The sequence below is a fragment of the Gigantopelta aegis genome, chromosome 3 (genome assembly GCF_016097555.1).
Source record: "Gigantopelta aegis isolate Gae_Host chromosome 3, Gae_host_genome, whole genome shotgun sequence".
Classification (NCBI taxonomy): domain Eukaryota; kingdom Metazoa; phylum Mollusca; class Gastropoda; order Neomphalida; family Peltospiridae; genus Gigantopelta; species Gigantopelta aegis.
Window position 1 is genome coordinate 57,997,682 of NC_054701.1, and position 144,179 is coordinate 58,141,860.

A 144,179-nucleotide genomic window follows, 5' to 3' on the forward strand; every position below is an offset into this window, starting at 1 on the left:
AAACTGTATGCAAAGCTATTAGGTGGGGTTCAGTAGTGTGAACACGAAAGCTGGGAAACTTGGTTGACACAAACAGAAATAAATTTGTCCCAGGATCTAGATTAATGACCAATCCAATAAACAAACTGAAGTTCTGCCAGTTTTATTCAATTCTACAACAACAAAAAACGTCTCACAGACAACATCAAAATTCAGATTTCTTATGTTACTTAATTTTATTATTTATTTCATTTGTTTTGTTTGTTTTGCTATACTCGAGTTTAATTGCATACAATTTTTATATCCCAATAGATTTGATATAAATATATTTTGGATTCATTATTTAAGCAATCTGAATTAACAAAAAACTATTAACAGTAAACTTTTATATCAACCTATTTTTTTACATTTGTTGTAAAATATTTGTATACAAGAATATCTGTATATCAGCATTTATTTGTGTTCAGTTGGATGTACATTTTCGTGTATATATATACATACATAATATAATACATTATATATAATTTTTAAAAATCCTTCTTGAGATGATATCGTCTACCACCGAGACATGTACATGTCCATCAGTTAAACGGTATCACCTGAAGAAAAAACTGATAGGACCAGGTGATTCTCATTTTAAAATATATTTATTTTAGTTTCTTTGTTTCTTCTCATGTAACTATGTTCTTTTCTGGGACTGCTTTGAGGAATAATAGTTCCCAGTAAGTTGGGTTTGGAAACAGAGCATCTGATGTTACATGGTCACCTTGTTAAGCTCTTTTTAATTATGAATTAAATTTTTGTCAAGCCAGATCTGTGTTCTTAGTATTGAAAAAAAATTACCTGAATAACTTACTGACAAGACTAGAAATTAAAATATAACAGAATATTGAACTAAATAACAGATTTGATAATCATACGTAAATCTGTCTCTTGAAAAATGACCTGCGATTCTTTGGTAGTTTTAGCATTTGAATTTCTACTTACCTGCTAGGTCTAAAAATATGCTAGTTTATTTGGGCAGTGTGAAAATTAGTTTATGTTCAAGTATGAGAACAGTGAATATTTAAAATTTAGTTCCTACTATTTTTATTTCTATCAAAAAAAGAAGATGGAAATGAGGTTGTTGTAATGTCCTGATTGTTATTTTGTAGATTTTTAAAACATGTATCAAAGAGTTTATATTGTTGAGTGTTCATTTCACTTCATTTGTAACAATAGCTGATGATCATTGTGCTCCAGTGGTGTTGTTAAACAAAACAAACTTGAAACAAACTGTTTTTCATTTGTAAATGTTTTTTTATATGTATGCTTATTCGATATATATCATACATTATTTCAACCCATGTATAGCTAATGTGTATTTTAGTGTTTCTTGTTTGTTTTCAATTAAGCTGAAATGTTCTGAGTAAAAACGTATACTGCATGGTGGCAGTCATTTGTATTTGACTGCTGATTTTTAAAATGTCTTTTCTTTGGTGTAATTAAAGGTATGTGCTGTGCACATTGATGTGAAATCCATGTCACATAACACTGTTTGATATTTCTAATAATTAAAGTTATTTATGGGGACCATCCTAAGAACATAGCTGCCAACCCTCCCAGATTTTCTGGAAATATTCCAATTTTAACATTGAGTCTAGGTTTTCTGGTTTCTGTTGTTATTTTTCGGGGGTTTTTTTTTTAAAAGAAAGAAAAAAATGTCAAGCGCGGTCCATTTCTCGATCCAACTTTTGGAAACCGAATACGGATATTTTCTGGGCACATGTGTAGAGCGTCGCTTTTGGTCGGGAGACTCAAGATGGCTTTTTCGGCGAAAGCGGTAGCAGCCCAGAGAAGTGCAAAAACCCCCAATGCTGCAACGGTTTTCAGCCATGTATAAAGCTTTCTCCTTCATCGATGAGTCCCGGCACTAGTCAGTTTACTTGAGGATTATCTGTTATTTCTTTTACATTCAGCAGGGTATGGGGGGAGGGTGGGGGGGGGGGGAATCTGCAAACTGTGTGAATTGGCAAAGCCATTCTCACATAAGTTTACCGATGATATTTTTTGTTCATACCCATATGAATGTAAAAAAACAAAACAGACAATCCTTAAGTGAACTGATTACTATATATGTACAGACAATCCTTATAATTAAATTTAAAATGTACTCACTGATGATAATGTTAAAAGTACATATTTTATTTTGAATTATTTTTGGTCCATAAACAGTAACGCTTGGTAAGACAAAGAAGTACCAACATAAAATCATGTCATCAGATATGTTCCCTGACGATGTCATTTTTACATTCATTGATAAATAAACAAACTCTGTTGCTGTGGTTGGACCAATGGGATAACATATTGTAATGAATGTAACAAATTTAATTATATTAGCTACAGTGTTGGTAGTTTACGCTAGCAGATCCTAGATAGCGCAACACAAGCTCAAGTTCTTCCGTGATGCAGCTTTTAACATTAAATAATATGCTCACCATCAAACTGCCCGAGTGTCACTGGAATTTCTCACCCTTGGCATTATTCTGGATTTACCAGGACCATCTCTACAAACAGATTGGTCATCTGTAATTTGTGTTTCATGCTTAAGTTCATGACAAAAGGTTAGGAAACATTAGATGAATTTTTTACATTTGGTTTGATAATTTTAAGATAATTTGATGATCTTTATCTATACATCAGTTATTTACATAATGTCATGCCACTCTGTGTGCATAAGAGGTCTGCTTTTTAATTTAGTGCTGATTTCTGTTTTTACTTTAAATATATTTTTGTGGTCGTAAAATAGTAGAAGGTATGTCGTGTTACTTCTTTACACTTACATTCATTGGTGAAGTTGAATTTGTTGAGATTAAATTGAGTCTGTCTGTGATTATGATGTGTTTATTGTCGGTAACTATTCTGAGATCTCATGTTCCTCTTTTGACATGCTGGTTGTTAGTTAAATGTGTTTTGAATTTCTCCTTCATACAGTGAAGATTTTCTAAAACTAGATCAGTGTTGCACTGACAAGCTGGTGTCGTGTTAGATAAAGATAATGTGCTCTAGTTTTACAAACCTACTGGGTGCTACCAAGTAGGTTTCTATAGATATTTTTGTAGGCATATTCATTGTCACCAAAAGAACTAACACTACACGTGTATATATAAACAAAGGAATTATATACATTCCCATTCAGTTTCTTTGTGGACTTATGGATAAAATATTTATGGTCTTGGTTTTTTTCATGTTGCAAGGTATATCTTTATCAAGTACAACCATTGATACTTTTTTTCTCTGTTTTTTTTGTGAAACATTGTATTGAATGAAATTATTATGGAAATCTCCTTTTCCTAGGTGTGGTCGTGTTCACAGAAAAACATTTAAACAAATTATTTGTAGACCCCCAGGGCCTGATCTCGATTAAAGTAAGGTGTACTTATTTATTCTTAATACTTTTTTTTTTCATTTCATATGCATGTAAATAAGAAACATGTCACGCCGTAATATCTAAACAAAACACAATATCTTTTTAACATGAGAGTTTTGCTGGAGTCCATACCTAAGAAACTGTTTCAACCAGCACAATGGGTTTGTAAGTTTGTAAAATCAAAGCAATTACAACTTCTTGTTTATGGGATTATTAGAATTACGTTTTGACAATTTGAGAATATTAATGCTGATTGCAATGGTAAATTCAGGTTTAATGTTTACCAACTTCCAGAAATTGAAAAATGTGTTTCTCAAGGTTTTTTCATATAATAATTAAAAATAAAACATTTTGAATAAATACTAATATATATTTTTTTAATTCAGCAAATTAATTAAGAAATCTTGGGACTAATCTATTTTCAATTTTTTGTTTTAAATATGATGATTGCTAATACCTTGGGTACAAAAAAGCTACTGAACATAAAAAAAAATTGGATTCTTCCATATTACAAACAGTTTAAGCATGTTTCACCATAAGTGTAACTCTTTAGACACCCAAATTGTGCAATATGTGAAAACAAAATTAAAATCCAGTGATCCGTAATGCTACATTTACCTAAAGTACATAAGTAATGTATATGCTGGAAATTTAATACAGGAAGTACTATATATATACAGAACTTCACATACGTTGTTTTTGCTTCCTATTTATTGCACGAGTTTATTTTGTGCAAGAATATATACCACGAAACTGCGTAGTGGTCGAGTGGTATGTGCTTGCACAAAATAAACGAGTGCAATAAACAGGAAGCGAAAACAACGTATGTGAAGTTCTGTATTTATTACATATCTTTTTTGTTTTTACAAAAATGTTTTTTTAATTTAACGTCATAACAAGACTTTGTTAAATCAAAACTCTTTTCATGAACTTACTTAACGTTAACTTTGCGACAGCCTTGTGTAAATCATATATGACATCAGTAAATAAAAGGCGCTAACTGCAGTAAAAATAAAAAGGGAATTCCCCAGTTATAAGTTCTGGTCCAGATCGCACATATGTGCGATGCAAAATAAATTGATCACATGGTTTCAAAATGTCTTTATCACTATAGTAAGATTGAATAGGTATGTAATAAAATTGTTTATTAGCACTTTAATACTGTAAGAATTGCACATGCTCAACGAAACATAAGGTATTTGCTCAAAGATTATAAATACATGTACGTGTGTTTAGCGGAACACAGCATGTTCTGAATTATGTATAATATATCCAGTTTGTAATCAAAGCTATTTTTGTCCCAGTTATCACCCATCAACCATATTCATTTGCTTTTATAGAGCCCTTCTCTCAACTATCTTGTAAAATTAGAAAGTCATATGGAATGATGTCAGGATATTTTTCTTTTTTGACAGAAAAATTGTTACCTTGGTATTATTACCACTTTATCTGTGCTGTGTCTTCCTGTTATTATTTGGTAAATATGTTTAATTGATAAATTTTACCAATACGTTCCCATTGAACCAGTATCATTTGATGACAACCACTGACTCATTAATCTTTGTACTTGTCCTTAAATTTTCCTTATAATTAATCTTTTTATATTATTAGTAGTAGTAGTATTAGTTTGTTTGGGTTTTTTTTTTTATTAATTATTATTAATTTTTTTTTATTATTTTTATTATATAATAAGAAGTATTCAGGTGAAAGTACCTTCTGTTTTTTAAATTAACAATATGGATGATCCTAATGTTGAAAGCATCTGGGATTTTCAGGTGGGGGCCAGTGCCAAGAATGTTTAATTTAAAAATAACAAAATTAAGTATATTTTACTTTGTTTACTTATTGTTTGACATTGATTTGGATTTCACTAGGAAGAATATGACAGATTGACTGATATTTGACAAACTATATATTTACTTTACCACTGGTGATTCATTAAGTTTCTTTATTTTTTCTGTATTTTGTTATCTCTGACATTGATGTTGTTTTGTAAAAAAAACACCTTTTTTAAATTATATATTTGTTAATTGTAAGAATTCTGTTAACAGCATTGTCATATTATTGTTATTCATCAATATACAAAACACTAGTATACATGTTTTATATGTTGTTGTAATTATTAAATTTCAAACAGTTGATGTTAATACGTGTTGTTTTGTTTTGGCTCCTACTGTTTCAAATAAAGATGGAGAAGATTAAATCAAGTTTGTTTCTGCCCATCCTTGTCTGTCCTACAGTTGTTTGTCAACAGTAACATTTGATAAAGTTATCACTGATTAGATCTCCAGTCATAAATATGTTTGGAGATGAATACCGGCCTCAGTCGTGTCGTGGTTAAGACATCGGACATAAGGATGGTAGTTACAGGGTTCGCAGCCCGGTACTGGCACCTACCCAGAGTGAGTTTTAACAACACCATGGGTATGTGTAAGACCCTCTTCTCTTTCACTAACCACTAACCAACTAACAACTAACCCACTGTCCTGGACAGACAGACCAGATAGCTGAGGTGTGTGCCCAGGACAGTGTGCTTTAACCTTAATTGGATATAAGCACGAAAATAAGTTGAAATGAATGGAGATGAAACTTGTATACAAGATAACTGTTTTGTTCAAGTACTAGTAGTAGGATTTCTGCCAGATGGTATGAAGGGTAAATTTACGTTCTCTAAAATCTTGGAAATTAATGGATACATTTTTATAATGTTTAAAAAATTAATAGTAAGAGAACTGCTATTTAAAATTTGTCAAAGGACATGAAATTTAGTGTCAGTTAAAAAAATTGCAAACCCATAACCACCTATAGAGGTACTTATGATCTGTTTTGTTTTTATTATGTACCCTCAAATTATTAACTGACAGAAAGCCTGAGTAGTCAAACCTGGATGCACAAGAAGACCGATGATTGTGTCTGAGATTGTTATTAAATTAAATTTGCCAAGAATCAAAATTCTCATTTTGTGATATAAAAATGGTAAAAGGGAAGGTTTCTTGTCTTTGAATAAAAGCTCTAAATATATATTATTCCATTGTATATCAAGACTACTTAAAATTTATAATTATTGAAACAAATTCTTTGTCAGACATTTGTGTCACTAAAAAAAGATGTGTTTGTGGAAACAAGCCAATTTTTAGGATTAAAATGGCCTATACATGCTATTTATAGATCTATGCGTTATACACATGTGTGTCTTTTAACATGATGTAGATCATATAGTCGAATGCACCAGAGTATATTGCTTTGGAAAATCACCAAAAATTTAACTTTCAATTTTATAGTTGATATTTAGATTACATTCAGCATGAGCATGCAGCTCTCGCCATAGTCAGAAATGATTTTTTGTGTGTGTGTAGAGTATATATAATCATCATCTTCATCTTTTATTTCCACAGTCGGTATCTATTTTAGATTCGCCTTTACCATAGTTTGACACCCAATAGCCGATGTATTTTTCATGCTGGGGTGTCGCTAAACATTCATTCATTCATTCATTCATTCATTCCTCGGTGGGCCCATTGTCAGAATTACCAAATGTTTGACATCCAATAGCCCATGATTGATAAATCAATGTGCTCTAGTGGTGTCATTAAACAAAAAACAAACTTTAACTTTCTTATTGCTGCCAGTCCACCACGGCTGGTATATCAATGGCCATGGTATGTGCTATCCTGTCTAGGATGGTGCATATAAAAGATCACTTGCTACTCATGGGAAAAATGTAGTGGGCTTCCTTTCTAAGACTGAAAATTACCATGTTTGACATCCAATAGCCGATGATTAATCAATCAATTTGCTCTAGTGGTGTCGTTAAACTTTGCATTTTTTACTGTAGGGTGGAATGTAGCCCAGTGGTACAGTCCTGGCTCGATGCATGGTTGGTCTTGGATCGATCCCTGTCGGTGGGCTATTTCTTGTTTCAGTCAGTGCACCACGACTGGTATATCAAAGGCTGTGATATATACTACCGTGTCTGTGGGATGTAATAGAATTTAAAAAATAAAATAAACTGTTTAATACATGTAGTTAATAAGAGTCACATGTATGGTAATTACAACACTGGGTTCACCCGAGACAAAGTGCATGGTGGATCCATTCAAATGACTGGGTTTTTCTCATACCATCTAATGCACCACAACTGGGGCCTAATTTATAACGGTCTCTTAGTCTCTGCTGGACAACAAAGCATCCTCTTTGCAAGTCTTTTTAGCATTACACTGCGAGATCGCAAAGTTGCAAGAGTTTAGTGAATTAGGCCCCTGGTTAATAGCCATTGCATATGCTTTTCTATATGTGGAAAATTGCATATAAAAGATCACTTGCTGCTAATGGAAAATGTAGTAGGTTTCCTCTGATGACTACATGTCAGAATTACCAAATGTTTGACATCCACAGTGTCAAATTGCTGACCACTAGATGGGCTAACTGATTAGATTAGATTAGAAGGCATTTTGGGTAACATTTTTTTTTTTTTAATTTTGAGGTTGGAATATCAAGCACTAACTGTGCAACTATAAATCTTGTATATGGGTGGATCCAGGAAATATTTTGCTGGGGTGGGGGCTAATGGGAAGGGGGTGGGCTAATCGGAAGGAGGAGGCTAATGGGAAGGGGGGGGGGGTGGCTAATAGGAAGGGGGAGACTAATGGGAAGGGGTGTGGCTAATGGGAAGGGAGGAGACTAATGGGAAGGGGGCACATGGACCAACTCATTGAAAGTGCATCACAAAGTTAAAAGAGAAAAAGAGGCATTTGAATATTTTAGAAAGGATGGGTCCCACCCTGGATCCAACTCTATGTATGCGTAAGATGCACTGAGTGAGATGTTATGCCTGTTTGGAATTGAATTCAGGTTATAAGGAGCACAGAATGAAGTATTGATGGCACTTCTTCATACCTGTAGCTCACCTTATATACTAGCGGAAAAAAGTAACTGTGTATGGTTATCATGTTGATAAAAACATAATTTCAAGACATAAAACGATGAAACGATCAGATAGCATGGTTAATAGGCAAATCTGCAAAACTTCAATTCATTTAAAATGTCACAGCATCCGTCGTTTCATTGGTATTGGGGATGAAAGACACGGGGGTAAAAAATCAGTTCACAAAGTTAATAGCGCGTATGGCCATGGTTTGCGTCGATGCAGGCCTGGTACCGTCGCCTCATAGAGCCTACCAAATTGTTGAAGAATGCCTGGGGAATGCCGTTCCAGATCTGGACTAACGTCTGACCCAGCGCTGCCAACGTCACCGGCTGGTTAGGCAGCGCACGTACACGACGTTGCATCTCATCCCAGACATGCTCGATTGGTGCAAGATCGGGTGAGACTGCAGGCCACTGCAACACATCGGTATTCTGCTGAGCTAGAAATCCCTTACCACCCGGGCGACGTGAGGTCTAGCGTTGTCTTGCTGAAGCGTGATGTGACGTTGCTGTCTTTGCACAAATGGGATGACGTGAGCCTGGATAATGTCGTCACGGTAGCCTACGGCGTTCAAATTGCCATCGATGACCACAATAGGTGTTCGTCCAGTTGACGTGATACCACCCCAAACCATGACACTGCCTCCGCCAAAAGCACGTCGCTCCACAATACAGGCGTCACTAAAACGTTCTCCAACACGACGATAGACTCTTGAACGGCCGTCGCTGCTGTCTAAGTGAAACCTGGACTCGTCTGTAAACAGAATACCCGCCCAGTGTCGGCGATTAAAGCGCAAGTGTCTTCTACACCAAGCCTGACGTGCTACACGATGGCGTCTTAGCAAAACTGAAACGGACAGCCGGACGTCGCGAACAAATACGCTGTTCACGTAATCGATTCCGTACAGTTCTGGGGCTGATGGCACGCAATCCAGGAATGGTCCGCGCTGTCAGACTTTCCGTTTGGAAGTGATTCCTGAGGTGCACGAGTCGGGTATGATTGTCCTGCTGTCGTGACGTCACGCGTGGACGACCTGCACGTGGTCGGTCTCTGACATTACCAAATTGTTGAAAACGTCGCGACAAAGCCTGAATAGTGTTTATGTTGACACCAAATTGCGTAGCAACAGCGCAATGGAGCATTTCAGCCTGGATCATACCAATTGCGCGAAGGCGGTCATTTACATTTAGCCTGGGCATTGCTCTACGACCACTTTCAACCGAAAAAACCTGCTTTTCTGTTCCACCGGTTGCCAAACAATGACCCGACAGTAGCAAAGTCGACAAAAGCTGGAGCAGTAAAATGTTGGGCGGAAAAACCTTGAAAAACAGACCCATGTCCAAGAAGCGAAACGGCACGTGCCAATACGGAATTGACCCCGCGATTGTGTGGCGGTGCGTTCACTGGTCAACTGTGCAAAACATCAGGCTAAAATATTGAGCCGTGTTAATTTTATCTGATGTTTCAAGTTACACTGTTACTTTTTTCCGCTAGTATATTATGGAATATCTTTACACAGGCCTTTTAATTAGTTTTTCTCGTGCATGATTCTATGCTTCAGTGAATCCCAGATTTGGGGACACAAGCACAATATTATATGAGATGGAATTCTAACAGATTATGTTTACGCTTCTGGCAGAATCCTAGACATACACACACACACACACACATGCACGCACACACATATGCACCACACACAATTCAACGGCTGCAACAGATTCACTTTTGCACTGGCATAAGTAGTGTTTCTTAAAAAAAAAAAAAAAAAAAAATAGATTCTTGATGCCAAAACATAGTGTGTGAGAGACTGAGAGAGACCTCCCCATTTAAGGGGAGCTATCATTCTCGCTCCCCATCACTCCTCTGAGACTACATGTACTTCAAGGAGAGTAATTTTTAGCTCACCATCACATGTGAATTTATATGGTATTAGTATGGTAATATCTTCAGTGGCTGTCTGTTATCATCATCATCAAAACATTTCAACTCTAATATTAAAGTGACACAACACAAAAATGACAATTGTACAATTAAATAAAAATACATTCTACTGCCCAATAACCTACAATATATTGGTGCGCTGAACAGAAAGGAGGGTTACAAGCCAGAAGAATGATGTAATTGATCAAGATGGCGCCAAATTCTTGACAAATGTGAAAACTGAAAGAATGGAAGATTTTGTAAAGAATTTAGTGTCCACTTCAGATTTAAGGTTACTAATGATTTTTTTATTATTATATTGTCATTTCCACTGACGGCTTTTATCTGGCAAAGTAACTAGGCGTTACCAGAGAACATTTTGTTCAATCATTGAATCAATGACAATGTTGTGTCGCGATATCGGATGCCGATTTGCTTCGCAAGTTTCAATTTCAGAGATCGCTACACAATTTTAAAACATTAAACAGTGTTTGGTAATTAATTGGTATAATATCTGCCCGGTCCCCTCCATTATTATTTTTAGTTAGGGTTGAGGGTTAGGGTTAGGGTTAGAGTTAAAGGAAACATGTCACGTAAACCATATTTGGCACCAACCATGTACAATTAATTATAAATTGAATCACCTAAAAAAAAAAAATTATAAAAAATTAATTACTTAAAATATCTCCATAAAAGAACCCCAGATACGAGCTCTTAGCGGAAATTGCCGATCTTTAATGAGCAGGGCAATCACGAGGTCCGTGACGTCAGAGACGCGTCTCTTGATCTGAAGCCTTACACTTAAAAGCATTAGTCCGTACCACTCATAAAGAAGCTAAGACTTGCACAGCTTACCAAAACAATGAGTGTTAATTCGCAAAACGTTTTGCCGTATCAATATGAGCTGTTAGTAAATGAAGAAAGACACACATTTACTTACAACAGTGATACTGAAGAAAAAACGGATAGCGAGTCGGAGGGTGGAGAAACTGATGGTGCCAGACCGGTCGACCAATTTACAGCCCGGAGCCCGAAAGTAACCCGGAGACAAAACCAAAACTCGGATGCTAATGCCGAGGTGTATACTGTTCATATTTAGCATAAAGATACACCTCGATATGATGTATTTAAATATGTAAAAAATATAAATGTAGGACAAACATTTTTTGGTTGTTTTTTTTTAGAAAATATCGCATTTTTTATGTTCGGGCTGTACATAATGAAATCTGTATGCACAGTGTAAACAAACGCTCTAATTTACGACAAGGCGCTTCACTTTCATTAACCTGGCTTGTAAAACAACATAAATGACTTGAGAGTATAATCAACTTTTAAACTAAATATATTTCTATTTGCATCAATAGAACGAAATGGGGTTATAGTATTTTTCTCTCATAAAAAAGTAGCATATTATTAGGCCTATTGGTAGGGTGCGTTAGAGTAAAAACGACCACTCACGATACCCAAGTGATAATTTTCTTTTCTTTGGTACTACGTAATTGGTCAGTTTTGTAATTTTAGATGGGAAAGTCTACTTAATCAAGGGTTTTACAGCATTATTTACAGTAATGAAGCAGGGCGGCTGATAATGTCCATTAACATTGTACTATAGTCGCGACAGGTTACGCCACAATACCCTGTGATCTTAAAAAAACTGGCACGTATTTTGTACGTATGTCTAGACCGTGGTAATCACTTACCTGGTCGATACCCTGCAATATACACCTGCCAGTCAGGAATCACATGTGCAGGCCATGGAAAGAAAGGACCAATTAACTAAAACAACACTCCGATTCTCAAGTCAGCCCGTGGATGAAACATAATAGTTATTTCGACACCGACAGTAGTGGTTTATTTTGTATTGAACTTCGTGTTGCTTTGGGGCTTCGGGCGACGAGGAACGTTTTTGTGACGTATTCCGCCCGAAGATTAAAAACATTATTTAAAATTATTATTGTTTTCTACACGTTTTTTAAAAACATATTTAAATACATCGTATTGAGATGTATCCTCATGCCAAATCCCATGTTTGTATATGCCATATTTAATTACTTGTTGACGTTTCCTTCTTCGGACGGTGAATACAGATTTTGTTATGTAGGCCTACAGCCCTAACATGAAAAATCTTTTTTTTTCCAAAAAAATAAATAAATAAAAAATTCTATATTTTTGTTTTAACATATATAAATACATCATGCTGAGGTGTATCTTTGTGCCAAATATGTACAATGTACACCTCGGCATTCGCAACCGAGTACTGTTTTTGTAACCGGGTAACATTCGGGCTCCGGGCTGTAAATAAGCTGACACCAAAGTACTATGCGGTGTTGGTGTCCAATCTTTTCTTTTGCGATAAAATACACGCGTCTTTCTTCGGATACAATCCTTTGGAAAACCATAAAAAGACAATCCCGATCGTTTAAACTATTTATTTTTACACCCAAAGGCCGCGCAGTACGGCACTGTTGGACTGAACAGATCGTAAGCCCCTTACTCCATATATAAACAGTTAACAACAATGGAAGAGTACAGCGGCTCTGACGTCACTTCCCTTTTTTTCCGAACGCTCACGAAGAAATATGCATAAATCGTACTTTGATACTGATTAGCGTAATTTCTTCATTTTAAGTTAACTACACGTATTTTATTGTTATAAAGTTATTTGTATATTATTTTTATATCATTTTTCTTTTAAAATGAGCTATAATATGGTCTCGTGTCATGTTTCCTTTAAGGTTAGGGTTTGGGGAAGGGGGGACCGGACGGATATTTTTCCAAAATCAACCCCCATTGAGGGGATTCGAACCACGGACTCGCAGTGCGAAATTCCAGGGCTCTACTAACTGAGCTAATAGGGAAATTCCCAATAGCTACAACCAGTAGGAGCACTTTATACCAACACTACCACATACTCCCTTCCACTAGCTACTGCTACTTTATACCAACACTACCACATACTCCCTTCCACTAGCTACTGCTACTTTATACCAACACTACCACATACTCCCTTCCACTAGCTACTGCTACTTTATACCAACACTACCACATACTCCCTTCCACTAGCTACTGCTACTTTATACCAACACTACCACATACTCCCTTCCACTAGCTACTGCTACTTTATACCAACACTACTACATGTATATATATAACTAATTATTGCCATTAAATTATTTACACTAGTTACCACCATGGCTATGCTGGCTATTTTTATTTAAGTCCGAAGAGACGTAGAATGTGTGGTTCTTCTACGTCCAAACCTGGTTACATACCCTATATGTAGCTGGTATTCAAAACTTGTGGCACCATGTTTTAAACATTTCTCAACCGAAATAGTGCAACAAATGAACACACAAACCAAAAAATATAACCTATCATACTCACTAAATACCGATTGAAGTACTTGTGTCATTATTAACAAAATAAATCTTCCAACGACAACCGTCAAAAGTCCCCCGCCATTTTAAATGTGCTACAAATTGTATTTATCGTGTACCCTAAATTCAATGAGAAATGTGCTTGATCGGAAATCTTTCTGTTGTTTATATATCAGTGACTGTACATGTACATACAGTACTGTAGGGTTCGACAAATCCATTTAGCCCTCAGTCCCAATCTGATTAAAATTAGCTTTACTGGTCTACCAGTAGATCTAACAGCATTGCATGGACTCCCATGTCCAGGTGACATTTCATCTATAAATAACAGTTTAAATATTGACCAATTACACTTTGCCTTTCATAGCGTCATTCGGGAGCATACAAATTCTACAAATATCGGGCGAGACTATTTATGCAATAAGTAAACTTGTTGTCTATTTCAACATTAAAAATAAAACCAGGGAAAAGTGCAGTAATAAACTTTGGATTGTAATTTGTATACTAGTATAAACAGATTTTATGGCTATACCATCACATTTGTGTGGTTTTTTTCATCTTAAAACAAATTTTATATAACATTTTATATTGAAATTAGTTTCCAGCATATTTCGTAATTCACCTGAATCATTTCGTATACCCTCGGCATAATCCCAAATGTTTTCAAATTCTTTTCAAATCACTGGCATGATTTTGCAAGTAAGGTTTTGATTGGTCGAATGAAAGGTCAACTGGACATCGGCTCCAACGAGATGCTGTTAGATCCACAGGTAATAGTAATTAACCAGTGGAGCTAATTTTAATTAGATTGCCTTGGTCCCGGCTTGTGAAATTTTGATCTGGATGTGAACTTTGTCCACTATACTGCTATTTTACATGGGACACTAGCCAAAGCTTCTGTGAACTTTGTCCACTATACTGCTATTTTACATGGGACACTAGCCAAAGCTTCTGTGAACTTTGTCCACTATACTGCTATTATACATGGGACACTAGCCAAAGCTTCTGTGAACTTTGTCCACTATACTGCTATTATACATGGGACACTAGCCAAAGCTTCTGTGAACTTTGTCCACTATACTGCTATTTTACATGGGACACTAGCCAAAGCTTCTGTGAACTTTGTCCACTATACTGCTATTATACATGGGAGACTAGCCAAAGCTTCTGTGAACTTTGTCCACTATACTGCTATTATACATGGGACACTAGCCAAAGCTTCTGCGAACTTTGTCCACTATACTGCTATTATACATGGGACACTAGCCAAAGCTTCTTTGAGGCCTAGTGACTTTCAAACACTGCATACATGTATATTTGTTTTTATTTTCAGTGTCCTGACTAAGAAGGTTGTACGGAAGTGCTACCTGGTGCACATTGGTAAGCCGTCGCTGACTGACGAAGAGAAGGAGCAACTTAACAATACTCTGTATTCCTTGCTGGAAGAACTGGCAATCAAACAGAACTCACAGGTAGTGAACAACAGAGACAAGTAACCAGTATTCACTCTGATTATTGCTGCAAGTCAAAAAATGGTTTACATATGATATATGTATTCGGACATTGAATTTGGGGATTTAATTTTATGACCCCCCTGAATAGTATTCTATATGTATCTTTTCTTTTTCTTTTTTTTTTGCTGCTTAACTGTTACAAAATGTACATTCCTTTCTTTGTAAAATCATTTTGTGATTGTAGATAATTTATTCGGTGTAAAAAGACAGCATTATGATTACTGAGATTCCAGCAGAAGAGAGGTTCATGTAACGTAAAAGCAGCACAACTCTCATCATTGCTAACCCATGTACAGATGAAAAAAGTGGTGCATTGCTTTCTCTGATATGCAGGTCTGCAGAAAATACTCACCCGGTCGCCAAATGCGAGTAAAAATTCTGACTGACGAGTTAAAAAATGCACCTACCAGTCCGACGGGCGATCTGTCTTTTTCTGACTTACTAATTTAATTTGTTCTATACATATTTTGTTTTTGCACTGAATTCCAGATGTGTTCTGAATATATTGTTCTGTTAAACACTTTCGGGATGTCACTTGAATTTTGTAAATCTATATAAAAGAAATGTGAAAAACTTAATATTTACCAGAGTATTTCAAAATTTATTGATTTGTCAATCAAAGTTTGGGTCTTGTTTTCGTTTGCTATATGATGTTGATCACTTACCAAGTGTCCTTAATTTTTTTGTCATTAAATTTTTTTTAATAAAAATAAAATAAATATAACAAATGATATAATATATCATTTGTTGTACATGTAGTTGAACAATAATATATTCTATAGGCTGACGGACTAGTAGAAAGTCTGCAGGGCTAGTAAACTTTAGTTGGTTCTGGTCCAGCGGGCTAGTGAAATATTTTCCATTTCTGCACCCCTGAGTATGTGATATTCCAGGTTACGCATGAAAAGTGGCAAAGAGACGGTATTCTTTATATACTGAACCGCAAAATAACGCGACACATGTGTGGCTGAGAAAATATGTTTCAATTTATTAATATCAAAGATAAATTTTGAAAAATCTGATAAAGTCAATTTATTGGATGCACTTTGACCACAGTCTCTGGGTCGTTTGCCTGTGTTCAGGTAGTGGGGGGATCCAGCACATCGAGATTATAGGGCGTGACATGTTCAATACCGTGTATGTCCTCCCTGGGTGTTCAAAACGGCCATACACCGTCGGTACATGGAGTGCACGAGGCGGTTCACAAAAGCCATTGGCACCTGTGCCCACACCCTCAGGAAAGCTGCCTCCAGTTGCACACGAGTTGTCGGCCGTGGGACCACCTGGTTAAGCCGTCTCTGGATTTCATCCCACAGGTGTTCAATCGGGTTCAAATCAGGGCTGAGAGCCGGCCACGGCATGGTTCTGATGTTGTGCTGACGCAGGAAGTCCTTGGTGATCCTGGCTGTGTGGGCGAGCATTATCCTGCTGGAACACGTGGTTATGGTGACGCGTGAAGAAGGGCACTATGTGAGGTGTTAGAATCTGGTCAACGTAGCGCTGCGCTGTGATGCCATTCCCTCTGCCTGCACCAACATTTTGGAACAAATGGGGCCCAATTCTCTGATTCAGGCCTATAGCACCCCAAACCATGATGCTTTGGCCACCCCACGGGTCTCTCTCCAGGACACATGCGTCTCTGTAGCGTTCACCCCTCCTACGCCACACCCTCACTCTGCCATCCGAGTTGGAAACGCATAACCGGCTCTCGTCAGAGAAGACTATCAACCTCCATTGTTGATGCCGCCAATGTTGGTGCTGTGTAGCCCACTGTAGTCGTGTCTGACGGTGGCGGGCGGTGAGGACAGGTCCTCGAGCGGGACGTCGGCAAAACAGGTTGTTGGCGGCCAGTCGACGTCGTACCGTGTCGTCACTGATGGGTCGCTTTCCAGTGCCAATGGTCATGCTGGCCGTTCTGAAGCAATCATGGAGGTGTTGCCGGTTGATGTAGCGGTCCTGCCTGGGCGTGGTCACCCGGGGGCGCCCGCTGCTGTGACTGTCTGCAGTGCTGTTGGTGTTGATGTACCGCTGCTGTAGATGATGGATGGTGCTGACATGGACATTGTAAGCGTTAGCAACAACCAGGGCACGCTGCCCGGCTTGCAATCGGCCGATAGCTTGTTCTCTCTGCGCTGCTGACAATCGGGTCATACCTGATGCGTGCAAATTACGAATGCCAGGAACGCGGTTCAAGTTGGTTTTTATACCCATAACCTCCACAAGATGCACGTGCATTTCGGTTTTCATGACAATTGTTTGCGACTGCCACCCACGGCCTTCGAGACAGGTGCGTTTTGGCATGTCGTTTCATGGAAAGTTGAAAGGGTACCTGCAATTTGGGTCTCAGTCATAAACCAGCATGTCTTGTAATATTGACAGTTACATCCCCGAAATAAATTGTTATAATTTACCATATAGAAATGACATTTAAAAATCTCGCGTTTCTTTTGCGGTTCAGTATATGTATGCGTTTTTCAATCATCGTTAACTGTTGGATCTGATTATGAGAACTAAATGTACCATTGAATATAATATTATCTTTGCAGAGACAGTCACTGGAAAAGGTTACAGATTCTGAAACTGCTGCCAAGAAGAAAAACAAAAAGAATGCTTTGCCATCAATGAAATTACCAGTCAAACTGGGGCTCGGTCTGGGTCTCCGCAACGTGGTACTAAACCAGGGTCCTCTCCAGCTAAAAACAGGCATGGAGGCAAAAAGGTGAAGACTGTAGCTGCACACAAAAGGACAATTCGGATTGAGCCAAAGGGTCTGGAAGGAAACGAAGCGTCAGTAACAGACTTATCACTGGTTGTTGAAGACTCTGACACAGGCACACCTGATGAACAAAAGAAAAGTAGTGTAAATCTGTCTTCAAAGAAAAAGGTCAAGCCAAGTAAAAAATCTGGTGAGCCAAAAATTGTAGCTAATGGACAAAAAACAACACTTATGAAAAAGCAAAGTCCACGGATGATGAAGTTGCATGAAGCAGTTGATTTAGTCATAAACTCTGATGTGTCAGTAAGTGATGAGGAAAGTAGTGTAGGAAAAGCAAAAAGCAAACGACGAAGGACAAAGAAATCTGCCATAGTGGACACCAGCTCAGAATCTGAAGAAGAACATCTTCAAAAAAAAAGAAGAAAGAGAAAGATTGTTTCTGATGACGATGGCTCAGATTTAAATGAAACACTCTATACCAAAGATACCCCAAGGAAAGATTTCTCTCGTAGAAAGGTTGAAAAGCAATGTTCTGATGATGAACCAGATAAAGATGAAGACCTGTCTGGGTCTAGTGATGATCAGAATTATGGATCTCATAGAGCAGTGAAGAGTAAAAAAGTAAAATCAAAACGATTTGCAGCTGGTAAATCGTCTGATGATGAAAAAAGTTCTAGTTTTGTATCCAGTAAGGATTTGTCACCAGTTAAAAAGAAGAATTCGTTAAAAAAGAAACAGCTAACCAGTCAGCCAGGCTCTGCGAAAAAACGTCCATCTGTAAAAGATAATAATGTTGATGGACATGACTCTGAAGGCAAAACACATGTGTTTTCAGTGTCTGAAAGTGACAGTGAGCGTGATAAACAGATGAAGAAGGACTTGGATCTCAAAATCATGGGACGAAAACTGAAGACAATATATGAAGGTATCCCGAAAACTAAGCAGAATGAGAGCAGAACTTCAGGACTGTACATCGAGTCTGAAGATGACCTGCCTTTAGTGAAGTACAGGTCAGACGATGAGATCGATGAAGATGATCTCCCCCTGAAACAAAAGAAGAACAAGACATCTGGGTCTAAGCAGTTGTCATTGTCAAGTAAGAAAAGGTCTAAAGTTGTTAAGTGTAGTGACTCTGAAGATGATTCAGATGTGTCGAGTGGGGAAGATGAAAAACCAGCATTAATACGCGCTAAACAGACAAAGAGGAAATCTGAAAAGAAGTCTAAAGTGGATGAGGAAGTCGGAATCATTTCTGATAGTGATTCTGATTCAGTAATGAAAAAGAATAAACCTTCAAAAGACAAACCGATCATGTGTGAATCTGGTGGTGATTCAGAAGAAGACATTCCTCTATCAAAACAGAGAACATTGAAAGATGCTCATACTGGGTTTCCACTGAATAAAGGTAAAGCTGAAACCAAGTCTCTGGTGGTGGAAGACGGTACCAAAAAACGAGGTGTGAAAAGAAAAAACAACAGCAGTCTGAACAGTAAGAGGGAATCAAAAAATGCAAAGTCAAGGAAACGAAGAAAGGTTGATCGTGATTCTTCCTCGTGTGAAGAATCCAGCTCGGCCGCTGAAGTGGACAGCTCTGAAGGTGAAGAAACCTCTCTCTCTTCATTGAAGAAAAGTAAGAGTAATGTGACTTGCCAGGCTGTTTCCAGCTCAGACGATGAAGTACCCGCCTCTGCATCACAGATTAGTAACACTAGTACAAGTAGCAGACGGTCTTCTAGGGCCAAAGCAGACGTACGAAATGTACCTGTGACCAGTGACAGTGATGTCGATAAACAGTCTGACTGTGTTGTGGATGGTGGGGACGGCTCGGACATTGAGGTGGATTCGGACATGGACTCTGAGAATCACTCTGGTCAGGAGAAGTCTGCTTCCAGTGATGGTGGTGAGGAGGAGGAGTTTACTAGGCAAAAGAAGATAACACATTTAAGAAAAAAGACGGTAATACATCATTCTAGCAGTGATCAGGTTTGAGAATATATTGCCAATAAATGTCCTTATGAACATATGCTGTTATTTTATACCCACATGAACACATCATACGGTACTGCCATTTCATAACAACGTGAACACATCATACGGTACGGCCATTTCATAACAACGTGAACACATCATACGGTACGGCCATTTCATAACAACGTGAACACATCATACGGTACGGCCATTTCATAACAACGTGAACACATCATACGGTACTGCCATTTCATAACAACGTGAACACATCATACGGTACGGCCATTTCATAACAACGTGAACACATCATACGGTACGGCCATTTCATAACAACGTGAACACATCATACGGTACGGCCATTTCATAACAACGTGAACACCTCATACGGTACGGCCATTTCATAACAACGTGAACACATCATACGGTACGGCCATTTCATAACAACGTGAACACATCATACGGTACGGCCATTTCATAACAACGTGAACACATCATACGGTACTGCCATTTCATAACAACGTGAACACATCATACGGTACTGCCATTTCATAACAACAATAACACATCATACGGTACTGCCATTTCATAACAAGATGAACACATCATACGGTACTGCCATTTCATAACAAGATGAACACATCATACGGTACTGCCATTTCATAACAAGATGAACACAATAACACATCATACGGTACTGCCATTTCATAACAAGATGAACACATCATACGGTACTGCCATTTCATAACAACATGAACACATCATACGGTACTGCCATTTCATAACAACATGAACACATCATACGGTACTGCCATTTCATAACAACATGAACACATCATACGGTACTGCCATTTCATAACAGCTCTGATGGTACAGCTCTCCTGGTGTGTGATGGGTTGTAGGATCAATCGTCCTCTATGGTACATTAGAGGCTGTAGTGTGTACTGTCCTGTCTGTAGGAAAGTGCATATAATAGATCACTTTCTGCTTTATTGGTAGGATTAGCCTATGTTCTCTGAACCAAGTGTTGAAATAACTGATAAACACAAAATAGCTTCAGTTTAAAAATCGGCTTGTGTCGTTAAACAAATATTTATTTCAGTTCCTTTCCACAATCCCATATTTGGAAAGATTTATTCTTCCAACAAGCCATGGTTAAAAGTATTGTGTTTGGGCATATTAATATATATATTATATCACCTAGAGTTGGCCTCATAACTGTATGTTGTACTTATACATAGATTAGTAAAAGGGGAGCCATTGGGTTTTTTTATTTTCAGGATGGTTGGAGGTTGGGGGGGGGGGGGGGGGGGGTCTGGGGATGGTGATAGTGTTTTTTTTGTTTTTTTTGGGGTTTTTTTGTTTTGTTTTCCCGAATCTACAACTGTTTGCAGGCTGGTCTCTTTATATTCATCTTTGATGTTGTCTATAATGTATGTAAGTATGTATGGTCAGATTTAGATACGGTTCAGTTATGTAACTGGAACTGTCGTCATGTAAAATGGATTTCAATAAGTCATTGATTGTTGATAATGTAGATTATTTGATGTTTTACGTTGCTAGGTTACCAGCGATTCCAATTCAACATCAGATTCCGATGCTGCTCTTGCCACTGCAACGAAAAAGAAAAAGTCTTCACCGAAAACCCAGCAAAATACCAGCAAGTCTAAAGTGAGATTCTCTTGGGTTAAATTTACAATATAACTACAACACTCCCTGAATGCTTGTGAGATCAATATTACTACAGTAACAGTGAAACTCCTCTGACCTGGACACTCACAGTGGCAAGTAAAAAGTTTGGTTTTAATGGGTATTCATTTTAAGAGAGGTTTTGTCATTCCATGTCAAATCAACAAATGGCCCACGCACTTCGGTCTTTTTTGTCTATGAAGTCCACCCCAATCACTGCATAAGTGTAAAGTTTTACATCTATGTGCTGTTTAGTTGTGGAATAACACCCTTCCGAAATAAGAAAAATGTCAGATTGGGAACATTTTCAATGAAATAAAAACAATGTGGGTTAACTTCAAAAATCCTGAAACTGAGCTCATTTTATAGCTAGTGTGATGTAGTTTGTGTGTGCCAAATTTCATCATCTATATAGAAGCCCTTCTTGGGAAATATGTCTTTCAATTATGCATGATTTCAGCATCTGCAAAGCATAACTAGTTGTATTATTAAAATATTTTCTCATTGTTAAACTGCTGACATTTCAAAAATATAATGGATGGATCAAATGACATTTTGTGTGTGTGTGTGTGTGTGCTTACATGTGTGCTTACATGTGTGCTTACATGTATGTATGCAGTATAATATGTATGAATGGATGTATATGTATGTATGTATGTATTTAATACCATGTAAGAGTGTCATGTAGTCTTTATTAAGTTATTAGCATTTCATCTTTAGAAACAGTGTTGTGACTACAGTTCATGCCAGGTTTGTTTTATGTCTTTCATCCTTTTGATCCAGATAATACTGGCGGCCATTTGTTGTGGTTGATGCATTTAGTAGACACAGAATACACTGGAGTGACACGTAGCAGTTGTCTTCTCTTTCTGGCCAGTGAAATGATCTTGCTGGACCATGAGGATGCATGGATGAAATTTGAAAATCTTCATGTTCCTTGGATATATTTCTTATATGGCCAACCCACCACTTTCCATCATATAAACGGGCAACGTGCTTTCCAATTTCACACCGTTTCCAACTGACAGGCAGTGCTGGTTTTTTATTTCTAACATCCTTATTTATTACTGTTAGCAGGTCTGTCTCAAATGCTTGTTCACTGTTAGTGTTTTAAGACCCTTAGTCACAGATTTATTGTGAACTTTCCTAGGATCACAACACGATTTCTGGAAGAAGACATATTTGGTGATATAGATTTGCTTATGGTGTAAGCATGGAGTCCCATTTTCAACCTCAGGGAGGTCTGTTCGAAGTCGCAAAAGTTCTTTGATATTTTCATCTAGATCAGAAAGTTTCAATTCATGTTTTCTACAGAACTTAGTTCGATGACTTTGTCTTCAGATCCATAAGCACATGTACAGGGAGCTAAACATATAGACATACTTGCCAAATGATATCAGTCACTAATTTATAATGTTCTTGGGGAAAAAAAGAAAGAAGAAAAGCCACACATTTCACCAATGTCAATCTTGAATATTTGGACATCATGCTGTTTTGGAAAATTTTCTAATATATACAGTTTGTGAGGTTTCTAAACAATTTTTTTGTACTCGTGGTCATACTATACAAGCAACAGTAAAAATACTTCACCGATTCCAACTCCAAGGGGTTAAATGAGCTTATGTTTTTGGTGTTACTGAAGAAAATATTTCATCCTGTAAACAATTACTAATCTTAAATCTATATAAGTAGCAAAGTGACTGAAATATGGGTGTTTTATAATTAGAAAATACATTAACCATGTAACTGGTTATATCCTCCGAAATGCTTTGCATATGCTGAAGTCATGCATAATTGAAAGATAAATTTCCCAAGAAGGGCTTCTATATGGATAATGAAATTTGGCACACACAAACTACATCACATTAGCTATAAATTGAGCTCAGTTTCAGGATTTTTGAAGTTAACCCACATTGAGTTTTTTGTCATTGAAAATGTTCCCAATCCGACATTTTTCTGATTTCGGAAGGGTGTTATTCCATAACTAAACAACACATAGATGTAAAACTTTACAGTTATGCAGTGATTGGAGTGGACTTCATAAACAAAAATGATTATGTGTGTGCAGTGAATGTGAGACATTGTTTTAGTCTGGAAAATGGGTGCTCGTGAAGTAAACTTGCATTTTCGACATTTTTCATTTGTATCCAGTCATTCAATCTGATGACTGAAAAGCACCAGTCTGCTATAAATCAGTCCTTTATAACCTCCCTAGTGTCCATGCAAACTTTCAGGGCTCTGAGTCCATTATGTCCTAAGATAATAGGTCTTGAAATATAGCAGGAAGATTACGGCAGCCATTTTTCAGCTAAATTTAACTCTTACCATAGTTAGGAAAATGTCCATTACTTCAAAACTATTTGAAATACAGAACTCAAACTTGAGATTTGTTAAGTGGATAACTGAGGCATGTTTGGTACAAATTTCAAGTGAATCTGAGACCGAAGTGCATGGGCGACCTCAAATATTTGTTGATTTGACATGGAATGACCCTGTATTGATACTTAAAATGACTGAAAAACATCCAGTTTTGAAGGAATTCTGTTTACTTAGGGTTCAGTTTGGATGTGTTTCACAGTTTGTTTTATTATTTGTGTTATCCGATTCTCCACTTGAGCAATTTTGAAGTTTAACACATAATTTGACAATTTTTTTATATCACCTAAGAGTTCACCCTGGGTATGTTCATTGCAATTGTTATACATAGATCAATGTAAAAGGCGAGTCAGGAGTTGGTTTCTTATTTTTGGGGAAGTTAGGGATGCCTGGTCTTTTTTAATTATTATGTTTTCAAGAATCTACAACTGTGTGCAAGTTGTTACCTCTTAATATTCAAGTCTGATGTTGCCTGTAGTGTATGTATGATTTATTGGCGTGGTCAGGTTTTGATAAGGTTCAGTAATGTTAATGGAATTGTGATCATGTAAACTTACGTTCAGTCATTGACGTGCGATAATGTTGATTATTTGATGTTTTACGTTGCTAGGTTACCAGCGATTCCAATTCAACATCAGATTCCGATGCTGCTCTTGCCACTGCAACGAAAAAGAAAAAGTCTTCACCGAAAACCCAGCAAAATACCAGCAAGTCTAAAGTGAGATTCTCTTGGGTTAAATTTACAATATAACTACAACACTCCCTGAATGCTTGTGAGATCAATATTACTACAGTAACAGTGAAACTCCTCTGACCTGGACACTCACAGTGGCAAGTAAAAAGTTTGGTTTTAATGGGTATTCATTTTAAGAGAGGTTTTGTCATTCCATGTCAAATCAACAAATGGCCCACGCACTTTGGTCTTTTTTGTCTATGAAGTCCACCCCAATCACTGCATAACTGTAAAGTTTTACATCTATGTGCTGTTTAGTTGTGGAATAACACCCTTCCGAAATAAGAAAAATGTCAGATTGGGAACATTTTCAATGAAATAAAAACAATGTGGGTTAACTTCAAAAATCCTGAAACTGAGCTCATTTTATAGCTAGTGTGATGTAGTTTGTGTGTGCCAAATTTCATCATCTATATAGAAGCCCTTCTTGGGAAATATGTTTTTCAATTATGCATGATTTCAGTATCTGCAAAGCATTTCTGAGGGTATAACTAGTTGTATTATTAAAATATTTTCTCATTGTTAAACTGCTGACATTTCAAAAATATAATGGATGGATCAAATGACATTTTGTGTGTGTGTGTGTGTGTGTGCTTACATGTGTGCTTACATGTATGTATGCAGTATAATATGTATGAATGAATGGATGGATGTATATGTATGTATGTATGTATGTATTTAATACCATGTAAGAGTGTCATGTAGTCTTTATTAAGTTATTAGCATTTCATCTTTAGAAACAGTGTTGTGACTACAGTTCATGCCAGGTTTGTTTTATGTCTTTCATCCTTTTGATCCAGATAATACTGGAGGCCATTTGTTGTGGTTGATGCATTTAGTAGACACAGAATACACTGGAGTGACACGTAGCAGTTGTCTTCTCTTTCTGGCCAGTGAAATGATCTTGCTGGACTATGAGGATGCATGGATGAAATTTGAAAATCTTCATGTTCCTTGGATATATTTCTTATATGGCCAACCCACCACTTTCCATCATATAAACAGGCAACGTGCTTTCCAATTTCACACCGTTTCCAACTGACAGGCAGTGCTGGTTTTTTATTTCTAACATCCTTATTTATTACTGTTAGCAGGTCTGTCTCAAATGCTTGTTCACTGTTAGTGTTTTAAGACCCTTAGTCACAGATTTATTGTGAACTTTCCTAGGATCACAACACGATTTCTGGAAGAAGACATATTTGGTGATATAGATTTGCTTATGGTGTAAGCATGGAGTCCCATTTTCAACCTCAGGGAGGTCTGTTCGAAGTCGCAAAAGTTCTTTGATGTTATCATCTAGATCAGAAAGTTTCAATTCATGTTTTCTACAGAACTTAGTTCGATGACTTTGTCTTCAGATCCATAAGCACATGTACAGGGATCTAAACATATAGACATACTTGCCAAATGATATGTCACTAATTTATAATGTTCTTGGGGGAAAAAAAGAAAGAAGAAAAGCCACACATTTCACCAATGTCAATCTTGAATATTTGGACATCATGCTGTTTTGGAAAATGTTCTAATATATACAGTTTGTCAGGTTTCTAAACAATCTTTTTGTACTCGTGGTCATACTATACAAGCAACAGTAAAAATACTTCACCGATTCCAACTCCAAGGGGTTAAATGAGCTTATGTTTTTGGTGTTACTGAAGAAAAAATTTCATCCTGTAAACAATTACTAATCTTAAATCTATATAAGTAGCAAAGTGACTGAAATGTGGGTGTTTTATAATTAGAAAATACATTAACCATGTAACTGGTTATATCCTCCGAAATGCTTTGCATATGCTGAAGTCATGCATAATTGAAAGATAAATTTCCCAAGAAGGGCTTCTATATGGATAATGAAATTTGGCACACACAAACTACATCACATTAGCTATAAATTGAGCTCAGTTTCAGGATTTTTGAAGTTAACCCACATTGAGTTTTTTGTCATTGAAAATGTTCCCAATCCGACATTTTTCTGATTTCGGAAGGGTGTTATTCCATAACTAAACAACACATAGATGTAAAACTTTACAGCTATGCAGTGACTGGGGTGGACTTCATAAACAAAAATGATTATGTGTGTGCAGTGAATGTGAGACATTGTTTTAGTCTGGAAAATGGGTTCTCGTGAAGTAAACTTGCATTTTCGACATTTTTCATTTGTATCCAGTCATTCAGTCTGATGACTGAAAAGCACCAGTCTGCTATAAATCAGTCCTTTATAACCTCCCTAGTGTCCATGCAAACTTTCAGGGCTCTGAGTCCATTATGTCCTAAGATAATAGGTCTTGAAATATAGCAGGAAGATTACGGCAGCCATTTTTCAGCTAAATTTAACTCTTACCATAGTTAGGAAAATGTCCATTACTTCAAAACTATTTGAAATACAGAACTCAAACTTGAGATTTGTTAAGTGGATAACTGAGGCATGTTTGGTACAAATTTCAAGTGAATCTGAGACCGAAGTGCATGGGCGACCTCAAATATTTGTTGATTTGACATGGAATGACCCTGTATTGATACTTAAAATGACTGAAAAACATCCAGTTTTGAAGGAATTCTGTTTACTTAGGGTTCAGTTTGGATGTGTTTCACAGTTTGTTTTATTATTTGTGTTATCCGATTCTCCACTTGAGCAATTTTGAAGTTTAACACATAATTTGACAATTTTTTTATATCACCTAAGAGTTCACCCTGGGTATGTTCATTGCAATTGTTATACATAGATCAATGTAAAAGGCGAGTCAGGAGTTGGTTTCTTATTTTTGGGGAAGTTAGGGATGCCTGGTCTTTTTTAATTATTATGTTTTCAAGAATCTACAACTGTGTGCAAGTTGTTACCTCTTAATATTCACGTCTGATGTTGCCTGTAGTGTATGTATGATTTATTGGCATGGTCAGGTTTTGATAAGGTTCAGTAATGTTAATGGAATTGTGATCATGTAAACTTACGTTCAGTCATTGACGTGCGATAATGTTGATTATTTGATGTTTTACGTTGCTAGGTTACCAGCGATTCCAATTCATCATCAGATTCCGATGCTGCTCTTGCCACTGCAACGAAAAAGAAAAAGTCTTCACCGAAAACCCAGCAAAATACCAGAAAGTCTAAAGTGAGATTCTCTTGGGTTAAATTTACAATATAACTACAACACTCCCAGGGGTTTCCCTAGAGCGATAAGCCGACACGGCCCGTGCTCCCTTAGCCAGCCACGTAAGTGCCTTCATGTCTGGTAAGCGCCTTAACTGCAGGACCGTGTCGGCTTAATTTGTAACATGTATACAAAACAATGGAGCTCTGATCCGTAACGTCATTCACCACACATTATCGCACTTCCATTTGGTATCTCTGCAATTCTTTAGATGTTCACTTTGAGGTCCATTGATCGCACCGTTTTAATTGTTGGCGGGCTTGTGCTGGTCACGTGGTACAGGTGATCGGCTACTACTAATCCGCCAGATAACTGCTTGTTGTAATAATGTCTGTATGCTTGGGAATTACGCATCAAGACAAATCAAAGAAAATACCTATTAATTGAATAAACATCTTTGAAGGTGAAATTCTTGAGTAAAACATGTCACTATTAATCCTGGTATATATTTACCATATCGAAACCGTAACTACGTTGTTATTTGCTAAAATGAACGGTCACGGATCGACCAAAAAAATAGCATAATAGCGATCTCACGACCGGTAACGAGAAACGGTCTTATCCAGAATACAGCGTATGCCTTATGATGTTTGCTAATTTTAATAATCAAGGTTATTAATTTTAACGGCATGCATTCGACATGTATGACAGCAATGTGACGGTGATTCAATGTCTGGAAGATATGTAACTTGCTATTTTAATTTTGTAGTCTTTGAACCAAAGTAATAAAAACAAACCGACAATGCATGTCAATTTGAATACAAATGCCACTTCAGGGCCGAAATTCAGGGCCGAAATACATGTCGGCTATCCCAAGGGCTGAGTTCAGCCAGACCGAGCGAAAACAAAACGTTCGCTACACTGGTTTGTGCGCTTCACGTTAAACCAAATGGACACGACGGACACCAATCAAATAGTTCGCGAACGTTAGGAAGAACGTTTGTTGGCTGAACTGAGGAAAGCTCTCGGCGTAATATACGTCACGCTTCAGTCAGCTGACACCCACGTGTCAAGAGACAACGTTGCGAACATTAAACAATACGATTACACAGATGTAAATCTTGATGTAAATTTGTAGAAAAACAATAGTTGTTTGCATCAATGAATACCAACTGCAGTTTCGGTTATTTCCTTTGTCTTTGTTAATTTTGTACCTTTGGTCGTTAGCACGCATGCAGATTGCGATCGCGGGAAATGAACATGCAGTATTTATACAAATTGCATTTAAACGTACACTAAATTAGTTTACAATAATCATATTTGTTAGATAATGCTAGATATATATTTGTGAAACTGTGAGGTGACATTTAATAAGTTAGCTGGATTTTAAAAAGACCGTAAAATTTTCTTTTATTAACGTTTTTTAAAAATATATAAATGGAATATACTGTGAAGTCAGCATTCTTAGCTTAGGTATTTTACAAGCAGAAATGACAATAAGCATTTAACACGACTCTAAAATCAACAGCAACAACATGGTGCAAATTATGAAATTGTTGTGGGTGGGGAATTGATGGGTTATTTAAAAAAAACACCCCATGATTTAATGGATTCAAGGCAAACACTTAACTGTTCTCAATCCACTACCCCACTTCTTTTGGCTTGATTTTTGTGTTATAATGATGCTAAATATGTAAGCGCCTTAAAAAAATCCTGGGGAAAGGCCTGACTCCCTGAATGCTTGTGAGATCAATATTACTACAGTAACAGTGAAACTCCTCTGACCTGGACACTCACAGTGGCAAGTAAAAAGTTTGGTTTTAATGGGTATTCATTTTAAGAGAGGTTTTGTCATTCCATGTCAAATCAACAAATGGCCCACGCACTTCGGTCTTTTTTGTCTATGAAGTCCACCCCAATCACTGCATAACTGTAAAGTTTTACATCTATGTGCTGTTTAGTTGTGGAATAACACCCTTCCGAAATAAGAAAAATGTCAGATTGGGAACATTTTCAATGACAAAAAACCTAATGTGGGTTAACTTCAAAAATCCTGAAACTGAGCTCAATTTATAGCTAATGTGATGTAGTTTGTGTGTGCCAAATTTCATTATCCATATAGAAGCCCTTCATGGGAAATTTATCTTTCAATTATGCATGACTTCAGCATCTGCAAAGCATTTCTGAAGGTATAACTAGTTGTATTATTAAAATATTTTCTCATTGTTAAACTGCTGACATTTCAAAAATATAATGGATGGATCAAATGACATTTTTTGTGTGTGTGTGTGTGTGTGCGCTTACATGTGTGCTTACATGTATGTATGCAGTATAATATGTATGAATGAATGAATGGATGGATGTATATCTATGTATGTATGTATTTAATACCATGTAAGAGTGTCATGTAGTCTTTATTAAGTTATTAGCATTTCATCTTTAGAAACAGTGTTGTGACTACAGTTCATGCCAGGTTTGTTTTATGTCTTTCATCCTTTTGATCCAGATAATACTGGTGGCCATTTGTTGTGGTTGATGCATTTAGTAGACACAGAATACACTGGAGTGACACGTAGCAGTTGTCTTCTCTTTCTGGCCAGTGAAATGATCTTGCTGGACTATGAGGATGCATGGATGAAATTTGAAAATCTTCATGTTCCTTGGATATATTTCTTATATGGCCAACCCACCACTTTCCATCATATAAACAGGCAACGTGCTTTCCAATTTCACACTGTTTCCAGCTGACATGCAGTGCTGGTTTTTTATTTCTAACATCCTTATTTATTACTGTTAGCAGGTCTGTCTCAAATGCTTGTTCACTGTTAGTGTTTTAAGACCCTTTGTCACAGATTTATTGTGAACTTTCCTAGGATCACAACACGATTTCTGGAAGAAGACATATTTGGTGATATAGATTTGCTTATGGTGTAAGCACGGAGTCCCATTTTCAACCTCAGGGAGGTCTGTTCGAAGTCGCAAAAGTTCTTTGATGTTATCATCTAGATCAGAAAGTTTCAATTCATGTTTTCTACAGAACTTAGATCGATGACTTTGTCTTCAGATCCATAAGCACATGTACAGGGAGCTAAACATATAGACATACTTGCCAAATGATATCAGTCACTAGTTTATAATGTTCTTGGGGAAAAAAAGAAAGAAGAAAAGCCACACATTTCACCAATGTCAATCTTGAATATTTGGACATCATGCTGTTTTGGAAAATTTTCTAATATATACAGTTTGTGAGGTTTCTAAACAATTTTTTTGTACTCGTGGTCATACTATACAAGCAACAGTAAAAATACTTCACCGATTCCAACTCCAAGGTGTTAAATGAGCTTATGTTTTTGATGTTACTGAAGAAAATATTTCATCCTGTAAACAATTACTAATCTTAAATCTATATAAGTAGCAAAGTGACTGAAATGTGGGTGTTTTATAATTAGAAAATACATTAACCATGTAACTGGTTATATCCTCCGAAATGCTTTGCATATGCTGAAGTCATGCATAATTGAAAGATAAATTTCCCAAGAAGGGCTTCTATATGGATAATGAAATTTGGCACACACAAACTACATCACATTAGCTATAAATTGAGCTCAGTTTCAGGATTTTTGAAGTTAACCCACATTGAGTTTTTTGTCATTGAAAATGTTCCCAATCCGACATTTTTCTGATTTCGGAAGGGTGTTATTCCATAACTAAACAACACATAGATGTAAAACTTTACAGCTATGCAGTGACTGGGGTGGACTTCATAAACAAAAATGATTATGTGTGTGCAGTGAATGTGAGACATTGTTTTAGTCTGGAAAATGGGTTCTCGTGAAGTAAACTTGCATTTTCGACATTTTTCATTTGTATCCAGTCATTCAGTCTGATGACTGAAAAGCACCAGTCTGCTATAAATCAGTCCTTTATAACCTCCCTAGTGTCCATGCAAACTTTCAGGGCTCTGAGTCCATTATGTCCTAAGATAATAGGTCTTGAAATATAGCAGGAAGATTACGGCAGCCATTTTTCAGCTAAATTTAACTCTTACCATAGTTAGGAAAATGTCCATTACTTCAAAACTATTTGAAATACAGAACTCAAACTTGAGATTTGTTAAGTGGATAACTGAGGCATGTTTGGTACAAATTTCAAGTGAATCTGAGACCGAAGTGCATGGGCGACCTCAAATATTTGTTGATTTGACATGGAATGACCCTGTATTGATACTTAAAATGACTGAAAAACATCCAGTTTTGAAGGAATTCTGTTTACTTAGGGTTCAGTTTGGATGTGTTTCACAGTTTGTTTTATTATTTGTGTTATCCGATTCTCCACTTGAGCAATTTTGAAGTTTAACACATAATTTGACAATTTTTTTTATATCACCTAAGAGTTCACCCTGGGTATGTTCATTGCAATTGTTATACATAGATCAATGTAAAAGGCGAGTCAGGAGTTGGTTTCTTATTTTTGGGGAAGTTAGGGATGCCTGGTCTTTTTTAATTATTATGTTTTCAAGAATCTACAACTGTGTGCAAGTTGTTACCTCTTAATATTCACGTCTGATGTTGCCTGTAGTGTATGTATGATTTATTGGCATGGTCAGGTTTTGATAAGGTTCAGTAATGTTAATGGAATTGTGATCATGGAAACTTACGTTCAGTCATTGACGTGCGATAATGTTGATTATTTGATGTTTTACGTTGCTAGGTTACCAGCGATTCCAATTCAACATCAGATTCCGATGCTGCTCTTGCCACTGTAACGAAAAAGAAAAAGTCTTCACCAAAAACCCAGCAAAATACCAGAAAGTCTAAAGTGAGATTCTCTTATTGGTGTAAAGTTTACAATATAACTACAACACTCCCTGAATGCTTGTGAGATCAATATTACTACAGTAACAGTGAAACTCCTCTGACCTGGACACTCACAGTGGCAAGTAAAAAGTTTGGGTTTAATGGGTATTCATTTCAAGAGAGGTTTTGTCATTCCATGTCAAATCAACAAATGGCCCACGCACTTCGGTCTTTTTTGTCTATGAAGTCCACCCCAATCACTGCATAAGTGTAAAGTTTTACATCTATGTGCTGTTTAGTTGTGGAATAACACCCTTCCGAAATAAGAAAAATGTCAGATTGGGAACATTTTCAATGAAATAAAAACAATGTGGGTTAACTTCAAAAATCCTGAAACTGAGCTCATTTTATAGCTAGTGTGATGTAGTTTGTGTGTGCCAAATTTCATCATCTATATAGAAGCCCTTCTTGGGAAATATGTCTTTCAATTATGCATGACTTCAGCATCTGCAAAGCATTTCTGAAGGTATAACTAGTTGCATTATTAAAATATTTTCTCATTGTTAAACTGCTGACATTTCAAAAATATAATGGATGGATCAAATGACATTTTTTGTGTGTGTGTGTGTGTGTGTGTGTGTGTGTGCACTTACATGTGTGCTTACATGTATGTATGCAGTATAATATGTATGAATGGATGGATGGATGTATATGTATGTATGTATGTATTTAATACCATGTGAGAGTGTCATGTAGTCTTTATTAAGTTATTAGCATTTCATCTTTAGAAACAGTGTTGTGACTACAGTTCATGCCAGGTTTGTTTTATGTCTTTCATCCTTTTCATCCAGATAATACTGGCGGCCATTTGTTGTGGTTGATGCATTTAGTAGACACAGAATACACTGGAGTGACACGTAGCAGTTGTCTTCTCTTTCTGGCCAGTGAAATGATCTTGCTGGACTATGAGGATGCATGGATGAAATTTGAAAATCTTCATGTTCCTTGGATATATTTCTTATATGGCCAACCCACCACTTTCCATCATATAGACAGGCAACATACTTTCCAATTTCACACTGTTTCCAGCTGACAGGCAGTGCTGGTTTTTTATTTCTAAAAACATCCTTATTTATTACTGTTAGCAGGTCTGTCTCAAATGCTTGTTCACTGTTAGTGTTTTAAGACCCTTAGTCACAGATTTATTGTGAACTTTCCTAGGATCACAACACGATTTCTGGAAGAAGACATATTTGGTGATATAGATTTGCTTATGGTGTAAGCATGGAGTCCCATTTTCAACCTCAGGGAGGTCTGTTCGAAGTCGCAAAAGTTCTTTGATGTTATCATCTAGATCAGAAAGTTTCAATTCATGTTTTCTACAGAACTTAGATCGATGACTTTGTCTTCAGATCCATAAGCACATGTACAGGGATCTAAACATATGGGTCGTTCTTTAAAACTGTGTACCATAAAGGGTCGTCCACTTTAAACCATGATGTCAAATATTTCTTAAATATTATTGTATATGTTTTAATTGTTAATTGCTGCATATTGATGTGAAAGATATTAAAGATAAAAAAAATTTGAAATAGTATGTTTGTGTGTGTTATATTTGACTGAATGTCGCAAATTCACATCGAAAATGGCGCGAAAATCTGGGACATCGCGCATACCCTCTGAAAGAATCGGGAATTACAATTAAACAGCACCCATACATTTTTTTTGTGATATTTTAATCTATCAGTTGTAACATGTTTATGATGCTAATAAAGTACTTGTATCGAAAAAATGGCGCATGTAAAAAATATTAATAACATTTTAATGTCATCACCAACGTCACGCACTGTTTCTGATTTACACACCACATGCTCACATTAAAAACAAAGACAGCGACAACCAGATGGAACTATTTTTAGTTGTGTGTAGGCAACACACCATGTACGGATTGTGTAGCAGAGTACTTAAATATCAATACTGCATCCAAATGGTGTATTTTAATCATTAAATATTTTTTGTAACTTTCGTTTCTTGTATATGAAGTGACGTTGAAATTTTTAAAATCCGATTTTCCTTAATAATTAAAAACAAGTAGGGCCTATTTTGTCACAGATTAAGTCGCCCTTATCGGCGGAGAGATAATCATGTGTACTTTTCTCGGCCACGTGTTTGTTTTTGGCGCGCAAAAGAAAATTTGTTCATGGTTTCCAACGAGTGGCGTTTGTGACGTTGGTGATTTCCAGGCAAAACTGCACATCTCTGCTGTACAAAAGGTAAGATTTGATTGGAAAAAGTATTTCCAGAACGTATTTCTATAATTCTTTGATTATATTTATGTGTAATTAACCTATTTTATTGTTTGTTTTCATTAATCCTCTGGCTAAGGTATGTTGGTCTATTGATCATGTCGAGCATTACTATCCAAGTCACAATTTAAATGTACACTGAAATTCGATTACAGCTACAATCATTCAGCTTTCTATTTAGTAGAAATATACCTTGTATCTGGATTTATGATTTATGTGTGTGTGTGATCACCAAAATGTTAGATGTAGTCAGTATTTATTCTAAAAAGCAAATTATTGCTTGATCATATCGTTCGTCACTCGGAAGACGATATGTCGACTTCCTTGTGACGTAGGCAATCCGGATTTGTTTGTTTATGCTGATATTTAATGATATTATCACTTATACAACTTTAAGTATAGTATAAGCAAATCTGTTGCTGTCGGGCTGTATATATATATATTTTAAAAATAGTTAAAAATAATAATGTTTTATTTTTGAGAGAAAACTTGGTCCGGCCATAGCTTTCGTCACACGGAAGTTGAAAATTATGTCCTCTTTGTGACGTATTAATATCGATTTGATTTTTTTCATACCGAGCATTTTTAGGCAATGGCTACTACAGCTGATGCATTAAAAAACATTTCATGGTGTTACTTTTATGCTTATTTACTTTTCACGCAAGAATTAGATATAACTGTATTTATTCCAGGAGGTAAACATGACTCTGTCATATTCTTCGTCACATGGAAGTAAAAAATGTCGGCATCCATGTTACGTAGTACATTCGATTGTGTATACGGGTGTTATCACACTTGTCTCTTTACAATTATGTGTGTATTCTTGTATTAATCTTCAGCTGCACAAACTGCTTTTAAATTGAATGCTTTGATGTAAATGTATTTAATGAAAATGAAATTGTACCGTAAAATATGACTGTGTATATATCGTACGTCACTTGGAACAGAATATGATGTGATTGCTTCTCTGTAGTGATGTTTATATCCCTTTATGACAAAATTGATTCAAAATAAATTTTCTGGTATATAAATTTATACAACATTAATAAACAGATGTGTGTTCTCTCCCCCCCCCCCCCCCCCCCCCCCAAATAACTATTATGGCAAAGTATTACAATGAGGGAGGTGAGGGCTTATAACTTGATAATGAATATTTATTTCCATTTGACATGATTTGTTTAATACAACAGTAGCAATGATCCCGTCTTTGCCAGGAAAAGCAAGTTATCACTCCCCTGGAAAGTATTAGGAGAGTGGCAAACTAACCACATTTATTCATAATTAAAAATCTGACACTATTTGTTCATTCACTGCTGAAACAAATAATTAGAAATTATATTCACAATGAACTGAATTAATGAAGTGACTGTTTTTCTGCAATTTCATATTTGTAGCATTTCAAATATTTTTTGCAGTAACAACCAGACCTGTCAACCTTTAGTCAAGAGAAAGCAGGAGGTGTGTGTTGAAAAAGCAGGAGATTTTGTCAAAAAGCAGGAGATTTTTTAAATTTAACCCAAAATCGCAAGATTTAAAAAAAGACATTATTACAATAAGTTATATGAATACTTTATAATGTCATATATACTTCCTAACCTTAGATCTTGGCTTTTTTTTTTTTTTTTTTTAAGTTTAAATATTATGATTTAAAACATATTTAAAAAAAATTTTTTTTATCCAAAAATGTTAAGAACATGAACAAGAAAAAAATAATTAATTAGTACATTTACGGTATTACACTTACAGCCTTACAGGTTGCGTTACATTATCATTTGTGGTTAGTGTACCTAAGTACCAAAAACAAATTTATATAAATCTTATAAATTAATATTCAGTTTTTACTATAATTAGGAACGGTGGCATGGTACTTATTTAAAATCATTATAATGATGCAATAAACATTGTATTTTCATTAATCATAAGTAAAACCTCATTACGGACATCGTGTGAAATATACCGGAATTATACCCATTTCCGTGAGTAACTTTATGTCAATGTCAAACACAACATTTTTTAATTGTACAAAATAATTTCTTGAAGTGTATCCTTATAACCAACATTTTACCGCACAAACATACAAAATTAACTGACACAAGTATGTTTATACAGCTAATTGGTCTTTTCGTTGTCTTGCTGTGACATGTGATTTTAACATGCATCGTGTGTATCGCTGTCAACTCGGGAGTCTGGCAGTTCAGATTCGTCATAGTTGCATTATGTAATCCATTGGGAAGACATTTTACAATTCAGAGGTGTTATTAGAACAAAATTGGATAGTTTTTTTTTTTTTATATGGCAACAATGAATGTCAATACACAGCCTGTTGAATTAGCGGCAACACGCTTCATAGCCATTACGATGACAACAAACATTATAATAACACGTCATTTTATAAACTCCATGTGCTTTTTTAACAATATAAATAGGCTATCCCACAATTCTCACTTCGGCAAAGGTTAAACAGTCGGGACAATTCGGCCTGTTACATTCTCGGAAACCGAAAGTCGACATTTTCCGAATGAGAAAAAAAAGGCAGAGTTACTTCCCTTCTGTTATTTTGACAAAAGAGGATCGATTTTTTTTTATGCTTACAAAAATGTCATTTAACAGGAGAAACTGTCTCCCGCACAGGTGAAAGGAGATTTTATCAAATACCGGGAGACTCCCGCGGAATCCGGGAGGGTTGACAGGTCTGGTAACAACCCATCACCATGTCGAATCGACAAAGCAGCAGGCTTGCTGCTAAGCAACAACCAGCCGATGAACAAGAGAAACCACCTCTTCTGCAACCACAAAAAACACACAAAAAAACGGGCACTGAAGCTACCAGAGATTGGAAAAAGAAAATGAAAATTAACAATCCTGAAAAATATGATGCCTATCTGGAAAATTGCAGACAATCTAGTAAAGCCTACCGTCAGAATACTTCTGAAGAAAGACGCATTCTACAAAGAGAACAAACAAAATTGAGAATGCGGGCAATGCGTGAAAGAAAGAAATTAGCAGAGGAACAGCAACAAAAGCCCAGGAAGACCAGGGCAGCTCAGGATGAACAGCGGGAAAAATGGAGAAAGCAAAAACAAGAGTGGTGGGGAAAGAAAACGGAAAGGGAAAAGAAACAGAAAAAACAGAGGATAAATGAAGTCCGTCGTGAGAGATATAAGGAGAAGAAAGAAGCAACTCTAAAAAGCAAGACTCCTCTTAAGGTAGCTCTTTTTAAACCGACAGAATGTGAGGCATATACCACATTAGAGGATAACGGGACGCCTGCTGCGAAGAGAAAAGCGTTGTCACGGGCAAAGTTTATTTCCTTCCAGCCCAAGAAAATTTGTGAGAAAGCTCAACGATGTGATATTATCAGCAACACCAAGGAAACGGGCACTTTTTAGCTTTAGCTCAAAGCTGAAAACCGCTGAGAAGTTTAAAAATCAACTTGGCAATCAACTGCTGAAAGACTTGCAAACTTTATCAAGAAAGTGCACAAAAGCCAATCAGGTTAGGCGCAATGTTTTGATATCGGTGTGCCATAAATACCGTTCCATTCGTACAAGCAGCAGACTTCTTGGCGTGCACCGGAAGACTGTGGCCAAAATAATTAATACAGGCAGCCTGTCACCAAGAAGGAAAAAGCAGAAGAAACTGGAGAGAGAAACAGCTGCTTTCTTTGAAGAAGTTTCCTGTCCTCTGCCAGAAAAAAAGCTGGTTTCTAGAAAAACTGGCAAGTGTGCATCTGTTCTGTCTATGCCACTAACAGACTTGCATACCAAGTTCATGGAAGAGAGTGGCAAAAACATAAGTTTTTCTCATTTCGCCAAGTGTCGGCCCTCCAATGTGCGACCCATGCGACAGGCTACGTTGAGACAATGCTTGTGCGAATATTGCACAAATGTGGAACTCAAGCTTCACACCATCAACAAACTTGCCATTAGAGTGGACAACAATTGTCGTGTTCGGCATGTGTACCATGCAGTGGATATAATCACATGTGACAGAGAAAACGGGGCATGGCAGAAAGTGTGTGCATACAGGGAGTGCAGCACCTGCAGCATTGACAAGTTAGATGACCACCTGCAGCCACTTCTCCGTCACCAGGGTCAGCTGCCATGGACTAAATGGGAGTGTCAAGCTAATATTGTCAACGGAAAAAGGGTAATTTTTCCTTAATTCTTTGAATTGATGACAGTAACTAAACAATGATGCTATTAGTATTAGATGTTTATTTTAAGTGCAAAATTATTTTAGATGATTTATTGGGGATGAATGTGGCTTTGTGATAAAGTGCTTGTTTGCGGTGTAACCTTCAGTGATCAATCTGGTTTCCAATTCCAACTGGTACATGTATTAAAGGAAATGATATGTACAGTATATTGTTTTATGATGTAGTCTTATAAGGTTAAGTGCATATAAAAATTCCCTTGCTCGGTATCAGAATTAGACCAGGGGTGTAGAAAGTACTTGCCCACTCGCCAAATGCGAGTAAAAATTCTGACGAAAGAGTTTAAAAATGCATCTAACAGTCCGACTGTCTATCTCTCTTTTTGATTTCATTTGCCACATGAAGTTGATCACTTACTGTTTTGTCAATATATTTATATATACCATTTGAAATGAAGACACTAAATTATAATATTATTAATATAATATATTGTTCTATAAACTGGCGGGCTATTAAATTTTAGTTGGTTTTGGTCTGGCAGGCTAGTGAAATATTTTCCATTTTTGCACCCCTGTAGACTAATGGTGGAGTGGTCATATGTCACATAACCTGTTGTGTTAAGGTATTGTTACATTTATTATTGGTTAATATAATTCATTGTGTATTTCTTAACATTTTTGACATTTTCATTGTTCTCTGAGTAAACTATTGATAGACATGTTCTGGTATTTCAGGTAACGCGGAAGATGTTGATGAAAAAGCAGGGGACAATGGAGGAACTAATGGTAGAACTGAGGGCAGAGGTCACCTTCCTTGCTGGCCACCTCTTCAGAGCTGATTGGCAGCATCGTCAGTTTGAATCGATGAGAAAAACAACACCCTTTCCGCGAACCACGGTTGGCATGGTTCTCGACTTTGCAGAGAACTTTACTTGCTCAAACCAGGATGAAGTCCAAGCAGCACACTGGTATCATGAGCAAGTAACAGTTCATTCCATAGTCACGTACTATGTCTGCCCGTTCTGCGAGGAGACCATCTCCGAGTCCCTGGTGTTCATAAGCGACGATAGACACCACGACTTCAATGCAGTCTTCCACTTCACCAAAGTCGCCATTGACCATCTAAGGAATACCCGGGGATTGGAGCTGGACCACATCATCCAATGGACGGATGGCTGTGCGAGCCAATATAAATCGAAGGGCCCTTTTTCGGACATCTCTTGTGCTCTCGCAGACTTTGGTTGTACGTTCGAATGAAATTATTTTGGATCGTGCCATGGCAAAGGGCCTTCTGATGGAGAAAGTGCTGTGGTGAAACACTACGCAGCCACCGCCGTCAAAGCTGGTTCACACTTGATCACCAATGCGAATGATCTTTTTAATTACTGTTTTGCAAGTTCGCTGAACAAACAGCCAGAAGGTGGATGTAAGCATTTTTTAAGATCTTTCTTCTGGGTGCCAAGTAGCGATATCAGGAGAGACCGGAACCGGCCAGTAAAGACATTGAAGGGGACCCGTTCCCTCCACTGTGTTAAGTGTGTGGAGCACAAAGTAGTAATCACGCGTCATCTTTCGTGCTTCTGTGTCCCTTGTCAGTCTGGTTTGGGTTTATGCCTGAACACACACACAACTGGACCACTGGAGACTCATACTCTTCAGACTGCTGCTGTTCCAAGCCAAGCTGTAACTACAAACAGAACTCCCAGTGAAACTGAAGTAGTTCAACAAACAGTCGCCACTCCACGAGAACCTGAACCAGTTGATCCCTCTCCTCACCAAACGGAAAAAAATAATCCTACTCAGACTCCGAAGGTGGGAGATTTGGTGAAAGTGGCCCTCAAAGGTTGCCAAAGGGTTGTAACTTTTTACGCCAAAGTGTTGGACATTGAGGGTGCAACTGGTGACATCAAATTACATTATTTAAAATTGAAACCAGAAACCAACCAGTACATTTGGGCAGACAGTGCTTGGCTAGCAGCAGACCAGGTGCAGGAAATTGTTCAGCCTCCTTTACTCGTACCCAGTCGCGGCATTGCCTTTGTTTTTAAAGAATGATTATATTGTAGTTTAATGTGATGGATGTTTCACTTATGCTTATGATTGATTTTGATACTAATTTTGATTTAAATGTTTTGTTTATGCAAATACGGTTTTTCTTTTCTAGTTTTAGTAACTAACATTCTTATGAACTGATATTACAAAACCTTTGAACAAGAGTGGGTGTTTTTTCTTCCTTCCCCAAGAGCGTGTGATTGTGGCTTCACTTTTGCCTATTACTTGTGCCTGTTATTGATACTTATTTTGATTTGACAGTTTTGTTTAAAAATTTCTACTTTTAGTAACTGATATTACAAAAGCTTTGGACAAGAATGTGTATTTTTTCCTTCCTAGATGTATAAATTTTTCACTAATACCTATGAGATTTTAGTCTTTATCTTCAACCTTTTTTTTTAGCAAAACTGATTTTGATTGGACAGTTTTGTTTATGCAATTATGTTGTGTTTTTTCATTATTAAAGCATAAATAAAAAGAACTTGGTACTTACATTGCTGTGTTTCTGTTTATTTGAGTAATATTATTGTTTTTGACGTTTCTAGAGCATGTTTAATGTTTCGTACTAATTTTGGTTTCCATGTGATATTGGTGATCATAATACTTCATTCTGAATTAATTTAAACAAATAATTATAGATTCTTTTCATACTGATCACACATGTTTCCCAGCACAGAAATATTAATATTATGAACAAAGCAGAACTAAATATATGCTCATTATGTTCCTAACAAAACTGAAAGAAAGAAAAAAAAACTTGCAAAATTTGCCGATACGTAATTTGTCAAATACAGCTTCTTAATTACTTCATTAACATTTGGTCATCATAACAACTGGATTAAGATATCACTGCTTAAAACTTTTACATGTGTTAAGAGAGAGAAAGTTAAATTGGTTGAATTAAAACACCTAATTTTTACCAAATTTGGTTTCCATGTTACACGGGTGATATTGAGAATTACAATACATTTACCTCCCTGTTATATGGTAATTTGAATTTGGAGTATCTTTTGTTTTAAATTATCACAAATGGTACATCTTGACCTTCACAAATATACCCCTGTTGTTACTTTTTGAACCTTTTAACATTTGAGACAGATGTCACACTTTTGGTATACAGTTTTGGAGAATGACCCATATAGACATACTTGCCAAATGATATCAGTCACTAATTTATAATGTTCTTGGGGGAAAAAAAGAAAGAAAAAAAGCCACACATTTCACCAATGTCAATCTTGAATATTTGGACATCATGCTGTTTTGGAAAATTTTCTAATATATACAGTTTGTGAGGTTTCTAAACAATTTTTTTGTACTCGTGGTCATACTATACAAGCAACAGTAAAAATACTTCACCGATTCCAACTCCAAGGGGTTAAATGAGCTTATGTTTTTGGTGTTACTGAAGAAAATATTTCATCCTGTAAACAATTACTAATCTTAAATCTATATAAGTAGCAAAGTGACTGAAATGTGGGTGTTTTATAATTAGAAAATACATTAACCATGTAACTGGTTATATCCTCCGAAATGCTTTGCATATGCTGAAGTCATGCATAATTGAAAGATAAATTTCCCAAGAAGGGCTTCTATATGGATAATGAAATTTACCACACACAAACTACATCACATTAGCTATAAATTGAGCTCAGTTTCAGGATTTTTGAAGTTAACCCACATTGGATTTTTTGTTATTGAAAATGTTCCCAATCAGACATTTTTCTTATTTCGGAAGGGTGTTATTCCATAACTAAACAACACATAGATGTAAAACTTTACAAATATGCAGTGATTGGGGTGGACTTCATAGACAGAAAATGATTATTTGTGTGCAGTGAATGTGAGACATTGTTTTAGTCTGGAAAATGGGTGCACGTGAAATAAACTTGCATTTTCGACATTTTTCATTTGTATCCAGTCATTCAGTCTGATGACTGAAAAGCACCAGTCTGCTATAAATCAGTCCTTTATAACCTCCCTAGTGTCCATGCAAACTTTCAGGGCTCTGAGTCCATTATGTCCTGATATAATAGGTCTTGAAATATGGCAGGAAAATTACGGCAGCCATTTTTCAGCTAAATTTAACTCTTACCATAGTTAGGAAAATGTCCATTACTTCAAAACTATTTGAAATACAGAACTCAAACTTGAGATTTGTTAAGTGGATAACTGAGGCATGTTTGGTACAAATTTCAAGTGAATCTGAGACCGAAGTGCATGGGCGACCTCAAATATTTGTTGATTTGACATGGAATGACCCTGTATTGATACTTAAAATGACTGAAAAACATCCAGTTTTGAAGGAATTCTGTTTACTTAGGGTTCAGTTTGGATGTGTTTCACAGTTTGTTTTATTATTTGTGTTATCCGATTCTCCACTTGAGCAATTTTGAAGTTTAACACATAATTTGACAATTGTTTTATATCACCTAAGAGTTCACCCTGGGTATGTTCATTGCAATTGTTATACATAGATCAATGTAAAAGGCGAGTCAGGAGTTGGTTTCTTATTTTTGGGGAAGTTAGGGATGCCTGGTCTTTTTTAATTATTATGTTTTCAAGAATCTGAAACTGTGTGCAAGTTGTTACCTCTTAATATTCACGTCTGATGTTGCCTGTAGTGTATGTATGATTTATTGGCATGGTCAGGTTTTGATAAGGTTCAGTAATGTTAATGGAATTGTGATCATGTAAACTTACGTTCAGTCACTGACGTGCGATAATGTTGATTATTTGATGTTTTACGTTGCTAGGTTACCAGCGATTCCAATTCAACATCAGATTCCGATGCTGCTCTTGCCACTGTAACGAAAAAGAAAAAGTCTTCACCAAAAACCCAGCAAAATACCAGAAAGTCTAAAGTGAGATTCTCTTATTGGTGTAAAGTTTACAATATAACTACAACACTCCCTGAATGCTTGTGAGATCAATATTACTACAGTAACAGTGAAACTCCTCTGACCTGGACACTCACAGTGGCAAGTAAAAAGTTTGGGTTTAATGGGTATTCATTTCAAGAGAGGTTTTGTCATTCCATGTCAAATCAACAAATGGCCCACGCACTTCGGTCTTTTTTGTCTATGAAGTCCACCCCAATCACTGCATAACTGTAAAGTTTTACATCTATGTGCTGTTTAGTTGTGGAATAACACCCTTCCGAAATAAGAAAAATGTCAGATTGGGAACATTTTCAATGAAATAAAAACAATGTGGGTTAACTTCAAAAATCCTGAAACTGAGCTCATTTTATAGCTAGTGTGATGTAGTTTGTGTGTGCCAAATTTCATCATCTATATAGAAGCCCTTCTTGGGAAATATGTCTTTCAATTATGCATGATTTCAGCATCTGCAAAGCATTTCTGAAGGTATAACTAGTTGCATTATTAAAATATTTTCTCATTGTTAAACTGCTGATATTTCAAAAATATAATGGATGGATCAAATGACATTTTGTGTGTGTGTGTGCTTACATGTGTGCTTACATGTGTGCTTACATGTATGTATGCAGTATAATATGTATGAATGAATGGATGGATGTATATGTATGTATGTATGTATTTAATACCATGTAAGAGTGTCATGTAGTCTTTATTAAGTTATTAGCATTTCATCTTTAGAAACAGTGTTGTGACTACAGTTCATGCCAGGTTTGTTTTATGTCTTTCATCCTTTTCATCCAGATAATACTGGCGGCCATTTGTTGTGGTTGATGCATTTAGTAGACACAGAATACACTGGAGTGACACGTAGCAGTTGTCTTCTCTTTCTGGCCAGTGAAATGATCTTGCTGGACTATGAGGATGCATGGATGAAATTTGAAAATCTTCATGTTCCTTGGATATATTTCTTATATGGCCAACCCACCACTTTCCATCATATAGACAGGCAACGTGCTTTCCAATTTCACACCGTTTCCAACTGACAGGCAGTGCTGGTTTTTTATTTCTAACATCCTTATTTATTACTGTTAGCATGTCTGTCTCAAATGCTTGTTCACTGTTAGTGTTTTAAGACCCTTAGTCACAGATTTATTGTGAACTTTCCTAGGATCACAACACGATTTCTGGAAGAAGACATATTTGGTGATATAGATTTGCTTATGGTGTAAGCATGGAGTCCCATTTTCAACCTCAGGGAGGTCTGTTCGAAGTCGCAAAAGTTCTTTGATGTTATCATCTAGATCAGAAAGTTTCAATTCATGTTTTCTACAGAACTTAGTTCGATGACTTTGTCTTCAGATCCATAAGCACATGTACAGGGATCTAAACATATAGACATACTTGCCAAATGATATCAGTCACTAATTTATAATGTTCTTGGGAAAAAAAAGAAAAGAAAAAAAGCCACACATTTCACCAGTGTCAATCTTGAATATTTGGACATCATGCTGTTTTGGAAAATTTTCTAATATATACAGTTTGTGAGGTTTCTAAACAATTTTTTTGTACTCGTGGTCATACTATACAAGCAACAGTAAAAATACTTCACCGATTCCAACTCCAAGGGGTTAAATGAGCTTATGTTTTTGGTGTTACTGAAAAAAATATTTCATCCTGTAAACAATTACTAATCTTAAATCTATATAAGTAGCAAAGTGACTGAAATGTGGGTGTTTTATAATTAGAAAATACATTAACCATGTAACTGGTTATATCCTCCGAAATGCTTTGCATATGCTGAAGTCATGCATAATTGAAAGATAAATTTCCCAAGAAGGGCTTCTATATGGATAATGAAATTTGGCACACACAAACTACATCACATTAGCTATAAATTGAGCTCAGTTTCAGGATTTTTGAAGGGTTTTTTGTCATTGAAACTTTTCCCAATCCGACATTTTTCTGATTTCAGAAGTGTGTTATTCCATAACTAAACAACACATAGATGTAAAACTTTACAGTTATGCAGTGATTGGAGTGGACTTCATAAACAAAAATGATTATGTGTGTGCAGTGAATGTGAGACATTGTTTTAGTCTGGAAAATGGGTGCTCGTGAAATAAACTTGCATTTTCGACATTTTTCATTTGTATCCAGTCATTCAGTCTGATGACTGAAAAGCACCAGTCTGCTATAAATCAGTCCTTTATAACCTCCCTAGTGTCCATGCAAACTTTCAGGGCTCTGAGTCCATTATGTCCTGAGATAATAGGTCTTGAAATATAGCAGGAAAATTACGGCAGCCATTTTTCAGCTAAATTTAACTCTTACCATAGTTAGGAAAATGTCCATTACTTCAAAACTATTTGAAATACAGAACTCAAACTTGAGATTTGTTAAGTGGATAACTGAGGCATGTTTGGTACAAATTTCAAGTGAATCTGAGACCGAAGTGCATGGGCGACCTCAAATATTTGTTGATTTGACATGGAATGACCCTGTATTGATACTTAAAATGACTGAAAAACATCCAGTTTTGAAGGAATTCTGTTTACTTAGGGTTCAGTTTGGATGTGTTTCACAGTTTGTTTTATTATTTGTGTGATCTATTTCCACTTTAGCAATTTTGAAGTTTAACATAATTTGGCAATTTTTTTATATCACATAAGAGTTCACCCTGGGTATGTTCATTGCAATTGTTATACATAGATCAATGTAATAGGCGAGTCAGGAGTTGGTTTCTTATTTTTAGGGAAGTTAGGGATGCCCGGTCTTTTTTAATTATTATGTTTTCAAGAATCTGCAACTGTGTGCAAGTTGTTACCTCTTAATATTCACGTCTGATGTCGCCTGTAGTGTATGTATGATTTATTGGCATGGTCAGGTTTTGATAAGGTTCAGTAATGTTAATGGAATTGTGATCATGTAAACTTATGTTCAGTCATTGACGTGCGATAATGTTGATTATTTGATGTTTTACGTTGCTAGGTTACCAGCGATTCCAATTCAACATCAGATTCCGATGCTGCTCTTGCCACTGTAACGAAAAAGAAAAAGTCTTCACCGAAAACCCAGCAAAATACCAGCAAGTCTAAAGTGAGATTCTCTTATTGGTGTAAAGTTTACAACCTAACTTGTCGAATATTTGTCATATAAATATTACTAAAGTAGAAGCCCTCTAGAACAGGCACCCATGGGAGAAAGTGAAAAGTCCTGGTTTAATGGGTATCCTGTAGTGATACTTATAAAGTGACTGAAAACCATCCAGTTTTGATAGAATTCTGGTTTGTGTGGTTTCTAGTTTCGAGGTGTTTAACTGTATTTTATATTTTTGAGATCTGATTTTCTACTGCAGCAGTTTTTGAAGTTTAACATATAATTTGGTAAAATGTTCTGCTAACTTAGAGTTAGGCCTAGGGATGTTTATCATAATTGTATGTTATACTGGTACTTATACATCAGGGGTGGGAATTATTTTTTAAAGAATCTGCCATTTCCTCATAATATTCGTTCTCTGTGATGTATGTACATAAGTTAGTTTTTTTGCATGGCTTAAGATTCGAATGCACCAAAGTCAAGACTTCAAATGATGTCCAAATTAAGTACAAACTTGCTGACCTCAAAACATTGTTAAATTTTAAAGGCATATTGTCACAGACCACTGACCTATTTAATGATCTAACAAAGTATTACCTGAACAAAAATAATTTGATTTGTCCTAAATGTACTTTATTCAACCATCTTCATAACCGCCATACTACATTTATTAATGACATTTTGTAAAAAATTATTGAATTGCGGCAATGGTCCAGAATTCAAAAACTAAAATTGCTGAGAGGGATGACATGAATTTCATTCCATCATGGTTCAGTTATGGTGACGCGACAGCTAGATTTGGTTTCCAATGTAATTTTTATTATCCATTTTTTAGAGAAATACGGTCCTGAAATCCGTGACAGTATGCCTTTAATTAAATTAGAATAACCTGAAATGAATTTCTCAATAACCACAACTCTTAGACAGTTGTTAATAACATTACTGCTTTAAAATGACCTCGCTATGCTGAGAACAAAGTGAAAACCTGTTGTGCCCAAATTAGTGAAATATAAAACTCTGGAATTATTTATTAGTCAGTATGGCCAAGTTTAGATACGGTTCAGCAATATAAATGGAACTGTGATCATGTGAAGTTACATTAATCATTGACTGTCGATAATGTTGATTATTTGATATTTACGTTGCTAGGTTACCAGCGATTCCAGTTCATCATCAGATTCCGATGCTGCTCTTGCCACTGTAACGAAAAAGAAAAAGACTTCACCAAAAACCCAGCAAAATACCAGAAAGTTTAAAGTGAGATTCTCTTATTGGTATTGTAATGTATATAGTATTAATACCAATAGCAATATAGAAACTGTTATCGTTTAGTTACTATTACCAGAAATGTTAATATAACAATGCCCGGAAGTGTATCTGAGGGTTACGTCATGGCCAAGCAGATGAGAAGTCTGTGTTCTCGGTGAATAAAAGCCACTATCATTTTTGAAATTAGTTTGTTGAACCAGAACATTACAGGTATAAAGTATACAATATAACTACAACAATTCTTGAATACTTGTTGAATAAATATCACTGCAGTGAACCCCTTAAAACTAGGCAATCACCTGACAAAGTGAAAAGTCCTGTTTTAACAAGGTTCGCACACGCTTGAAAAAGCCCTAAATATGATGGGTTGCCCTAAAAAGTCCCTATTTTGATCATCTAGCCCTAAAAAGCCCTATATTTTATTGGCAAGTTCACAAGAGACCCTAAATTGGGCCACATAAGCCCGGAAATCGATAGACAGTATTTTTCTTCCGGAAACATTAAATAAATTGCCAAAAATACATCGATATCTACTTTTGTTTGTTGATCTCTGTGCTCGCTCAAATGTTGGTGTGTAAACAATGCCAAACTGATACCAACGATTCATTCGTAAAACATCGTCAATATTCGATATTGTTCATAGAAGATTCATTTGTAACTTTTGGGGAGCGCTTGATTGGTCATTCTAAAAGGAAACACGTTTCTAAAATACTAATCAAGAGTCTTAATCTCAGTGCAAACTAAATAAAACGGAATATTCTAAAATGATCTGAACTGAATCAGACATTTATGCCTATGTGGATTCTACGTATTTATGTTCATGAAAATGTGTAGGACAGTTCTCTGTCAATTCTGACGGCCCGCTAGAACACTTCCATTATTTTGTCGAGTTCGAAGGTCATTGCAAATGGCGGACAGCAAAGGTTTAGTCACTAAATTTTACTTACATTGACCCTAAAAAGCCCCTAAAGTTAGGTTTGAAATTTCTGTATGAACCATGTTTAATGTTCATCATTGATGATGTCCTTTGTGGTGTGTGTATGCATGGCTTTAGATTGTAACAAAGTCAAGGCTATAAATGTCGTCCAAATTAAGTACAAACTTGCTGACATCAAAACATTTCACCTCAAAATGACTAAAATGTTACGGTTTAATTAGATTAGAATAACCTGAAATGAATTTCTCAATAACCACAACTCTTAGACAGCTATTAATAACATTACTGCTTTAAAATGACCTTGCTATGCTGAGAACAAACTGAAAACCTGTTGTGCCCAAATTAGTGAAATATAAAACTCTGGAATTATTTATGAGTCAATATGGCCAAGTTTAGATACGTTTCAGCAATATAAATGGAACTGTGATCATGTGAACTTACGATCAGTCATTGATTGTTGATAATGTTGATTATTTAATGTTTTACGTTGCTAGGTTACCAGCGATTCCAATTCATCATCAGATTCCGATGCTGCTCTTGCCACTGTAACGAAAAAGAAAAAGTCTTCACCGAAAACCCAGCAAAATACCAGAAAGTCTAAAGTGAGATTCTCTTATTGGTGTAAAGTTTACAATAGCTACAATTACTTGTCAGATAAATATTGTGGCAGTGGATCTCCTCTAAACCGGACACCCATAGGAGCCAATAAAATATTTACATGTATTCCGTTTAGAGAGGTTCTGTTGTGTATTGATATTTAAAAAGTGGCTGAAAACATCCAGTTATGAGGAAATTACAGGCTATTGAAGGTCTAGTTTTTAGTAGTTTCACTGTATTTATACAGTTTTTAAATTTGGTTTTCCATTTCAAATAAACTGAGTGTGCTACCTGACACAGTCTGTTTGGAGAGTGGTGGGTTCCTATTCACACCTTGACTTCACTTCTACAGTGATAGAAATAATCAGAAATTCTGATCACCTAAATATACCTATAAATCGTTAATTTTTTTTAATTTTTTTAATGTACACATGAAATCAAACCCCAACCCCAAAATATTTACATCAATTCCATCATTTAAACTGGAGGACCACTCTACTAACCGTAGGGAATATGCACTAGTTTTGAGGACAGGTGATGTATCTATAAAAGAGAAAACACTCGGAAGTTTTCTCCATTCTCTTATTGGTATTGTAATGTATATAGCATTAATACCAATAGCTATTAACATTTGAACAATTGCAGTTAACATTTCCCCACACAATCAGTGTTTGATTATAATAATCATAGGAACATCACTAATAATTAGCTTGTTTTCTGTAGGGCTTCTTGCCTGTCAATGGGATTTAATATATTAATTTTCAAATAAAAGTATACATTTTAAATTTTATTCAAATAACTAATTCTACTCATATTAAGAACAATTTAAGGAATTGTCTTTGTTCAGCAACTTGGGGCGAGATGTAGCCCAGTGGTAAAGCGCTCGCTTGATGCACTGTTGGTCTGGGATCGATCCCCATTTGTGGGCCCTTTGGGCTATTTCTCGTTCCAGCCAGTGCACCACGATTGGTATATCAAAGGCTGTGGTATGTATTACCCCGTCTGTGGGATGGTGCATATAAAAGATCCCTTGTTGCTAATCGAAAAGAGTAGCCCATGAAGTGGCGACAGCGGGTTTCCTCTCTCAATATCTGTGTGGTCCTTAACCATATGCCTGACGCCATATAACTGTAAATAAAATGTGTTGAGTGGGACGTTAAATAAAAGATTTCTTTCTTTGTTCAGCAACCTACCGGCCTCGGTGGCGTCGTGGCAGGCCATCGGTCTACAGGCTGGTAGGTACTGGGTTCGGATCCCAGTCGAGGCATGGGATTTTTAATCCAGATACTGACTCCAAACCCTGAGTGAGTGCTCCGAAAGGCTCAATGGGTAGGTGTAAACCACTTGCACCGACCAGTGATCCATAACTGGTTCAACAAAGGCCATGGTTTGTGCTATCCTGCCTGTGGGAAGCGCAAATAAAAGATCCCTTGCTGCCTGTCGAAAAAAGAGTAGCATATGTGGCGACAGCGGGTTTCCTCTTTAAAACAGTGTCAAAATGACCATATGTTTGACGTCCAATAGCCGATAATAAGATAAAAAATCAATGTGCTCTAGTGGCGTCGTTAAATAAAACAAACTTTACTTTACTTTTTGTTCAGCAACCTGTAGCTATTTTCGATTTTTGCATAATGTTTATTTTCAATTTCATAATCACTAATGAAGGCCTGCTTAGTTTGATTGTCTAACATATTGATGTCTGACTGATATGTCATTTAGGTCCACTAGATCAAATTCAACTAGTGGGTATTCATTGAAGATGCTTGTATATGGGTGATTAAACAGGATTGTCTCCCTTATAATATTAAATATATTAATATTATAAGGGAGACAATCCTGTTTAGTCACCCATATATATTAGTTTTTCAGACATGGGATGTACTTAGCCAGTGTTGAAACTTGAGATTTGAAACATTTCTCATCTTAATATCATAACTGCAGTGCACATGTATGTGTCAAGCAAACATCAAATAAGCCGGAGTCACGACGAAATGTAAACCTGTGGGTGCATTTACTCCCACCTGAATTCATTTTACAAAGTCTTCTCTTCTTAAATTGCATTTATTATACAGGGGCGTACGTAGCTCAGTGGTAAAGCATTTGCTTGATGCGCGGTCGATCTAGGATCGATCCATGTCGGAGGACCCATTAGGCTATTTCTCTTCCAACCAGTGCTCCACAAAGGCAGTGGTATGTACTATCCTGTCTGTGGGATGGTGCATATAAAAGATCCCTTGCTGCTAATCGAAAAGAGTAGCCCATGAAGTGGCGACAGCGGGTTCCCTCTCTCAATATCTGTGTGGTCCGTAACTATATGTCTGACGCCATATAACCGTAAATAAAATTTGTTGAGTGTGTCTTTAAATAAAACTTTTCCTTTCTTACAATACAGTTATCTTTCCAACTGGAGACACATGTGTATCTGAGGTCTTTTATAATAATTGTTTATTTTCCCTGTTGTGTGTCTGACATCTGTAATTTCCTGACAAGCGTGTGTTGTTTCCCTGCAGTGTGAGGAGAAGCCGTACCTAAAGAACCTGCGAAAGATCTGCCACGCTGTGGGGATTATCGTGCGGAACACCATTGAGCTCAAGGACTGCGACACGGAAGAAGAGAAAATCAAGCGACTCAAAGAACTTCTCAGGAAGGCAGGCATGCAAGGTCTAATCCCATGTTCTTTTTTGTTATAACCTTTATGTATAAAATTGTCTCATGAATATTTGTGTTGTATGTAGCTCTGTGGTGGAGGGTCATTTCCATCTCTGCTACAGAACATGAAGTTTAACGATATCTGGTTGATCCTCAGGACTAATGAATTTCTTCACCAGCCTCGGTGGTGTCGTGGTTAAGCCATCAGACACAAGGCTGGTAGGTACTGGGTTCGCAACTTGGTACTGGCTCCCACCCAGAGTGATTTGGGTAGGTGTTTGACCACTACACCCCCTTCTTTCTCACTAACCACTAACACCTAACCCACTGTCCTGGACAGACAACCTAGATAGCTGAGGTGTGAACCTTAATTATATTCCTTCCGACTGATGATAACATGATTCTGTGGTGATGTTAAACATGCCTTTCCTTTCCATCTTTCAATGGTACTGTATTGCATACGAACCGTCATTCTGTTTGCATATTGGCTATAGTAATTTTAAATTGACATCATCTAGTTATGTGATGAACCATTATTCATTCTGCAATTAAAAGTTGCAAACTTTTTAAGGTAATAAATATCAGTGCTAGTTTATGGTAGTTGATTGTGGTGGTAGTAGTAGTAGTACTGGTAGCAGGGGTAGTAGCAGCAGTAGTAGTAGTAGTACTGGTAGCAGGGATAGTAGCAGCAGCAGTAGTAGTAGTAGTACTGGTAGCAGGGGTAGTAGCAGCAGTAGCAGTAGTAGTAGTAGTAGTAGTACTGGTAGCAGGGGTAGTAGCAGCAGCAGTAGTAGTAGTAGTACTGGTAGCAGGGGTAGTAGCAGCAGCAGTAGTAGTAGTAGTACTGGTAGCAGGGGTAGTAGCAGCAGTAGTAGTAGTAGTACTGGTAGCAGGGATAGTAGCAGCAGCAGTAGTAGTAGTAGTACTGGTAGCAGGGGTAGTAGCAGCAGTAGCAGTAGTAGTAGTACTGGTAGCAGGGGCAGTAGCAGCAGCAGTAGTAGTAGTAGTACTGGTAGCAGGGGTAGTAGCAGCAGTAGTAGTAGTAGTACTGGTAGCAGGGATAGTAGCAGCAGCAGTAGTAGTAGTAGTACTGGTAGCAGGGGTAGTAGCAGCAGTAGCAGTAGTAGTAGTAGTACTGGTAGCAGGGGTAGTAGCAGCAGCAGTAGTAGTAGTAGTACTGGTAGCAGGGATAGTAGCAGCAGCAGTAGTAGTAGTAGTACTGGTAGCAGGGGTAGTAGCAGCAGTAGCAGTAGTAGTAGTAGTAGTAGTACTGGTAGCAGGGGTAGTAGCAGCAGCAGTAGTAGTAGTAGTACTGGTAGCAGGGGTAGTAGCAGCAGCAGTAGTAGTAGTAGTACTGGTAGCAGGGGTAGTAGCAGCAGTAGTAGTAGTAGTAGTACTGGTAGCAGGGGTAGTAGCAGTAGTAGTAGTAGTAGTACTGGTAGCAGGGGTAGTAGCAGCAGCAGTAGTAGTAGTAGTACTGGTAGCAGGGGTAGTAGCAGCAGTAGTAGTAGTAGTAGTACTGGTAGCAGGGGTAGTAGCAGTAGTAGTAGTAGTAGTAGTACTGGTAGCAGGGGTAGTAGCAGTAGTAGTAGTAGTAGTAGTAGTACTGGTAGCAGGGGTAGTAGCAGCAGTAGTAGTAGTAGTAGTACTGGTAGCAGGGGTAGTAGCAGTAGTAGTAGTAGTAGTAGTAGTACTACTACTGCTGCTGCTGCTTTAGTCCATATTCTCCTTTAAACACTTCCAATATTGTTTGGGCTAATGCTTTGCATACATTCTGAATGGGAGCCCACCATTTTAGATCTTTGTGCAACCCTGGACCACCAAGATTAAAATATCCTGATTTTTTTTCATAATCCTTCATTTCATTCATTTCAACTTATTTTTCATGCTTAAATATCCAATTGAGGTATCAAGCACGTTGTCCTGGGCACACACCTCAGCTGTCTGGGCTGTCTGTCCAGGATAGTTAGTTATTTGTTAGTAGTTTCGTAATCCACTTTCATCGTTGTGTTTATCGCAGGCCAGCCCAGCATGAATAAGGTGCAGGCACTCAAGCTGCTCAAGGAGGCGGCTCAACTGGACACCAGCAACATCCTGTCCAGTGTCAAAGGTCAGTGTTGGATGCAGATCACTCGCATTCTGTGATAGTTATATTTGTCCTTGTCATTGTCATTGGGCCCATTGGGCTATTTCTCATTCAAACCAGTGCACTGTGGTTCAGTGGTAGAAATTAGGAAACTTGTTCTAGGATTTTGATGAAACACATCTACAGTTTGTATGTTTAACAGGTTTCATTGGCAAAATAGTTTGACTGTCCGCATCACGAATCTGGGTCACAACTGCCCAGTATTACTCGCCCGGGGGACTAGCGCTATTTAGCTTCTATCCCTGTGGTATGTGCTATCCTGTCTGTGGGATGGTGCATATAACAGATCCCTTGCAATAGACAAATATAGCGGGTTTTCTCTCTAACACTATATGTTGGTGATCCTCTAATGATTCTCCATTCAAAATATAGGTTTTTTTCAAGTAAATTAAATTATTTGGTTTTAATTTTTTGTGGGCAGATAATTGAAGGTATGTTGTTTATATTTTAAAGCAAAAGTTAATAATTTCGGCAGAAAGCCATCATTATGTATCTTTGATGTAGCATATTTAAAGAAACATGCCTTTTCTCTCCCCATTAACTATTTCAGCCTTTTGATCAGTGCAATTTGCAACTTGTGCCTGCTGTAACTAATATAATTGGAAGTTGTTATTATTTCACCATTTGCAGAATTAAAAGTGGTGTGAATATTATAGTATTGCATATATCTATTTTTAATTTGCATGCATTTCCGACCAGTTTAAATTGATGCATTGGTGTTTAACCATTAGCCAGGGCTTCTACATTATGGTAGCTCCACTCCCATGGCTAGTGATATTCAATGTTGGGCTAGTAAACAACTAATATTACCATACCAAACGGCTAGTGAAAATAAAAGCTGCATTTTTGTCCTATTTCTTAAATATGAATATCCTGTAACAAACCCCCCCCCCCCCCCCCCCCCCACACACACACACACAATCTTAGTGTGTTTAAGCTCCATCTCCCTCTTTAGGTGACATATCCGATTATTACTATTAATTAGTAAAATTTTATTTACTTACAGTAAAGTAGAACTAGTGGATTTTTAATCGTGGCTAGTAAATTTCTTAAATTACTGATCCCATGGCTAGTGAATTTTATAAAAATTCTAGAAGTCCTGCATTACCACTGTACACTGGTGTCAAGATGGTGTGTAGCAGGGCACGGTATTTTAGCACTGTACACTGGTGTCAAGATGGTGTGTAGCAGGGCACGGTATTTTAGCACTGTACACTGGTGTCAAGATGGTGTGTAGCAGGGCACAGTATTTTAGCACTGTACACTGGTGTCAAGATGGTGTGTAGCAGGGCACAGTATTTTAGCACTGTACACTGGTGTCAAGATGGTGTGTAGCAGGGCACAGTATTTTAGCCCTGTACACTGGTGTCAAGATGGTGTGTAGCAGGGCACAGTATTTTAGCCCTGTACACTGGTGTCAAGATGGTGTGTAGCAGGGCACAGTATTTTAGCCCTGTACACTGGTGTCAAGATGGTGTGTAGCAGGGCACAGTATTTTAGCCCTGTACACTGGTGTCAAGATGGTGTGTAGCAGGGCACAGTATTTTAGCCCTGTACACTGGTGTCAAGATGGTGTGTAGCAGGGCACAGTATTTTAGCCCTGTACACTGGTGTCAAGATGGTGTGTAGCAGGGCACAGTATTTTAGCCCTGTACACTGGTGTCAAGATGGTGAGTAGCAGGGCACAGTATTTTAGCCCTGTACACTGGTGTCAAGATGGTGAGTAGCAGGGCACAGTATTTTAGCACTGTACACTGGTGTCAAGATGGTGTGTAGCAGGGCACAGTATTTTAGCCCTGTACACTGGTGTCAAGATGGTGAGTAGCAGGGCACAGTATTTTAGCCCTGTACACTGGTGTCAAGATGGTGTGTAGCAGGGCACAGTATTTTAGCCCTGTACACTGGTGTCAAGATGGTGTGTAGCAGGGCACAGTATTTTAGCCCTGTACACTGGTGTCAAGATGGTGTGTAGCAGGGCACAGTATTTTAGCCCTGTACACTGGTGTCAAGATGGCGTGTAGCAGGGCACAGTATTTTAGCCCTGTACACTGGTGTCAAGATGGTGAGTAGCAGGGCACAGTATTTTAGCCCTGTACACTGGTGTCAAGATGGTGTGTAGCAGGGCACAGTATTTTAGCCCTGTACACTGGTGTCAAGATGGCGTGTAGCAGGGCACAGTATTTTAGCCCTGTACACTGGTGTCAAGATGGCGTGTAGCAGGGCACAGTATTTTAGCCCTGTACACTGGTGTCAAGATGGCGTGTAGCAGGGCACAGTATTTTAGCACTTTCCTAATGTGACAGCTCGCAGCGTGTCGCTAATTAAGTAACATCATGGAAGTGACGGCGCACTGTGTGCCTCTATTACTATACCTACTATAGCTGCCTCAGTCTGTTACGTAAACACCCCCAATAGTATAATGTACATACACCATGACATAATTAGTTTATATATGATGTATTTATAGATCTATAAGTGAGGAATTTAGCACAAAAAATAGCAATGGGGGTCTTTTCGATGTAGACTATTTCTCTGACCAAAGTGTCGGTGAGTCGGCTATTGTGTCTAAAATACACGCAGTATCCTAACTATTTCTCTGACCAAAGTGTCGGTGAGTCGGCTATTGTGTCTAAAACACACGCAGTATCCCAACTATTTCTCTGACCAAAGTGTCGGTGAGTCGGCTATTGTGTCTAAAACACACGCAGTATCCTAACTATTTCTCTGACCAAAGTGGCGGTGAGTCGGCTATTGTGTCTAAAACACACGCAGTATCCCAACTATTTCTCTGACCAAAGTGGCGGTGAGTCGGCTATTGTGTCTAAAACACACGCAGTATCCTAACTATTTCTCTGACCAAAGTGGCGGTGAGTCGGCTATTGTGTCTAAAACACACGCAGTATCCTAACTATTTCTCTGACCAAAGTGGCGGTGAGTGGCTATTGTGTCTAAAACACACGCAGTATCCTAACTATTTCTCTGACCAAAGTGGCGGTGAGTCGGCTATTGTGTCTAAAACACACGCAGTATCCTAACTATTTCTCTGACCAAAGTGGCGGTGAGTCGGCTATTGTGTCTAAAACACACGCAGTATCCCAACTATTTCTCTGACCAAAGTGTCGGTGAGTCGGCTATTGTGTCTAAAATACACGCAGTATCCCAACTATTTCTCTGACCAAAGTGTCGGTGAGTCGGCTATTGTGTCTAAAACACACGCAGTATCCTAACTATTTCTCTGACCAAAGTGTCGGTGAGTCGGCTATTGTGTCTAAAACACACGCAGTATCCTAACTATTTCTCTGACCAAAGTGTCGGTGAGTCGGCTATTGTGTCTAAAATACACGCAGTATCCTAACTATTTCTCTGACCAAAGTGTCGGTGAGTCGGCTATTGTGTCTAAAATACACGCAGTATCCTAACTATGATGCCATATACAGGGGTAGGACGTAGCCCAGTGGTAAAAGCGCTCGGTCGGTCTAGGATCGATCCCTGTCGGGCTATTTCTCGTTCCAGCCAGTGCACCATGACTGGTATATCAAAGGCCGTGGTATGTACTTCCCTGCCTGTGGGATGGTGCATATAAAAGATCCCTTGCTGCTAATCGAAAGGAGTAGCCTTTGATGTGGCGACAGCGGGTTTCCTCTCAATATCTGTGTGGTCCTTAACCATCTGTCTGACGCCATATAACCGTAAAAAAAAAGTGTTGAGTGCGTCGTTAAATAAAACATTTTTTTCTTTCTTTTCGATGCCATATACCTTTAGTTGGATCATGTTTTAGTACACTTATGATAATAAACTTACATGTCGATGACTAGTACAAACGCTACAAGAATCACAGTCTTTCAGATAGGTACATCAGGTTTCTTCTTGTAGCATTTGTACTAGTCAACATCATGTAAGTTTATACAACAAGTGAACTAAAACATGATCCAACTACTGATCTGTGGCATCAGATTTTGGAAACTGTGTATTTTAGACTTAGTATGCCTACTTACGAAATTGACAGATTCAACATAAAACATGTTAGGCCTGAAAATCGTCCCCACTGTGAAATATACAGAATGGAATTAATAATTACTTAAGAAATCTTAATTTGTTTGCTTTACATGCTGTAGTTTAATGAAAAAACAACTTTAGCTACATGATTTCACCCTCTTTATGAGCTATAAAGAACAAGCCATAACAATGTAAATAAAGTAACACTGCTTCATCACGTCACAAGGCTCAGTGGACGATGTCGTTGGAACACATACACCAACAGGTTACACTCTGTTCATGTGTCTGTTATGCATTTCATTTCATGTGAATTGCAAAACAGTTAAATGGTAAACCATTACAAATTCTGAAAGTCACTTTATAAAGTATCAAATTAATTTAATTTTCCGTAAACATACAGTATTAACTGAAAAAACTTTTGCAGTCACATGCCACTATACCAAAACAATGTATTTCAATCCACACTTGTCAATACTTTGATTACAGTATTTTTCAACAAATAATTATCAAACCTTTCGAATTCTTAACCATTACAGGGCTAGAAATGGAAAAAAAATATCTTACAAATCTAAAAAACGTTACATGCACCTTTAAAATTCTGCATGCACCAAAAATAAGGTAAATCCTGTTAACAATGAGGAAAATACTATTTTAATTACCTTGATTACAGTGTTGATTTTTTTTTTTATATGAAGCTATTCGGAATTATTCGGCAATACCTATATTTATTTATTAACAGTACCAGAACGTTATACAACTGCGTTTATTACTGATTCTTGATCAAATTTGAAAATTTCACCCAACGTAAACGCCTTACAGAAATCTATAATAGGCCTATTACAAAAACGTACGAATATTTGTGTTTTGTATTAAGCAAGTTATCAACTTTTTTAACTCGATAAGATCTGTTGGTATAATATAAATTAGCCTACGGAATTCGACGAGAAGTTGCGATTGAAATAATCACTGGCTGACTTCAAGTCAACAACGCGAGGAATGCACCTGCACGTTCGCAATCATCTGATCAAGTGCCCATATCTGAGGTCGAAAATGTTCACGGCAGTTACGGTACTTTGTATTGATCACAGATCTGGCGGAGTTCAATTTGTCAGTGACACCAACAACTGTGTTATGCGCATGGATACCCCAAAGTCGGTCTCGACCACCTTCCCTAAGACCGTTCACGGATATAACCGAGATATTACCGGCAATTTTCGCAAATATATTTCACGGAAATGACTGAAAGGGCGCCATTGTTGTAAGTAGGATTATGGGATACAAAATGGATGCACCCATAAGATAAAAGTTATCGTTTTCATGTGGGGAACAGATTACGAAATGCATACGCAAAATTCAACAACTTGAGTCTGAATCTGGTAAACAACAGGATACTAGTATACACAATACACAGTACTTGAAAAATATTAGCATGCACCGCGTGCACCCAGTTTTAAAAGTTACATGCACACGCAAAAATCAGCATGCACCGGTGCATGTACTAACACTGCATTTCGAGCCCTGCATTAATTGTTACTCATTTTCCCCTGTGCATAATGTGTGTACAGTTCCCAACAGATATCCTCCACTTTGATGTCCCAAGTTTAAAGATTTTTAAACTGTTACTTTAACATCATTTAGTGATGGGGACAGGACGTAGCCAATGGTACAGCATTCGCTCGATGCATGGTCGGTATGGGATCGATCCCCGTCGGTGGGCTCATTGGGCTATTTCTCGTTCCAGCCAGTGCACCATGACTGGTATATCAAAGGCCGTGGTATGTACTACCCTGCCTGTGGGATGGTGCATATAAAAGATCCCTTGCTGCTAATTGGAAAGAGTAGCCATGAAGTGGCGGCAGCAGGTTTCCTCTCTCAATATCTGTGTGGTCCTTAACCATATGTCTGATGCCATATAACCGTAAATAAAATGTTTTGAGTGCATCATTAAATAAAACATGTCTCACATGTCTCATTTTGTGACACCTGAATTTTCTGTTGTAGGGAGATCATCAAGGAGTCGTGTACAAGACAAACCATCCCACAAGAAACCAGTGTCTTCACCCGTGTCTCCCTCGGTAACCAGGGTCTTCCACAGACTGAAGGGAATTGTCGACAGTGAAGGCTCAGAGAGCGACTGACTTGGAGATCTAGTTCTCTACCTCTGCATTTCCATCCATTATGACGGTGTGCAGCGGGTTTCAAGATGCTGTTAACAGTGATGGTTTGATTTCACAAATCTATCTGTATTCATTGCTATGCGAATAATAATTCCAGACAAGACATTTCAAATAAGGAGAGCAGTTTCACAGTATCTATACCAGCCTCGGTGGTGTCGTGGTTAAGCCATCGGACATAAAGCCTGGTAGGTACAGGGTTCGCAGCCCGGTACCGGCTCCCACCCAGAGCAAGTTTTAACAACTCAATGGGTAGGTGTGAGACCACTACACCCTGTTCTCTCTGACTAACCACTAACAATTAACCCACTGACTGACCTGGACAGACAACACAGATAGCTGAGCTGCGTGCCTAGGACAGCGTGCTTGAACCTTATTGGATATAAGCACAAAAATAAGTTGAAATGAAAGTATTCAATAAAAATTAAAACATAATCATAGGCATTGTTTGTTAGCTGGAAGGTGCATTAATTCATTACGGGCCGTTCAAGATACTGGCATCTTCCAACACCTTCGATAGTAACAACACATACTGACGTGATGTGATGAAAAGTGGCTGTACTGGCACTCACTACAGGTGTGAGTATGAGGTGAGTGAGCATCTGCTCACCTCATGGAGGGCCCTGTATTTCCATCTTGTTAGGATGGTGTGCAGGAGGTTTCAAGGTATGGTGAATAGTTCAAACCTGTTAGGATGGGTGGGCATTTGGGTTTCAAGGTATGGTGAATAGTTCAAACCTGTTAGGATGGTGGGCATTTGGGTTTCAAGGTATGGTGAACAGTGAAGATACAGAGACCGAGAGTAAATGACTTGGAATATTAGCCTACAAATTTACCTCTCTGTTTTCATTTATAACCATGGTGTTCATTAGACGTAAAGGAACTGTGGACAGTAAACTTTCAGAGTGGGTATGACTTGCAGCATTAGTAAAAATACCTGATGTATTTTCATTTGTAACAGTATTGTTCTGTAGAATGAAGTGTTGTGAACAGTGCTAGTTTAGTGAGTAAACTAAGGCAGACATACCTCGACGTAATCAAAATTGAGGGGAGTGGTTAACTTCCCGCCTAACTTAGATTAATGGGAGCCATTTACAATATTACCATGTTGATACCATCTAAAATTTACAGGCTAAGGGGAGCTAAAAATTACTCCTTGAACTAGTCTCAGGGGAGTGATGGGGAGCAGGAGCAATAGCTCCCCTTAAACGGTGATATCTGACATGAGATTGCAGGCATGTTCAGGAAAGAAAGTGATTGCAGTTGCTCGTTAGACTGGTTTTTTCGCCTAACATGAGATGAATATGATGTGGTAGAAGACCATTGTACCAGTTACATTGTTCACGAAGTCTCCTGAACATGCTACTGGAAGCCCATATGTAAATGTTTTCCTGTAACCAAGGCATTCAGAAGACGAGGAGTCATGCATAGTAAAGTTATATGTAACACTGTCATCAATACTTTTTTCATTTATATCATTTGTTAAATGTTTAAATGATGTTTGTTTACAATGCCAATATATACATTTACATGTAAATTATTTGTTACTTTTATAAATTAGATATGCAGGAAGACAATAATATACAAATGTGAAAATGTCTGACGGATGAATGTTATCAAAAAGTGAAAATCAATTGAGCAATTACAAATATTTAGGGTTTTTTAATTTCTTCATTGTAAACAGCATAATCTGCTTTCACATATACATCAGTATCAATTACTTTATTTCTAGCCAGTGCATCATGACTGGTATATCAAAGGCTGTGGTATGTGCTATCCTGTCTCTGGAATGGTGCATATAAAAGATCCCTTGCTACTAATGGAAAAATATAGTGGGTTTCCTCTCTAAAACTATATGTCAAAATTTCCAAATGTTTGACATTCAATATCCGTTGATTAATAAATCAGTGTGCTCTAGTGGTGTCGTTAAACAAACAATTACTTTATTTTGGGATTCACTATTGTAGATATATTTATTTAGTAACACAAGATGTCTGTTGCAGTGTTCAGTTTGACATTTTAGTAAATCCAGATTTCTTTACAAATTACATATTAAACTATGGTAAATCTGCCTAAACCATTGTCATTGAAGCTTCCTGCCTAGCTACTGACATGCTTTAAGCAGCCATTTTGTAAAAAATAACAAATCAAGTATTCCCTTCCACAACTCTCGCTTTGCTTTTAATTTGGCACACCCCTTCCTCAGATCTGCTATCTTGTTTAACTAGTAAATTAAATCTACAATTAAGCACTTGTACCTGTAGACCTGGATACGTGAGTTAACAAACTGAAATTAAAATAGCAAAAGTGGCCACAGCGTTTTAAGTGTTATTTAGGAGATATTTCAGTACGTGATCACCAAGGTTGTTATTATATACATGCAATGGATCCTGCAGGAGATCCGTTTTGAAAATCCGTTTTGAAAATCCGTTTTGAAGATCCGTTTTAAAGTTTATGGGCTCATTTAATACTTTGTGAATGTCTTTGTTGAAGATTTAAAATTGTGAAGAGGTTTATAGTATATTATTACTGAGCTGTACGAACGTGTAAATGATATCTTTTTTGTTTAAGGTTTCTTTATAGAAACTCTTCTGTTGTATGCATCAAGTTACACAGATATGTGTGTGGACTGCTGGCCCTGTATGATGTATAGTTACATCTAGCTTTATGGTGTAGAACAGTAGCCCACCACCTTTTTGAGAAAGTCTATTTGAGTTCTTTTTTGTGGGTTGACATAGTTCCAATGTACAATTATCATAAATGACAGCTGCCTAATTGAAAACAGTTTGCCTAAAGGATCTTTTTTTTTTTATTTTTTTTTTTTTTTAAAGCTAACATCAGTAGTGAAGCCATCAATTAGTCTGGGCGGGATGTGGTAAAGTGCTCGGTTTAGGATTGATTCCTGCCGGTGGCCCGATTGGGACATTTCTCGTTCCAGCCCGTGCTCCTCAACTGGTATATCAAAGGCCATGATATATATTATCCTGTCTGTGGGATGGTGCATATAAAAGATCCCTTGCTGCTAATCGAAAAGAGTAGGCCATGAAGTGGTAACAGCAGGTTTCCTCTCTCTCTATATATATATATGTGTGGTCCTTAACCATATGTCTGATGCCATATAACCATAAATAAATATGTTAAGTGTCGTTAAAGAAAACATTTCCTTCCTTTCATCAATTAGTCATTTTAGTACTCTTCCCCCCCCCCCCCCCCCCCCCCCCCGAATAATACTTAAAATTTGTCATATTCCACAAACTGTTCATGAATAAAGGTTTGTGGTTTTTAACTAAATTCTAGCAACTAATGATTTGTGCATTTACTGGCATATACCATTGGGCTATTTCTCATTCCAGCCAATGCACCACGAAGGCTGTGGTATGTGCTATTCTGTCTGGGATGGTGCATATAAAAAATCCCTTGCTACTAATGGAAAAATGTTGTGGGTTTCCTCTCTAAGACTATATGTAAAACAATTGCCAAGTGTTTGACATCCAATAGCCGATGAATTAATAAATCATTGTGCTCCAGTGGTGTGTCTAAACAAAACAATCTTTTACTGATATACATGTGTAAGTTATTTTATCTTTACAAGCAGCAGATTTATTACTTGAACATTAATATCTGCTGGAATAAACATTAAAACTGTGAAGGCCTTTCTGTGGTGGGTTTGAGGTGAAAAGTAAGTAGCCTACTGGTGAAATTCTTGGCTGATGCACCATCAGTCTATTCCTCAACTGGCATAACAAAGGTCATGGTATGTATTTGGGATGTTGCATATAAAAGATCTCTTGCTGCTAATCAAAAAGAGTAGTACAGTGAGTGATGGCAGCGGGTTCGTTGTCGGGGGGGGGGGGGGGGGGGCAGCCCCCCGGACACACCTAACTCTCCCTACGGCTGAAACCGCCTACGCCTAAGCGTCCTAACCCCTAACTTCTGGTGTTTAATGACACCTCTGGAGCACTTTGATTAATTAATCATCGGGCTATTGGATATCAAACATTTGGTAATTCTGACACGTAGTCATCAAAAGAAACCTGCTACATTTTTCCAAATACAGCAAGTGATATTTTATATGCACTTTCCCACAGACAGGAAAGCACATACCACAGTCTTTGTCCAGTTGTGGTGCACTGGTTGGAACGAGAGAAAAAACACAATCAGTTGAATTGCATCCACTGAGGTGGTTTGATCCTACGACACAATCACATCAAGCGAGTATTCAACAGACTGAGCTAAATCCCCCCACCCCCGTTAAAGTTGTGTTCGTGACGTAGCGAGTCCGTCACACCCTGGTTCAGAAGACCTCCTTTGTTCACCGAGTCTGTATCCTCCAGGATCTTTGTCGACTCGCGCCTCGAGAGTTTTACTGAAAGGAGTCCTTCATTTACTGATATACATATTTTATGTGACCTGTACATGTGGTGTCTGTGTGTTCACACACTGGAAAATTCTGTTGAGTTTTTGGTTGTTTGTGTCATTTACAATTAGTTTTGTTTGTTCCATCATGTATTTGTATTCAATACAGGTTTTAATTTCGTACACTGTTGACGAAATATTATACAGAATTTAATATGAATATAGCGTGCTACACAGGCTTAAAATAAAGTCAACCCTGTAATATTGGTTTCTTATACAAAACCCCAAGAATTTTGTTAATGTTTTTGTTAAATGCCTTACAAAGTGACTCACTAGTTTAAAAAACAAATGGTGCATTTAGCATCTGCATCAGTCATAATACGGGACGGGATTTAGCTGAGTCGGTTGAGTGCTCACCTGAGGTGCTTGTGTTGCAGGATCGAATCACCTCTGTGGATCATGTTTGTGGGAAAGTGCATATAAAAGATACTTTGTTGAATTTGGAAAAATATAGCGGATTTCCTCTGATGACTACCAACTGTTTGATTGCCAATAGGCAATGATTAATTAATCAATATACTCCAGTGGTGTCATTAAACAAAACAAACAAACCGTCATAATAATGTCATTACAGGTTTGAATCGTGATTGGGTTGGGGGGAGTAACATTAATATAAAGTAGTTTGGTGGTGATAATAGATAGACTACTGACCCATTCATATACAAAGGCAAAATAATTGACCAGAAATAAGGATGTAGTCCCTTTGAAACCTTCCTTAAATCCTCACCTGCTTCATGGCTAACACAACGGTGTCATATTATAGTCATCATACCCTTCCGAAGGTTGGGCTTGTACCCTATATGTGCATACGTTACAACTTGTTCAAGGCACTAATGGGTCAGACTATTAGTTTTACAACTTGTTCAAGGCACTAACGGGTCACACTGCATTAGTTTTACAACTTGTTCAAGGCACTAACGGGTCACACTGCTTTAGTTTTACAACTTGTACAAGGCACTAACGCGTCACACTGCATTAGTTTTACAACTTGTTCAAGGCACTAACGGGTCACACTGCATTAGTTTTACAACTTGTTCAAGGCACTAACGGGTCACACTGCATTAGTTTTACAACTTGTTCAAGGCACTAACGGGTCACACTGTATTAGTTTTACAACTTGTTCAAGGCACTAACAGGTCACACTATTAGTTTTATAACTTGTTCAAGGCACTAATGGGTCACACTGTATTAGTTTTACAACTTGTTCAAGGCACTAACGGGTCAGACTTAGTTTTACAACTTGTTCAAGGCTCTAACGAGTCACACTATTAGTTTTACAACTTGTTCAAGGCACTAACGGGTCACACTGTATTAGTTTTACAACTTGTTCAAGGCACTAACGGGTCACACTGTATTAGTTTTACAACTTGTTCAAGGCACTAACGGGTCACACTGTATTAGTTTTACAACTTGTTCAAGGCACTAACGGGTCACACTGTATTAGTTTTACAACTTGTTCAAGGCACTAACGCGTCAGACTTAGTTTTACAACTTGTTCAAGGCACTAACGGGTCACACTGTATTAGTTTTACAACTTGTTCAAGGCACTAACGGGTTACACTGCTTTAGTTTTACAACTTGTTTAAGGCACTAACGGGTCAGACTTAGTTTTACAACTTGTTCAAGGCACTAATGGGTCACACTATTAGTTTTACAACTTGTTCAAGGCACTAACGTGTCACACTGCTTTAGTTTTACAACTTGTTCAAGGCACTAACGGGTCAGACTTAGTTTTACAACTTGTTCAAGGCACTAACGGGTCACACTATTAGTTTTACAACTTGTTCAAGGCACTAATGGGTCACACTGCTTTAGTTTTACAACTTGTTCAAGGCACTAACGGGTCACACTATTAGTTTTACAACTTGTTCAAGGCACTAACGGGTCACACTGTATTAGTTTTACAACTTGTTCAAGGCACTAACGGGTCACACTGCTTTAGTTTTACAACTTGTTCAAGGCACTAACGGGTGAGACTTATTTTTACAACTTGTTCAAGGCACTAACGGGTCACACTGTATTAGTTTTACAACTTGTTCAAGGCACTAACGGGTCGCACTGCTTTAGTTTTACAACTTGTTCAAGGCACTAACGGGTCAGACTTAGTTTTACAACTTGTTCAAGGCACTAACGGGTCACACTATTAGTTTTACAACTTGTTCAAGGCACTAACGGGTCACACTGTATTAGTTTTACAACTTGTTCAAGGCACTAACGGGTCACTGCATTAGTTTTACAACTTGTTCAAGGCACTAACAGGTCACACTGTATTAGTTTTACAACTTGTTCAAGGCACTAACGGGTCACTGCATTAGTTTTACAACTTGTTCAAGGCACTAACGGGTCACACTGTATTAGTTTTACAACTTGTTCAAGGCACTAACGGGTCACACTGCTTTAGTTTTACAACTTGTTCAAGGCACTAACGGGTCACTGCATTAGTTTTACAACTTGTTCAAGGCACTAACGGGTCACACTGTATTAGTTTTACAACTTGTTCAAGGCACTAACGGGTCACACTGCTTTAGTTTTACAACTTGTTCAAGGCACTAACGGGTCACACTGTATTAGTTTTACAACTTGTTCAAGACACTAACGGGTCAGACTTAGTTTTACAACTGTTCTATCCATCAACCATTTGGCGCGTACTTAGATCCGCTGAAGGTTCAAGCACGTCTGTCTTGGGCACTATCCGAATTTCCTAGCGGATGTGTCTAGACGGTGTTCAGTCAAGTATTGCGGTTTCTGAATAACGCTTAATAATAATAAATGTTCTTGTTGCTTTTTCACTTTCTTAATGGTCATTTGTAGTCGAGTGTATGCAATGTTAGAACGTCATTTGTAGTCGAGTGTATGCAATGTTAGAACGTCATTTGTAGTCGAGTGTGCAATGTTAGAACGTCATTTGTAGTCGAGTGTGTGCAATGTTAGAACGTCATTTGTAGTCGAGTGTGTGCAATGTTAGAACGTCATTTGTAGTCGAGAGTGTGCAATGTTAGAACGTCATTTGTAGTCGAGTGTATGCAATGTTAGAACGTCATTTGTAGTCGAGTGTATGCAATGTTAGAACGTCATTTGTAGTCGAGTGTATGCAATGTTAGAACGTCATTTGTAGTCGAGTGTGTGCAATGTTAGAACGTCATTTGTAGTCGAGTGTGTGCAATGTTAGAACGTCATTTGTAGTCGAGTGTGTGCAATGTTAGAACGTCATTTGTAGTCGAGAGTGTGCAATGTTAGAACGTCATTTGTAGTCGAGTGTATGCAATGTTAGAACGTCATTTGTAGTCGAGTGTATGCAATGTTAGAACGTCATTTGTAGTCGAGTGTATGCAATGTTAGAACGTCATTTGTAGTCGAGAGTGTGCAATGTTAGAACGTCATTTGTAGTCGAGAGTGTGCAATGTTAGAACGTCATTTGTAGTCGAGTGTGTGCAATGTTAGAACGTCATTTGTAGTCGAGAGTGTGCAATGTTAGAACGTCATTTGTAGTCGAGAGTGTGCAATGTTAGAACGTCATTTGTAGTCGAGTGTGTGCAATGTTAGAACGTCATTTGTAGTCGAGTGTGTGCAATGTTAGAACGTCATTTGTAGTCGAGTGTGTGCAATGTTAGAACGTCATTTGTAGTCGAGTGTGTGCAATGTTAGAACGTCATTTGTAGTCGAGTGTGTGCAATGTTAGAACGTCATTTGTAGTCGAGTGTGTGCAATGTTAGAACGTCATTTGTAGTCGAGTGTGTGCAATGTTAGAACGTCATTTGTAGTCGAGTGTGTGCAATGTTAGAACGTCATTTGTAGTCGAGTGTGTGCAATGTTAGAACGTCATTTGTAGTCGAGTGTGTGCAATGTTAGAACGTCATTTGTAGTCGAGTGTGTGCAATGTTAGAACGTCATTTGTAGTCGAGAGTGTGCAATGTTAGAACGTCATTTGTAGTCGAGAGTGTGCAATGTTAGAACGTCATTTGTAGTCGAGAGTGTGCAATGTTAGAACGTCATTTGTAGTCGAGTGTATGCAATGTTAGAACGTCATTTGTAGTCGAGTGTGTGCAATGTTAGAACGTCATTTGTAGTCGAGAGTGTGCAATGTTAGAACGTCATTTGTAGTCGAGTGTGTGCAATGTTAGAACGTCATTTGTAGTCGAGTGTGTGCAATGTTAGAACGTCATTTGTAGTCGAGAGTGTGCAATGTTAGAACGTCATTTGTAGTCGAGAGTGTGCAATGTTAGAACGTCATTTGTAGTCGAGAGTGTGCAATGTTAGAACGTCATTTGTAGTCGAGTGTATGCAATGTTAGTCGAGTGTATGCAATGTTAGAACGTCATTTTGTCGAGAGTGTCAATGTTAGAACGTCATTTGTAGTCGAGTGTCTGCAATGTTAGAACGTCATTTGTAGTCGAGTGGTGCAATGTTAGAACGTCATTTGTAGTCGAGTGTATGCAATGTTAGAACGTCATTTGTAGTCGAGTGTATGCAATGTTAGAACGTCATTTGTAGTCGAGAGTGTGCAATGTTAGAACGTCATTTGTAGTCGAGTGTGTAATGTTAGAACGTCATTTGTAGTCGAGTGTATGCAATGTTAGAACGTCATTTGTAGTCGAGTGTATGCAATGTTAGAACGTCATTTGTAGTCGAGTGTGTGCAATGTTAGAACGTCATTTGTAGTCGAGTGTGTGCAATGTTAGAACGTCATTTGTAGTCGAGTGTATGCAATGTTAGAACGTCATTTGTAGTCGAGAGTGTGCAATGTTAGAACGTCATTTGTAGTCGAGAGTGTGCAATGTTAGAACGTCATTTGTAGTCGAGTGTGTGCAATGTTAGAACGTCATTTGTAGTCGAGTGTGTGCAATGTTAGAACGTCATTTGTAGTCGAGAGTGTGCAATGGTCATTTGTAGTCGAGAGTGTGCAATGTTAGAACGTAATTTGTAGTCGAGAGTGTGCAATGTTAGAACGTCATTTGTAGTCGAGTGTATGCAATGTTAGTCGAGTGTATGCAATGTTAGAACGTCATTTGTAGTCGAGAGTGTGCAATGTTAGAACGTCATTTGTAGTCGAGTGTCTGCAATGTTAGAACGTCATTTGTAGTCGAGTGTCTGCAATGTTAGAACGTCATTTGTAGTCGAGTGTATGCAATGTTAGAACGTCATTTGTAGTCGAGTGTATGCAATGTTAGAACGTCATTTGTAGTCGAGTGTATGCAATGTTAGAACGTCATTTGTAGTCGAGTGTATGCAATGTTAGAACGTCATTTGTAGTCGAGAGTGTGCAATGTTAGAACGTCATTTGTAGTCGAGTGTGTGTGCAATGTTAGAACGTCATTTGTAGTCGAGTGTGTGCAATGTTAGAACGTCATTTGTAGTCGAGTGTGTGCAATGTTAGAACGTCATTTGTAGTCGAGTGTGTGCAATGTTAGAACGTCATTTGTAGTCGAGTGTGTGCAATGTTAGAACGTCATTTGTAGTCGAGTGTGTGCAATGTTAGAACGTCATTTGTAGTCGAGTGTGTGCAATGTTAGAACGTCATTTGTAGTCGAGTGTGTGCAATGTTAGAACGTCATTTGTAGTCGAGTGTGTGCAATGTTAGAACGTCATTTGTAGTCGAGTATATACAATGTTAGAACGTCATTTGTAGTCGAGTATATGCAATGTTAGAACGTCATTTGTAGTCGAGTGTGTGCAATGTTAGAACGTCATTTGTAGTCGAGTGTATGCAATGTTAGAACGTCATTTGTAGTCGATTTGTAGTCGAGTGTATGCAATGTTAGAACGTCATTTGTAGTCGAGAGTGTGCAATGTTAGAACGTCATTTGTAGTCGAGAGTGTGCAATGTTAGAACGTCATTTGTAGTCGAGTATATGCAATGTTAGAACGTCATTTGTAGTCGAGTGTATGCAATGTTAGAACGTCATTTGTAGTCGAGTGTATGCAATGTTAGAACGTCATTTGTAGTCGAATCCAGGCTTGATGACTAGAGGGTTGTTGCAGATCGTTCACTAAACTCTTTCAACTAAATGAAGTTTGGTATACATTTGTAAAGTAGATTTGATTAACAGACCTTAGTTTTTCAAAAAGTCAAAAGAGAAAAATCAAACTACTACAAACATGATTTCAGGGGTAGGGGGCATGAGAAAGTCTTGAAAGTACAGTGGTTTTAGTGTAGCTTTAGTTGGAGACTAGTCTCTAAATATGGGTTCTGTGAACCAGTTTACATCTAGACCTACTTTGGTGCTTTAAATGTTTGTATTTTGAACCAGTTGACCTAGTTGGTTTGGTTCTCTACACGTCGGTATTGTGAACCGATTTACGTGTTGACCATGTTGGTTTGGTTCTCTACACATCGGTATTGTGCACCGATTTACGTGTAGACCTAGTTGGTTTGGTTCTCTACACGTCAGTATTGTGAACCGATTTACGTGTTGACCTTGTTAGTTTGGTTCTCTACACATCGGTATTGTGAACCGATTTACGTGTAGACCTAGTTGGTTTGGTTCTCTACACATCGGTATTGTGAACCGATTTACGTGTTGACCTTGTTAGTTTGGTTCTCTACACGTCGGTATTGTGAACCGATTTACGTGTTGACCTTGTTAGTTTGGTTCTCTACACGTCGGTATTGTGAACCGATTTACGTGTTGACCTTGTTAGTTTGGTTCTCTACACATCGGTATTGTGCACCGATTTACGTGTTGACCTTGTTAGTTTGGTTCTCTACACGTCGGTATTGTGCACCGATTTACGTGTAGACCTAGTTAGTTTGGTTCTCTACACGTCGGTATTGTGAACCGATTTACGTGTTGACCTTGTTAGTTTGGTTCTCTACACGTCGGTATTGTGAACCGATTTACGTGTTGACCTTGTTAGTTTGGTTCTCTACACGTCGGTATTGTGCACCGATTTACGTGTTGACCTTGTTAGTTTGGTTCTCTACACGTCGGTATTGTGCACCGATTTACGTGTAGACCTAGTTGGTTTGGTTCTCTACACATCGGTATTGTGAACCGATTTACGTGTTGACCTAGTTGGTTTGGTTCTCTACACGTCGGTATTGTGAACCGATTTACGTGTTGACCTAGTTGGTTTGGTTCTCTACACGTCGGTATTGTGAACCGATTTACGTGTAGACCTAGTTGGTTTGGTTCTCTACACGTCGGTATTGTGAACCGATTTACGTGTTGACCTTGTTAGTTTGGTTCTCTACACATCGGTATTGTGAACCGATTTACGTGTAGACCTAGTTGGTTTGGTTCTCTACACATCGGTATTGTGAACCGATTTACGTGTTGACCTTGTTAGTTTGGTTCTCTACACGTCGGTATTGTGAACCGATTTACGTGTTGACCTTGTTAGTTTGGTTCTCTACACGTCGGTATTGTGAACCGATTTACGTGTTGACCTAGTTAGTTTGGTTCTCTACACATCGGTATTGTGAACCGATTTACGTGTAGACCTAGTTGGTTTGGTTCTCTACACGTCGGTATTGTGAACCGATTTACGTGTTGACCTTGTTAGTTTGGTTCTCTACACATCGGTATTGTGAACCGATTTACGTGTTGACCTAGTTGGTTTGGTTCTCTACACATCGGTATTGTGAACCGATTTACGTGTTGACCTTGTTAGTTTGGTTCTCTACACATCGGTATTGTGAACCGATTTACGTGTAGACCTTGTTGGTTTGGTTCTCTACACGTCGGTATTGTGAACCGATTTACGTGTTGACCTTGTTAGTTTGGTTCTCTACACATCGGTATTGTGAACCGATTTACGTGTTGACCTTGTTAGTTTGGTTCTCTACACATCGGTATTGTGAACCGATTTACGTGTTGACCTTGTTAGTTTGGTTCTCTCCACGTCGGTATTGTGAACCGATTTACGTGTTGACCTTGTTAGTTTGGTTCTCTACACATCGGTATTGTGAACCGATTTACGTGTAGACCTAGTTGGTTTGGTTCTCTACACATCGGTATTGTGAACCGATTTACGTGTTGACCTTGTTAGTTTGGTTCTCTACACATCGGTATTGTGAACCGATTTACGTGTTGACCTTGTTAGTTTGGTTCTCTACACGTCGGTATTGTGAACCGATTTACGTGTAGACCTAGTTAGTTTGGTTCTCTACACGTCGGTATTGTGAACCGATTTACGTGTAGACCTAGTTGGTTTGGTTCTCTACACGTCGGTATTGTGAACCGATTTACGTGTTGACCTTGTTAGTTTGGTTCTCTACACGTCGGTATTGTGAACCGATTTACGTGTTGACCTTGTTAGTTTGGTTCTCTACACGTCGGTATTGTGAACCGATTTACGTGTAGACCTAGTTAGTTTGGTTCTCTACACGTCGGTATTGTGAACCGATTTACGTGTTGACCTTGTTAGTTTGGTTCTCTACACATCGGTATTGTGAACCGATTTACGTGTTGACCTAGTTGGTTTGGTTCTCTACACATCGGTATTGTGAACCGATTTACGTGTTGACCTTGTTAGTTTGGTTCTCTACACATCGGTATTGTGAACCGATTTACGTGTTGACCTTGTTAGTTTGGTTCTCTACACATCGGTATTGTGAACCGATTTACGTGTTGACCTTGTTAGTTTGGTTCTCTCCACGTCGGTATTGTGAACCGATTTATGTGTTGACCTTGTTAGTTTGGTTCTCTACACATCGGTATTGTGAACCGATTTACGTGTAGACCTAGTTGGTTTGGTTCTCTACACATCGGTATTGTGAACCGATTTACGTGTTGACCTTGTTAGTTTGGTTCTCTACACATCGGTATTGTGAACCGATTTACGTGTTGACCTTGTTAGTTTGGTTCTCTACACGTCGGTATTGTGAACCGATTTACGTGTAGACCTAGTTAGTTTGGTTCTCTACACGTCGGTATTGTGAACCGATTTACGTGTAGACCTAGTTGGTTTGGTTCTCTACACGTCGGTATTGTGAACCGATTTACGTGTTGACCTTGTTAGTTTGGTTCTCTACACGTCGGTATTGTGAACCGATTTACGTGTTGACCTTGTTAGTTTGGTTCTCTACACGTCGGTATTGTGAACCGATTTACGTGTAGACCTAGTTAGTTTGGTTCTCTACACGTCGGTATTGTGAACCGATTTACGTGTTGACCTTGTTAGTTTGGTTCTCTACACATCGGTATTGTGAACCGATTTACGTGTTGACCTAGTTGGTTTGGTTCTCTACACATCGGTATTGTGAACCGATTTACGTGTTGACCTTGTTAGTTTGGTTCTCTACACATCGGTATTGTGAACCGATTTACGTGTAGACCTTGTTGGTTTGGTTCTCTACACGTCGGTATTGTGAACCGATTTACGTGTTGACCTTGTTAGTTTGGTTCTCTACACCTCGGTATTGTGAACCGATTTACGTGTTGACCTTGTTAGTTTGGTTCTCTACACATCGGTATTGTGAACCGATTTACGTGTTGACCTTGTTAGTTTGGTTCTCTCCACGTCGGTATTGTGAACCGATTTATGTGTTGACCTTGTTAGTTTGGTTCTCTACACGTCGGTATTGTGAACCGATTTACGTGTTGACCTTGTTAGTTTGGTTCTCTACACGTCGGTATTGTGAACCGATTTACGTGTTGACCTTGTTAGTTTGGTTCTCTACACATCGGTATTGTGAACCGATTTACGTGTTGACCTTGTTAGTTTGGCGCCATACCCAAAATGTTTGCAGATTTTATTTTTTTAAGTTAACCTTTTGACAAAATTAATTCTCATTACTATATGATTTTCTTAATCCTAACCCTAAACTTAACCCATTTTCTTTCTGGGGGAGGCCTCCTCCCCCCCCCCCCCCCCCCCCCCCCCCCCCAATACCCAATGGCTGTGTTTGTATTCAATTCAACAGTACCATACCCAAAAATTTATTTCTGGCAGAAACGCTGCCTAGTTAGTTTAGTTTTATAAATATCGATATTGTGAACCGGTTTACATGTAGACCTAGTTAGTTTAATTTTCAAAATATCAGTATTGTGAACCGGTTTACGCGTAGACCTTGTTAGTTTGGTAGATAGAGCAGCCGCAGACTAAACTATCTCCCGGATTACCTGTTGCCAGCCGATTGATCTGTGGTTTGAATGAGATTGTCGTGAGATCATCGTCAGATAGGTGTATCAGGCTGGCTCGTTGTGCACGCCTCATTTGGTCTTGTCACATGATGGTCAACTGCATACTTCGTGCACACAAGGGACCTCTTTGTTTTCACCTTACGTCTGGTATTCAACCGAACTAATCGGTGCAGTGAGATGTTATGTTTGTTGTAGTGTACATCGATAAATCTAATCCACTGCCTTCAAATAGGATGAATTGGCATGCGATGACATGATACCTTTAGCAGTAAAGGCTCATTCTCTGTGAATGCGTCGAGATCTGTATCATTAATGGGGTTTATGTCATGTCATGTCATACGGTTTTACGTGCACATTCAGAACAAGCTGTTGTAGCGCACGCCTGTCGTGGGCACAAGAGCCGGCCTTGGTCGGCTCCTCCGTCCATGACAGGAAAGGTGGAGGGAGGGGAGAGGAGAGGAGGGACCGCCTGCACTGGCAGGTGCAAGGGAGCAGCAGCAGCCCGATCAAATCGGTAGCAGGCGGGTGGGGGTGGGGGTGGTGGTGGTGCTATGGAATTTGAATGGAGCAGTTAAATGCCAAAGAGAAAAGGGTGCACAATTTTGATTAAGGGAATTTGGCGCAATTTTGAACGGTCGGTCGAAAGGTAAATGGCCGAGCTAATATAGGTTTTGATATTAGTGAATCGAGAGTAGCTCGTTAATGCGGGGTTTTGTTTGGGTGGGTTTTTTTACTATTCAAATTGCATATGTTTTATGTTTTCTTTCACATAATGACCACCATCGGTCTTCCTTCGGGCTCATTCTAGCCCGAGTACTCTGACTGTAAGAGAGCTAGACGGACATTTGGACACAAGAACGTATTTATGTCCAAATGTCCGTTTGGGTCTGTTACAGTCCGAGTACTCTGGCTAGGCTTATTCATATTGGATGCGACGCGGTGCGGCTGCAAACATTAAAATGCTCTGGTTGCCAATGAACCACCTCAGTGGATCAATTTAACTGATTGAGTTTTTTCTCGTTCCAACCAGTGCACAACTGGTCAAAGGTCGTGGTATGTGCTTTCCTGTCTGTGGGGAAAGTGTATATAAAAGATCCCTCGCTACATTAGAAAAAAATGTAGCGGGTTTCCTCTGATGACTACAAGTCAGAATTACCAAATGTTTGACATCCAGTAGCCGATGATTGATTAATCAATGTGCTCTAGTGGTGTTGTTAAACAAAACAAACTACTGTTTCCAATGAGATTAGAAGAACCGGACCACATATACCCAGTGTGAATGTTCTCATTGGTATTGGTGTATGTTAATTACTGTAGTCGCACCGCAAGCGTATGGTGGCCATTATGTAAAAGATAAAGTTTGGCTTGTTTAATAACACCACTAGAACACATTGATTTATTAATCATTGGCAAGTGGATGTCAGCCATTTTGTACTTTTGACATAGTCTTACAGAGAAAACCCATGACATTTTTCCATTGGTAACGAGGGATCTTTTATATGCATCAACCCACAGACAGGATGGCACATACCACGGCCTTTGATATACCAGTCCATAAGCGAGGGGGGGGGGGGGGTCCAACTGCCTCCCCGCCGCTAGTGCTGCAGCAAAACCTCAAATCCGGTCAAAAATGATACAGATATTCGGGGGAAATGTGTTAACCTGAGACCTTTTTACCGTGTATTTCCATCATTCTACCCTCAAAATTAGTTGTAATCCATGTGAAAGTGCGTTGTGATTTGTTTGCAACCCTATATTATATGTGGGGTGGGCATTACTACCAAACAGCTATATTATAGCTGTTTGGTAGTAATGCCCACCCACCCCCACCTTACAAAAATGGGAGCCCGTACGCCTATGTACGCAGTTTCATGTACAGCACTGTAATAGTGACAATTGATCAGTGTTGGTCTTGTAGAGCGATCAAATCAACGTATTGCACGGCGTTCTTAGCTGATTCTTAAAGGGACATTCCTGAGTTTGCAATTTTAAAAAAATGTTATCGACTAACAGAGACTTTATAACGATTGTAATTACATATCAAACATATTTTTCTACATAAAATATTAGTGACTGGATATTAAACGTGTTTCTGATCTTTCTAATATTTGTACTAGGTTAAATCTCATTTTATTTCCTAAAATATTATTTTTCCGTACGTACGAAATTATTAGAAGACACAATCCAGTTTGGCCTCCTTTCAAATATTAAGACGACCAGAAACACATTGAATATACAGCCACTGATATTCTAAACAAGAGACTATATTTAATCGTAGAAATATTTTATTAGTCGGAAAAATCTTACAATGTAGCAAACTCAGGAATGTCCCTTTAAACTGCCTTCTAGAATAGGAGCCCATATGTAATATGATAGAGAGAAAAATATAGCACTTGCATCAGGACAGGGATGGAATTTCTTTTCATCCCATTTTGTATGTGATGAGCGCCTCCTGGTTTTAAATTACCTATAGTATATCACGTAAAAGCTTTTTGTCGACAAGCGTATAGAATTCATTTCACGGTCAAACTACAAAGGTTGTATTGTCCTCGTGAAAAGAGAGATAAAATTGTGTTTACTGGCACAAAACTAAAAGTGGTGTGTCTCTGGGCCGATGGACCGATTTCATTTTTCTTTTGATATTTCGTTAGGATATTATTACAAGGTTTACACATTTACATATATTAATAGTAGCTGAAGTGGAAAACGGGTTAAGAGGAATTTGTGCTCTACCATAAGCTCACCGGGATATGCGATCATACCACTGACACAGAGAAACAGTTTGGTGGGTAGGGGGACAGATGGAGGAAAGAAAGAAATGTTTGTTTAAAACTACGACCATTTTTGTCTAACATAGTTATTGAAGAAGTTTGTTTTATTTAACGACATCACTAGAGCACATTTATTAATCGTCGGCTATTGGACGTGAAAGATTTGATAATTTTGACAGTCTTAAAACCCTGTTCTCATGCAGACATTTACATACATGAGTAAATATACTTCAGGTGAGTATATCTGTCATGAGAACGCATTTGCAAACGGGTTTATATATACTCCAGGCTCCGTATTCATAAACGTAGTTAAGTCAATGTATGATATTTATCAACACACGTAAAGTATGTATGTAAGTATACTTTGACTTAAAGGGACATACCCTAGTTTCAACTCGTGAAAATTAACACTAAGTTTAGTTAATCTACAAACCTGTAACACATCTGGATAAAGTTACAATTGAGTGAAACACGAGTATGTGACTTTGAAATGATGAAATACCCTTTAAAAATAGACTAAAACTCGACTTCATAACTTCTCAGACGCACGTGCTTTTTTTAAAATATGAGAAATATATTTTGTGACATTAAAAACACCAGGATGACCAGAAACACTTCGAATGTACGGAAGGGGATAATCTAAAAAATAAAATCTAAGTAAAGTATGATTTCAGTTATCCAAAAGTGTTCTAATAGTCAAAAATATGCCTTAGTGTTTAAAAACTAGGGTATGTTCCTTTAAATACGTTTATGAATACGGAGCCTGGATTATATCTGCACGAGCATCAGAGGTCATGAGAACAGATTTCTTATTTGCTTATGCTACGCAAATCTTGACATGAGAACAGATTTCTTATTTGCTTATGCTACGCAAATCTTGTCATGAGAACAGATTTCTTATTTGCTTATGCTACGCAAATCTTGACACGAGAACAGATTTCTTATTTGCTTATGCTACGCAAATCTTGTCATGAGAACAGATTTCTTATTTGCTTATGCTACGCAAATCTTGTCATGAGAACAGATTTTTTATTTGCTTATGCGAGCAAACACATTGAAAACAAATTTCACAAATTTCCTATGTGTCACAATTGCAATTTATTGCATTAAACAAGTGCATATCTAGACATATTTTGACACTGACAGCCAGACAAATGGTGTGACACGTTTGGACAAACTTGGACGAAGCTCTTCACAGAAAATATATAATGTTTCTCTTGTCATTTGAATGTGTTTAACCCACTGGCCATTATCAAACGTTTCCTTCACAATATATTTCCCGGATATCGTTGCCTCATCCGAATTCTCTTTTCCTGAGCTAATCCAAGAACAAGACCTGCGCTTAAGTAATACTGGAAATCTCTCCTCTTCTTTGCAATAAGTAGACTAATCATGTCGGATGCTTTTAACCAACTGATATTTTGACAAAATTGATATATGCCTATATCAAATTACATGTCACTATTACCTCATGTGAACACAAAGTAAATATACTTTTGATCATCGGAAAGGAAATGTTTTATTTAACAACGCACTCAACACATTTTATTTGCGGTTATATGGCGTCAGACATATGGTTAAGGACCACACAGATATTGGGAGAGGAAACCCGCTGTAGCCACTTAATGGGCTACTCTTTTTCGATTAGCAGCAAGGTATCTTTTATATGCACCATCCCACAGAAAGGGTAGTACATACCACGGCCTTTGATATACCAGTCGTGGTACACTGGCTTTTGATCATCGGACTATTTATAATCCATACGCAAATATACTTACATGAGTACATTTCTGCATGAGAACGGCATAATATTAGAAAGGAAACCAGTTACATTTGTTCATTAGTAGCAATGGATCTTTTATAAATGCACCATCCCATAAACAGGATAGAACTTATCACGGCCTTTAATATACCAGTCATGGTGCACTGGCTGGAGCGAAAAATAGCCCAATGTGCCCATCGACGGGGATTGATCCCAGACCGACCGCGCATCAAGCGAGCGCTTTGCCGCTGAACTGCGTCCCGTCCCCAACATAGTTATTGCGACACGGGAGAAATCCGCTGCCGCTGCATAGTTACTTGTGCCAATAATTTTATTTATTTATAACCCATTCAATTCAGAATTTAAAAAAAAGAAGCTAAATATGGATTATATACTGCTAAAATATTCTCCAGTAATCTACGGAGAACCACCGGCCTCGGTGGCGTCATGGTTAAGCCATCGGTCTACAGGCTGGTAGGTACTGGGTTCGGATCCCAGTCGAGGCATGGGATTTTTAATCCAGATACAGACTCCAAACCCTGAGTGAGTGCTCCGCAAGGCTCAATGGGTAGGTGTAAAACCACTTGCACCGACCAGTGGTCCATAACTGGTTCAATAAAGGCCCACTTGCACCGACCAGTGGTCCATAACTGGTTCAACAAAGGCCCACTTGCACCGACCAGTGATCCATAACTGGTTGAACAAAGGCCATGGTTTGTGCTATCCTGCCTGTGGGAAGCGCAAATAAAAGATCCCTTGCTGCCTGTCGTAAAAGAGTAGCCTATTTGGCGACAGCGGGTTTTCTCTACAAAAAACAGTGTCAGAATGACCATATGTTTGTCGTCCAATAGCCGATGATAAGATAAAAAATCAATGTGGTCTAGTGGCGTCGTTAAATAAAACAAACTTTACTACGGAGAACCGTTCACGCAGTTTGTACTTCATCAACATTTACTGCACAACAAAAGAAACTGGAATGCTAATTTAGTTTTCTTTAATTCTTTTAAAATTATTCAGTTTCGATCTCAGTTATTTAGTCTACCAATATCTTCCAACCATTTTAGTCTCATTTTGACAGTGTATTTACCGAATTAATTTGGTTATGAATATAAAAATATTCTCATTTCTTTTAATGTTCAGTATAAATAAATGAAATGGGTGTAAAAACCAACGTAAATGGATAACCAACATCAATACAAAGTCTAAAATTATTGATAATAGTGTAAATAGCTGCGAAGAGTTAACAATGAAACGTTACATCAGATATTGAAATATTGGTTATAGAAATAGCTTAACAAGTTTAAAAACTACCGGGGGCGGGACGTAGCCCAGTGGTAAAGCGCTCGCATGATGCACGGTCGGTCTAGGATCGATCCCCATCAGTGGGCCCATTGGGCTATTCTCGTCACGGCCAATGCACCACGACTGGTATTTCAAAGGTCGTGGTGTGTGTGCTTTCTTGTCTGGGATGGTGCATATAAAAGATCCCTTGCTACTAATGGAAAAATGTAGCTGGTTTCTTCTCTAAGACTGTCAAAATAATCATGTTTGATATCCAATAGCCGATGATTAATAAATCAATGTGCTCTAGTAGTATCGTTAAACAAAACACTTTTTTTTTTTAAATACCAGAAGATGTGTGCTGTATTCACCACTCTTTGTGGGGAAAACCAGGACAGTGTTACCATGGTATTGGGTCGTGATACTACTAGAGCACATTGGTCGATTCACCACGGGCTACTGGACGCCAAACATTAGGTAATTCTGACAGTCTTCAGAGGGAACCCAGTACACTGTTCCTTAGACTTGCAAGACATCTTTTGTATGCACTTCCCGCAGACAGATCCGCACCTACCACGGCCTTGGACTGGAATCTACAAGTTCTGAAATGATGTTCTTGTTCCACGTAGTAACCGTATGGTGTATATATATTTGTAGCCAAATCCTTTCAGAGATTCAGAGGTCTGACAACTTGTAGCTATGAAATGATCCCTCTTTCCACCCCGCTGCACCCAGGCTATACGTGTTCGTATTGAATTAAATGACTTCTTGACGACTTGTACAATGGATAAATGAATGTTTAAGGACATCCCATCTTGAAAGGTATAAGAACTACTGGGTGTCGATGTAAGATAGGGAGGTACGTGTTTATAGAATAAAATTGCTACTGCATTGAACGTGACTGTGTTAATAGTTTATATGAAATGTAATAGCCTGCACTCTGTATGATTGTCGCCATTGATTGTAATCGATAATTGATGTCAGTCCTACATGGATCGTATCAAAAACCGTGTAAGTGTCACGGCAATGACAATTCATACGTAAAACCGTCCAGTGTAATAGCTCATTTTCTTACACACGTATGCAGTGATTTTATGAAACTAATTAAATAATGCAAATAGCCTGTGGAGAAAGGCTACTCTAGTTCAACAATGAGCATGTGGCATAACCCCGATTTTTAAAAACCTCTGTAACATATTTGCTCAATTATACAGGGCGTCCGGGTACAATGTTGCATACAAAATAGACTAAAAGTTCAGTTAATGTATTTTTTTTGGGGGTACGGAGCAGGACGTAAAGTGGTAAAGTGCACACCTGAAGCGCGGTCGGTCTAGGATCGATCCCCGTCGGTGGGCCTATTGAGGTATTTCTCGTTCCAGCCAGTGCACCACGATTGGTATATCAAAGGTCGTAGTATGTGTTATCCTGTCTGAGATGGTGCATATAAAAGATCCCTTGCTATTTTAATGGAAAAATGGTGCGCGTTTCCTCTGACTGTCAAAATTACCATATGTTTGACATCCAATAGCCGACGATTAATAAATCAATGTGCACTAGTGGTCTCGTTAAACAAAACAAACTCCTTTCTTTTTTGGTGCTGGGTACATATATGTTTTTTAATATAATTTAAGTAAACGCCCTTAGTGAACCCGTTTATTCTAGTCACAACCAGCGCCCCACTTTGTACACCAAATCCCACGTCCTGTCTGGGAAAGATCCTTTCCTACTTTTTGGTAGGACCAGCGTATGTGATAGTCTAGGGTTTCTTCTCTCATTATCTGGAAAAAAAGTGTCAAAATAACTGCGTTTCACCAAATAGCCGTAGTTTGAAATGTGCTGAGGTGCCATTAAACATTCCTTTCCTCTGTTTATTATATATGATGTTTAGAACACATGTATCTCATCTCCTCCCGTAAACTATCGGGCGTACCATGCGCTGTTTCTTTGGGCGTTGCTGTGTTCAGTCTGTGAAAATAAAACGAAATTATTAATAAAACCAGAAATGGGAATTGAATAAATGAATGTCTGACGTCTTCTGCAACAAAATACACCCGCTTATGTGAAAATAGTATAAACACAAATAAAAGCAGCTGAGTAATATTTTAGATCCTTTTTATTATGCAATAAAATCTTAAATCCTGCTTTAACAGTTCACCTATATTTATTTATTTTTAAAGTTACCAGGGGCCTTTAGAACACAATGATAATAAAATCATGACGCGTAGCATCTTGGTTTATACTTTTCTCAAATTGTAGATTCTCGCCCATTTTCATATAATAAAACTATTTTGTTTGATAAGACCAAGTATATTATAATACAATAACACTAAGTTCTTTCCAGGTCTCGATTAACTATAATAATAAATTATGTGTAAATTCTGCCATGTAATCATATTAAACACGTTTTCTTACACTCCCGTTGGTGAAAGTAAAGTTTGTTTTATTTAACGACGTCACTGGAGCACATTGATTTTTTTTATCTTATCATCGGCTATTGGACGTCAAACATATGGTCATTCTGACACTGTGTTTAAGAGGAAACCCGCTGTCGCCTCATAGGCTGCTCTTTTACGACAGGCAGCAAAGGATCTTTTATTTACGCTTCCCACAGGCAGGATAGTACAAACCATGACCTTTGTTGAACCAGTTATGGATCGCTGGTCGGTGCAAGTGGTTTACACCTACCCATTGAGCCTTGCGGAGCACTCACTCACTCAGGGTTTGGAGTCGGTATCTGGATTAAAAATCCCATGCCTCAACTGGGATCCGAACCCAGTACCTACCAGCCTGTAGACCAATGGCCTAACTACGACGTCACCGAAGCCGGTCCCCGTTGGTGAGGACACCATGCTTTGTGTTTGATAACACATAGTTGTTTACACACGTACATGTCTTAACAATTTCAAGACATACGACTGGCTGCTCCTAGGTGATGACCAAGTCACCAGTGCCATACATGAAATGAAAAACTACCCGATGGAAATCGATTACACTATGACGTATAGTTAACCTGACAATCATGGATCTGTGACGCGTAAGTTAGCTACAAGTGCAACGGCTGTAAATAACTTTTAGTCGAAAAAGATGTTAAAATTTGCTTTAAACCTTTAGGATATGTAAGAAATAGAATAATACATTCGTGAGATACCTTTAAAACAACTCGTGAGATAAATGGTATCTAACGGCCACTCGTATATTATTCTCTACATTGTATGTTATGACGTTTTTACAGAGAAAGCGCTAGACTACAAGTTCTGACTTGTTTAGAATTTGGGAATAACTCTCTAGTTTTAAAATCTTTAAATATTTTTGGCATTCCCACTCACTGATATAATCACATGTGACGTTTACAAAATAGTTCGCAGAAAATATCTAGTTTTAGCCATGACGTGTATTAATATGTTTGCGAAACTTCATATTTAGAGCCACGGTATGTTTAAAACATACATAGCACACTGTGTCTTTTTATCGTGCCAAACGTACGAGGAAATCACAATATACGTAGCGCAAAGCTGATTTTTATTAAGAGTACTTTTGATATTATTGCACTACAACAATCGCACCTCATACTAAACGCTGTCCGGAATGTAGTCCGTTCTGGTAACCTATAAACATGACACTCATTAGCGAGTCGTAATGGAAATCTCGTCTTAACACTTGTGCTGTAATAATGCTGTCCATTCACTTGATTAACTTTCAATGCAACATGAATGGCGGTAGTCCGCAATCCAGTATGACGGACCTATTTCCATTGATGACAAAAGTCGTATTCTTACTGGCGTCACTGGAGTCGTAAACATTTGAGCATGAATAACGATATGACCGATATTGAGGAATACTTTGTATTGTTTATGCCATCGAGTGTCATAAAGTAGGGTTTTATTTACATTGTTCACTGTCTATAGTTGACTGCTGAAGTTATTATACAGCCCTGATACTATTTAACACATATTTGCTTTACAAATAGTATTCAAACGTGCCGCTTGGCGTGCTTGCGTTGCAGGATCGAACCACCTCGGTGGATCAATTCAACTGATTGGGATTTTTCTCATTCCAACTACGCCTCAATTGAACAAAGGCCGTGGTATGTGTTTTCCTCTCTTTGGGTAAGTGCATATAAAATATCCCTTTCTCCATTAGGAAAAATGTAACGGGTTTCCTCTGATGACTACGTGTCAGAATTAAATGTTCGACATCCAATAGCTGATGACCGGTCTCGGTGGCGTCGTGATTAGGCCATCGGTCTACAGGCTGGTAGGTACTGGGTTCGGATCCCAGTCGAGGTATGGGATTTTTAATCCAGATACCGACTCCAAAACCTGAGTGAGTGCTCCGCAATGCTCCGTAGGTAGGTGTAAACCACTTGCACCGACCAGTGATCCATAACTGGTTCAACAAAGGCCATTGTTTGTGCTATCCTGCCTGTGGGAAGCGCAAATAAAAGATCCCTTGCTGCCTATCGTAATAGAGTAGCCTATGTGGCGACAGCGGGTTTCCTCTAAAAAAAACAAAAAAACCCAGTGTCAAAATAACCATATGTCTGACGTCCAATAGTCGATAAGATAAAAAAGAATGTGCTCTAGTGGCGTCGTTAAATAAAACAAACGTTACTTTTTTCCAGTAGCCGATAATGAATTAATCAACGTGCTCTGGAGGCATCGTTAAACAAAACACTTTCAAACGTGCCTGAAAGGTCAAGCAAACAACTCTGGAAAAGACTTTAAATATTCAAATATATTTATATGTCTCAAGCGAAATATTATAAAATGTTTATTTTATAGGTATTGAAATGTTCAAATCCCCGCAAATACTTTTATAGTTTCTTTGAAGTGGGAAAAGGATGCATTTTATTGCTATACCTGTAATGATATACAGAATCAAAGGGATGTCTGCAAGCATAAAAATGATGTGGAGTTTATTGTGAATTCAAATCAGTATCTCGCCTATCCAGACTGATATATTCTGTTAAACTGTAGCCTTAGTAAGTAAGCTCTTTGTTTCGCGATGAAACAGGTTGTAGACGTCATTCAAAAATTAAAAAAGTTTTTGTTTAACGACAGCACTAGAGCACATTGATTAATTAATCTTCAGGTATTGGATGTCAGACATTTGGTAATTTTTACATGTAGTCATCAGAGGAAACCCGCTAAATTTTTTCCTAATGCAGCAAGGGATATTTTATATGCACCTTCTCACAGACAGGAAAACACATACCACGGCCTTTGTCCAGCTGTGGTACACTGGTTGGAATGAGAGAAAAACCCAATCCGTTGAATGGATCAACCGATGTGATTCGATCCTGCGACGCAAACACCCCAAGCGAGCACTTGTTGAATTTTGTGATTAAAAAATCCAGCCTTGGAATGTCCTGGGAAATTTTTAAAATTTTAAATTGACCTTCCCACACCCCCCCCCCCCCCCCCCCCCCCATGGAAGCCCGTACGCCTATGCTGTTCACATTAATTTAGCATTAAGCGCCAAAACCAGTCTTGCTTATATTTCGTAATGCTACGGAGCGCCCTCGTCAGTTGAACGCAGAGCTACGTGCTCAAGAAGCTCAAGAAAAGCTACACGCAAGACTAGAACTGAACTAAAATAATGTTAGGGTTAGTTTGTAATTAAAATAGGTTTACTTGATTACAAACGCACAGTTCTTTGAACTTATAATTTCCTGAATCTTAATATATGTTACTAATAATTTAAAGTTGCGTTTCGTTTGGTGTGCAGTATGCTATCTATGTCAGTTTAAAGACACCCCACCCAACCCCGGGACCCCCCAAAATTAATACTAATTAATTAATTAATTGATTAATTCAAAATTAAAATAGCACACACACACGCGCGCGCGCGCGCACACACACACACACACACACACACACACACACACACACACACACGAAATAAGACAAAGCAAATCAACTAAAAAAAATTCAAAATACAAAATACAGAATCTTTTTGAAAACGTTTTTTTTTGTAAATAATCACTGCATTAGGTGACCCATAATTCGAGCAGAGGATAGTAAAACATATATAACCTGACAGCAACATGACAAACGTAGTCTGTGGTCGTAAACGTTTGGATTTAATGATTGCCCCCCGGCGAACACGCGCTGTATACAGATCGAACGTTTTTGTCAGCATTCGTTGCTTTAAACGCAAATGCTTTAAATTTACAAAATGCACTAAATTTTATACTGTTTTTTTCTTTGTGAAGATAATCGTTGTTATAACGAAGACACTACCAAGAACTGCCGGTATGTTGGTGAACAGTAATACAAATAATTTTGCAGACTAATTAAATAAATAAATTAGTTTAAACAATATTTTATTCCATTTACTGGTGGGATTGGTCGACAGGCTACAAGCCTATATTAGGACCTTTCCCTACATTTATTTTACAAACAAACTGACAAGATGACAGACGAAGTACAATTAATAACTAACAATAATAAAACATAATAGTAGATTATTAACATAACAGTGAGCTACAGAAAGGAAAGGTACGTACATAGAAATAGTACAGGTAGAAAAACTTAATTAATTAGATCAGTCAATTCTTAAATGCTATTCACTTGTACGACAAACATTTCCGATACCATACTCAGTGTGTGTGTGTGTGTGTGTGTGTGTGTGTGAGAGAGAGAGAGAGAGAGGGAGGAAGAGAGAGAGAGAGAGGGAGGAAGAGAGAGGGAGAGAGAGAGAGAGGTAGGGAGGGAGAGAGAGAGAGAGAGAGAGGGGGGAGGGGGCAGGGAGGGAGAGGGAGAGAGAGAGAGAGAGAGAGAGAGAGAGAGAGAGAGAGAGAGAGAGACGTGATTGCGAGTATGTGTGTAATGACGCCAATCTATAAATTTTGACAACTCCAGGATGTAGCTATGGCTTCTAATTTGGGAGTGTTCTTCGGGAAGTTTAAAACAACACCGCACGATTTACCTACCACAGTGGACATCCTAGATTATTTGAATTCAAACCTATGCCCCACGATTGGCATATCAAAGACCAGTACATCGTGTACTTTGTGGATAGGCCTAAATGGTGTATATAAAAGTCACATTATTATAGCATATTATGCGTAGTAGCGGATTTCGTATGCAGTGTGATCCTTAACCATATGTCCGACGCCATATAACCGTAATTAAAATGTGTTGAGTGCATCGTTAAATGAAACATTCCTTCTTTCCTTCCTCATATACCAAGTATCGCAATGTGTTTCAGTTCCAATGATATCTAGGTGTCAATACGTATACATTCCATTGTTTTGTTAAAGGCGCTGGTCAAAGGTTTAGATAATATATATATACAGTATATATATATATATATATATATATATATATATATATATATATATATATATCTATATATATATATGTATATATATGTGTGTGTGTGTGTGTGTGTGTGTGTGTGTGTGTGTGTGTGTGTATGTGTATGTATATGTATATGTATATATGTCTGTCTGTCTGTCTGTGTGTCTGTCTGTGTGTGTGTGTGTGTGTGTGTGTGTGTATATGTGTGTGTGTTTGTTTTCTGTCTCATATTAAAGTGCATTTGACCAATTACGAACCCAAGGACGATCAGAAGTACAACAAATTTGATAAAATTGATATTTTAAGCAGAACATTGTAAGTTAACGGTAAAAAGGCCGTAGGGCCATAATAAAATAATTCCTAGATTTTGAAACCCACCCTCCACCTCCGCCTCCTCCACCCCACCCCGAGGATAAAGGCCCGCCCTAGTATAGGTTCTTTGGTTGTTCATTTGTTTATATTTATTTATTTATTATTATTTATTTATTTTAATAAATATTTTTGTCATAAACATATTATAATGCTTAATGTGCAGTATTTCCAATGTTCTGAAGAACAAAATAAAACAAAAAATAATATTTCACTCAGCCCCATTTTGAAAGAAAAATTTGGATGAAAATGTTATTATATATATGGCATATTATCCGAAAATACTTCACCGTACCGATTTATTAACTGCGTTTAAAATGCTATCCAATGATAGTGATCTAATAGCTCAGCTTTAAACATGCCGAGCTGACGTAAAGTACATTCCTCTTCTTGAAGACAACACAATATACCCGCTGATTAGGTCTGACGAACCGGCCCGGGGACACTGGGTCTGTGATGAATAGTCTTATGCTGTCAACCCGTGTAAACACATCTACGTGACAGTCTATCAGATATACACACGCACAGGCTGAATGGGCGTGGCCTTGACAATGCGCCACCTTTAACGTGCGATTAAAATGACTTCAAAACCTTGGCCACAACAACTGGTGTTGTCATAGAAGATTATCAGACGCGTCACCAGTGTGGGATCGATCCCCGTCGGTGGGCCCATTGGGCTATTTCTCGTTCCAGCCAGTGCACCACGACTGGTATATTATCAAAGGCCGTGGTATGTACTACCCTGTCTGTGGGATGGTGCATATAAAAGATCTCTTGCTGCTAAATAAAACATTTCCTTCCTTTTTGCTGGTGTTATCAGAAGCGTCACCAAGTCTGAATTGCTAACGAACCCTCTTTTGGTATTTTTTTGTTGTTGCAGTTCTTTGATTTTCAAATTAAATGTTAATTAGTCATAAAAGTACTATTATCCTGTTCAATTATTTAGACCCAAAGTTTTTTGCAAATGTTAAGTTTATTTCCTATTCGATATTTGTTTTCTTTGCATTTACATGAAAACAAACCCAAACCCCGACAGGTTTTATATACAAATCATCATATAAAATGCACGAAGTTGACTTAATTCCACTTTTTTAAAATCTCTGTGTCTTTTGAATGCACGTTATTTCTCCTATAAATAACTAAGGTCATTTGCATATCAAAACATTGGGATCTGAGGCTACGTGAAGGCCATTATAGCTTGTTTCACTAAATCAAGGTTATTATTGTCGGGGTTTGGGTTTCTTTTCATGTAAATGCAAAGAAAACAAATATCGAATAGGAAATAAACGTAACATTTGCAAAAAAACTTTGGGTCTAAATAATTGAACAGGATAATAGGTATTTATGAAATCGAACACATTATAAAATTCCTGGTGACGCTCATGAATTATATCAATCAAATTCAATTTAATGTATTACCCAATACCAAACGATCAGAGGCCTCATTCACAAAGGTCGCTTAGGCTATGCTAGACAACAAAGCATCCTCTTTGTAAGTAGTCTTTTAGCATTGTACTGCGAGATCGCAAAGTTACGACAGTTTAGTGAATTAGGCCACTGGTGTCAGCAGAGATAAGAATTATATAACAATCAATAACAACAACAAAAAACTCCAATATGAATGTGGCGGCCAGACGGAGACAACATTTGTATTCTATTTATAAGGAATAAAATGACTATATAACAGCCAAAGTACTCGGAAATAATTTAATTAAATTACTGTCCCATTGATAGCCGGAACAAGAACTTAAGAATACAGCTGTCAATAAATGTTGACACATGGTTATAAATGGAAATAAAATAGACACATTGGGTGTGTGTGTGTGTGTGTGTGTGTGTGTGTGTGTGTGTGTGTGTGTGTGTGTTTCTTATCAAACAAAGATCAGACAGAAGCACACGGAGCATTCTCAAAAGTGAAAAGAAGTAAAAACGCCCCAACAAATGGTTTAATCAGCGGTTGTCTGGTGTCTTACCTTTTGATATTAATTGCAATACCAGGCCCGATATTTCGAACGGTGCTGGGGCACAGGGGGTGGGGGAGGGGGGGGGTGTGTGTGCACAAAATCTCTAGTGGAGAGTGGGGCACAATCTTTAGTTGGTAGGGTGGGGCACAAGCCAGCTTTTTATCTTCATTTATAAAGAGGAGCATAAAATAAGGCAATATAGGCTTACCCGTACGTGCCTGCGTGTGGACAAGTCTCAAGTACCTTTTATCAGCTATTGGTTGTGTACAAGGTGTCTGCTGTTGTAGGTTCCACTGCACTTTTATTTCTGTCACATTCAGGTTATTATACGTATATCAATACAACAAGTGTTCCCATGTGCTTAATCTGGCGTTTTGGCAGCATTAAACATCCATTTAGAAAACTGTTAACCACGGTTTTTAGTTTGTTGTTGCCTTTTGTGTCTCCGTCCAGCAGCGATTCTAGTTATCTATTCATTCATTCATTCATTGATTCATTCATTTATGTCTCCGCTCAACAGCGATTATATTCATTCATTCACTTATTCATTCATTCATTCGTTCGTTCATTCATTCATTCATAAAATGTTTTATATTGTTAGTACTAATCGTATAATATGAATGGTTAGCAATGTTAATACCTAACTGATTGGTCGACAGTTTTACGTACGTAAACAACGTATTGTAAAACAGAAAAATAAATAGGTTATTCACCTGGCTAGAAAAACATAACTGAAATGTGACATATCTCAAAAGAAACAAAGACGTGCCATTTTTAGTGGGGTTTTTTGTTCTTGTTTTGTTGTAGATGTTGTTGTTGTTGTTATTGTGTTTTGTTGACGTTGCCGGTATTTTATTGATTGAAACGTTTTACAGCTTTTGAAGAAAAAATGGATTAGGCACAAGTTTTTCTTCTAAATGCACACAAAAGACAATGCTATATTTATGTAATTTAAAAATATGAACAGAAATGAAATTAAAAGTTAAAGTTTGTTTTGTTTAACGACACCACTAGAGCACATTGATTTATTAATAATTAGCTATTGGAAGTTAAACATTTGACTATTCTGACATATAGTCTTAGAGATGAAACCTGCTACATTTTTTTTAATAAGCACTATCCCACAGACAGGATAGCACATACCACCGCCTTTGATATACCAGTCATGGTGCACTGGCTCAGTGTTCTAGCTAGGATTTTGATGGGGCAGGGCGCTAATTTAATTGTAGGGCATTTTTAACGCAAAAATCGTATTTTTGAGGCATATGATCGAATATTTTACTTTCATAAATATCATACATGTATATGTAGAGATATCTATGCTGGTTTTAATTTACAAAACGTTTTTGGAGGGAGGGGGGCAATCAATTTCTAAACCCAAATTTAAATTTGGATGTTTGATGAAACAGTACATTCATCGCCGAATGCAATATTATTCCAGTGGCTGGAACAAGAAATAACCCAATGGGCCCACCGACGGGGATCGATCCTAGGCCGAACGCGTATCAGCCTAGTGCTTTACAAAACAAAACAAATGTTGTCTATTTGTGGTAGAGGATGCCCATCAATGTCAAGGACACTCCAGCACTGCAAAGGAAAGGAGAAGAATGTTTGATTAACGACACCCCAGCACATTGTTTAAGTAGCAACTACTGGGGGTCTATGTGATAGCTGCGACACGTGGTTTAGATAACGAGAGAAGAAACCTGCTGCAGTAAATTTAGTTTTTGATTATTGCATGTGATCAGTGAAAAATCTCTGGAATAAAAACCTGAAAACTGTATTAGTTTAACGATGACAAGTTGTTATATATATATATAAAATATATGATTAAAATAAATAAATAATAATAAATAAATAAATATGAACAACCAAAGAACCTATACTAGGGCGGGCCTTTATCCTCGGGGTGGGGTGGGGGAGACGGAGGTGGAGGGTCGGTTTCAAAATCTAGTTAACTTACAATGCTTAAAATATCAATTTTATCAAATTTGTTGTACTTCTGATCGTCCTTGGGTTATATATATATGTATATATATGTATATATATATGTGTATATATATGTGTATATATGTGTATATATATGTATATATATATATATATGTATATGTATATGTATATCTATATATATATATATATATATATATATATATATATATATATATATATATATATATATATATATATATATATATATGCATACATACATACATACATACATACATACACACACACATATGTATGTATGCATATACATGTATATACACACACACATGTATATGAAAACCTAACATTTGACATGATATTTCATCAACACAGACAATACGATAAAAACTAATACACGCGTATCATTGCTATCAAGCGTTTTCAGTTACTACATATTTCATATAGTCAGTGTGCATGTGTTGAATATTTCATCAAAGTGAGCGTTTTTCATCTACAAAAGGTAACTTTTTATGGTTATCATGCTTATTGTTTGCATATAAAGTAGCGGCCATCGTCATGCTAATATGATTTCTGTGTTTTCATTCCAGACACGAACATGAATCACTCGTAAGCCCTACTAATAAAAGAGAAAATAAACAAATAACAATAGCTTAAAACAAAACAAAATATATCAAAACAACCACAAAAATAACAAAATGCTTGGATGCAATTTTGATTAGGAAAATCCTCATTATTTGGGACACACAGTTGATTTTTGATAGAAAAATAATAATTGCCTTTAAAAGCCTGTGGGCATTATTCGTTGACGCCATTTAGAACACAGACGTAAACAATTCAGTAGTTTTGAGCCTTTCTGTTGACAAAGCCGTTGGTCTCCCTATGGGGGGGTCGATGGTGAATCAGACATTTTTCAAATGTTTGTTATCAATTTTATTAGTGAGCTAAATTACAAAAGACAAGATATAACAACCTTAAAACCTTTATCCAGAATCTAGCGTCTGCAGGGCTTCTAGATTATGGTAGCCCACTCCCATGGCTATTGATATTCAATATTGGGCTAGTAAATATCTACTATTGCCATGCCCGACGGCTACTGAAATGTTTTGGTCAAATATTGCAGTAAAGTCTATTTTGTAAATATGAATACCCTGCCAACACCCCAACCCCTCAATGTTAGTGTTTTTAAGCTCTATCTCCCCCTTTAGGTGACATATCTGATTATCACCATTATTTAGTAAAATGTTATTAACTTAAAGTAAAGTAGGGCTATTGAATTCTCAACTGTGGCTAGTACATTTTTAAAATCACTGATCCCATGGCTAGTGTATTTTATAAAAATTCTAGAAGCCCTCGTCTAAACATTTATTTTTCATTTTACATGAAGGACTCTTTTTGTCAGAACTGCTGTTTCCGTGTCTTAGACAGGTTGTGCGTACATCTCACTAGAAACCTGAGGTCAGGTCAGGTCATAGGGCTTTACGTGCACATTCAGAGTAAGCTGTTGTAGCGCACGCCTATCTTGGGCACAAGAGCCGGCTTTGGCCGGCTCCTCTGTCCAGGACAGGAAAGGTGGGGATGGGAAGGAGGAGGGACCGCCTGCACTGGCAGGTGCAAGGGAGCACCAGCAGCCCGACAAGGGTCGGTAACAGCTTTAAAACGCTTTGTACCTCAGTAGACCGCGATTATCATACAGTATCTGTTTTCTGGCATTAGCTTTTTTTTCCACTGAAGTATCACACATGCTCTGCAAACAGCTTCATTCACAAATGTCCAATTCTCGGACCGTGTACACCACCCACGAACAAAACAATACAATCTCGAGCACGGGTCATCGGCTTGCTAGATATGATTATATAAGCGAAAGTAATTCGAAATTTAATGGCGCTTCAAAAGTGTCACAGAGGTCAGGTGTGTTTGACCTCCACTGACCCCACTGTTTACCACACGGAAGAACGATTTCTCTGTGTAAATCAACACATTTTATTTGCTCTGTTGAACAAATTTATTTATCGCATGAGTCGATCGTACCTCAGCATTCTTGGTGAAATGGTTGTGTTTTATTTGCTGTACGCGGTCAAGCCACGATGGCCTGCGACAAGTCAGCGTCATCACTTAAGTCTGGACACCAATCAGTTCCACCATCCGGTCCACTCGTCTCGGTGATGTCGTGGTTAAGCCAGGTACCGGCTCCCACCCAGAGCGATTGTTAACGACTCAATGGGTAGGTGTAAGACCACTACACGATCTTCTATCTCACTAAACCATTAGCAACTGACAGTCCAGGTAGCTGAGATGTGTGCCCAGGACAGCGTGCTTGAACCTTAATTGGATATAAGCACGAAAATAAAGTTGAAATGAAATGAAAATACAATACTAAATGTAATACACTGTTCAAGTCTAATTGTTCTCGTTGCTGGAATGTTTGAATTTTATAAGCCTTCAAATCAACACCTACAAAACCATTAGTATTTCCTTACTGGACCGGCCTCGGTGGCGTCGTGGCAGGCCATCGGTCTACAGGCTGGTAGGTACTGGGTTCGGATCCCAGTCGAGGCATGGGATTTTTAATCCAAATACCGACTCCAAACCCTGAGTGAGTGCTCCGCAAGGCTCAATGGGTAGGTGTAAACCACTTGCACCGACCAGTGATCCATAACTGGTTCAACAAAGGCCATGGTTTGTGCTATCCTGCCTGTGGGAAGCGCAAATAAAAGATCCCTTGCTGCCTGTCGTAAAGAAGAGTAGCCTATGTGGCGACAGCGGGTTTCCTCTAAAAACAGTGTCAGAATGACCATATGTTTGACGTCCAATAGCCGATGATAAGATTAAAAATCAATGTGCTCTAGTGGCGTCGTTAAATAAAACAAACTTTACTTTACTTTATTTCCTTACTCGTATCTTCGAGAAATAAGTTAACTTAATGTAGTAAACATTTTGAATCTAGGGGCAAATCAAATTCTTTGTCATAAGCAAAGGTGGACAGAGGGGCCTGGCATACAGACAGAGAAATAATGAGAGAGAGAGAGAGAGAGAGAGAGAGAGAGAGAGAGAGAGAGAGAGAGAGAGAGAGAGAGAGAGAGAGAGAGAGAGAGAGAGAGAGAGAGAGAGAGAGAGAGAGAGAGAGAGAGAGAGAGTGTGTTTGTGTGTAACGGTAAAGAGAGAAAAGGAAAAACGAAATTGATGTACGAGACAGAAACAAAAGAATATTTATTAAAAACAGATCCGCGATTTTTATCAACACAAGCACATCTCTCCACTTGTGAAAGCAACAAAGTACACGCTAACTGTAAAACTCGTTATCACTTTTATCAACACCGAGAAGTGGTAATTATATATTACCATAATACTGCTGGATGAATTGTTCAGATTCGTCGACACCTGTCGCACCAGACTTGGACTTCCACAAAGTCTGCAACATGATGGTAACACTGAACCAATTGTATGCGTGACTCAGACTCGACTAACGTCACGAATATTAGTGTTTTTGGTTTCCTAAGGTTTGTGGTAGCCCAAACTGTATTTTGCTTGTGTATTCCGTGTGTATTGCAATATGTATGTTATAATGTAATATAACGTTTGAGCTACCAACAAACACTGTGATGGCCAGAAGCACATAGGATCATAGGATATAGAAATAGTGATATTCTAAACAAGAATATGTATTTAATACGTAATTGTATTCGTTGAAAGGATATATTGGTAAAAGACATCTGATATGGCAAAAAACTCAATGCAATATTTTTTCATAACACTTGCAGTAAATGTGAAAGTCTGTAAAATAACCGTAAACTTGACAAAAAACTTCTCTTTTTTTACAGGTAGTGACTGTTTTGACTAAGCCGGATCATACGATTTCGATTTTTGTTTTACATTGGTCCAACACCCTGGTTGATTGAAACCCACGGCTAATAAAAACCACATCAAAATGATTTAGAAATTCGAGGTATTTGGGTCGAGCAGGGAGATGATCAGTTTTGAATGATGCAACATCAATTCCTGGTTTCCATTACTAATATAATTTCTTCGATATCGTTATCGATCACCTTTCTAAATACCTAATTTAGTAATGGATTCACTCTGGTTTCGAGCATCCTAACGGAAACAGGCGCAGACGGCTGCTTTAAAAAAAAAAAATTGTTTTAAACTTTCTCTGTATGGACTTGGAGCCGTTAAATGTCGCTCTGGGTGGTACCGGGGTGCGAACCCAATATGTACCAACCTGAAGGCCGATGACTTGACTACTACACCACCGAGTCTGGTGGTGAGTCATTAAATAAGACAGCGAAATGCCATCCCGTATACAGAAGGAGACTGCTTCACTACAATGCATTACCACAACATGTTTCCTTTAAACAATATATGCAACCTCCCCCACCAACCATCTCCCCCAAACCTCTCCCTCATTAATAAAAAAAAAAACCCAAACAAAACAAAATAAAGCCAAAAATACCCACAACCGCCAGAAAACCTCCTCCATAAAACAAAACAAAACAAACAAACAAAAAAGCGAACAAAACAAACAAACAAAAAAGCGACCAAAACCCCAGCCATTTTTTAAATGGCTATCACATATTAAATTAACAACGGCGTGGTTCCAGATTAATTCCTATTTAACGAGATGGATTTAGTACGCATGTGTATGTGTATGTGTATGTGTATGTGTCTGTGTTGTTGTTGTTGATGTGGTGGTGGTGGTGGTGGTGGTGGTTTTCCTTTTTATTTTTTCTCTCTAAAATGTACTATGTATTGTGAATTAAAAAGCAGCTAGGTATGTGTGAAACAGTTATAGTACATTTGTGGACGCGACGTAAACAAAAGAAAATGGCTGCCCCCAGTTAGCAGGAAAAATCACGGGTTTTTATCAACTCTAAAATTACGCGTTTTTCATTTCTTAAAGTGTCAGTAAGTGTTGGTGGTCCGGGTATGCATCTTTCCAACACATAAGGCTCATTTTTTAGTTTACTCTCCCTTTAAAACATTTCTTTCCTTCCTAATAAACTAACAATGTGCTGAGGTGTTCTTTTGTATTCTAAGCTTTTAAGCAAAGTAGATACATTCTTTACCATTGCTATATTTGCTAACTATACAGTTCTGTTACTTGTAATGATTTGTTTGAGATTGAAAAAAATATATGAATTTACTTATTTTTTTTATTTTATTTAAACCTACAATAATAAAACATACGGAAGTTTTTGTAAGAAGGTACTAAATCTTCGTATTTATGAAGGGCGCACATTTTATTTGCCGCTTAGATTGACGCGTGGATTTATGAGTTACCCGAGGGCGTTAGAAAACATACACACTGCTAAGCAGACATATTTGCTTTACGTGTATGTTATGTTAAGAGCACAAACAGCGACTGAAATGTCCGTATCACTGATACATATCCGTTAATTTCTTGAAGCAATGCCTTCAGGTAGTGTAAACAATAGTAACAAAAGACGCCAAACCATACTTAGCCTAAAATATATAATTAGAGCCAAGCAATGCAATTGCACTCGAATTATTAATAGAAATTGATATGCAGCATTTTCTGTATTAAAATGAAGATTAAAGCTATACAATATAAAGGTAATTTGTTAAGATACTTTTTAGTTGCCTTGCAATTTTAAAATATCATAACACGAGTTGGTGTGGGTTTAAAACATAATGATATGTTTAATGTGACTTTTAATATTTATGTCAATTCACTGGTCTCACTTAGACGCAATCGAGCAGTATTCTTCAAGAATTAAAGGAGAAATTCGCTTCATTAGGCTTCTCCTTATTAACAATACAGGATCCTTTACATTTCCATAGCACACATACAGGACAGCACATACCACTAGACATAAAAAGATACATAAAAACATTGGTTGTAACTGGAAGTAGTCCAATGACAACACCAGGAGGGATTGAAACCACGGCCTATCATGACTGAGGCGAGTGAACAAACCACCCCTTTGTTGTGAAAAGCGCCCTTCGTGGATACGGGGAAAAAAGAGAGAAAAAATAGTTTGTTTCACCACTAGAGAACATTGATTAATTAATCATCGGTTATTGGATGTCAAACATGTGGTAATTCTGACATGTAGTCATCAGAGAAAATCAGCCACATTTTTCCTAATGCAGCAAGGGATCTTTTATATGAAACATCCCACAGACAGGATAGCACATATCACGGCCTTTGATATACCATTCGTAATGCACTGGCTGGAACGAGTCGTGGACACGAGTCCCGAGTCAGCACTTGCTCAAGCTCTGTCACTGCATACCTTCACCGAATACTACATTCAGTGTAAACATACCGATCACCAATTCCACTGTATACTCTCAATGAAATGAAAAAAAAAAAAAATGAAAGAAGAAAAGAAAAGACGTCAGATGGCCCAAATTATTTGGCCCACATGATCCTATCATTGGAATGTTGACAACGGTATACACGTTTTATGATGTACACCCGTGCCACACGTCGATGGTCAATTGTTTACAGCCCTGTCAATAAAAGAAACCTGTGTTTTTTGCTCGCGTAAGAAGATTGGCAAACGTTCAAGAACATCTGCGAGTCTATAAGACTCGATGAAAAGGTCGATCAAATATTCAGTAACAAGTCCGCATTGCCATACAGTATGTCATAACGTCGATTGATATTCGCTTTTTAATGAATATTTATGACCTTTTCAAGCGCTTGTATTGGTCTCTTCAGCTGTATCGATGACGTCGGCCGCCTAGGGGAGAAAATGAAAACTATTCGGTAAACAGAATTTCTGATATATGGTTGCACAAGAATTGCAGTGCAATATAAGTCAAGTACAGTTAACCTCTAACAATGGCAAATTGTGATTAATTATTGCTGACGATTTTACCAAGTGGTCTATAAACTGTATGGATTAGCCTAGTGTGTATGGCAGTTGAATTTCGTGTCATATTTAGATTTGTTTTTAAAAAGAGAAGCGCAATTGTTGTTCCTATAATAAATCTCATTACCTAGCTTTCATTCTTAATTTTATTGTTTTGTTATTGAAAATGTTAAAGGGACATTCCTGTGTTTACTGCATTGTAAGATGTTTCCGACTAATAAAATATTTCTACGATTAAACTTACATATTAAATACATTTTCTTGTTTAGAATATCAGTGTCTGTATATTCAATGTGCTTCTGGTCGTCTTAATATTTGTAAGAAGCCCAAACTGGATTTTGTCTTCAAATAATTCCGTACGCACGAAAAAATATTTTTTAGGAAATAAAATGAAAATTAACCTAGTACAAATATTAGAACGATCAGAAACATGTTTAATATACAGCCACTAATATTCTAAACAAGAAAATATATTTAATATGTAAGTTTAATCGTAGAAATATTTTATTAATCGATAACATCTTTAAAAATTGGAGCAAACTCAGGAATGTCCCTTTAATGTTTTTTGTTTGTTAATAATACGTAATTCGATTAGAACCACTTTTCATTAATATGTATCTGTGACGGCCGGAGGTAAACCATCATATGGATTGGAAAAGGAAACAACACTGCGAATAATAGTATTAGATACACTATGTAAAAACCACTTTATGTAATCAAAACGCGTAGCTTATGTGTTGTAACGGGTTTTCTTCTCACCGTCTAGACCATAGGTGTCATTATCAATACACTTTCTCACACTCATTACGGCATGTAAGTATATTCAGCGACATTTAATATAATATAACAATCAACCTTGATTTATCTAATTATGAATAATGCAAAGAACATGACACATTTTAAAACTTAAGTATGAAAATTTAAATAAGGACATTTATACAGTCATGTATGGAATTTAAGTGAATAAAACGTATGTTTTTGTATCTAGACAAGCATAGGGTTATATATAGTCGTGGAGCTATGGCTGGTGAAATAAAGACACCGAGATAAGACATTAAAAATATATAGAGGGGATTTCGAGGGGAATTTTATTGTTGTGATCAAATTTAATTTCTATCTAAGTAAAGTCGTAAATAATTCGTCGACTGTAGGCCCAACATAGAGCACTGGCGTAGGAAATGTATGTGTGTGTGTGTGTGGGGGGGGGGGGGGGGGACATTTCAGATATTTTGCTTTATATTTGCTTTATAATAGTGTAAAAGTGTGTAAATATAAAAGTGTGACCCCCACTTTTTGGCACCTTCCTACGCCACTGTATATATAATATTAAATATCTACAGTACAGCAATACGTTTATTAGAATGATTAAAATTTAAACCTAGTGGTTGCATAAACATTTTTCCCCTCCCGCCCACGCTTTTTTTAATTATTGAAAACACGAAGATATGTTATATAATTCGTATCGATTCTAAAGGAGAAACGACACACCCTTCCTGGGAGTATTTTTATCTGCGACGTTTAAAAGCTGTGGCAGGCTGATTTACGCACTGCACGAGGCATTAAAGAGATCTGTACCATCACTCGGTGTCCATCCCACACCCGCTCCTGTGCGTATGTGTCGGCTAGATAACACTGTGATATATCACACGGATAGACAGACGCTCGCCGAGTAGATATCGGTCAGATGGCTGGGTGGCGGGGTGAATGGCATTTCAACAATGTGGGAGGAATTATAAACACTTCAAGTATGTGTTTACACACAGAACACCACTTATGATGGCTAATACACATCACTTACTAAGTTACACATGATACGGTATTGTGTGTAAGGAATAGGAGTTCGCACCCAGTCCAGGGCTAGGCGACAGGCTTGGTAAGGCTTGACGAAGTGGGTTAGTGTCTTTGTATTCGAGCAGGATATTTTGTGTATTACATTCTAGCGACGAACATTATGTACATTGTGTGTTTTACGCCAGATTGAGGTTATCATAACAATCTCACTCTCTGTTGGTTCTCAAATTTTTAAACATCTTATAGAACGCAATGTACAGTCAAACCTGCTCTATCGGACACCTGTATTAAACAACCACCTGTGTTAAGAGGCCACGTTTTTATTCTCCCAAATCGTCTAATATAGTATAAACGGATTTGTCTTAAAAGGACACTTTTTGATACTGCGTTTGGTCGAGGTCAGGACGTAGCCCAATGGTAAAGAGCTCGCCTGATGCACGGTCGGGTTAGGATCGATCCCCGTCGGTGGGCCCGTTGAGTTATTTCTCGCTCTAATCAGTGCACCATGACTGGTATACCAAAGACCGTGGTATGTGCTATCCTGTCTGTGGGATGGCCATATCCCTTGATCCTGTGCTACTAATAGAAAAGAGTAGCTCATACTATATGTCAAAAATTACATTCAGTAGCCGACGATTTATAAATCAATGTGCTCTGGTGGTATCGTTAAACAAAACAAACTTCTTTCTTTCTCTTTGGTAGCTGTTTAACACAGGTTTCACTGCACTTCTGTAGTAACACAAATCATTGTCTATTTACCGTCACATCGCGCATCGACACATTGTTTTAAATCATTGACTCATCAGTGTCTAACATAACTGTAACTGTGCCAACGTTAGTCTGTCTGTGGGAAAGTGCATATTCAAGGGCGCCGCAAACGGTATGGCCGGTACGACCATGGCCGTACCACTTTTCAAAGAGGTACGGCATGGCCGTATCACGTTTTTGTTCATATTTGTTTTATCTGTGAAAATGTTCTTCACGGGTGAATTTGAAAGGAGAGTCTGGCAATCTCGAGCCGTTCCACTATTTTTTACACTGCGCCGCCCCTGATGTTAAAAAAGCTCTTGCTACTAGTCAGTTAAAGTAGCTAACGTAATAGAACACAGAGTAAACAGCACTTACATGCGAAGTCATCCCTCTCAGTTCCTACCAAGGCGGCAATACAACGAGGTCGTCAATGTTCACTTCATTGTTCACTTGTTGTTATTGCCATTGTTAAGATGTTGCCGACTATCATGCAACCCCTTTCAATTAATATTTTTGTAATATGTTTCAGTCAAAAGCGGTATAGAAACTACATGTGTATTATTATTACCGTGTAGAAACTACTACTGGAAGTCGGATAATAGCAGATGCCCAAAAACATCTTGACTTGGTGAATGGCATAGCCAGCAAACGTTATGTGTTTCCAAATTTTAAATGCAATACTTTGATAATATTTCAAAGTCTGTTGTGTCACAATATTACAAGTTTTGTACCTTTTTCTGTGAAAATAAAGTTTAAATGCGACGTGAAGATCGACCTTGTTGGCTTCTAGTGACTGTGACGTCAGACGCTGTTCCAATGTGAACATTATTTGCAGGAAACTACTTTCTTTTTTGTTTCAAAATGTTTAATTCAAAACGCTGGCTACCTCCGAATTGGAACGAATAACGAAACTTTTAAAAATAAGAGGCAACTTGATGTTACGGGAAGTGTAGGTCTAAATAATACATTTATTTTTGCAGTTCATCAATTATTACTGTAAATGGATGTTTGAAAAATGAGGAAACAACCTACCTGAAAATTGAACAAACATCCGCCATGCGCACAACTCATTTCCGAGTGACATGATAACACATAGCAACGCCATGGTTATCATGCTAGCAACGGTGGTGTTATCAGGCAGTGGCATAATAACACTTGGAATTATCATGTAGGGGTTATCAGGACACACGAAGCATGGTTGCGTGATAAATGTATAGCAGTATATATACTGTTTTATACGTACGAAATTATTGTGAGACCGAATCCAATTTGGGCTGCTTACAAACATTAGGACGACCTCCAACATATTGAAAATACAAACACTGATATTATAGGAAAGAAACTATATTTTGTATGTAATTTTAGTCGTTAAAATATTGTATTAGTCTGAATCATCTTACAATACAACGGCAGCAAACTGAGGACAGTGATTTTAATGTCATATATAAAATGTAAAGACAATGTTCTTGTGAAACATTAAAAACACACAGATGTGCAAGTCGCTACACCGAAACTGAAAAGTCAAAGTGTATGGTTAAATATAATTTGGTATAAATTTGGATTATAGGTAGTACTAAACCAAATAATATCCGGCTGGGTCAAAGTTCGAGGTGCACCTAACTTTTGATAGAGCAGTTAATACCACAAGTCCTACCACTGGTGATAAATGTGAGTGATTGTTATGATAAAACGTAGGCCAGTAAAGTCCTGTAACTTTTGTGGAAGTAGTGTAGTCATAGACGCTACCCGTTATCTCTGAAATGAGCAGCTTAACCTCCATTTGTTTTCTGATTTACTTTAAAGGGACATTCCTGAGTTTGCTGCAATTTTTAAGATGCCATCGACTAACAGAGACATTTTAACGATTGTAATTAAATACCAAATATATTTTTCTGCATAATATATTAGTGGCTGTATATTAAACCTGTTTCTGATCGTTCTAATATTTATAGTAGGTTAAATTTCATTTTATTTCCTAAAATATATTTTTTCGTTCGTACGAAATTATTTGAAGACAAAATCCAATTTGGGCTTCTTACAAATATTAAGACGACCAGAAACACATTGAATATACAGACACTGATATTCTAAACACGAAAATATATTTAATGTGTAAGTTTATTCGTAGAAATATTTTATTAGTCGGAAACATCTTACAATGCAGCACACTCAGGAATGTCCCTTTAAGGGTGAGGAGTGGTAGTATTTATACCCATGGTGTGTATAATATGTCGATTGATACGCTGCACGTATTAGTTTTATCCACATATGTTACTATTGTCGTCTATGGTATTTGATTCGGTAGTATACACCCTATAATGGGTTGTACCAAATGTGAAGCAACGGACCAACTGCCCGATACAAAAAAAGTGTCCTTTGTAGCTTAATAGTGTCTTTTTTGTTCAGCTGAAAAAAATCCTATATAATAATAATGTGCTCTGGCTTAGCCCTGACTTTATATTTTCAAAATAAAGTTTATTTTGTTTAACGACACCACTAGTGCACATTGATTTTGGTAACCATCGGTTATTTGATATAAAACGGGTGGGCGGGTGCATTTGTGGTGCTATTAAATTCTGAATGTCCGTTAGGATTAAGTCCAAAATATAAAAGACTGCGCAGTTTTCCTGAGATAATTTGGCGCATAATTTGGAACGTTTCATCGAAAAGAAATGGAGCTATTTTAGTAATTTTTTACTTGTAGCTCTTTTCCATTAGTACCGGCCTCGGTGGCGTCGTGGCAGGCCATCGGTCTACAGGCTGGTAGGTACTGGGTTCGGATCCCAGTCGAGGCATGGGATTTTTAATCCAGATACCGACTCCAAACCCTGAGTGAGTGCTCCGCAAGGCTCAATGGGTAGGTGTAAACCACTTGCACCGACCAGTGATCCATAACTGATTCAACAAAGGCCATGGTTTGTGCTTTCCTGCCTGTGGGAAGCACAAATAAAAGATTCCTTGCTGCCTGTCGTAAAAAGAGTAGCCTATGTGGCGACAGCGGGTTTCCTCTGAAAATAGTGTCAGAATGACCATATGTTTGACGTCCAATAGCCGATGATAAGATAAAAAATCAATGTGCTCTAGTGACGTCGTTAAATAAAACAAACAAACTTTACTTTTCCATTAGTAGCAAGGGATATTGTATGTGGATTATCCCATAGACACTGGCGGGAACGAAAAATAGCCTCATAGATTGATTTGCCATTTAATATATTTAAAAAAAAAAAATCTAAATGTATTATAACTGTTAGTAATACGCTTAAAGGGACAGTTCTGAGTTTACAACCATTATAAAATGTTTCCAACAAATAGAGCCTTTTTGATGACGTAACATACAAATTAAATCCATTTTCTCATTTAAAATATCAGTGTCTATGATTGACAAGGTGTTTGTTGTTGTCCTAATGCTTGTAGTAACCCAGATCGGATTGTATCTCCCAATAAATTCGTACTTACAAAAAAATATATATCACGAATTAAAGTAAAAACTGAGTGCTACAAACAGTAGTATACGACCGCAAACACATTCGATATACAGACACTGGTATTCTGAACAAGAAAATAACTGTATTTAGTATGAAATAGTAGTTGCCAACAGGGCTCTGTTATCACAAACATCTTACAATGGCTGCAAACTCAGGACAGTCCCTTTAATGAAACTGTACGAGTATGTTTCCATAATACTGCTTAAAAAATAAACGTGTGTCCAATATAAAGTTTATTGACCATACATACATAGCTTTAAGCGCACTAAATACTTATGTTTGCTCCTTAGGCATTGAAAAGCGATGACATCAAGATATATCGTTTTATAATACAGTATAGTAGTCAATAACCTATAAACATCCATTGGTGGAGAGAGAAAGGGAGAGAAAAGAAAAATAAGCACTGCAATATCAATGCACAAAACAAAAACATATTTACATATAAACAACAACAAAAACCATCCCACTTCCATTTGTTTAATGCATGGGCAGACAAGCAGTCACCTAATTACATGGTTAGCAGCGACATACATGACCCGGCATATCAAGTGTCGTGTTTTACGAACCACGTATGTCACGCGTGTCTACACAATTAAAGATCATACCTCAATATAGCGCACCTGTACTTAACGGCCATTTATTGTAGGTTTCTTAAATGACTTTTGTAGGCAGGTTTTACGAGAATACCCACATTTTCTCAAATGTCTGGGAAAACAAAGACAACAATATTAATGTGTTTAATATATTACCTCGTTGTATCTTTACTCATGGATGCAAATATAATGCTTTCTGTTCCAGTTTGTTTTATTGTTGCTGTTTACAGTGTAGTTTTCAGTTTTCTTTGTTAATGTTCTCTTAAAGCTAACATAGGGTACTGGGCGGGGCGGAACGTAGCCCAGTGGTAAAGCGCCCGCTTGATGCGCGGTCGGTTTGGAATCGATTCCCGTCGGTAGGCCCATTGGGCTATTTCTGGTTCCAGCCAGTGCTATCCTGTCTGTGGGATGGTGCATATAAAAAAGTCCTGGTTACTAATGGAAACATGTAGCGGGTTTCATCTCTAAGACTATATGTTTGACATCCAATAGCTGATGATTAATACATCGATGTGCTCTAGTGGTGTCGTTAAACAAAACAAACTTTTTAACTCTTATAGTTAACATAGGATAAATCTTTAGAAACCGGGTTGCTATCATGAAATATGAGGGTTTTTTTTTTAAATTGAAGATGTCAACTGTATTAAAATCCTATACCTCCAAAATTTAGCTAACGAATGCTGCAGGATTAGTATATCAAAGGCAGTGGTGTATACAGGATGTGTGTATATCAAAGGCAGTGGTAAGTATACTGGGTGTGTGTATATCAAAGGCAGTAGTATCTATAATGGATGTGTGTATATCAAAGGCAGTGGCATGTATACTGGATGTGTGTATATCAAAGGCAGTGGTATGTATACTGGATGTGTGTATATCAAAGGCAGTGGTATGTATACTGGGTGTGTGTATATCAAAGGCAGTGGTATGTATACTGGGTGTGTGTATATCAAAGGCAGTGGTATGTATACTGGGTGTGTGTATATCAAAGGCAGTGGTATGTATACTGGATGTGTGTATATCAAAGGCAGTGGTATGTATACTGGATGTGTGTATATCAAAGGCAGTGGTATGTATAATGGATGTGTGTATATCAAAGGCAGTGGTATCTATATTGGATGTGTGTATATCAAAGGCAGTGGTATGTATACTGGATGTGTGTATATCAAAGGCAGTGGTATGTATAATGGATGTGTGTATATCAAAGGCAGTGGTATGTATACTGGATGTGTGTATATCAAAGGCAGTGGTATGTATACTGGATGTGTGTATATCAAAGGCAGTGGTATGTATACTGGATGTGTGTATATCAAAGGCAGTGGTATGTATACTGGATGTGTGTATATCAAAGGCAGTGGTATGTATACTGGATGTGTGTATATCAAAAGCAGTGGTATGTATACTGGATGTGTGTATATCAAAGGCAGTGGTATGTATACTGGATGTGTGTATATCAAAGGCAGTGGTATGTATACTGGATGTGTGTATATCAAAGGCAGTGGTATGTATATTGGATGTGTGTATATCAAAGGCAGTGGTATGTATACTGGATGTGTGTATATCAAAGACAGTGGTATGTATACTGGATGTGCGTATATCAAAGGCAGTGGTATGTATACTGGATGTGCGTATATCAAAGGCAGTGATATGTATACTGGATGTGCGTATATCAAAGGCAGTGGTATGTATAATGGATGCGTGTATATCAAAGGCAGTGGTATGTATACTGGATGTGTGTATATCAAAGGCAGTGTTATGTATACTGGATGTGTGTATATCAAAGGCAGTGGTATGTATAATAGATGTGTGTATATCAAAGGCAGTGGTATGTATACTGGGTGTGTGTATATCAAAGGCAGTGGTATGTATACTGGGTGTGTGTATATCAAAGGCAGTGGTATGTATATTGGATGTGTGTATATCAAAGGCAGTGATATGTATACTGGATGTGTGTATATCAAAGGCAGTGGTATGTATAATGGATGTGTGTATATCAAAGGCAGTGGTATGTATAATAGATGTGTGTATATCAAAGGCAGTGGTATGTATAATGGATGTGTGTATATCAAAGGCAGTGGTATGTATAATGGATGTGTGTATATCAAAGGCAGTGGTATCTATATTGGATGTGTGTATATCAAAGGCAGTGGTATGTACACTGGGTGTGTGTATATCAAAGGCAGTGGTATGTATACTGGGTGTGTGTATATCAAAGGCAGTGGTATGTATACTGGATGTGTGTATATCAAAGGCAGTGGTATGTATACTGGGTGTGTGTATATCAAAGGCAGTGGTATGTATACTGGGTGTGTGTATATCAAAGGTAGTGGTATCTATATTGGATGTGTGTATATCAAAGGCAGTGGTATGTATACTGGATGTGTGTATATCAAAGGCAGTGGTATGTATACTGGATGTGTGTATATCAAAGGCAGTGGTATGTATACTGGATGTGTGTATATCAAAGGCAGTGTTATGTATACTGGATGTGTGTATATCAAAGGCAGTGGTATGTATAATAGATGTGTGTATATCAAAGGCAGTGGTATGTATACTGGGTGTGTGTATATCAAAGGCAGTGGTATGTATACTGGGTGTGTGTATATCAAAGGCAGTGGTATGTATATTGGATGTGTGTATATCAAAGGCAGTGATATGTATACTGGATGTGTGTATATCAAAGGCAGTGGTATGTATAATGGATGTGTGTATATCAAAGGCAGTGGTATGTATACTGGGTGTGTGTATATCAAAGGCAGTGGTATGTATAATGGATGTGTGTATATCAAAGGCAGTGGTATGTATACTGGGTGTGTGTATATCAAAGGCAGTGGTATGTATACTGGGTGTGTGTATATCAAAGGCAGTGGTATGTATAATGGATGTGTGTATATCAAAGGCAGTGGTATGTATACTGGGTGTGTGTATATCAAAGGCAGTGGTATGTATACTGGGTGTGTGTATATCAAAGGCAGTGGTATGTATACTGGGTGTGTGTATATCAAAGGCAGTGGTATGTATACTGGGTGTGTGTATATCAAAGGCAGTGGTATGTATACTGGGTGTGTGTATATCAAAGGCAGTGGTATGTATATTGGATGTGTGTATATCAAAGGCAGTGGTATGTATACTGGATGTGTGTATATCAAAGGCAGTGGTATGTATACTGGATGTGTGTATATCAAAGGCAGTGGTATGTATACTGGATGTGTGTATATCAAAGGCAGTGGTATGTATACTGGATGTGTGTATATCAAAGGCAGTGGTATGTATACTGGATGTGTGTATATCAAAGGCAGTGGTATGTATACTGGATGTGTGTATATCAAAGGCAGTGGTATGTATATTGGATGTGTGTATATCAAAGGCAGTGGTATGTATACTGGATGTGTGTATATCAAAGGCAGTGGTATGTATACTGGATGTGTGTATATCAAAGGCAGTGGTATGTATACTGGATGTGTGTATATCAAAGGCAGTGGTATGTATACTGGATGTGTGTATATCAAAGGCAGTGGTATGTATAATGGATGTGTGTATATCAAAGGCAGTGGTATGTATACTGGATGTGTGTATATCAAAGGCAGTGGTATGTATAATGGATGTGTGTATATCAAAGGCAGTGGTATGTATACTGGGTGTGTGTATATCAAAGGCAGTGGTATGTATACTGGGTGTGTGTATATCAAAGGCAGTGGTATGTATACTGGATGTGTGTATATCAAAGGCAGTGGTATGTATACTGGGTGTGTGTATATCAAAGGCAGTGGTATGTATACTGGATGTGTGTATATCAAAGGCAGTGGTATGTATACTGGATGTGTGTATATCAAAGGCAGTGGTATGTATACTGGGTGTGTGTATATCAAAGGCAGTGGTATGTATACTGGATGTGTGTATATCAAAGGCAGTGGTATGTATACTGGATGTGTGTATATCAAAGGCAGTGGTATGTATACTGGGTGTGTGTATATCAAAGGCAGTGGTATGTATAAAGGTATATCAAAGGCAGTGGTATGTATACTGGATGTGTGTATATCAAAGGCAGTGGTATGTATACTGGATGTGTGTATATCAAAGGCAGTGGTATGTATACAGTGGGTGTGTGTATATCAAAGGCAGTGGTATGTATACTGGGTGTGTGTATATCAAAGGCAGTGGTATGTATACTGGATGTGTGTATATGGCAGTGTGTGTATATCAAAGGCAGTGGTATGTATACTGGATGTGTGTATATCAAAGGCAGTGGTATGTATACTGGGTGTGTGTATATCAAAGGCAGTGGTATGTATACTGGATGTGTGTATATCAAAGGCAGTGGTATGTATACTGGATGTGTGTATATCAAAGGCAGTGGTATGTATACTGGATGTGTGTATATCAAAGGCAGTGGTATGTATAATGGATGTGTGTGTATACTGGTATGTGTGTGTATATCAAAGGCAGTGGTATGTATACTGGATGTGTGTATATCAAAGGCAGTGGTATGTATACTGGTATGGTGTGTGTATATCAAAGGCAGTGGTATGTATGTGTGTATATCAAAGGCAGTGGTATGTATACTGGGTGTGTGTATATCAAAGGCAGTGGTATGTATACTGGATGTGTGTATATCAAAGGCAGTGGTATGTATACTGGATGTGTGTATATCAAAGGCAGTGGTATGTATACTGGGTGTGTGTATATCAAAGGCATAATGGATGTGTGTATATCAAAGGCAGTGGTATGTATCAAACTGGGTGTGTGTATATCAAAGGCAGTGGTATGTATACTGGGTGTGTGTATATCAAAGGCATGTGGTATATATGGTATATATACTGGATGTGTGTATATCAAAGGCAGTGGTATGTATACTGGATGTGTGTATATCAAAGGCAGTGGTATGTATAATGGATGTGTGTATATCAAAGGCAGTGGTATGTATACTGGGTGTGGTATATCAAAGGCAGTGGTATGTATACTGGGTGTGTGTATATCAAAGGCAGTGGTATGTATACTGGGATGTGTGTATATCAAAGGCAGTGGTATGTATACTGGGTGTGTGTATATCAAAGGCAGTGGTATGTATACTGGGTGTGTGTATATCAAAGGCAGTGGTATGTATACTGGGTGTGTGTATATCAAAGGCAGTGGTATGTATACTGGATGTGTGTATATCAAAGGCAGTGGTATGTATATCAAAGGCAGTGGTGGATGTGTGTATATCAAAGGCAGTGGTATGTATACTGGATGTGTGTATATCAAAGGCAGTGGTATGTATACTGGATGTGTGTATATCAAAGGCAGTGGTATGTATACTGGATGTGTGTATATCAAAGGCAGTGGTATGTATACTGGATGTGTGTATATCAAAGGCAGTGGTATGTATACTGGATGTGTGTATATCAAAGGCAGTGGTATGTATATCAAAGGCAGTGGTATGTATACTGGGTGTGTGTATATCAAAGGCAGTGGTATGTATATCAAAGGCAGTGGTATGGATGTGTGTATATCAAAGGCAGTGGTATGTATACTGGGATGTGTGTATATCAAAGGCAGTGGTATGTATAATGGATGTGTGTATATCAAAGGCAGTGGTATGTATACTGGATGTGTGTATATCAAAGGCAGTGGTATGTATATGTATATCAAAGGCAGTGGTATGTATGGATGTGTGTATATCAAAGGCAGTGGTATGTATAATGGATGTGTGTATATCAAAGGCAGTGGTATGTATACTGGGTGTGTGTATATCAAAGGCAGTGGTATGTATACTGGGTGTGTGTATATCAAAGGCAGTGGTATGTATACTGGGTGTGTGTATATCAAAGGCAGTGGTATGTATAATGGATGTGTGTATATCAAAGGCAGTGATATGTATAATGGATGTGTGTATATCAAAGGCAGTGGTATGTATACTGGATGTGTGTATATCAAAGGCAGTGGTATGTATAATAGATGTGTGTATATCAAAGGCAGTGGCATGTATACTGGGTGTGTGTATATCAAAGGCAGTGGTATGTATACTGGGTGTGTGTATATGAAAGGCAGTGGTATGTATATTGGATGTGTGTATATCAAAGGCAGTGATATGTATACTGGATGTGTGTATATGAAAGGCAGTGGTATGTATAATGGATGTGTGTATATCAAAGGCAGTGCTATCTATATTGGATGTGTGTATATCAAAGGCAGTGGTATGTATAATGGATGTGTGTATATCAAAGGCGGTGGTATGTATACTGGGTGTGTGTATATCAAAGGCAGTGGTATGTATAATGGATGTGTGTATATCAAAGGCAGTGGTATGTATACTGGGTGTGTGTATATCAAAGGCAGTGGTATGTATACTGGGTGTGTGTATATCAAAGGCAGTGGTATGTATAATGGATGTGTGTATATCAAAGGCAGTGGTATGTATAATAGATGTGTGTATATCAAAGGCAGTGGTATGTATAATGGATGTGTGTATATCAAAGGCAGTGGTATGTATAATAGATGTGTGTATATCAAAGGCAGTGGTATGTATAATAGATGTGTGTATATCAAAGGCAGTGGTATGTATACTGGGTGTGTGTATATCAAAGGCAGTGGTATGTATACTGGGTGTGTATATATCACAGGCAGTGGTATGTATAATGGATGTGTGTATATCAAAGACAGTGGTATCTATACTGGGTGTGTGTATATCAAAGGCAGTGGTATGTATACTGGGTGTGTGTATATCAAAGGCAGTGGTATGTATACTGGGTGTGTGTATATCAAAAGCAGTGGTATGTATACTGGGTGTGTGTATATCAAAGGCAGTGGTATGTATACTGGGTGTGTGTATATCAAAGGCAGTGGTATGTATACTGGGTGTGTATATATCAAAGGCAGTGGTATGTATAATGGATGTGTGTATATCAAAGACAGTGGTATCTATATTGGATGTGTGTATATCAAAGGCAGTGGTATGTATACTGGGTGTGTGTATATCAAAGGCAGTGGTATGTATACTGGGTGTGTGTATATCAAAGGCAGTGGTATGTATACTGGGTGTGTGTATATCAAAGGCAGTGGTATGTATACTGGGTGTGTGTATATCAAAGGCAGTGGTATGTATATTGGATGTGTGTATATCAAAGGCAGTGGTATGTATACTGGGTGTGTGTATATCAAAGGCAGTGGTATGTATACTGGGTGTGTATATATCAAAGGCAGTGGTATCTATAATGGATGTGTGTATATCAAAGACAGTGGTATCTATATTGGATGTGTGTATATCAAAGGCAGTGGTATGTATACTGGGTGTGTGTATATCAAAGGCAGTGGTATGTATATTGGATGTGTGTATATCAAAGGCAGTGGTATGTATACTGGATGTGTGTATATCAAAGGCAGTGGTATGTATAATGGATGTGTGTATATCAAAGGCAGTGGTATGTATACTGGATGTGTGTATATCAAAGACAGTGGTATGTATATTGGATGTGTGTATATCAAAGGCAGTGGTATGTATACTGGATGTGTGTATATCAAAGGCAGTGGTATGTATATCGGATGTGTGTATATCAAAGGCAGTGGTATGTATATCGGATGTGTGTACATGGAAAGTACACATACATGTGAACGCTCCCGTGTTGCTAATCGTCTTGCCCTCCCTCCCTCTAAAGATCCTGCCTGTGTTTGCAGATTCCGCACTGAACATCTTTGGTTACATGAAAATAAAATGGTAAATGTTTCCATGCAGTTTGATTCAGTATGAAAACTGAACTTTGACGTAAATTAATACAAAATGGTAAATGTTTCCATGTAATGTGATTCAGTATGGAAAATTGGACTTTGACGTAAATTAATACAAAATGGTAAATATTTCCATGTAATGTGATTCAGTATGGAAAACTGGACTTTGACGTAAATTAATACAAAATGGTAAATATTTCCTTGTAATGTGATTCAGTATGGAAAACTGGACTTTGACGTAAATTAATACAAAATGGTAAATATTTCCATGTAATGTGATTCAGTATGGAAAACTGGACTTTGACGTAAATTAAAACAAAATGGTAAATGTTTCCATGTAATGTGATTCAGTAGGGAAAACTAGACTTTAGGTAAATTAATACAAAATGGCTTTAAAAAATATATGGTAATGATTCCAACTAATATTAATATATATATATATATATATATATATATATATATATATATATATATATATATATATATATATATATATATATATATATATATATATATGTACATATAGTTTCAGAATATCAAGTCATAAAGTTTAGCGCTCATAACACACTTTCGGATTATTTATGAGACAGGGGGCAAAGGGAGGGGGCGAGGAGCAACTGCCCCCAAGTGATGGTGCAAAACCTCAAATTCGGGCACAAATTATATCGATATTCGGCACAAATGTGGTAACCTGAGACTTTTTTTTTTACCATGTATTTCCATCATTCTACCCTCAAAAGTAGTTGTAATCCATATAAAAATGCGTAGTGATTAGTTTGCAACCATATATAAGCTGTTTGGTAATAATGCTAATATGAATAAATGTTGTTATCCATATTCGGACATTTTCGTTTAATTCGGGCAAACGCCAGCCTGCCCCCTACAAGAATGGGAGTCCGTACGCCAGTGGTTAGACAAGGTGAACACTTACGACCCGTACTATTAACTGTGTACCTAAATGATTGTGAAGATACCTTTAAAACCAGTAAGTGCAGTGGCATCCGCATACACAGAAATGCTACTCCATTACTATTGTTTTGATTTGTTTTACTATGTGAGTTTATGCTGTGTTACAGCACATTTTAACATATCAGTTTTCTAAATTTAAAGAAGTTACTGTTAAGTGCTATATTTAGCAGATGAAAAAAAAAATAACAACATGTATATAACATAATTGATGCATATGGGGCCCATACATTCAATTTATAAACATTTTCTTAAAATACCAGATTGATACGCTCAGTCGGTTGAGCGCTCGGCTGAGGTGCTTGCGTCACTGGATCGAATCACCTCGGTGGACCCATTCAACTGTTCAACTGTCAGTGCACCACAACTGGTTAAAGGCTGTGGCGTGTGCTTTCTTGTCTGTGGGAAAGTCCATATAAAAGATCCCTTGCTGCTAATGGAACAAATTGTAGCGGGTTTACTCTGATGACTACGAGTCAGAATTATCAAATGTTTGACATCCAATAGCCGATGATTAATTAATCAATGTGCTCTTGTGGTGTCGTTAAACAAAACAAACTTTTTGATACAAATTTCATCCGTCGCGTGCCAGCGCGTGTTCCTGTCACGTGACCCGAGGTGATGGAAACAGACTGTAGTGTTTGTTTGCAAAACTTGGATGTCCAGCGGACCAATTACCCAAAGGTCAGTTGTAGTTATAAAAAAGTAATTTTATCGTGAACTGGGCTGAACCAGACAACCAGCTATTAACAACAAGGTGACCCTCGGTTAGGATTATTAAGAAAAGAAAAGACGGGACTCATTTTTTTTTCTTTCCCATGGCTTCGGTCAAATGAGCACGCAGACGATCATAGACTCTGATATAGACAAAATCAGCCGAACACTGGGAGTCTGACCTGTTGACCTCACGCGCTGACCTCACGCGCCACACGCGGTGTGGGTGGGATGGGTTTGTGTTTGGACACGACGTCGAGTTACTTCCACCCTGCACTCCTCGCCTCCGTATGGATGCACAGACTCTGGGTGTCCAGTGGCCGTCTCAGGGTCGTCTGCCCATGACCAAAACCTTGCAGTCAGGGCCCGTGCTTATAAAACTTAAAAGTCTAGACTTTAATAAAGTCCAGACTTTAACGTAATGCTATTTGAATGGCGTTGCCATGACGTTAAAGTCTGGACTTTATTAAAGTCTAGACTTTAAGGTTTATAAGCACGGGGCCTGGTGTGGATCGCTTGAAGAAAGTAAAGTTTGTTTTGTTTAACGACACCACTAGAGCACATTGATTATTAATCATCAGCTGTTGGATATCAAACATTTGGTAATTTTGACAGTCTAAGAAAGGAAACCCGCTACATTTTTCCTTTAGTAGCAATGGATCTTTTATATGCACCAATAGATCGGATAGCACATACCACGGCTTTTGATATACCAGATCCCTTGCTGCATTAGTGATAGTGTAGTGTACCAAATGGTTGACATCCAATAGCCGATGATTAATTAATGACTGTGCTCCAGTGGTGTCGTTAAACAAATCAAACTTTTAGTGCATGCGTTGAAAAGTTAGCAAAATATATGATCCTAGCTCGGCTTGTGGGCGGTCTCCAAAGCTACAAGCCAGGGAAAAAAAAAGAGTTTTATTTAACGAACGCACTCAACACATTTTATTTACGGTTATATGGCGTCAGACATATGGTTAAGGACCACACATATTTTGAGAGGAAACCCGCTGTCGCCATTACATGGGCTACACTTTCCGATTAGCAGCAAGGGATCTTTTATTTGCGCTTCCCACAGGCAGGATAGTACAAACCATGGCCTTTGTTGAACCAGTTATGGATTACTGGTCGGTGCAAGAGGTTTACACCTACCCATTGAGCCTTGCGGAGCACTCACTCAGGGTTTGGAGTCTGTATCTGGATTAAAAATCCCATGCCTCGACTGGGATCCGAACCCAGTACCTACCAGCCTGTAGACCTATGGCCTAACCACGACGCCACCGACGCCGGTACAAGCCAGGAGGTCCGGGCTGATTTTGTTTACAGTTTTTTTGTGAGGTCCACACTAGCATTAATTCCTTTGTATGGTTTTTATTTTCATTGTTGTCCGAGTCATTTATATCTGGAGTAGCTCGAGTGGTCTGTCGTTAAAGAGCTAGACGGACATCTGGATACTTAGAGAGCGGTTATAACTGTCCAAATGTCTGTCTATCTCTATAACGGAACGCTACTCGAGCTATATCTGGTACATCTGCAGATGTTTTTAGACAGGCCTCGGTAGTGGTCGTGGTTAAGGTCATCGGACATAAGGCTTGTAGGTACAGGGTTCGCAGCCCGGTACCGGCTCCCACCCAGAACGACTCAATAATTGGTAGATGTAAGACCACTACACCCTTGTCTCTCTCACGAACCAGTAACAACTAACAACTAACCTACTGTCCTGGACAGACAACCCAGATAGCTGAGATGTGGGCCCAGGACAGTGTGTTTGAACCTTAATTGGATATAAGCACGAAAATAAGTTGAAATGAAATGCAGATTTTTTGTATAATGCATAATAGGCTTTCGTAAAATTCAATAATAATTTAAATAATATTATTTCGTTTCCGTGGACAGTGAGTGCTATTTACAAAGATATAACAGTACCTCAGCACACAGTACATCTCTTTAGTTAGTTGGGGCGGGATGTAGCCCAGTGGTACAGAGCTCGCTCGATCTCTGTCGGTGGGCCCATTAGGCCCATTGGGCTATTTCTCGTTCCAGCCAGTGCACCACGACTGGTATATCAAAGGCTGTGGTATGTACTACCCTGTCTGTGGGATGGTGCATATAAAAGATACCTTTCTGCTAATCGAAAAGTGTAGCTCATGAATTGGCGACAGCGAGTTTCCTCTCTCAATATCTGTGTGGTCCTTAACCATATGTCTGACACCATATAACCGTAAATAAAATGCGTTGAGTGCGTCGTTAAATAAAACAATTGCTTCTTTCTTTCTTTTTCTTCCTTTAATTAGTGCAGTATGTTGTCTACACAGTCGGAAAAGTAACCCACTCTCGATACAGCGGCTTGTCTTACCGAAAGTTAAAAAGTTTGTTTTGTTTACCGACACCACTAGAGCACATTGATTTATTAATCATCGGTTATTGGATGTCAAACATTTTGGTAATTTTTGACACAGAGTCTTAGAGGGGAAACCCGCTACGTTTTTCCATTAGTAGCAAGCATCTTTTATATACACTTCCCACAGACAGGACAGCACATACCACGGAATTTGATATACCAGTCGTGGTGCACTAGCTGGAACGAGAAATAGACAACAGTTTATATGTACATCATATGTCTTGTACTTCATCTCTAAAATGGCCCATAAACGAAAGTAGTTTGGACTTTGGACTGTCAACAAAGGTTTTATTGTCGTAGTGTATAGATGTGATTTAGTATAAAGACAAACAGCCGAGTCACTCTGGATAGGGGACACGTGACGTCGTACATTGCGACCGCCACCAGACGAGTTGGGGCCATGTCCTTTCATTTTATGTTCGTGCTTATATCGAATTAAGGTTAAAAAAATAAATTTGTTTTGTTTAACGACACCACTAGAGCACATTGATTTATTAATCATCGGCTATTGGATGTCAAATATATGGTCATTTTGACACAGTCATGCAGAAAAAAAATGAGTCCCATCTTTTCTTTTCTTAATAATCCTAACCGAGGGTCACCTTGTTGCTAATAGCTGGTTGTCTGGTTCAGCCCAGTTCACGATAAAATTACTTTTTTATAACCACAACTGACCTTTGGGTAATTGGTCCGCTGGACATCCAAGTTTTGCAAACAAACACTACAGTCTGTTTCCATCACCTCGGGTCACGTGACAGGAACACGCGCTGGCACGCGACGGATGAAATTTGTATCAAAAAGTTTGTTTTGTTTAACGACACCACTAGAGCACATTGATTTATTAATCATCGGCTATTGGATGTCAAATATATGGTCATTTTGACACAGTCATGCAGAAAAAACTCGCTACATTTTTCTTTAGTAGCAAGGAATCTTTTATATGCACCATCCCACAGAAGTTTAAGGCATTTGAAATCTAAAGACAATGGAGGATTTTGTCCCGACCAAATCAAAAAAGTGTATTTATTTCATTTCAACTTATTTTCGTGCTTATATCAATTAAGGTTCAAGCACGCTGTCCTGGCACACACACACACACACACCTCAGCTATCTGGGCTGTCTGTCCAGGACAGTTGTTAGTTGTTAATTGTTAGTGGTTAGTGAGAGAGAGAGAGATGATGGTGTGGTGGCCTTACGCCTACCCACTGAGTCGTTAAAACTTGCTCTGGGTGGGAGCCGGTACGGAGCTGCGAACCCTGTACCTATCAGCTTTATGTCCGATGGCTTAACCACGACGCCACCGAGGCCGGTTGGATGCTTTATAGATATAGTCCGTTTGCGTCAACAGGGAACCGATGAATTAGCATGTAACCGTAATGAACAACGTTAAAATTCACATCAAAAACATATTATTTATACCCATGGCAACTCGAAAAACATTTAAAAAAAGAAAAAGAAAAAAATCTTTACAAGTTTGTTTACAAATTACAATCAAATTGCATGTTTTAAATGTTTTTTTGTTTTTTGTTTTTTTTAAATACGGATATGAAAGCAACTGAAGGAACAGCCAAGAAACTACATCCCTTAGCTCTTCAATCATTTTAGGGGCGAGACGTAGCCCAGTGGTAAAGCGCTCGCTCGATGCGCGGTCAGTCTGGGATCGATCTCTGTCGGTGGGTCCGTTGGGCTATTTCTCGTTCCAGCCAATGCACCACGACTGGTATATCAAAAGCCGTGGTATGTACCACCCTGTCTGTGGGATGGTGCATATAAACGATCCCTTGCTGCTAATCGAAAATAGTACCCCATGAAGTAGCGACAGCGAGTTTCCTATCTCATTATCCGTGTGGTCCTTAACCATATGTCTGACGCCATATAACTGTAAATAAAATGTGTTGAGTGCGTTGTTAAATAAAACATTTCCTTGTTTCCTTTTTATATTAGTTTTAACATTATACAGTATATAGTTACATGTTAATTTATTGGTTTCCTTTTGCCGCAAACAGACTATATAAATATACGCGCAGGTTGTCTTGTCGTGGAGTATAATAATAGCCAAGCAACAAATGTCAGAAAACTAAACTATATTCTGTTTCAAACACCTGAATGCGCATTATTTGATTACTATCTGTCAAATACCTGCATATTTTCGTTTTCAATTACATTTTGTAACTTAAGTGATGTCGTCTGCTAACGCATTGAAATGTATTCAAACTGAATACATTCCTCGCGTGAAGGTTGTCACGGATAAATATAAATGAAAATATTACGCAATACTACATTTAGAGAAAAAATATGACATTGAAGGTAATTAAATTTTGTGCCAAAAACAAAATGGCTTACTGCATTAAACTCAACAACGATAATCCTTACATTCTGTCACAGAACAGTTGAAGGTTTTTTTTTGTTTAACGACACTACTAGAACACATTGATTTATTAATCATAGGCTATTGGATATCAAACATTTGGTAATTTTGACATATAGTCTTAGAGAGGAAACCCGCTAAAAAAAATTCAGTAGGAGCAAGGAATCTTTTATATCCCATAGATAGGATAGCACATACCACGGCCTTTAATATACCAGTCATGGTGTACCGGCTGGAACGAGAAATAGCCCAATGGGCCAACCGACGGGGATCGATCCCAAACCGCTTTACCACTGGGTTACGTCCAGCCCCGTTACAGAACTGAGTCCTGAAGAAGCTGAACAATTGTTTTTCTTACACACTCGTTGGTGAGAACATCATTCGTTATTTATGATAACACACACCAATAACACGCATGTGTATTGTCGATTTAAAGACATATGCCTGCTGCTCCTTGGCGATGACGCGGCCGCCATAGCCATACCATCCAATCAAATAGACACGACAAAAATTGATAGCTTTCTGACCTATAAAGTTAACCTGAAACTGATTGCTTTGTGACGTTTCTTACACACCCATTGGTGGAAGCATCATTCGTTATTTTTTATAACATACTTGTTAACACATGTACGTTTGTTAACAATTTCAAGACATACGACTGGCTGCTCCTAGGTGATGACCAGGTCACCAATGCCATACATCCTTGAAAACCCCCCACAAAAAACAACAACAGCGCGGTTGAAATCGACTACACTGTGACGTATAGCGCAAGGGCTGTAAATAACTTTTAGTCGAAAAAGTTGTAAACATTTGCTTTAAACTTGATTTTTGACGATATGTAAGAAATAGAACAATACATTCGTGTCCGTTAGATACCATTTATCTCACAACTCGTTGTTTAAAAACGTATCCACTCACTTTCGCTCATTAGTTACATTTTAAAAAGGTACGTAACGGCCACTCATGTCTTATTCTCTATTTAAACTTGTTTTAAACCTGGGTTTTATAAAAAAAATGGAATACTACATTCGTGTCCATTATCAGACAAGTGTTTAAAATCGTGTCCAACTCGTTTTTACTCGCTAGATACGTTTTAAAACAACTCGTAAGATAAATGGTATTTAAGACTACATTCCCTGGAATATATTTATTATTTAAGCATATAGAACAGAAAATCCAATTACGTTTGGTGCATATATGACGCCGCACTCCGCATTGGTTTCACAACGCTGGCTTATCCAGGTCAAAAACAAAGCCAGTATTTTAAAAGTAGGACACTTTTGACGGGCTCGTACAGATCTCGGTTTTCATTGGCTTAACACAAGTATAGAATTCCCCAACAAGAGATCACGTGAGATTTCGCAATTTTTGAACAAATTTAAATGTCTTGATTGAGGGGTCGTCTCATATCTCCAAAACATTTATATCCATAGAGGTATGGTACAACGCCTTTCCAGGGGTCGGTGAGTGGGGGATTTGCCTTGAAATTTTGACAGTGGCCAGCTGTTGGCATACGCGTTACATGTAACGGGGTGTTACTAATTACGTAACGCTCTAGGGGTAGAGGAAGAGGGTACGGTGTTCGATTTACGTAACATTTTTCAAGAGTATATGTTATTTTTATTTTGGAAATGCGCGGTCAGTCTAGGATCGATCCCCATCGGCGGGTATACAAAAATACCATGGTATGTGATGTCCTGTCTGTGGGATGGTACATATAAACGATCCCTTGCTAAAAAAAAATGTAGCAGGTTTCCAAGGCGCGTGTGCAGGGATTTCAGCGGGTTTGGGGTTATAGACTGCGAAGTTTATATGGGGCCATGCTCCCCCCCCAAAATACATTTCAATTTTGTTTAAGCTTGGGCAAGTAAGGGTTTCGACCTCCAATACCCTCCCCCTGCACATGCACCCGATTCCTCTCTAAGATTATATGTCAAAATCACCAAATGTTAGACATCCAACAGCAGATGGAAGGAAGGATAGGATATGTTTTATTTAACGACGCACTCAGCACATTTTATTTACGGTTTTATGGGGTCGGATGATTATTAAATCAATATGCTTTATCTTTGATGTCGTTAAACACCCCACCCCCCCAAAAAAAAAATAAAAAAAAATTTACCCTTTCCAAACGAAATAATATGTATTTGAATTTGTTGATTTTATCACGTAAAATTAAGAAGTGAAAACGTCCATTGTCTTCTTTAGTATATTTTATTTTAAAAATATGTACATGATTAATGTGTTACTAGTATACAAACTAAACTTTGAAAGTTCTACTAACACTTTATAAAATATCAATTCTAAAATAGGAAGGTACGACTGTCGATAATACGTTGTCAAGATCAAACCGGTTTTAGCGTAAGACTCTAGTACCGTATCCTCAACCGAACGTTATTCGTACAGCGCAAGATTTCTCTTTTAATTTTTTGAGACGAACCCTACAATTTGAAATCGGCAAACGCACGAGTTAACTGAAACTGACAACAGGCTGTCGTTTGTGCTTTGCCGAGCTATGGTGGCACAGGCGACGAATCAAGGGTATACATTTGACGATATCCGTTAATAGCGAACACACACGACTTTTTAAAAAGTGCATTTGAGCTTGCATGACAGATGTTATTCTTGTTCCTATTGTGAAAAACAAAACCGGAGACATAACAGATAAAGGCAATTACCGTCCAATTGCATTAGCAATTGTGATATCAAAAGTTATGGAACATGTACTGTTATCACGAACAGACCTGAGTACATCGGACTATCAGTTTGGTTTTAAAAGTGGGACATCCACCGATATGTGTTTATTTGCTTTTAAGGAAGTTATTAACGTTTACATTTCACAAGGTAGTCCTGTGTATGTTTGCTTTTTTGGATGCGAAAAAAGCCTTTGACAGAGTAAATCACTGGACATTATATATGACACTTTTGAAAAAAGGCGTGCCTACTTTTGTAGTTCGCTTTCTCAAAGCATGGTATTTAACCCAATTGTTTAGTGTGAAATGGGGTGCATATATTTCCTGTAAGTTTAATGTAACAAATGGCGTCCGTCAAGGTGGGGTAATGTCACCCTTATTATTTAATATATATATTAATGACCTTAACCTACAGTTGTCAAAATGTGCAGTTGGTGGGATGTTTCTAAATAACTTCAGTTTTGCTGATGATATGTCACTTCTTTGCCCATCTATTTCTGCATTAAGAAAAATGTTAACTATTTGCGAGAACTTTACAGAAGATTATGATATTATATATAATACAATGAAAACTGTTTGTATGTGTATTGAGCCAGAAACTCTGAAGTTGATCAATGTGCCTTCGATATATTTGTGTGGTGATATACTGAAATTTGTTGACAACTATAAATATCTAGGTCATATTATATGCAAAAACATGAAAGACGATAAAGACATTAAACGACAGTATAGAGCCCTTTGTGTACGTGCAAACATGTTGTTGCGGCGATTTGCAAAATGTTCAGAATCTGTTAAAACACAATTATTTGTGAGTTATTGTAGTAATTTGTACGCCGGTGCATTATGGGTGAAATTTACACAGGATACCATGAAGGATCTTAACATATGTTATAATAATGTATACCGATGGATGATCGGACAACGACGACCATACAGTGCCAGCAAGATGTTTGTCAGTCATCGAGTAAAAAGCTTTGGCGCTTTACGTCGCTCAACAGCATATTCGCTGAAGAGCAGAATCGAAACAACTTCAAACGACCTACTTGCCCACCTGCGGTGTACAACTGTGTACGTCAAATCTGTATGTGTAACTCGCTGGCACAAGCTGCTGTATATTATGTAATCAGTTTTGTATGTGATGTTTATATATGTTCTATGGATCTCTGATCTGAAATAAAAATCTATTATTATTATTATTATTATTTCACATTTGTACATGATGTTATAATATGGTAACCAGAGAATGCAACTTTAATGGCCACCTATGTCGTATTCTGTATGTCAGACATGACAATGTTATCTAGTATATCAGAAACGGACTACTTGTTAAATTAATAAAATATAGATCAATATTATGCATATTTTATAACATGACTGCAAGGCATTTATATCAGGCCCCATCCCTGAAACTATTATATTTGTTTCTGGGGTAATAAACGGATTATATATATATATATATATATATAATTATATATATATATATATATATATATATATATATATATATATATTTGCTATGTACATTTGCTACTACTAAATAATAAATGAGTTGTGTCGGTTTAGGATCGATCCCCATCAATGAGGCCATTGGGCTATTTCTCGTTCCAGCCAGTGCACCACGACTCAGACTGGCATATCAAAGGCTGTCGTATGTACTATCATGTCTGTTTGATGGTCCATATAAAAGAACCCTTGCTACTAATGGAAACAATTTAGCGGGTTTCCTCTCGAACACTATATATAAAAATTACCAAATGTCTGACATCCAATAGCCGATGATTAATAAATCAATGTGTCGTTAAACGAAACAAACGTTTTGCATGAACACGCGGTTGGTATCATTAAATTGTTTTTGAAAACGATAACAGAACGATTTCCATCTCTTTAAAGTTGATGTTGATTGGCATAGGCGGGGGAAATAGTGAAAGGAAAATGGTGAAAATTAATTACCTATAGTGCAGTTTAATGCAGTGGCGGATCAAAAAAATCCAAAAAAAATTTGGAAGGGAGGGGGGGGGGGAACGCAGTGATATGAGATGGAATGTCAAGGGAACTTTGGGGGAGGTTTGGAGGGGGATCGTAAAAAAAAGAAAATTAATACATAATAAAATTATAACTATCGCAAATTGTTTAATTATTTTTTTTTTGGGGGGGGGGGGGGGGGGGGGCGGGCCCTTGAGCCCCCTAGATCCGCCTCTGTAATGTGTAAATGTTCGTCTTTATAATTGCATAATATACTCCCAAGTTTCACAACGAGCACTTGAAATGTAAATTGCGCCTGTTCAGCTGCACGCACACACATACAAAGAGGCACAAGCATTATTCAGAGTTATTAACAAGCAAAAACTGAAACTAGGGTCTGTTTAATGCATCTCCTTATCGGATGACGGGACACGAATTTGCTATATCATTTTCACCAGAAAGTGAGCTATATTTAGTCACCGGTGGTATTTTAGACACAACTAACTCGACTAACAAGTTTCTAAGTATTAATCGATAGTGTCTGGCTTACAAACACCGTTCGTGTTGTAACAATCATCGGCTATTGGATGTCAAACATTTGGTAATTTTTACATACAGTCTTAGAAAGGAAACCCGCTACCTTTTTCCATTAGTAGCAAGGGATATATTATATGCACCATCCCATAGACAGCACAGCACATACCACGGCTTTTAATATACCAGTCGTGGTGCACTGGATGGAGCGAGAAATGGCCCAATGGGCCCACCGACGGGGATCGATCACAGACCGACCGCGCATAAAGCAAGCGCTTTGCCACTGGGCTACGTCCCGTCCCATGTATTAGCTACATAACTATGACAATTTGTATACGTGTGCATGCATAGTTTATTGTTCAAGTCTTAACACTTAGCTACTGATGTAGTATTACCCACAATCAAGTAAGCCCATTGTTAGAAGAAATTCAATCTCAGTGTTAAATTGTTAATATGTTGTTACCTGGGTGTATACCACGAAATCAAATCCCATAGACGACAATAATAGCATGTCTGGCTAAAACTCCTTATCTGTAGTGTATCAATCGACATATACACCACGGATATAAATACTACTACCTCTCACCCTTAAAGTGGATCAGAAAAAAATTTGGGGTCAAACTGCTCATTTCAGAGATGACTATGACTACCCTAGTTCCTCACAAAATTTGAGTATTTCTTTTTACATGTTTCAAGTACAAGGCTACTTGACACAATGGTACTAGATGAAATAAAATTGTTTTGCTCAGATGAAACTAATTTTTTTTTTTTTTACAAAAAAACACTCTCACATTTATCACCAATATCAGGACTTGTGGTATTAACTGCTCAATCAAAAGTTGAGTACACCTCGAACTTTGACCTAGCCGGAAGGTATTTGGTTTAGTACTACCATCAAGGACGGGTCCTAGGAAAGGACTCCAAGGACCTGTTTCACATAAAAAGATTAAAATTTTCTCTTGTTGAATAATTTGTGTATTTCTTTTCTTCAGGGAAGTGATCCATGTGCCATTTTGACCTTGGTCTTACCCTGGAATATTGTTTGGGTCCGCCCTTGGTTATGTTTTGTTATCTAATACACCACCACAAGGAGTGGGTGACTGTGAACTTAATACACTGATTCCCGCTTTCAAAACACTACGTCTATCTGGAGCCAAAAATATAATTTATATTATACTTTAGTCTAGAGTGTGAGGGAAGAAACCCGATACCACTACAGCAAGGGATAATTCCAAAGACAGGACAGCACATGCCAAGGACTTTAACATAGAAGTCGTGGGGGACTGATTTCTGTGGGAAAAAGTCAGTCGAGGAGAGGGGTTAGTGATTAGTGAGAGAAAAGTATGTGTAGAGGCTTGAAACCCCATACGTGGAAGCCGGTACAAGGATGCGAACCCAGTACCTACCAGCCCATACCTTAAGTTACTGATATCCTTTGTGGGAAGGGCGGGACGTAGCCCAGTCGTAAAGCGCTCGCTCGACGCGCGGTCGGTCTGGGATCGATCCCCGTCGGTGAGCCCACTGGGCTATTTCTCGTTCCAGCCAGTGCACCACGACTGGTATATCAAAGGCCGTAGTATGTACTACCCTGTCTGTGGGATGGTGCATATAAAAGATTCCTTGCTGCTAATCGAAAAGAGTAGCCCATGAAGTGGAGACAGCGGGTTTCCTCTCTCAATATCTGTGTGGTCCCCACCCAATCAATCCAGTCAGTCTACGTACAGTTTGCCTACAGTATCAAACAGTAACACGTTAATGGTATATAGCCGTAATGTTGTCTGAATTCCAAGTAGTCAGCGAATGCTATTTTAGTCCCCCGTCTTGTGTTCACTGCACTGAACACCTGCTTGGTGAAAGACGCTAATGGAGAGGGTGGGAAAAGACTTGTTAATAGATATTGATCAACTCTTGCCGCACGGTGCCGTTAATTGTTTGTTTCACAAGGTAACACGTATTATTAATTATTAATAGCAAGAGTGCACGTGTTTGACATCCTTATGTAATACTGTTACCTACATTTCTTATTGTCAAGTGAAACATATATACTAAAAGACCAAATTTATTGTGACACACAAAAAGACAAATATAAATTGATTGTAAGTTTTTACTGCAGTGTATGAAACGTTATAATATGGAAAGAGAAATATCCGAAAGTATGGAAACGAGCAATAGTCCATGAAACGGGCGCACCTGCCATGTGCAAATGAAAGAAAGAAAGGAATGTTTTATTTAACGACGCACTCAACACATTTTGTTTACCTTTATATGGCGTCAGACATATGGTTAAGGAGCACACAGATTTTGAGAGGAAACCCGCTGTCACCACTACATGGGCTACTCTTTCCGATTAGCAACAAGGGATCTTTTATTTGCGCTTCCCACAGGCAGGATAGCACAAACCATGGCCTTTGTTGAACCAGTCATGGATCACTGGTCGGTACAAGTGGTTTACACCTACCCATTGAGCCTTGCGGAGCACTCACTCAGGGTTGGGAGTCGGTATCTGGATTAAAAATCCCATGCCTCGACTGGGATCCGAACCCAGTACCTACCAGCCTGTAGACCGATGGCCTAACCACGACGCCACCGAGGCCGGTATATGCAAATGAACCACATCACTAGAGGGGGTTCAGAGCGAAGTTCACACAGTCAGTAGCGAATGTGTCCACCTTGAGCATTGATACAGGCCTGGCACCGTCGTCTCATTAAGGCCACTAAATGCTGGAGAAAATTCCTGGGAATGGCTGTTTCGCAGATCTGTGGTTAGGATCCATGTGTCTTGGTGAGAGGTTGTCACGGGTGATCGGCCGCTACGTGGATGGCCCCTGACCTGGTTATTTTGTTGATATCGTTGCCATAAGTACCATATGGTGTTTCTGTGGACGTTGAATTGACGTGCGACGTCACGCTGCGTGACCCCAGATTCAAGCATCCCTATAACTCGCCATCTGTCATTTTCACTGAGGCGTGGCATGACGGTCTAGGATCGATCTCCGTCAGTGGGCCCATTGGGCTATTTCTCGCTCCAGCCAGTGCACCACGACTGGTATATCAAAGGCCGTGGTATGTGCTATCCTGTCTATGGGATGGGATCAAAAAGAGTAGCCCATGAAGTGGCGACAGCGGGTTTCATCTTTCAATATCTGCGTGGTCCTTAACCATATGTCCGACGCCATATAACCGTAAATAAAATGCGTTGAGTGCGTCGTTACCCCCCCCCCCACAAACCCCCCCACAAAAAAAACCCCGGTCTCTCTCTCTCTCTCTCTCTCTCTCTCTCTCTCTCTAAACCAAAACCCCAGGATAACTTGGATTCTTGCTTCCACTCTACTCTAGTTTCTATAACTTAAAATAATAAAATCAGTTTGACTGTCGGTACATAGGATGCCAGCAATAATAATAAATTAGGCTGCAAGCAACTCGTGTCATGGATAAGACAGAATCTTAACATTTTCTGTAAGTAGTAAATAAGCTGCTTACTGCTCGTTAATGCCAGTTACGCGGTTACGCAACTACGTCAATTACACTTAAGCCTGATTTCCGTAAATCTGTAACAGACGCAAATCAACGAAGACCAAAACAGACCGACACAATCCGAGGCAGACCGTTACAGATTATCGCAGACCGAGGCAGATCGACGCAGACAGAGCTAAACTGTCGCATATCGACGCAGCCAGAGGCAGACCGACGCATACCGTCGCATAATGACGCAGGTAGAGGCAGACCGTCGCATATTGACGCAGCCAGAGGCAGACTATCGCATATCGACGCAGCCAGAGGCAGACCGTCACATATCGCGCAGTTGGAGGAAGACCGACGCAAACCGTCGCATATCGACGCAACCAGAGGCAGACTATCGCATATCGACGCAGCCAGAGGCAGACCGTCACATATGGACGCAGCCGGAGGAAGACCGACGCAAACCGTCGCATATCGACGCAACCAGAGGCAGACCGACGCAGACCGTCGCATATTAACGCAGCTAGAGGCAAGCCGACGCAGACAGTCGCATATCGATGCAGCCAGAGGCAGACTATCGCATATCGACGCAGCCAGAGACAGACCGTCACATATCGATGCAGCCAGAGGCAGACCGTCGCATATCGATGTAGCCGAAGGCAGTCCGACGCAGACCGTCGCATATTGACGCAGCTAGAGGCAGGCCGACGCAGACAGTCGCATATCGACGCAGCCAGAAGCAGAGTATCGCATATCGACGCAGCCAGAGGCAGACCGTCGCATATCGATGTAGCCGGAGGCAGACCGACGCAGACCGTCGCAGACTGACGCAGACAGAGGCAGACCGTCGCAGACAGAGGTAAATCATCACATACCGATGTAGACCGATGCAGATCGCCGCATACCGACGCAGACAGAGGCAGGGGCTAATGCGACAGACCTGCAAACTTGAACTTGTTTTGAACTTCCCTGATCTGTCGTCAAAACCTATTTTTCTGCGTCGGTCGGCGATGTGTTTTATGGAAACAAGGTTCTATACATCTTCACACTTAAATTCACGGTGTTGTCTGTTAGTAACTCGGCGTCTCTGTTGATAAAGTATCACATCAGCTTTGGTAAGAGACAAAATTACTTGGATCAGCCACGATGGCGTTGTAGTTGAGCCGTACAGTCTGCACTTCTCAGCCATTGTCATACATATAGCATGCACTTCTCAGTCATTATCATACATAGAGCATGCACTGCTCAGTCAGTATCATACATATAGCATACACTTCTCAGTCATTATCATACATATAGCATGCACTTCTCAGTCATTACCATACATATAGCATGCACTTCTCAGTCATTAACATACATATAGCATGCACTTCTCAGTCATTAACATACATATAGCATGCACTTCTCAGTCATTATCATACATATAGCATGCACTTCTCAGTCATTATCATACATGTAGCATGCACTTCTCAGTCTTTACCATACATATAGCATGCACTTCTCAGTCATTAACATACATGTAGCATGCACTTCTCAGTCATTACCATACATATAGCATGCACTTCTCAGTCATTAACATACATATAGCATGCACTTCTCAGTCATTATCATACATATAGCATGCACTTCTCAGTCATTACCATACATATAGCATGCACTTCTCAGTCATTACCATACATATAGCATGAACTTCTCAGTCATTAACATACATATAGCATGCACTTTGCCGTCATTATCATACATATTGCATGCACTTCTCAGTCATTATCATACATATAGCATGCACTTCTCAGTCATTATCATACATATAGCATGCACTTCTCAGTCATTATCATGCATATAGCATGCACTTCTCAGTCATTACCATACGTATAACGTACTTCTCGGTCATTACCATACATATAGCATGCACTTCGCCATCATTATCATACATATAGCATGCCCTTCTCAGTCATTATCATACATATAGCATGCACTTCTCAGTCATTACCATACATATAGCATGCACTTCTCAGTCATTACCATACATATAGCATGCACTTCTCAGTCATTACCATACATATTGCATGCACTTCTCAGTCATTACCATACGTATAACATGTACTTCTCGGTCATTATCATACATATAGCATGCACTTCGCCGTCATTATCATACATATAGCATGCCCTTCTCAGTCATTATCATACATATAGCATGCACTTCTCAGTCATTACCATACATATAGCATGCACTTCTCAGTCATTACCATACATATAGCATGCACTTCTCAGTCATTAACATACATATAGCATGCACTTCGCCGTCATTATCATACATATAGCATGCACTTCTCAGTCATTATCATACATATAGCATGCCCTTCTCAGTCATTATCATACATATAGCATGCCCTTCTCAGTCATTATCATACATAGAGCATGCACTGTTCAGTCATTATCATACATATAGCATACACTCCTCAGTCATTATCATACATATAACATGCACTTCTCAGTCATTATCATACATATAGCATGCACTTCTCGGTCATTATCATACATATACATGCACTGCTCAGTCATTATCATACATATAGCATGCACTTCTCGGTCATTATCATACATATACATGCACCTCTCAGTCATTATCATACATATACATGCACTGCTCAGTCATTATCATACATATAGCATGCACTTCTCAGTCATTATCATACACATAGCATGCACTTCTCAGTCATTATCATACATATAGCATGCACTGCTCAGTCATTATTAGACTAATCTGAAGTTCTCAATCTTTATTGTATTACTTTCAGTAGTATAAATTATATAATACGCATTTCCAGTCATAACCCTGAGGGATGTGGTAGCGTCTATCTTCTTGTGAATTTCCACACACAGCCTTAGGTGTACTCCATTTTTATGAATGAAGTGTTCGGTAGCGATAGATTTTTTTCAGTACTGCGTTAAATAATTTTTATTAGCTCTACGTTAGCACCGGCAATGAAAACCATCCAGTCTTGTGAATGTGAAAACGTAATACTATTTACATGTTTGAAGTTAATTAGTTTATAGGCTGGTATGTTTGTAAATAACAAGGCTGGTATCTGTTTTATCAATAGGGTCACGAATTCATATTCAACTAAACTTAATATTATTTAGGTTTTTGCAGGAGTTAGGTTATAGAGTGGTACATTTTTATCTAACAAGGGTTGGTATCTGTTTTATCAATAGGGTCACGAATTCATATTCAACAAAACTTAATATTATTTAGATTTTTGCAAAGAATTAGTTTATAGGGTGGCACATTTGCAGGTAACTAGAGTTGTTATGTGTTTTATCAATAGGGTAACGAATCCATAGTTAACAAAAATTAATATTATTTAGATAATAGGACCCGACTCCATATTCAACCCAAATTAATATTATTTAGATTTTTGCAGTGGATTAGTTTATAGGTTGGTACGTTTGTAGGTAACTAGGGTTGGTATCTGTTTTTTCAGTAGGGCCACGAATTCATATTCAACAAAACTTAATATTATTTAGATTGTTGCAGGGAATTATTTTATATGGTTGTACGTTTGTAAGTAACTAGGATTGATATCTATTTTATCAATAGGGCCCGTCTCCATATTCAACCCAAATTAATATTATTTACATTTTTGCAATGGATTAGTTTATAGGGTGGTACGTTTGTAAGTAACTATGGTTGATGTCTATTTTATCAGTAGGGATTATTTATAGGTTGGTACGTTTGTACGCAACTAGGTTTTTTTTTTTAATCTGTTTTATTAATAGGGCCTCCTCGTTTTAATGAGTATACTATTAATACACCCATTTCCCACCCGCCCTCGTGTGATCGTGTCTGGATTGTTCCCAAACAATGATTTTCTCTTTACGTTTCTGTCGGGAGTTACGTTGAATGAACACAGTGTTGTTACTCAATGCAGTAATGTATTAATAAACTCGTTGGACTACACGCCCATCAGAAGTGACATGCTCCAAGTCCGATGATGACACACAGCCTGCCAACATCAAACTATCATTAAGGCTCTCTGTGATCACTGAAGAATTAAGTACATGAAACCTGAGACAAGATTTTCGTTGCATTTCGTTTCATTCCTCAGTTAACATTCCATGTTCTTCAGTTTAAGAAAAAATATGACACTGGCAGAAATGGCAGTCCTCGGTATATTTTACCTCATTTTTAATGGTATTTTTGTCTGTGCCATTTTGTTAATATCAACTACCACAAGTCCATATTTAAAAAAAAAAAATTTTTTTTTAAAGAGGCGTGTCACTTTATTTCTCCATGATTATATATAAACTACACCACCATTCCTTTGCACATGTGTCTTTTGTATAACTATGTTGTATTATTTATGTTATGTATTCAGCTGATGAGTTGTAAAACTCCAGGCAAATAAAGAACTTGAACCTGGGAGTGTTCTTTAATTGTAAGCACTTAATTATATTTAATATAAACATGTACCCCTGAAACACAAACAAAACAAAAAGGAAAACAAAAAAATTAAAGTATTTTTTTTTTTTAAATAGGTGTAATAATAAATGTGTATTGTAAAGCTAGAGTCCTAGCTGACTCGCCCACTTCTGTTTCTGTTCAAACCTATTCCTCATTTTTCTGTAAGAACATGTTTACTGTATAAAGTATTACATAACACTTACAGCAAACATTCCTGAGTTTGCTGCATTGTAAGATGTTCCCGAATAATAAAATATTTCTACGATTAAAATTACATATTAAATATATTTTCTTATTTAGAATATCAGTGTCTGTATATTCAATGTGTTTCTGGTCGTCTTAATATTTGTTAGAAGCCCAAATTGGTTTTGTCTTCAAATAATTTCGTACGTACGAAAAAATAATATTTTAGGAAATAAAATGAAATTTAACCTAGTACAAATATTAGAACGATCAGAAACACTTTTAATATACAGCCACTAATATTTTATGCAGAAAAGTATATTTGATATGTAAATACAATCGTTAAAAAGTCTCTGTTAGTCGATAACATCTTAAAAGTTGCAACAAACTCAGGAATGTTCCGTTAAATGTAAAATCAGTGACTCGGTAAGTAAGAAGGCTAGTTGAATAAAATACATGAAAGTATAAAGCTGTGAGGAACAGATAAGAAACCAATTATAGCAATAACTGGCGTCTCTACATAGCAAGATGTACATATTTTGCTAAATTAATAACCATTTTAGGGGTATCACAAGACATTAGCCTATAATATTTGGATATTTCGCCATCTATTAGAAATCTTATTTAAATACTGTTGTCTTAAATTTTAATACATTGAGCAAACTAACACAAAGTGATATTCATCTTCTATAACTTTCATATTACATAATGTACAAAATCTCTGATCATAACGTGTATTATGATATCGACCCGTTTCGCATAATAGACTATGAGAGGATAATCGTAGTCTGGTTAGTGAGCATTTTTACTGTGAATTCAGCGTAGTTTTAACACAGTTCACATCCTATTTTGGTGCGCGTTCATTCAACTCTTTTTCGTTTACCTAATAAAAATAATAAAAATTTCGGTTTCGCATGAGGTCGGCAAGCAAAGTATGAATTGACTTTCAGAGATGAAGCGGGCCAGCTTAATTCGTGTGGAGTGGTAGGTATTAGGATCGTATCCCACGGTGAGCTTTAAATACACCGAGAAAATATAACCACTGACAAGTAACCAGTAACCCACTGTCCTGGACAGCTAAACGTTAAAGTTTGTTTTTGCTTAACGAAACCACCAGACCTCATTGATTTATTCACCATCGGAGATAGGAAACCCGCTAAATTGTTTCAGTAGTAGCATAGGATCTTTTTATAAGCACCATCCCACAGAGAGGGTAGCACATACCACGGCCTTTGATATACCAGTCGCGGTGCACTGGCTGGAACGAAAATATAGTCCAATGGGCCCACCGGCGGGGATCGATCCTTGACCGACCGAACACAAGCTGTAGCTTTACCACTGGTCAACGTCCCGCCCTAAAACACACACAGATAACGAGAGAGGAAACCCGATGCCGCCACTCCATGGGATTCTCTTGTTGGTTAGCAAGAAGTGGTCTTTTATATACGACCCGTCGGTGGCACATTGGACCAGTACTTCAACTTTAATTAAATATAAGCACAATATCAAATGTGTGTGTGTGGGTGGTGGTGGTGGTGGTGGTGGTGGAGGAGGAGGGGGGGGGATGGAGTGAAAAAGTGAATGAACGAGAAACTTAATGTGTGCTACTGACATGCCATGCATATCATCAACAGTGTTTGTGTGGTCGCGGCTAAAAATATGTGGTTAACGACTTCGTTTTCATTCATTTATTCTTATCACGTTCGATACGTTATCGTATTGCCATTGTGTTTCCAAGCATTTAAGTGGAATTGAACTGAATTAAAGCATATGGAATGGGGAATTAACTTGTTTGTTATACATTATTAAACAGTAGTGAGTTGGCTTTAGTGTTGGCTTTTTAATGATTAGATTGCTGCCGTTTCTCTCGGTCTGTTTAAAACAGAAACAGACCGAAGAGACTGGGAAAAAATGGTTTATTAAACGACACATTCAAAGCAATTTTGTTTATGGTCGAGGATATAATATATTATGGTTAAGAACCACAGTTTGTTTGTTTTGTTTAACAAAGCACGTTGATCTATGAATCATCGGCTATTGGATATCAAACATTTGGTAATTTTGACATATATATTTTGTTTTTGTTTAACGACACCACTAGAGCACATTGATTTATTAATCATCGGCTATTGGATATCAAACATAATTATAGTAATTTCGACATATAATCTTAGAGAGGAAACCCGCTACATTTTTTTCATTAATAGGAAGTGCTTTTTTATATGCACCATCCCACAGACAGGCAAACACATACCACGGCCTTTGATATACCAGTCATGGTGCACTGTCTGGAACGAGAAACAGCCCACGCATCAGGCGGACGCTTCACCGCTAGGCTACGTCCCGCCTCTTTGACATATACTAGTAGTTTCTACATTTATTCTATTAGTAGCAAGGGATCTTTTATATGCACCATCCCACAGACAGGATAGCACATACCACGTTTTTTTATATATACAAGTCGTGGTGCGGGAACGAAAAATAGCCGAATGGTCCATTGGGCTATTTCTCGTTCCACGACTGGTATGTCAAAGGCCGTGGTATGTATTATCCTGTCTGTGGGATGGTGCATATAAAGTATCCTTTCCTACTAATGGAAGAATGTAGCGGGTTTCCTCTCTAGGTAGTATTAAACCAAATGACTTCCGGCTGGGTCAAAGTTTTGATAGAGAAGTGAACACCACAAGTCCTGTGATTGGTGATAAATGTGAGTGTGTTGGTTGTAAAAAATAATAGTTTCATCTGAGCCAAAAAATATACAATTTTATTTCATCTAGTACCAATGTGCTTGAAACATGTATGGGGTACTGTAAAAAAAAGTACTCGAATTTTGTGCGGAACTAGGGTACTCATAGACGCTGCCCGTTATCTCAGAAACGAGCAGCTTGACCCCCATTTTTTCTGATTCACTTTAAGTGTGAGGGGTGATAGTATTTATATTCGTGGCGTTTATGTTGATTGATACGCTGCAGGTAGGCGTTTTAGCCACATATGTTACTATTGTCGTCTATGGGATTTGATTTGCTAATATACACCCTATAGCACATATTCAGTGCATAATAAAAAATATTATAATTTTGTCATTTTATTTAATTAAATTATACTGGTTGATTAATTAGCCATCACTCGGCCATGCAAGTTCACAATGACCTTGACCTTGACAATAATCTCTGTACATGGCTCTGAATGGAGTTTGAATCAAAGTTAACACTGAGGAAAAGTTGGTTTTGGCCTATAATTCATACTGTAAAGATTTCAATAATTTCTTTTTACATGGTATTTGACTTGCCATATACAACTGCTCTTAAATATGGTATTATATATAGGCAACCTGAACTAAGATTTTAATAGCAATTTATTTTTATATTAAAAATAGCATGTGCCAATAGTGGGTTAATGTCTTTAGTTTCCATTAACATACATGTAGTTAATTTTTCATGTATGAAATTCTGAAAACTCAAATTTGTAAAGAACTTGATTTTTATTGTCTTTTTGAGATATTTATAGGGTGCTAAGGTATATTTTAGACAAATTTGTAGTTTTATGCAAAATTTAAAGTAAATTTGAAGAAAAACTTTACCAAAAACATAATTAAATTTGTTGTCACTATTTTGCCTTCTGTTCTTATTTATACATAACAATAAGGTTGTTAAACATATATTTAGATCTCCAGATCAATTTTCTTTTCTTAATAATCACTTAGTTAGCTCTCACGAAGAGCATTTTGAGTTTATACTAGATTCAGAACCAATTTTTTTCAGATTTGATTATCTGCCTTGGATTAAGTTGATAATTTATTTTATTTTTAAAGCTGTATTACCTAATGTTACTAGCTAAATAAAATGCTAGATTACAGATTGTAGGAATACATCCAATATACATATTGTATTGATCTGGATTGGAAAATAATGCAAGAAAATAGATGTTCGGATAATTTTGTCATTTAAAAATAGCTTTTTTTCAGTAATTAATCAAAAATAAATGTGTGAAAGCTGCATGCTAATTCCAGATATCACAACTATTAAAACCTCCAACTACAGTAGGCTATAAATAAAATATAGTAAGGAATATTGGTGGCTGGCAATGGTTTTGATGATTCATTATGAAAATTAGCATGGCCGAAGGATTTGAAATCCCCACACCTGGTAACTTGAAGACACCCACACCCAGCATACAGGATTTCCTCCCAACACTAATGTTCAGGACATTAAGTCGTTACTTCATACAGGTACAGTCATGTTGGTGTTTCCTTCCTCAGACAGTGCATTTTTTTAATACTGATATTTCTTTGAGGTGCCTGTTAAGGTCTTCATAATCTAGGTTGGTTGTAAAAAATAATAGTTTCATCTGGGTAAAAAAATATGCAATTTTATTTCATCTAGTACCAATGTGTCAAGTAGCCTTGTGCTTGAAACATGTATGGGGTACCTGTACAAAAAAGTACTCGAATTTTGTGCGGAACTAGGGTAGTCATAGACGCTACCCGTTATCTCAGAAACGAGCAGCTTGACCTCCAATTTTTTCTGATTCACTTTAAGTGTGAGGGGTGGTAGTATTTATATCCGTGGCGTTTATGTTGATTGATACGCTGCAGGTAGGAGTTTTAGCCACATATGTTACTATTGTCGTCTATGGGATTTGATTTGGTAGTATACACCCTCTAAGACTATATGTCAAAATTACCAAATGTTTGACATCCAATAGCCGATGATTAATAAATCAATGGGCTCTAGTGGTGTCGTTAAACAAAAAACAAACACACTTTATATTCGACTGCCTTTGTTACACTAGTTGTGGAGCACTGGCTAGACTGAGAAAAAAAAGAAGAGAGAGAGAGAGAGAGAGAGAGAGAGAGAGAGAGAGAGAGAGAGAGAGAGAGAGAGAGAGAGAGAGGAGAGAGAGAGAGAGAGAGAGAGAGAGAGAGAAAGAAAGAAAAAAGAGAGAAAGAAGAGTTGAAGACTGAATGAAATGATTAAAGCGATAACATGATTTTAAATTAAAAATAGGTTAGTTTATGTAATGTAATCTCTGGAACAATTCTTGCAGAAACAATACATTGGTAATTAACTGCTAAATAATATACGTACGTATTTACTCGTAATTCTAGTTATATAGAATTATATAGAATTGTTTAAAGCCCCAAAATCGACTCTTATACATCATTAACTGAAATTTCTCAAAGGTGGTGGATTTAGAACTTTTAGGGTTGGGGTGGGCAAGAATTTTAAAAACAACGTCTTGAAACCCTGGAATTCACCGTGTCAGTAAATAGCTTTAGTACCTTGGTAATCTAAAGCATGTTTATGTTTACGCAGTATACGACCAACCCAATAATGCTAACACTCAAAATCGAAAATATCATTCCTTTATTGAACCCACATGTCACCCCCATTGATCTACCCCTGTTACTATTTCAAAGCACAGCGGAACTCGTCGACATGGTTAATACCAATGCATAATTAGACATAATAGGGCCATGGTGACTGTCCGCTTACTAATATGGTACATACTTTAGTTTTAGTAAACTAAATTAATTATCCAACAGAATTTAAGGAATGGAGCGTTAAAGAAAGACAATTAAACTGGATTACAGGATCTGCGATGTATATTTGAAAGTGGAGGGGGCGGGGGAGGGGTGAGAGGCAATGTGAGATCCATGGTAAGTGGTAGATGAATATACTAGTATATGTTTTTGAGGTCCCAAACCTGTTAGGATGGTTTGGGGCATTCTCATCCGCGGAAACATTTAATTTCAGGTGTTAAAAAAAGCATTTCCAGCCTTTTGAGTACAGTAACAGGGGGCATGGACCCACGATCCCTCTGTTCTGCGGTCCATGGATTATATTATGTTCCAAATGCTTAAATATTAAAATATACCTGATTGCAAACTCTTTAAAATATAGTGCTCCACGTTTAACGTCTACGAGTCACGAAAAAGCTTCGTAAAATTACACGAGTGAGGAGATCCAGACAACCAATGTTTGAAATTGTTCGAATCTCTGTCATTGTTTTGTGCTGGAATCAGCCAGCGCTGTGTCAAACGCCCCGTGAACCTGTTTGTACGAGCTCGTGCGAACTGGCCATTGTAACGCGGGCCAGTGATGGCTGTACCGACACAGGGCTTGTTCATCCATCCCCCCGGACAATGGGTAGAACATTCCGGGTGTGCAACCAACGGGTAGGCGTGCATAAATAATAAACCTCTTAAGTTTTCTCCCCTTATCTGCCTAATCTCCAATCAGATGAAAGGGTATTACCGAACCAAGCGATATACGTCGGATTCCTGCCTATTTCGGCGTTGTTTTTGCGAAAACCTGTAATATAGTTTTTCTTTCGTTTCTTATTGCGACAAAACAGGATACACATGCGTAGTTGTTGTCCAAGAACAAGTGGATAGCAAGCGGAAAGCTAGGGATCGATGTCTTCTGTATAGGTATAGGATATTGAATCTGCTTTGTGTATTTCCGCGGTTGACGATCTTTGTGTGTGACGTACCTGGCCGAAGGTAGGTTGTTTTGTGGAATCATCCCAGTATTACCCTCTTGTAAACATAGTGATTGATAAATCGGCCTACGGCGTAATCTTAAAGTTTATCAAATAAGAAAAACGTCAAGCGATTTGACGGCATTTTGTTGGTTAGTTGATCGATTGATTTTTTTTAAATAGAATATACGATCGATGGTGTGTCCTATATTACAAATTAGATTGCCATAATTATGGAGTCAGCTCTATGTTCTCTCAGCTCTATGTTCTTCCAGGTTTAGGATTAGGGTTCCTCACCTCTATTTCCCCCAGGGTTAGGGTTCCTCAGCTCTATGTTCTCTCAGCTCTATGTTCCCTCAGTGTTAGGATTAGGGTTAACAGAGGGAACATAGAGCTGAGGGAACATAGACATAATCCAATAATTATTGCTGTTGATAGCCAAAAACGCCGTGTCATCAGTTAAGCTGTGAAATTATGACACACTGCCTGATATTATTGTTGTTGTTATTATTACTATTTAATCATTTAATTAGGAAATATATAAATTCTAAAAAATAATACCAGACTTAAAATATTTCTGAAGGTCTAAATTTACGATGGAAATCTCACATAGCTGTTAACTCGCCCACACAACATGGACATCAAATCAAAATAGCCTCGTTAGGACAATGACCATGCCATAAAACTGGTAGGTACAGAGTTCAAACCCACTGCCCGCGTCCAGCTCAAACTGAGTGCACAGCTAGGCCACGGGAACGCTAACTCGATTAACCTCCAGCCCTCCCCTTGTTGGTATGTTGTAGGGGACTCCGAGGGAAGGGCTGGAGGTGACTCGGACTATGGGAACGCTGACTCGAGTAACCTCTAGCCCTCCCCTTGTTGGTATGTTGTAGGGGACTCCGAGGGAAGGGCTGGAGGTGACTTGGACTATGGGAACGCTGACTCGATTAACCTCTAGCCCTCCCCTTGTTGGTATGTTGTAGGGGACTCCGAGGGAAGGGCTGGAGGTGACTCGGACCACGGGAACGCTAACTCGATTAACCTCTAGCCCTCCCCTTGTTGGTATGTTGTAGGGGACTCTGAGGGAAGGGCTGGAGGTGACTCGGACTATGGGAACGCTAAATCGATTAACCTCTAGCCCTCCCCTTGTTGGTATGTTGTAGGGGACACCGAGGGAAGGGCTGGAGGTGACTCGGACCACGGGAACGCTAACTCGATTAACCTCTAGCCCTCCCCTTGTTGGTATGTTGTAGGGGACTCCGAGGGATGGGCTGGAGGTGACTCGGACTACGGGAACGCTAACTCGATTAACCTCTAGCCCTCCCCTTGTTGGTATGTTGTAGGGGGGACTCCGAGGGAGGGCTGGAGGTGACTCGGACCACGGGAACGCTAACTCGATTAACCTCTAGCCCTCCCCTTGTTGGTATGTTGTAGGGGACTCCGAGGGAAGGGCTGGAGGTGACTGGACCACGGGAACGCTAACTCGATTAACCTCTAGCCCTCCCCTTGTTGGTATGTTGAGGGGACTCCGAGGGATGGAACTGGAGGTGACTCGGACCACGGGAACGCTTCGATTAACCTCTAGCCCTCCCCTTGTTGGTATGTTGTAGGGGACTCCGAGGGAAGGGCTGGAGGTGACTCGGACCACGGGAACGCTAACTCGATTAACCTCTAGCCCTCCCCTTGTTGGTATGTTGTAGGGGACTCCGAGGGATGGGCTGGAGGTGACTCGGACCACGGGAACGCTAACTCGATTAACCTCTAGCCCTCCCCTTGTTGGTATGTTGTAGGGGACTCCGAGGGATGGGCTGGAGGTGACTCGGACTATGGGAACGCCAACTCGATTAACCTCTAGCCCTCCCCTTGTTGGTATGTTGTAGGGGACTCCGAGGGATGGGCTGGAGGTGACTCGGACTACGGGAACGCTAACTCGATTAACCTCTAGCCCTCCCCTTGTTGGTATGTTGTAGGGGACTCCGAGGGAAGGGCTGGAGGTGACTCGGACTACGGGAACGCTAACTCGATTAACCTCTAGCCCTCCCCTTGTTGGTATGTTGTAGGGGACTCTGAGGGAAGGGCTGGAGGTGACTCGGACTACGGTAACGCATAAATTGCATACATTGACTGGCCTATTATACCCCGTGGTACTGAACTTCTATCTGTGGCCATGTACGTACAGAAAAGATCCCTTGCAGGTTATCTGCTGGGGTTCCAACTCGTTAACCTCTGTCCTGGGCAGATAACGCATCAAATTGAGTTTGCCTCAAGAGCATTCATCCGACCATGCATGAATAGAGAGAAACATTGACATATAGTTTTTGAGGAATTTCTCCTCTCTCCCCCACCCTCTCTCGTTCTGAGTACAATTTCTTATTCTGGTCAAAAAGTGTGTTCATAACGAGCGTGCTTGAACATTATTACATTAATATAAGCATCTGACCTGACAGTTATTTGTGGGAATACATACATACTTTTAGACGAAAGAAAACCCGCAATATTTATACATATCAAATTCCTTATTTACGCCTTACCTTTGTGTACAGATTAAAAACAGTTCAACAATAATAACACAATAATACAGCAATAAAAGTATACAAACCACTTCTATGGAAGATATCTTTTATGAGCAGTTTTCCACGCTTTGATAGACCCGTTGTTGGGACTAGCTGGGACCTCTGACGTCGACTTTTGAAAGCGTGTTTGGACCACAGTCATCAACAGCATGTTACCCATTGGGCTATTTCTCGTTCCAGCCAGTGCTCCACAACTGGTGTAACAAAGGCCGTGGTATGTACCATCCTGTCTGTGGGATGGTGCATATAAAAGATCCCTTGCTGCTAATCGAATAGAGTAGCTCATAAAGTGGCGACAGCGGGTTTCCTCTCAATATATCTGTGGTCTTTAACCATATGTCTGACGCCATATAACCGTCAATAAAATGTGTTGAGTGCGTCGTTAAATAAAACATTTCATTCGTTCCTTCAACAGCATGTCATCCAGAGATCGCCAGGTCTTTGATAATTCTGACACGTAGTCATCAGAGGAAACCCGCTACATTTTTCCTAATGCAGCAAGGGATCTTTATATTCACTTTCCCCACAGACAGGAAAAGCACACCCCACGACCTTTGTCCAGTTGTGGCGCACTGGTTGAAACGAGAAAAAAAAACAATCAGTTGAATGGATCCACCGAGGTGGTTCGATCCTGCGACGCAAGCACCTCACGCGACCACTCAGCCGACTGATCTAAGGCTGCTAGATAAGAAACTCACTGGCGTCATAGCTGTAGACTATAATCAGTTCAAGTACTAATCATTATACAAGATTTCGATAGAGGTAATTTGAAAACGTATAATGTGAGGAAACTATGTGAGTGCGTTACCAATGAAGAACACGTTACGCAATACACATAGTCATCCACACTTCCATCGTGAATAGCGCTGACATAAACCATGTCAGCTGGCGGCAATTAATCAATAACTAATTAATTTATTATTGACGACGCATTCAAATTAAGTGAGGTGGGTAGAGAAACGTGATTATCTGCTGACAGTTCTGTTGATAATACGCGATTATTAGAAAAAAGTTTTGTTTTTATTTAACGACGCCGCTAGAGCACATTGATTTTTTAACTTATCATCGGCTATTGGACGTCAAACATATGGTCATTCTGACACTGTTTTTTAGAGGAAACGCGCTGTCGCCACATAGGCTACTCTTTTACGACAGGCAGCAAGGGATCTTTTATTTGCGCTTCCCACAGGCAGGATAGCACAAACCATGGCCTTTGTTGAACCAGTTATGGATCACTGGTCAGTGCAAGTGGTTTACACCTACCCGTTAAGCCTTGCGGAGCACTCACTCAGGGTTTGGAGTCAGTATCTGGATTAAAAATCCCATGCCTCGACTGGGATCCGAACCCAGTACCTACCAGCCTGTAGACCGATGGCCTGCCACGACGCCACCGAGGCCGGTCGATTATTAGAAAGCAAATCACGACACCCCGTTCTTAAAATGTAGTAGTTGGTAATAACCATTATTTGGTGACCAGGGTCCGTGCTTATAAAATTTCAAATGACGTCACACGCATACAATTTGTATGGCGTTGTCATAGCATTAGTGTCTCAGACTATTAGAGTCTTGAGTC

The 144,179-nt window shown here is 38.2% G+C and overlaps 2 protein-coding genes across 3 annotated transcripts in view; both read left to right on the forward strand.

The window, feature by feature from the left end:
- The first annotated feature begins 10,414 nt into the window (after window positions 1-10,414).
- LOC121368314 (serine-aspartate repeat-containing protein F-like) lies at window positions 10,415-61,012 on the forward strand. Of its 2 annotated transcripts, XM_041492994.1 has the most exons (14): window positions 10,415-10,527; window positions 14,946-15,084; window positions 17,673-19,798; window positions 21,371-21,478; window positions 24,483-24,590; window positions 27,608-27,715; window positions 32,405-32,512; window positions 43,757-43,864; window positions 46,871-46,978; window positions 48,128-48,235; window positions 49,679-49,786; window positions 52,292-52,442; window positions 54,451-54,540; window positions 60,574-61,012. In XM_041492994.1, the coding sequence occupies exons 3-14, from the start codon at window positions 18,074-18,076 to the stop codon at window positions 60,708-60,710; spliced, it is 2,967 nt and encodes a 988-aa protein (XP_041348928.1). In that variant the 5' UTR covers window positions 10,415-10,527; window positions 14,946-15,084; window positions 17,673-18,073; the 3' UTR covers window positions 60,711-61,012. The 2 variants fall into 2 exon arrangements, with proteins under 2 accessions (XP_041348928.1, XP_041348929.1); XM_041492995.1 differs by lacking the exon at window positions 48,128-48,235.
- Window positions 61,013-139,898: 78,886 nt separating this feature from the next.
- Window positions 139,899-144,179, forward strand: part of LOC121368315 — a 9,992-nt gene continuing 5,711 nt past the window's right edge. Inside the window, exon 1 of the mRNA XM_041492996.1 lies at window positions 139,899-140,055. The gene's annotated coding sequence lies outside the window, so the exon portion shown is untranslated. The remainder of the gene's footprint in view (window positions 140,056-144,179) is intronic.

Excerpts from the sequence above, each read along its gene's own strand:
- LOC121368314 (XM_041492994.1), top strand. The coding sequence starts at position 18,074 with ATGAAAAAGCAAAGTCCACGGATGATGAAGTTGCATGAAGCAGTTGAT. Across the intron at positions 19,799-21,370 it reads CACATTTAAGAAAAAAGACG|GTTACCAGCGATTCCAATTC; the intron begins GTAATACATCAT and ends TTACGTTGCTAG. Across the intron at positions 52,443-54,450 it reads CAGGAAGGCAGGCATGCAAG|GCCAGCCCAGCATGAATAAG; the intron begins GTCTAATCCCAT and ends TGTTTATCGCAG.